Source organism: Clarias gariepinus, chromosome 12, assembly GCF_024256425.1.
Source record: "Clarias gariepinus isolate MV-2021 ecotype Netherlands chromosome 12, CGAR_prim_01v2, whole genome shotgun sequence".
Lineage (NCBI taxonomy): Eukaryota > Metazoa > Chordata > Actinopteri > Siluriformes > Clariidae > Clarias > Clarias gariepinus.
In genome coordinates, this window is record NC_071111.1 from 14,410,621 (window position 1) to 14,554,799 (window position 144,179).

General features: G+C 38.4%; 1 protein-coding gene across 2 annotated transcripts; it reads left to right on the forward strand.

Moving 5' to 3' along the window:
* Positions 1 to 15,018: 15,018 nt before the first annotated feature.
* dock4b (dedicator of cytokinesis 4b) lies at positions 15,019 to 118,447 on the forward strand. 2 transcript variants are annotated; one of them, XM_053508330.1, is made up of 52 exons: positions 15,019 to 15,192; positions 51,357 to 51,440; positions 54,939 to 54,979; positions 55,179 to 55,234; positions 55,493 to 55,589; positions 55,831 to 55,979; positions 57,466 to 57,550; positions 62,383 to 62,534; positions 66,208 to 66,289; positions 66,400 to 66,460; positions 66,587 to 66,719; positions 69,606 to 69,694; positions 71,539 to 71,664; positions 74,636 to 74,760; positions 75,070 to 75,232; positions 76,086 to 76,192; positions 78,860 to 79,013; positions 80,189 to 80,286; positions 80,362 to 80,445; positions 81,458 to 81,558; positions 82,978 to 83,059; positions 83,289 to 83,459; positions 85,876 to 86,068; positions 86,306 to 86,433; positions 87,994 to 88,128; positions 88,971 to 89,069; positions 89,525 to 89,619; positions 89,746 to 89,821; positions 90,040 to 90,140; positions 90,298 to 90,356; positions 90,493 to 90,641; positions 90,743 to 90,828; positions 93,904 to 93,999; positions 95,632 to 95,692; positions 96,166 to 96,259; positions 96,388 to 96,536; positions 98,385 to 98,471; positions 98,600 to 98,704; positions 99,238 to 99,379; positions 101,321 to 101,487; positions 102,651 to 102,737; positions 102,846 to 103,022; positions 105,994 to 106,077; positions 106,349 to 106,468; positions 106,598 to 106,719; positions 107,087 to 107,207; positions 107,678 to 107,759; positions 108,970 to 109,079; positions 111,597 to 111,669; positions 112,534 to 112,635; positions 114,392 to 114,453; positions 117,981 to 118,447. In XM_053508330.1, exons 1-52 carry the CDS (start codon positions 15,156 to 15,158, stop codon positions 118,380 to 118,382), a joined length of 5,841 nt encoding a protein of 1,946 aa, XP_053364305.1. In that variant the 5' UTR covers positions 15,019 to 15,155; the 3' UTR covers positions 118,383 to 118,447. The 2 variants fall into 2 exon arrangements, with proteins under 2 accessions (XP_053364305.1, XP_053364306.1); XM_053508331.1 differs by lacking the exon at positions 112,534 to 112,635.
* Positions 118,448 to 144,179: the final 25,732 nt, after the last annotated feature.

A 144,179-nucleotide genomic window follows, 5' to 3' on the forward strand; every position in this document is an offset into this window, starting at 1 on the left:
CCCAGCTGGAGCTGGATTTAGGCACTGAGTGGGAATTGAACCCTCTGCATGGCAAAACCTCTAATCCCCATATATGGCCAATATATGGCTCCACTTATTATGCTTTAGAATTGCCTCACCTAGCTAACCGCTCTGGGAAGAAATAAAACAATCAATAACTGTTCTTAGGGTTAAATCCCAAATAGTGTAAAATGGAAGCTAGTATGCTATATTGGGCGTAGAATTCCTCCTTCTAGTGACAAAGTACTACACCTGTACCAATACCTTGTGCAGGAGTTAGAGAGGGATTTGAGATTCAGACTTGTGTTGGAAGCTAGTTAGCATGGTAGCTCACATTAGCTGGGAACAAAAAGGTGAGTGGGAGTGATGGGTTGTTCATAAACAATTCGTTCTTTTTGAACGAGTCTTTAACATGACTCAGAAGAACGAGTAGTCTCGGAGACTACAAATCATCGCAAAACCTCTGTAGATTATGTACAGGAAAAAGAATAAAATGTTTCTTAATGACTCTTCTACTCTGAGTCGTTCGTTCTTTTGTCACGTGACTCCCATAAAAACTATGCAGTGCAATAGAATTAAAAGTACAAACGATTCAGACTAGAAGATACGAGAGGTGAGCTACTTATTCTGCTTATAATATGTCCTAAGCTGCATTGTAGTATTTTTTATTACTGGAACTATATCCAAATTTGTATATGTAGACTTACTGGGGGTCTGTTTATTGAATATGTAACATTTGATTTTACTTTGAAATGAACTAAATGACTCAAAAAAGATTTTTTCAAAAGAACCGAGTCACTAAAATGATTCAAACTTCCCATCATTAGTGAGTGTACTGAGCCAATGGAAAAGTTTTCAGACCCTTTTAAGTTTTCCACATTTTGTTTTGTTTTAAAATGCATTCATCTTAAAATGTATTTAAATCTTATTTCCCCCTTACCATTTAACACACAATACTCCACAATGACAAAGTAAAAACTTTTGCTAATGTCTTACAAAATAAAGACATTTACATAAGAATTCAGACCCTTGGTCATGACTCTTGCAATTGAGCTTTGGTACATCCTACTCTTAGCAGTTGTCCTTAAGATGCTTCTATGATGCATAATGAGGAAAGACACATACTTGTTTATATAAGGTCTCATAGTTTATTGTGCATGTCAGAGTGCAAACACATCAATGAGGTCGAGAGAATTACCTGTAGACCTATGAGACCGGATTGTGTCAAAAGAGATCTAGGGAAGGAAGCAAGAAACTTTCTGGAGCATTAAAAGCATCCAATAGCACAGTAGTCTCTGTCATTTTCCAATGGAAGGGATTTGGAACAACCAAAAGTCTTTCCAGATCTGGCTGCCCAACTAAACTGAGTAAAACCTATGGGTCACTATAAACAAGATCCCTAGTTGCCTTGTGGAGATAAGAGAGACTTAACTATAACTATAAGAGAAACCATAACTGCAGCACACCACCAATCATGCCTATATGGTACAGTGGCCAAACTGAAGTCATTCCTCACTATAAGGCACATGGCAACAAGCTGAGAGTTTGCCAAAAAAGCACCTGAAGGAATCTCAGACCATGGGCAACAAAATCCTCTGGTCTGATAACCAAAGAAATGAATCAGGAAATTAAGCACTGGTTTATTAAAACCATCTCTGCAGTCAAACATAGTTGTGGCAGCATCATGCTGAGAGGATGTTTTGCTGTGATTGAGACTGGGAGTTAGTATAGAGTCAGTATGGAGGAAACATTGATGCAGATAAAATAAAGAGCTATGCTGAATGAAAAGCTTCTCTAGAGTGCTCAGGATCTCTGGCTGGGATGACTCCGTGAATGTCCTGGAGCAGCACAGACTCTTGCTGTGCACTCAAAATGGCAATGCACTGACCCTGCATATTCAACCTGGTTGAGCTTGAATGGTTCTGCCAAGAAGAATGGAAGAAAAAACAATGTGTGCCAAGCATCACAAGCATACTACCTACAGTATGTTGCTGTTGTTCTTTTGTCTGCTTCCCATAAGGGGTCGCCACAGTGGACCATCCAATCCGCACACAAGCTTGGCACAGGTTATACGCCGGATGCCATTCCTGACGCAACCCTTCCATCTGGGCTTTGGCTGTGAATTGAACCTGGGCCTTGTGGATGGAATGCGAGAACCCACTACCATTGAGCCACCAGTAACCAGTCTACTTATGCAAATTGGATATTTCAATCTTTATTTTTTTAATAAATTAACAAAAAAACTTTAAACGCCTGTTTTTACTACTGTGTACCACCACTGACACGGTATTGAACCGTTCTGGCCTACATCCACCCATGCACGCGATCCCTTCAGGACAGCAGAAGGAAGGAAAGCACATCTTTCACATTATAGAGGTGATGCCTGAGATTTAGGTTAATGTTGCTCCTAACTGACTATGTGTATTCCTGCCTTGACCTCAGAGTTCCCCTGGATCCAACATGACCTTAACTGAAATAAAGCAGCTACTGCAGATGATGGCCCACTGAATCAATCTGGAAAGCTTTTTTTTGTCTGAGATCGATGTCCAGAGAGAGGTAGCCATTGTAATTAAAGGGCAAGAACAGCAGCCTGGTCCACCCCAAAGTGTCTTATCTCTCTGACAGATAAGCTCAAAGTCTTTTCTGCAAGCCTTCCCACATAGCTCACATTATGCCAGCTTTGATATATATACGTACATGCACACTTACATCTACAGCAGCACTTTCTGCTTCGGATAGGTAATTTCTGAGTGTATTTGTGTCTGTGTGCAAGCATGTGTGTGCTTCTGGTCTGGTCCAAATTAGAAAAAAACATGCAAACCCTCAGTGAAATCAGCAGCTAGCAGCAACTTGTAACACCACTCAGAATATAAGGCTTCATCATGCGTCTTTTAATAAAACACCACATGTGCTGTCTGTGCAATTAGAACTGTGAGCCTGTACTTAGTTATTATTGGTGGTCATCGCTGTCTTACATTCCCACATGTGTGTTAGAAAAGCCTTAAAGACGTGCTTGCCAGTTTGTTTTGCTTGTGAGCTCAGTAGCTCCGATGGTTATATCTATGTTTGGTGACATGCACCCACTAATCAGTGTTTGAAGGCTGCTCAGCGATTTTATAATGGCAGCCTTGCGAGACTGCTGGCTTTGTTAATGACTGACATTGAAGAATGACTCAGTTGTTTTTAGAAGTGTGTCAGGGACAAAACAGCTCAGGCTATATGTAACTTATACGTACATATATAACAATTTATAAGAAATCAACAGACAAATTTGTGAGGCATTTAATCTAGGACCATTGGTTTAATCTAGAAATCTAGCCTCCTCATTTTTACTTTTCCATTTTAGACAAGGTGTTAAGTAGAATAGATGGCTGAAACATGGACATTCTGAAAATATTAGATTATCAACAGGATAAAATATGTGATGTTAAACTATGTAAGTTGAACTAAAATAAATAAAGGTAAATAATGATAGGTTTATGTTAAACTATTCACATCAACACCGTGGTAAAAAAGGCCCGGCAGCGTCTCTAGCACCTCAGACGCTTGAGAGACTTTAGACTGCCCTCCAAGGTGCTCAGGAATTTCTACTCCTGCACCATAGAGAGCATCCTGACGGGAAATATCACGACCTGGTTCGGGAACAGCACCATGCAGGACAGACGAGCTCTACAGAGGGTGGTGCGATCAGCTGAGCGCATCATCCGCATTGAGCTCCCTGACCTGCACTCAATCTACAGCAAGCGGTGCTTGACCAAGGCCAGGAAGATCGTGAAGGACCTCAGTCACCCCAATAACGGACTGTTTACTCTGTTGCGGTCTGGGAAGCGATTCCGCTCCTTGAAGACCAACACAGAGAGACTAAGGAGGAGCTTCTTCCCGCAGGCGATAAGGTCACTCAACCACAACCACGAACTAACACAATCTTTCCATAATTGATCAAATCTATCAATCCTTTTACATCCATGAACACTATGGACAATTACATGCTCACCTTCCCTCATATCTACACTACTTTTTGTACATCTACATCCTGGACCATTGCACAAAGACACTTTAATAACTTTGCACACCTACCTTCACAACTACACTACATGTTTACGTTTACATCCTGGACCAGTGCACAAAGACACTTTAATAACCTCTGCACAAAGACACTTTCTTCTATGCATATTTGCACACCAGTACAGTATATTTCAATTTGTACAGTATATTTCTATTTTTATGCACATCATATTTCTATGTACAGTATATTTCTATTTTTATGCATATCATATTTCTATTTTTATTTTTAGTTCCATTTTTTTCTAGCACATTTCTATTTTTATTTTTAGTTCTATTTTTTCCTAGTTTAATTTAATTTTTTTATTTAATTTTTTATCGTATTCTTTTATTTATATTTATTTCTTATTTGTAAACTTTAATTCTCTTTTAGGGTCAATAGCAGTCGTATAATACATTTCACTACATTTCGTACTGTGTATGTTTGTGTATGTGACAAATAAAATTTGAATTTGATTTGAACTTACTCACACGTATATACTTGTCATGTATACAGGGAGTCTGGAGCCTATCCCAGGATGGGGCCAACGCTATGGGCAACTTGTGTTGGGAACACCAATGTCTTCTCAATGTTCTAGAGGAAATTCACCAAGAATGGGGAGAGCCTGCAAACTCCATGCACACAGATTCAAGGCGGGAATCGAACCCTTGACCCTGGAGGTGCAAGGTGTTAAACTCACTAAGTAGTGAGTTAGATACATTTAAAAATGTAAATGTAAAACATGTGAAAGCTATGCAAGGCCATTTTTATGAGTGTAGTTAAAGAACTGAAAAAAGTAAAAAAGAGAAAAGGTAAAAAAAAAAAAAAAAATTAGGATGGTTACAGTCTTATGAATGTATGGAACCCATAAAGGGAACTAAGAGGGAAAAAAATACAAGCGAAAAAAATCATAAAGCTATGATATTCTGGTGTGCACCAGGAACTTTCAGGTGCTCACGAAATAACCAACTTTTCGTTACCCCATTTAGGGGGTCTTTAATGGATGTGACATTCAGACTCATAGTTAAACAAAATACCTCAGTGCATGGACAAGCTTAGCATCAATGATTAATTTGTATCATCAAAAGGTCTATCCCTCACTTTCAGTTGGAATGTCTTCTGAATGTCGACCTGGTTCTTGATTAAGTCTACAGGGAGCATACGAGCTTCACTCACTCACTCACTCATCTTCTATAGCGCTTTATCCTGTACTCAGGCTCGCGGGGACCTGGATCCTATCCCAGGAGGCTTAGGGCATGAGGCAGGGTACACCCTGGACAGGGTGCCAATCCATCGCAGCATACAAGCTTTATAAAGTATAAAAGATTATATGAGTGCTGATGAAAGAAAAATAATCAGCAATATCTTTACAAACCCAAGGTTGAATATTTACCAATAACCAGATAGCAGACTTAATCCCATTTTCTCTCTAATTGGTTACTACCCTCTTCCACCTTTATGAGATCAAAGTTGCATATGATTAGTGTGATGTCATGATTTGTACTTCTAAATGATTTTTATACATCTTAACCCTCAGCACCTTACGAATACCAACCGTTTAATTCATTAAAAGATCAAAATTTTTTCAGTTTACAGTCATAGTTTTTAAAACTACATTGACGCACACCATTATAATTTAGCTGTATTTCCTCATTTTTATTTCTTTCTACATTGTAAAACAATGATGAAGGCCTCCAACATATGCAACAATCTCCTCTGAAGAGTTGATATTGAGACGTGTTCTTCTACTGCTACATACTGTATGTTCTGTAAAGCCTTCATAACGGCTCCAATCTGAGGTGCTGTTTGTTAATTGATGATGTTTGAGGCTGGTAACTCTAAACGAACTTCTCCTCTGCAGCAGAGGTAAGTTTTGGTCTTGCTTTTCTAGGAAGGTCTTCATAAGCAACAGTGACATCATGATGTTTCATAGATTTTGCGAATGCACGTGACAATGCTGTTCTTGTAAGAACTATTCCAGAACAGCTGACCTTCATGTCTTAAAATAACAGCTTACTGTTGCTATTGTTGTGGTTACGTAATGACTTTTTGTCTTATGTGTTATTTCATAATTTTGAAATCTCCAGTATTGTTCTTGAATTTAGAAAAATAAAGTCATACTTCTGTCCAAACCTTTGACTGGTACTGTACATTATAGCTTCTCTCAATATTTAGTCCCTCATCAGCTTGTCTTTTGCCCTCTCCTGAGTTTAGAAAGAAATCTTCAGCTTATCCTGTTTACAAGAAACTGAAAAGATGTTCTGCCTCTGACTCTTCCACCGAGAATTTGAAAGCCGTGAGACTGGAGACTCCTTCTTTAAATGTTTGATACATCTCATTATAAAAAAAAAATATGCACCATATTCATGACTAAACATTTGTCATCTGCCAGTAACAACCCATTAATAATTTGTTTATGATTAGATTTACATTACGTGTGTTTCATCCATCCAAGTCTTTTTGAATGAACCGCTAAGCAGAAATTGCCGTTTGTTAGCAAGAAACCACAAAGCCCTCCACCCTGAAGACTTTCCTGTTTCATAAAAAACAGACACAAAAAAAAGCTCATGTCACAATCTGAGTGTTACAAAGTGCTGACATCAAAGACTCAAAGCAAGATAAAATTGCAAAATAAACATCTTTCCAAGTAGTCGTCACCATATCATGAATTAGACATGTTTATTGACTCTTGTCACATGGCACGTCAAGCGTTCAAGTGCCTGTGTAAGTTACTTGCTATGGAATTAATAACAAGGAATACTGTACATGAAACACTGCCAGGGCTGCTGTTATAGAAAATTAATCACTGCTTTGTGACCACTCAGATTTAGCTCGTTGCTATTAAGAGCCACAAAGCATGTTTTTAAGAATTACACCACAAAAACAAGAAACTGATTACGTACAGTACTTAAAAATATTCATGCTAAGGAAAAAAAAAAGATGAATGGATATGCACATTAAATATGCTTATAGCTCATCGTCTAGACCGAGTCATAGCAGGAATTCGGGTCAGCGTTTGCAGTGTGGGTGTGTGGGTGGTTGCTGCTGTGTAGTGGGTGGGGTGAACACTGTATTCGTTTTCTGCTCCACAACAGAATCTGTGATTTCATGCTGCTCAAAAGGATGCACAAGGGTACAAGATAATGAAATGTCTCTGGTTTTAGATGACAAATCTTCTTAGTGAATACAAATATCATCATTTAACTAGTGAATGATGTTGTTACAATGAAGTTTACAAAATTCAATTAAAATTAACGACGATATCGAAATGGAACTCTTATAACTGTATGATGTTTCAAATATTCAGAAGCATGTCGTTGGTTATTGTAGGAGCTCAGTAGCATTCTCCACCCCCACTGTCTTAGAGATAAAGATCTGATTAGAAAGAGGGCTGGAGCATGCTTCTCTACGAGGATTCTTGCTACGCTCCAGTTCTACACCACATGTGGGAGTCAGGGTTAGACGCTACTACTGAGATCGAGTACTCCTCCACTCTCTCTTTCTCTCTCACACGGAACATTTCTTATAGATCAAATTGTATGCGTGAAATACCAGTGCTTCATTAATTAAATATGTAAAAAAATATATATATATCAACTTTTAAACCTGAGCAGAGATTAAAAAAATACATTTTCTTTTTAATGATACATGGAAAGGCTCAGCACAAAAACAACAACAAAAAAAATAATTGTCCACATTTGCTGTACTGTACAACTTACAGACCCATACTTTTATGTTCCAAGGCCTGCTCTGTGTCTTTTTTCCCCCACATGTTTCGAAGATCTAGTCAAATATCTTCCTCATGGGTTTTACCTTTATGTACCTGCATGTGTGATTTATGTGAGATCAAATCGCTGGAACGGAAGACAGAAGACGAGCACAACAGGACCATTTGTTCCCGATGCTGTGGTTATATGAAACCTTACAATAAAATCCAAGCCATCTTATTCTCAAAAGACTCAGTAATGTTATTGCTCATCTACAGTACATGTGCTGTGCTGGCAAGGTTTTTTTTTTCCCCTTAAAAAAAAAGGTGCTGTATTGTCTTTTAAATCGGAAGGCAAATGGAAAACATTTAACCTCCTTCTTTATTTTAACGCTCCTTTAGTCTATTCATTAATTCTAAACATTCGTCGAGGTGCAGATGGTTGGATTTAGTCTCCATTTATTGGACAATCAATAGTTGCTGAAAACCTACAGCAGATCGAGTATGCCGTGATTATTGGCTGCTTTATTACCTCCCTTAATAGATCCGACTACCATCCTGTCAAGCACTATTGACCAGGTTTGTAGTATCTGTGGCTTTATTTTAAGGTTAGTGCACAGGGCAAGCTACTACTTGTGCATTTCTGTCTGTATTTAGTATGCAGGGTTGGTTGTGGTCTGCCTCACAGCCCTCTGTGGATTGCTAACACAGTGCTCTGGTTTTCAGTAATGAAAGAAAAAGTGGATTAATAGATTAACATTTGAGAACCGCTACAATTTCATAACAAGTGAGATGATTATCCGATTGCCTTTATTCCTTTTTCCGTCCTAACAGTGTGCTGTGGGGTGTGCAGATAGAGTTTATAAATTTGTGGAAGGAAAATGAGATTGTGAACGTATGACACATTATGATTTCAAGTACAGTCATTAAAACAGTCATGAGAAGGCTGTTGTTAGGGCAACCGGGAAATATGTATTTTAAACAGAAAAACAAGCTAATGATCGACATAGCCAAGTCGCTTATATTAAATAATGCAAAGGAATATTGACGGCGGATTTGAGGCAGAGCTGTGTGTGGAATATCAACATTATTTTCAGCTGTGTTGCTAACCTCTTACTCACTCACTTATTCATTCTGTATGCCTTCTTATCTTGTACAGGGTCGCAGGAAGTCTGGAGCCTATCCTCGGGCACTTGGGCACAAGGTGCTGTACAATCTGGATGGGGTGCTAATCTTTTGTACGGCACACAAACAAACACACACTCAATTACATCAATCTGCATCTCTGTGGGAGGAAACTGGCACAGGGAGAACATGCAAACTCTGTGCACACAGACCCGAGGTGGAAATCAAACCCTCAACCCTGGAGGTGGACCCTGCCCCCACTACGCCACTCTGTGTTGTTAAATTACAAAAGAATAATTGAAATTACCCTTTGATTGCCAAATAAATTCTCATGGATGCCACCATATTGAGAAACGTCAATACTCTGTCACAACACTTAAAAAAAATGTAAATGGTAAAAAAAAGAGTTGTTCGTATATTACTACTATTAATCATCACTCACTCATTCACTCACTTACTTACTCACTCATCGTATACACCATTTTATCCTGTTTACAGGGTCGCGGGAGGCCTGGAGCCCATCTCAGGAGAAGCAGGGTTCTTCCTAAATGGTGTGCCAATCCATTGCAGGGCACACATACACATTCACACACTCATTCATACACTATGGCCACTTTGGGAACGGCAATTAAAATAACTTGCATGTCTTTGGACTGTGGGAGAAAACTGGAGTACCTGGAGGAAACCCACCAAGCAAGAGAAGAACATGCAAAGTTCATGCACACAGAGATGGGAATCGAACCTGGCCGAGAATCAAACCCAGACCCCAGAGGTTCATGGCAACAGTACTAACCACTAAGCCAACGTGCCGCTCAATAATAATAATAAGCAGAAGAATTCTTATTATTATTAATAATAATAATAAAAAGAAGAAGAAGAAGGAGAAGAGCAGCAGATTCCCAAGAACACTATACAGATACATAACGGGTCATTGGACCATGCAATATTTGTAATAATATAACTAACAATAAAAGACATTCTAATTTAAAATGTAAACAAAGATAAAATGCAAGAAATAAAAATGAATGTATAAGGGGACAAAAAAAGTTGTTTTAAGTTAAATTATGGAACACTAAAATAAAGATCCAGATGTGGAGACTCTCAGATGATGTGAGAAGGTGTGATGCTTAGTACGGTAAAATAAAGCTAGATAAATAGTGGAGGGTGAGACCATGCAGGGAGCTAAAGACCATAGAACTGATTCATACTATATACAGACGTAACCAGCAAACCAGCATAGCTTTTTGTATTAAGTGTTAAAGTGTGGGGGTGATGAGTCCTGCGAATCCTAGCAGCTGAGTTATACAACTGGAGTCCTTAAAGAGCAGCATTATAATAATTGAGCATAGAAATATAGGAATGGATGAATATTCTGACGAGAGAAAAACAGAGGATTGAAACCTGGAAATGAAAGCTTTAGTGATTATGTTAGTTGTGAGTGATTAATATGTCAGGGTGGAGTCACCAAGACCTCTAACCTGAGTCGAGATATTAGGTGGTGTTTTGTTTTATTCAATTCAATTCAATTTTATTTGTATAGTACATTTAATAATATACATTGTTGCAAAGCAGCTTTACAGAAATAAGGAAATGTGAATATAACATAGTTGTAACATTATATACGTTTGTCCCTGGTTAGCAAGCCAAAGGAAAATCTCCCTAAGATTACTGCTGGGGATGCGACTGCTTTGTCACTGTTAAGCCTCAAAAACATTCGAAATTTCGGGTTTTATTGTTTAGATCTTCTTTTAAGCTTATGGACACGACCCGTTTTTTTTCTCAGTTTTTAAAACACTTAGACGTGCTTGTACATTATAAAAAAAAATCTCTGTATGCTGCAATGTAATGACACTTAACATAGCCAGCAAGCATACTGGAATATATCAGCACTACATTATAGAAAGATTTATATTGTTTAAATACAATTAATGTGGGAATCATGTGGAATTTAGGTCTAATCTTTTCATAAACACTAAAAAACCTTTAAAAAATGTGCATTGTCTGCTGTTTGCTCCCTGTTTAGTCCTGAAAACTAAGTGCGTCTGTGATTCAGCATATCCCAGCAGAACCAGTTATTCTTAATATGCAATTTCACATGGATCACTTTATAAGAGCTATAAATAGCTGCTCCCTAAACAGCCTCTAGTTTTTTTTTCTTCCTTAAACTTAATATAAAAAAAATGCATCTTGAAACCTTAAAGAGCAAAGCCTTATGTCCAGAAGACTTATTGTTCTTGAATGTGCTGGCACTGGAGACTTCTTCCATAAATTTTTAATAATTGTCTTCTTACAAAAAACTTTACCATGTCAATGGTTATAAATCCTCTTTTGGTAAAACCATCTTGTAATCTGTGTATTATTATCCATCAGATCTGTCTTACAAATCTCTGTGAAGCAGCTATAGATGCGTCTTTATTATTACTAGGGCTTAATATATTATACCACACACTTTGACTCTTTTGCAGTGCTTTGTTATGACTTTCTCCTCCATTTGCCCTGTCTTTTTTTCTACCGTGATGTGTGAGGTCGTATTCCCAAAGCTGCTCAGACAGCATGCCTGCTCATGCACGTAGGGCATTTGATCGAGGTTGCTCTGACATAATTCAGAGTGTGTGTTTGGTTCTTTGTGTATGTATATCGGATGAAATTGCTATGAAACAAGCATGCAAATCTGTCAACAAAAACTGAAATGAAGCACAGCATCATTTCATGGACAAAGAAAATATGGAAATTCACTATTGTAATGAGCATGACCTGAATATTGTTCACTCCACAGCCAGCATTCACAATGAGACGAGACGCTGTTATTGAGTGCGAAAAGTATTATGAGTATCTATTACTTATTTTTCATTACTTAGTTGCTTATTCAACAAATGATCATATTCACTGTGCATATGAGGTGGCTAACACTGGCTTATAACGCATGCAGTAGGAAGACCAGAATATGAATTGCTGTGTGAATCTTTTACAATATTAGACAGTGTCTCATAGAATATGTATCATTCACTTCTATTCATTTGAATATTTACTATAGATAGAAATTAGATGGGAGTTTTTTTTTATATCTAATGATGAAAGTTTAACAAGTTTACCAGTTTTACATACATAATGCTTTAACTTCTTTATGACCATGCTTTTGTTTGAAGATAATTACAGTAATTGTAATCAGTTAGAGGTGGAGAGTCCCTCTGTTAAAAATTCTGAAGTTACAAACAAACAAATCAGGAACAGGAACTATTATAATAACCTTCGTGATTAAGGTAAAATGGAACCAAATATACCTGAACAATAAAAGTTAGACAAATGCAAGAGAAATGAAATCCCCACCTTAAATAAAGGAACAAAACTCAATCATAGTGTTTGGCCCCTTAAGGCTAATCTACCATTTGTAGCAGGTGGGACACAGTATTAAAATAATAATAATAATAAAAACATTGAGCAGGAGAACTGGGCTCTCTCTTTTCCAGCCTCTTTTCTGTTCATTCTTCTTATTTCCAACTGCCTTTTAGCTGAGCCCTCAAGGAAAGTGTTTCAGAATGATTGATGCTGGGACTGACAGTACTGCTGCTTCTTTCATAACAGACAATATGAGTCAAACCATGTGCCATTTATTTTAAAGTGTCATACCAAAAACGTACTTTTTATGCCCAAACTTTCTCTGAAAAAAAAAAAAAAGTTTAAAATCCTATTTTAAAATGATAAACAGTACATTTTTAGAAAGGAATTTCTAAATTGAGGTTAATGAAAAATTGCAGTTAAAGTGTTGCAATATTTAGTACACCATCGTTTCATGTTTTGCAGAATGTTGAACAGTTTCTGTAATTGAAGTTTTCAACAAAACCTTCAGTTCATCCACTCTAAAGTTTCAACAATCAATTTTTTCTCCACAGTCTATAGAATTTAATTCAGGGGCTGTATGAAATATTTTTTTCAAAGCTTTTTGGCCTCGGCTAAACAATATATTTTTAAAAAGTCATTTGCACAATAAATTGTCGCTTAATGAAACATTACAGTTAATCTTTATTATACAACAGTTCATTCCGACTGACTAATCTGGTTGGACGAGAGCCATTCCACGAGTGGTTGATAATGCATAATCGTGGCACTAGGACATTTATCTATATTTATCATTTTGTGTCCCAGGTGTTCAAATTAAGCAATATCACGTGAGAAGGAGTGCTGTTGTAATGAATATCAGCATGGCTTTTATATGATCACAGGCAACGGGTATGGTATTTAGCAATACAGCACGAACAGGAGGACAATACTGCTTAATTATACCATCCTTTCAAGTTTCACACAACTTCTTGAGCATGGGATAAACTAGTTTCTTTAATAGAAGGTTTTAACTTTCAGTTCATCCGCACTTGAGCTCCAATAATGTGCTATATTCTTCTGCATGATCTATAGTCAGGGTCTATGTGAAGAATGTTTTCCAACACTTTTTTGCTTTGAATAATCCACTTCTGATATTTCTTCTGCGATTGCTCAAGTTAACATCCAAAAAGCATCTTCTCACAACTACTAAGCTCACGATGTCATAAGTGAAAGCAAGCTCACCAACAGCACTGCAGGTAAAACAGTTTACTGTTTAAACGGCTGGTTCCGAGATAAATTATAGTGGATAAGTGATGAATTATCTTTAATTGGTCAATTTAAAGTTTAATTGAGACAACAAGAATAAGCTTTGTTTAGCAAATCTCAATGCACGCCCCTGATGCTGGGATTCGAACCATTGACTCTGGAGGTGCAAGGCCACAGTGCTAACCAATACAGCACCATGCCGCCAACTGTATATCTTTATAAAGTAACTAAGTAAATAAATAAATACATTTGTTTATTATGTAATATTTGTAAGTGGGGTTTAAGCCTGGCTTTAAAAGTTACTTTAAATGTTCCCTAGCATGAGTGACACTAAACTATATAAATGTATAATGCTGTGTTACTTCATAATAGATTTAATGATCAAGTAATTGATACAGTTACAGATCCAGGAGGTTCAGTATGTAGTCTAATAAACTGACTTGTACATTTATAGAATATTTGCTAGTTCCATATTTGTAACCATTTTTCTTTTTAGTAACTAAATTATAAACTGTAATACAACATGTTTTATTTGTCACTTTGGCTAGTTGTTAATATTGACACCTTTAATAATAAAGTTGTGCTTCTTCTACCATATAAAACTGTAAAATGGGCGGTAACTCAGAGGAAAAGGGAGGCCTGTCAAAAAGAAGTGCAAACATTTTACGCTGCTGAACATTAACTGGCTAAAAATTAAAACTATATAGATTGGCTTAAGCCAAGTTAATACATGCAAAACACTGCAACATATGCCCAGCAAAAACTCTATTCTTCATGATGCAATTTATTTGCAGTACCTCAATATAGCTCTGTGTACTGACCAGGGTTACGTATTCCCAGTGTATTGTACTGCGTTGTGTTTTTTATTGTTTGCACATTTGCACTTTATGTTGTTTTTTTGTTTGGTTCTTAGCTAGTTTTGTTAATTTATATGGTATGTAGCACCTTGGTCTTGGAGGACAGTTGTTTCGTTTCACGGTGTACTGAATTATATATGGTTGAAATTATAATAAATGCCTACTTGATTGTACTTAATGAAGGAACCACTTTACATGTTCATGCTGAAAACTACTAAACAACTGGAAACTTTAAACACAGAATTTCCACATTTATGGTCAAGAAGGATGCAACTGAGGAGAATGAAATTGTTCTACAGTAGCTAAATCAGTCTTTGTATTCCACAGTCTACTGGCATGGTTAGCACTGTCGCCTTGCACCTCCAGGTCAACTCCATCCTGTATACATAAATTCTACATTGTACATTTATCCTAAATGTGAAATAATAAAAAAATGTACATCTCTTTCAGTGCAGTTTTTCCTATTGCAGTAAAATCATTCTATTTTTTTATCCTATCTTTCTTTGTTAGGTCACGAACAGTCGTATAAGCATATTTCACAGCGTATCATACTGACGAATCACATTTGAATTTGATCTACAGCTTTTCGAGGCTTTGAAGCCGCCGTGGCACTACAGCTCCCAGAGTGCAGCGCGGTTGCAGCCTCTACGCTCGGTGTGAACGCTTGCGCTCGCGCTCTCCTGTATACTTGGTCGCTCGTGCACTCTGAACAATGAGTGCGTGCGGAGCGCGAGCAGCCCGGAGAATGTGAACGTGTGATTTTGTTTTTGTTTTTTGCACCGATGTTCAGCGCAGTGCGTTTCTCCTCGTCTGGTCTTTCAATGGGCGAACAACCGTGAACATGTGGACACCGACGGAACACGAGAAATTCGGCGTGGGTAAGTTTTGCGCGTGATTTTCTCACAAGTATAAAGTGCGCGTGAGCTCGCCGCTGAACCGGAGAGGAGCGAGTTTGGTGACCGTGTGCAGCTATTTCAGCTGGAAAACCAGTCAGACACACAGCGGCTGCGGGCTTTATCACAGTCAGGGCTGTTTAAGTCATCACTCGGACTGTTAGGTTTATTTTCTAAAGATATTTGGGTCGTTTGAGAAGTGTTCGGAGGACGTTTTGTTGTTTGTGGCTGTATTGAATAGCAGCTCGCGATTCAATCCGTTGTTAATGGTAACGATGTTATGTTTCTGTTTAAAAGCTACTAAATACGTTATTCTGGTCCAAATCGCCGTTTTGCACCAGCTTTAACTGCCAGACAGAGAAACCTGAGCATTGTTAGAGCAGCATCCTGGAGCTGAAGTGCTTCAGTCTGTACACTGAACCAAACCGGTGGGAGGAAAACACACACACACACACACACACACACACACACACACACTTGTCTTACTGTCCTTGTAAGGACCTTCCATTGACTTTAATCCTGTGCTTGGGTTGAGTAAAAATATCCATCCTCTTGCTATTTGAAGAGAAACAGACCTATTCCTTAATTGTTATTACAGTGTTATTTGTCTGTGTGTGTGTATACTGTATATATTGGTGTGGGGGTGGCAAAATCTTTGGAGATGTAGCCACTTGGCAACCTTAGCTAATTTTGGTATTTAGAAACAGTATATCATCAAATCAGGACATTGGTGGTTTCTTTTCTGCGTGCCATGCTGAAGGCTCCGGTTTAATTCCCACCTAAAGCCCAAACCCAAGCCACTGGATGCAGTACCAGTCTCAAGCCGGGGATACAATGAAAACGTTGCACCAGGAAGGGCATAAAATCTGTGCCAAGTTGTGTTTGGATCCGATGAGCCGCTGTGGCGACCCCCTCGACTGGAGCAGCTGAAATACCAACAACATACAGTAAACGTCAACAAATCAAAGAAAGGGTTAACCTCAGTAAGGTTTTAAAAACAAACAAACAAACCAGTTTTCTTCACAGGGATCGAACAGATGCTCTTTCGAGGTCAGAAATGTCAGATATTCATGCACTTGTTAGGACATTTGGTCTTCCCCAAGATATAAAAGCATGTCCACACACATGCCAGACAAACAAACAAACAAAAAAAGCTTTCCAGCTAGATAGTCTGATGCTCCTGTGTCAAATGGTCACATCTGTCTCTCTGGCTTATTGATTCATTGATTGATTGATTGATTTATTCATTTGTGCATGCATGAGTGAAGAGTTGCTCTTCTTTCACTCTCGGGGAAAAAAAATTATCCAAATTGTACTACTTCTCGTCTCTGTTGTGGTGCCATCTACGGGACATCTTTTGCACCTTTAATACATGTCTTTTACCTGAAAATGTGACCTTAATGACCAAAAAAAAATTAATTGAAGGTTCACTACTTGTATCATTCAAGGAAAACGGTACGGCATACAGCTGATGTCCTGTTGGTGATGACATGCGAGCCAAAAAAAAATTTACTGTAGGCTTTGGCACCTTTTCGCTTCTAAGAGTGTTCTGTTTCCTCAAGAGCTAATTTCCTGACAAGAAAATCTTTGTTTAATTTTTTTACTCTTGTTATATTTGATACATTATAGATTTATGGAGTGTGGGGATTTGGCCAGGGTAAGCAGCAATGCTGGCACAGATGCTGTTTTATAAAAATCATTTCCTTGATGTTATTTTTATACCCGTGATAGGAATCGGGCATATTTTGTGCATGACTAAGTCTGAGCTGAGGCATTTCAGGTTGTTCCTGGTGAACACCAGCTAGGTATTGTTTTCACAGTTGTCTAAACAGTAGCCCCTGTTTCCATGTTCCATCTCTCTTGTAAAGTTTGATTGTATGGATTTAAGGTAGGAGTTACACATTGTGTGCTTTTTAGAAAGCGGGTATAAAATTACAGGAAATCGACTTTTACATGTCATAAAAAAAAAATAAAGAGTGAGTATAAATTAGTTCTCTCAAAATCTGTTTGAACTTTAACGAATGTACGAGTATTTGATTATTAAATATTATTCCCAGAAAACTCATGTTAAAAGAGAACTTATATATATATATATATATATATATATATATATAAAATTATATTATATCTGTTCTCTGCATCTACAGTGTATGTGGAAGTGCCGCAGGTGTGAATTTCAACACGGTTACCAGTAATTTGCAAGAAAAGCAGGACATCAGTTACAGTAAAAATTCTGCATGATTGAAATGAAACTGTGATGTGATTAGGTAGCTTTACACCCACAGAAAAAAAAAAATCATTGCTTCCTTATAATTCAACATGCCATGCTATTAATGATCTTAAGCTCAAAATTGACTGCTGCTGTATTCATACAGTGGAGGTTTGTACAATTTCATATTTATGGTCTCATCTTATGTAAGTGGGCCTGGAGTCATAAAGCAGGCTTGATCAAGGCTTCATGTTTCACCAGAGACAGGGATTTAGATATCAGTGTTTAATTTAAGATACTATGGTTTGATGTTCATGTTTTTGAGGAGTGCAGTGAGCTAACAGCTAGCTATTGATAAAATGAATTAGCACAAACATTATCCCATCAGCTTGCTCTCTCTCTCTCTCTCTCTCTCTCTCTCTCTCTCTCTCTCTCAATCAAGATTAAAAGGTGCTTTACTTGAATGCCAAATATGGACATTTGTATTACCAAAGCTCAGAAATAACTTTAGAATAACAGGAATAGATGGATAAAAAAGAAAAAAGTAGTAATAAAAAATTGAATAGTATAAAATGGAGTAATAATGAATAAATATATAAGTATACACATTTAGCTCTGCAGTCAAAGATAAAGTGACACTCGTGAGAACTAAGAGGGAAAAATCTCTCTCTCTCTCTCTTTCTCTCATTGCATCACTCTCATCCTACACTCCGTTTATCCACCTGTCTAGTTTAAGGATTATCAAAACTCCCTAACCCATTTTTTTTTAATTAGAAATCTTTCACCAAAATATACATTCAATCATGATTGTGATCATTTACAATATACTCTTGTTCTTAAGTTACTGAGATCTAAATTAAATGCATTAAATTCAAGTTATCAGCTTAATTAGGCAATTAGAATATAAAGGTAGATATAACTAATTTTGTGACTGTAATATCTGAAACTGTGATGAAAAACGGGTTTGAGGACGACGGATTTAAGGGGAACTGGACTTGCTGCAATTGGATGGCTGGAAATACCCATACGCTTCAGGGAAGTGTTTAACGTTTTCCTTCTTTTTCTTCGTCTTCATCGTCACGAGACTGTACGAGATGGAAATAGCTAAGAATAGCGCAAGCATGAGACGTGACCCCTGCATGGCGGTGTCAGAAGCTGATGGTGTTTGTTTGAACGTTTATTACTTGACGTCTGAGCGTTGAAGTAGAAGAAAGTGTCCCTCATTAGGTGCGATATTACAGCCAGTCAAGCATGTTATAGCTCGTCGTAATTTAGCACCACAATCACTCCTTGGGACGCATCAGTGATTTTGTGTCTCTCTCTGTGTGTGTTTTTTATTCCTCCCGCTTTCCACAGCTCTTTAAGAATTCAAGAATTCAAATGAACTTTAGTTTCTCTAGGTTGATTCAGTGTTGTGTGAAGCTATGCAAATGTGCCCGAACCAGGGGAAACTCTGGCAGGAAGATGGTTTAAATAAAGTAACTCTGAATATTCATGACATTCATGATCAGGAGATGTTGGGTCATTTTAAGTCCCCCATCAGACCGCTGTCGGTTTCCGTCCCCGCCTCCCGCTGAGGGCAGAGTGAGCCGAGAGGGTTTGCGGCATGTAATTCGGGCTCATTGTGTAAGCAGCCACCCTGCACGATGCCCTGTGGGATTAGCAGGTTGTTTGGCAGTGCTCTGGGCCATTCCTTCATTACACATCACATGCTGTAATGACTAAGGTCCTGAGGTCGGGGGAGGTGGGCCCAAACAAACCCCTCCCCGAGTGTAATTGCCTCTTCATCTGCTGAGCTGAAGCAGATATTTCAAGTTGATGCCATTTCAAGAGTCGATAGCGTGATTCAGTCTCTGCCTGGAGAGCCGCTTTCTCTTCTCATGTAGTCCTTTTCATATGAATAGCGTGACTCACTCACATTCATGCAACACTCGTTGTGTAGTACAAATAGTACACTGGTTTCATGTTCCATGTGTTTGTGATATTTGATAGGCAGGATTTGTACAAGCTTTTGCAGTTCATCAGTGCATTGTGCCGTTTCCTGGTAAAATCATGAAATGTTCAGATTCCCAGCCCGAAGGGTCTCAAATCCCCCCAAATGTTTTTTCCTTAATTTCACAGACCTGATTTAAAAAAAAAAAATTTAAAGGCAGACTGAACGCACAAATCTGATGTTTTTCAGATTGGATCCAAGTCACTTTTACATGTGGCATCAGATGGGGCACATATCTGTTACGCAGTCATGTGACTTAAATGAGATGGGACTTCGCATGACTTTTTGCCTCCGCACATGCTGACGTTATCATTAAGTTCTTAGCAGTGCTAGCAATAGCTGCTAAAACGGCTTAAGCGATGCATTCTGCTTTCTACCTTCTTTCTTCTGGACCTTTAATAAATGAGTCGTTACACAAATATGTGTGCCATTTCAGTGGACAGACGCATTCACATTAGAGTCAGATAAAAGTCACTTGTAATTATGAGTATGAACTAGGGCTGGGCGATAAAACGATAACGATATGTATCGCGATAGACACGTGATCGATATCAATAAAAAATGGGTTTGATAAAACGTTCAATAATTTTTATTCTTTGTCGGAAAAAAACAGAGGTCACGTAGCTAGTTTGGTTGCTGTCATGCGCACTTCCTCCGCAACCGGCACTAGGACCCTGAAGTAGTACGGTCGCGATTCAGGAAGTATAAAAGGAGACAAAATGGCGCTTCACATTGCTTAGTCATTGAGTCTGCCCATGCCGTTTCTGATGCTTCGACGGATCTTAGGTGATTTTCGGTCCAATTCCTGATTGAGTGTGTGTTGCCAGAACGCGGTGTTAGCTTCTCCGCTTTATTTTGTCATTTCTCGCGGCAGCGCAACAGTCCGTTAATTTATGCCCATGCAGTGATGGGAAAGACAAACGAGTCGATGCATGTCCATTCTTTTCTTTTCTGCGTTGTCAGGCGATATTAAAAACTTCCGGGTGGATTCCGTACTTAAATCAAACCAAAAACTACTAAATGCTGGCTCTATAGTCCAGCTCATCTCACATTTCCGCGTTCACGCACATTGGACGGCATTACAAAGCATTGCCTGCACTGGACTACATTTCCGTAAAATCAACCTCTCTCCCGCAACAGCGGGTATAATTGTGTAAACTCTTGCTCTTGGCGTGAGAGAGTTCTTACAATGACTCGCGTGGTTATCCTGCCTGTTCCTACTTCCTGAATAATTATCGATATTGACCGATATGAAACACTGATATCGTGATACAGTTTTCAGCCATATCGACCAACCCTAGTATGAACTGTGATAATGCACAAATCTGATCTGACCAAAAAATCTGAATTAAGCAATTTGAATGTAACCTTATAGATCATAGCACTGCTGTGTAAATCTGTGCACTTACAAAGCATATATATGAGCATCGGTGTCAGTGTGTATGAGTAAATTTGTATTTAACTTTCAGATTTGTACAGCTAAAAAAACTTCTAATTTTATTTTTTTGTTCCTACGACATGTTATCTCAGAAACAGAAACGGTGTAATAAGTTCTTGATTGTTATTCAAAAGAGTTGAATTGAAAGTCATGTTGACAATGGAAGTGTTGATATTCTCACCCATATCAACTCACGAACGCGCCAATGGAATAAGGCACGTGTTTAAACTAAGAACACTAGGAGAAAAATGCTGAGTCACCAGAGCTGAGCTTCTCATAGCAGGATCTCATGTTAGCAGATCATGTCACTAAAAACTAATTCTTCAGATGTTTCCTGACAGCGCTGTTGATCCCCATGATAGTGACTGGTTCTGTGAGTTAAGGTATTATTAGCTGTTTTTTCTTTTGTCAGAAATCTGTCAAAAATACAGATTTCAGATGTCATTCTGTTCAGTTTTTAGTGTGAGCTAAATCTTAGTAGTTGACGATTATGTATTAATTCAGCTAGCTTGTGTGAAAGAAACACTGCTGCATTTTTTTAACCTAATGTCTGCTTACTGTGTCTCCAGTGTATGTGCGGTTACATTAGGACAAGGAAAGGTAAAGCAAAATAATGTTGGTCTGAGACATGCTTATAATAGAGATCTAGGCCCGTGTTGAATCTCAGGACTTTTTCACTCGTATGAATTTGTGTGTTTTAGTGACGTACATTATGCTTGTTTCGTTTCTTTGTTTTTCTTTTTAGCATACTTTAGCATAATTGCAGAAGCAAATTTCCCCCAAAAAGTGTTTTCACACTCGCTCTACCTGTGTCATGATAGAAAAATATCCTTCAAGCCGTCATCCTGGAAAAATCGTCTGCAATGACCTGTGACTTAAAGAGATGTTGCTGAGGTCCCCAAACTTCTTGCAGCCTTCAGTTACACACACACACACACACACACACACACGTTAAGCAGTTTGAAAACAGAGATCAGTATAATGTATGTGTTCGGCCTATATATGTGTATATATGTGTTCGGCCTGTTGGTGGAATCCTGGAGGAACCCTGTCCCAGCGTGGGAAGAACATGCAGACCCCAGGCACACAGACCGGAGGTGAGATCCTCAACGCCGGAGGTGCAAAGTGACGGGGTTAACCGCTGTTCTTCCGCACTGTCAGGGAAAAAACTGTTTTTGGAAATTAATTGAACATCTTTGGAAAATGCTGCCTCATTTAACTTAGCCATTGTTTTTTTTTCCCTCTCCTGAAAAATAACGCGCGGCCACATGTTAAATGGAAAGACGTTGTTGTGGTAGCTGTGTCTCCTATCGCTGTCGTCACTCGTGTGGCTGGACAGAGGGTAATTATTTGTCACTCTGTGATCAGTATGTCCACGGTGAGAAATCAGGCTCACAGACTAGTGCTGGTACTAAATCAGGACTAACAGAACAAACGCATTTCCTTGCAAACTTAAAACCATTTTGTCGTTCTTGGATTTTCTTTATAAATCCTAATCCGGATGTAGCGACCTGACCCTGTGACCCCTTGACCTTTTAAAGCCTAGAGTTAGCAGTTTGGTGAATTAATAATAATGTACGATTGTGTGCAGAGCAGTTTTGTTGTGACTGTCATGTTAATATATAGAGTCTGATGTGAAGAAAATTTCAAGCTCAGCGACAGGTACTTAAAGCTTTCTAAAAACTCTCGAGACGGTTTTATTTAATTGTTTATTGTTGACGCTACAATATCAACCAGTATAACCAGTGGTGTCAGAGCAGAGCAGTGAAGACTTTGCTTTTTAGTGTTGTATGTTTTCTTCATGTCAATAATGTAACATTGTGCTGTTTGTACAGCATCCTTAATTTTTTTTTTAATCACTGCGATTTTATTGCACTTGGGCAAAGAGACATTAAAGTAAGGCTTCTTTCATTATTATTATTTTTTTATCTAGCATGTAGTATTTTCATGCTGTACCAGCCTTGTTATTTTTTTAGAATTACTGTTTTTAAACATTTATTTAAAAAAAACAAGAAAAGCTAAAATTAAATAAATAAATAATCTGAAATCTAATGTACAAAATGTAAGTAAGTTTATTTAGCTGATTGGTAGATAAAGCAGATTTTATTTTAATTTTTCAGTTAATTTCAAATTAATTCTTCATGTATTTTTAGTACTTCAGTTTCATTGGTTTAGGTTAGTCATATATTTCCGTTTTGGTTGCGCAGTGTGGTGTCTGGTTTTCTTTCTTTCAGCATTTCGTTCAGCCTCTAAGGGTTGCACTCGTGAGTTTTATTTTAATTGAAAGTTTTATACATGAAGAAGCGCAGTCTCAATGTAGACGTAAAGCAAACAGCTCATTCTAAAATGCAGTAAAAGTACTGTGATTAACTTTAAATTATTAATATTGAGCAAAAAATTTATTGAGCAGATATTGTCCTGATATTAATAAAAATCTTATTATTGTGTTATTATTACTCTAAAATTAGCTATATAAATTATACTTATTTTACAGGACTGTTTTTTTCTGCCAAATAAAAGCAGCTCTTAGGGCTCTGCCGTGCAGCCCTTTCTTTTACATCTGTCCTTCCACTTCTGTGTCCTTTCAGTCTGAGTGTGGGTGAGGGGGAGGAGAAGGCATTCTGTCCCGTCTTTTCCTTCCTCTTATTCTTTCTCCGTTCTTTGTCTTCTTTCCTTTGACATACTTTAAGCAGTGTTTCTGCTTTTTTTTATCCTGTCTGAGTTTGTGCAACACCACAGTTTTATCTTCTCTACATATTACACAGTCACAATATCTAGTAACGCTTACTCTGATTATGTTACCAGGTCTGACAGTTTTTATTCCGTGTTTGGTGCATTGGAGTGTAACATTGTTACTCTAGTGCAAGTGTTCCTTAATGATATGCTCCAAAAGCAATAATTTTCCCTTCAGGAAAGTTGTAGATGAGCCATTAGGCCTATGAATGTGTAAGGACTTGTGCATGGCGTCCTGACCCCACATGGAAGCACCGCCCCCTTCTCCCCCAAACCTCACAGGATCTCTGCTGGACTAGTGCAGCTCCCGTCCCGTGCTTTCCGTCAGGGTAAATGGAGGATGCATCCATTATTGTGTTGTATAAAGTATTAGTCCTCAATGTTCAACATTGTACGATTAACATCAGTTAAGAGCACTTTAACGCATTGAGTCATGTGAACACCCAGGTTATAAATAGTCAGGATTGTCATCTTTTTTCTTTCTTTTCTTATTAAACAGTTTTTTGTGCACTACTGTAGAATCACCTAGACATCCACCAGACTGAGGTTTTGTGATTGCTACTGCCAGTACTCTTTTCCCCTACTACACAGCTGATTGCATTACTACACCCTCCAATACACTATTTAAACCTAATATTATGGAAATAATTTTTTTTTTGGCTATTGCACAATTAAATCTTATCATGACTTTTTAAACAGGTAGATCAAGAGCAGGGAAAAATCAATGGCACAATCCTACTCCTGTCTCTTTCCTCTTAGCCACCTGGTTTTATCTCTTTTGCAACATCTCCCTTTTGCCCATTTCCCCAGCACACTCTATTCTTCCTCCTCTGTAATGCGAGGCTCGTATGTTGTCCTCCTTCACACAGACAGAAACTGTAAGACGATGATAAAGCCAGACGTCCCAGAGCTGCTATATCACAAGCACAGCGTAGGTGTCCTACAGATAAAAGTATCTATCCAGACATGAACACTGAGATCTTTGCACATTACGGTCTCATTCCGCCGACAGAATCTATAATTATCTTAATATCAAGCTGCTTGTTTTTATGCAGCATGTAGAGTTCTGGGCAAATAAAAAACTCGCTGTTCTGTAGCTTTTCCGTAAACAAGGACTTCAGAGGGCTTGTTACGTGGGGTAGTGCTTTTGATTGATGTTTAATGATGATGACGTCCCTGAGCGTGCTGGCGTGTATAATATCAGGCCCCTTGTTAAGAGTTTCTGCTTGTCCGTGGTGCACAGCTTCTCACTCATTCAGGAGCAGCGAGGATGGGCACGTGTCCAACACGAGGGAGATGGAAGTGTAGACAGGAAGTCTTTTATAAATCTTTTGTCTAAATTTCTTTCCAGACACGCACGTCCTTAGATCTCAATAGTTCCCTTCATTGTTTCTTTTGATGGTAGTGAACTCGGAGAAACTTACCTGTCAGGTGTGGAACTTCAAATTCACTCAGACTTGCTTGGCTGCTGCTGTCAAGTTCACTGCAGTGAAACGAGCTCGCTGTCAGGAATACTCTCCCTCTCTTTCATACACATATGGTTACTGTTTTACCAGTTAAGTCTGATGTATGTGCTCTTAAAACTGGTGTTACATGCAGAGCCCTCCGAATGTGAAGCTAATTTCTGAACTGACTAAGCAGTGGTGATGTGGGGAATAGCGGGGCTGAATCTTTTATGAAAAGATTCAAATGTCATAGTGCTGAGAGATATAACCTTTATGGTTTGTATACCGATAAATCAAACTTTTTAACTTTATTATTAATTAATGATTATTTTGCTCTTTGTTTTTTTTTTGTTTTTGCTCCCATAGTTCACTGACAAAGTTTCGGACGGTAAATACAATCACCTGTTATCTGAAGCAAACCCACCAAGCACATGTTTACCACACACACACAAAGAACCGAAAGTGGGACTTGAACCCTGGATGTGCAAGGCTACAATGCTAACCACTAAAAATTAAAACTGCAGCATGTTTTCTATCAACTGAAATGACATTTCTACCAATGAAACTGCACCACAGATATAAAGCTGAAAAAAAGCCACTTTTATTAACAAATTCATCTCCAGGATTTTCCTTGCCAGAAACACTGGTTTAGATGACTAATCTGTTATATCATGGGAAACAAACAAAAAATAACAATAATAAAAAACTTAATAGCTGCATGAGCAAGCAGGATTAAACATGGTGAGTGGATGAACATTGTTTGAGTGGATGCGGTTGGTCAAACTTTCTGTAGGAGTGGGTGGACCCTGTAAAATAACAGCATAGTGATATAATTTATATTAGGGATGCACCGAAATGAAAATTCTGGGCCGAAAACGAAACCGAAATTTTTGGATGCACTTGCCCGAAAACCGATACCGAAACCGAAAATGGCTTCATTAAAAAACATGTTTAAAATATTTTCCTTTTTGTTTGTATTGCTTCCAAGTGCTTCCAAACCACCGACATACTCCGTGTTTGATGCGTAATGACAGCGCGAACGAGACGGGAGGATGGGAGAGGCGTGGCGACAATTTCGGCTTTTATTTTCGGCGCTTTCTTACGCTTCGGCCGAAACCGATAATGCTATTTCGGCCGAAAATTTTCGGCGGCCGAAATTTCGGTGCATCCCTAATTTATATCATAGCAACGATCCGGAAAAAAGTGTGCATCCTTACTGTTGTTTTTTAAATGCGTAGGCTTAAGCTTGATTGCAAATGTGTTTTAAAAAGTGCTTTGGAATTTTGGTCAGACAATTTGTTGGTGGGAAAAAAAGATCCTAGTGTGAATTATGAAGTAATGATGCTGCGTGTTGTGTCACAGGGCTACTGTTTGTATATTTTTACAGAAATGTTGTTTAGACAAATGGTGGTTGTCCCTGATCTTACAGACACACCATGTAGCGCTTTACATTTAGTAGGAGTGTGACGAGATCTCGTGGTGCGAGATCAGATTAGTCTCGCGAGAACGTGACGATATCCTTGCGTTATTGGCATGCTGGAGTGTGAGGGATAAGTAAGGATAGAAGATGCGCCCGCGACATTTAAATCGTTGGTGTCGCAACATTTTGGAGTCCATTTTGGAGCATTTTTGGAGACAGACCATTTGCAAACACTGTAAGAAATTAATACCGAACACTTCTGCTAACACAAGCACCATGCAAAATCATTTAGAAAACAACCACAGCTCGTTACTAAAAGCTGCGTCTGTGAAGAAAAATGAAATCAGTTCGCATGAAAGGGCAAACAACCATAACAAATGCCTTTGCAGCTAAACTTCCACCATACGATGCAAGAGCCACGGCAATAACAAGAGACATCGGCGTTTTCATTGCAGCTGATATGAGACCATTTTCTGTGGTGGATAATCTGGGATTTCTGCGACTCATCCACACACACTGGAACCAAAGTACGCCATCCTTAATTCTTAAAAAAGAACACGACCATATCTTAGGCTGTTCTGTATAGGTCATTACCTCATTACCTAGGTCTTAGCACTTTTTCCATGCTTAAGAAAATTTTGTTCATTGTTTTGCACCTTGAGTTTTAAGACAGCACTACTTTGATAGTTACACTAATTATGGTTAATTGCACGTAAAGGGATATTTGTGTTGTTTATTATTTATTTTTATTTATGCTATTTAATTTTATTGTGCAATTAATTGCCTGTCAGTTTGTGGCAAAATATTTTGCAGTGTATACATATTACTGCATATCATTCATCAAAATAGAAGTTTTATTTCATAAAGTTGATTTTAAAATGGACATGCATTTTGTGTTTTTCAGTTAAATAACATGCTTTTTTTGCTATATATTTAAACATTGAGGATTTCTTTAAAAAAAATGTCTAAAAGTCTCGTCTCGTTCTCGTGAACCCAGTCTCGTGTCTCGTCTCGTCGGAAAAGTGTCTCGTCACACCCCTAACATTTAGTGAATATTACTTGAGGAATAGTAAAAAGGGGCTGAAAAAAAACTTAAGGTGCCACTGAATTTCTGTTACTACTTTACATGGTATCAGTCTTTTCATGTTTAAGCAGTAATGATCTTTATTTTAAAATAATTTCACTAGTATAGTTAAAGTAAACAACAACTAAAAGTGTGCCTGGGTCTTGAGATTAACATGATCTTCAGCGCGGCACACAAAGCATGTTTAGCTGTGTGATTATTCCCAACTTTCTAATAAAATGGGGGGTTAATCCAGCTGAACTTAAATTAGGTTGTATAATTACCATGCTGTGGTTTTCCTGCACTACAGCAATGTTGAGTGCTTTGTTTTGTTCCGCGTCTCAGATTCGAGCGTCTCGTTACATTACTGTATAGTCGAGAAGTGGATATAGTTTCCTGAAACAGGTTTGTCCTGTGCTGCTACTTAGCCAAGAGATTTGTCATCACATAGCAGTGGTAAAAAGAGGCACGTGTGTCAATTTGGTTTGGGTTCGTTTTGAATTCTATGCTGTCCGACAGCTGTTTGGTCAGACCTTAATTCCTTTTTTATTTATTTTTCCCCCCCGTATTTCCCTTTTCTTCCCCGGGACCCTCAGGGCATGTGTTGACTCTTAAACGAAGTGCCACTCAGCATCAGGAGCTGTAATGCATCTCTTTAATGTGGTCAAACAGCTGTGTGTGACTGTCGTGTCCCCACAGGGAGGTCTCTGCTACAGTGAGTTACTGCAGCCAGTTCAGTGCCTAATGTAGTGCAAACTGCTGCATAACTACATGGCCACTTGCATTGTGTGCTGCATTCTCAGGATTAAAAATAGCATCGACCCCAATCTAATTTACTCGCCATTCTTTAGAAGGACTGACACAGTTCAGTCCGGGGCCATAACACTTTCAGCGAGCTGTCTGCTTCCTTCTGTATTTAGTGAGCCACAAGTTTGCATCCTCAAGGTCGTCTGAGAATAAAAATAGAGAAACATGAGGTGGTGTAACGTCTTGCTTTGATGGGAAAGCAGTGCAGTGTATATACAGTATATCGAATTTCAAAACATGAATCCATTGAATTAAGCCAAAACTAATTATCGACCTAATGGATGATATACACAAAGTCTTTTACGTTAGTTATTCATGTAATTGTATAATCATTTGTTTAGCTCAGTGTCTGTAGTCTCCATGCCGAACCGAAAGAAGACCTAGGCGTCACAGTGCCTTAGTAACATGAACAAATCTCAGGATGCAATGTCGTCAACAGCAATGTTCCTGCTGCAAATTTATGCAAATGGGAACCGGGTATAATTTATATTCCAAACAAGATCTGCATCAGTCAGAACCACATATTCATTACAAACACAAAGGGGTTGGACGACGCATAGAACACGCCTGGTTGCTGTATGCAAAGGCAGCTGTGTGTTTTTGAGGTTGGGGAAGAGAAGGCGATACTTTTAGTCCGCGTAGCCTGGTTAGCATAGTGAGTGGAAAGGCTAAAAATACTGAAGTGCAAATGGGACACTCCGCACCACACACGTGTCCTAGACAACTACATGGTTCTCAGACAGTGGCACTAATCAAATTTTTTTTTTAAGGCTTTGTATATAATTTGCTTGTCTTTTATGACATATCTGCCCTTTAATTCTAAGTATAGCTCAAGCAGTCTGAGAAAAAACAAATTTGTGTTGGAGAAAGAGGGCTATGAGAGTCCTCCTCTTCGAGTCCTGATCTGTTTGGTCTCTATTGACTAAAACACTGTCCTCGGTCATGAAGGTGTTCTGCTCACGGAAGAACTCTTTTGTAATTTATGATGTAACATACAATTTTATTTGAAGTTTGATTGACAGTGGAAGCTTCAGGTTTACCTGAACAAGGTAACAACAATTCAGTATCTTACATGTTTAGAAATTAATTCTAGAATAAGGCTGTATATACGGCTTATTGAAATTTTGAAGCGGGAAATAGGAGGAGACAATACCGTTTATATGGATATAGTTTCATGTTGCATCTCTCCTCTCGCCTTCCTACTTGTAAACCCAGTGTTCTGACGATTTATGCTGCCTTTTTAAAATACGCAGTGCCATGTTTAAAAGTCAAAGCATTGTGATTTAAAATATGTGTGAAATATTTTCGTAGGACAGCACAATTACTGCCATAAACTGCCGTTATTATAGGAGTGTGTTCAACTTTTTTGTGCTGCTGCAATCTCCGCTTTGACGCTCTCGCAGCCCAACAAATCTTCTGCCTTGAAAGAAAGTGCAGTGCAAGCCTCATTCACCTGTGTTGTGCCTCATAAAAAAAAAAAAATCCTAGTGGCGCTGTAACTAAGGTGGTGGCAGACCATTTCGGATGGAAGCCCGAGGCTGTTGATAAGCGTTTTTTCTTTGAATAAAACTTGTAAGAGATGCACATAGGAAGAAATTTATTTGTCTGGTGAAGAAGTATCTACCTTTAAAACAAGTCTTAACTTTTTTGTCTGAGCAAGTAGGCCTGTTGTTGATTTTGTTTTTCTCTTAAATTCCATAGTTACTGTATGTTCCACTCTTGATAATGTAACATGCCCACCAATCAGCCATAACGTTAAAACCTCCTAGGTTTTGGATGGCAGCGCATGGCACCAGGATGGATACTTGCAGTGGATCCTTTGACGAGGCGTCCATGGACTGTCCTCGTTTGTCCTGTGGATCACCATGGGCACTCATTCGGATTGGGATCTGAGGAGTTTAAAGCCCCATGCGTGGCAGGCTGTGGTGCACTGGATGTTTTGGTGCCTTTCTATTGTTGCCAATTTGGACTTTTTACTCCATTGGCTTTTCTGGGTCCCGGTGGGGAATCTTATTCATTTCAGCTGTTAATGGTCGCAATGGTAATGGCTGATCAGTGTATATTTTTCAGTTATTTTGTTAGTGTAGCTGAAGATCTGCAATAATATACAGAGGCCAAATAAAACTCTCAATTATTTACAGTACCCTCTATCAGTAGCAGAAAGAAACCATTTTGCTTCTTAAAAATTCATCCTGTTGGCAAACATTTATACTTCTCACTCACTCACTCACTCATCTTCTATACCGTTTTATCCTGTATTCAGGGTCGCGGAGACCTGGAGCCTATCCCAGGAGACTTGAGGCAGGGTACGTCCTGGACAGGGTGCCAATCCATCACAGGGCACACACATACATACACACACACATGCATTCATACACTACGAGCAATTTGGGAATGCCAATTTACCTAATCTGCATGTCTTTGGACTGTGGGAGGAAAGCGAAGTACACAGAGGAAACCCACCAAGCACGGAGAGAACATGTAAACTCCATGCACACAGAGATGGGAATCGCACCTGGCTGGGTGCAAGGCGACAGTGCTAACCACTACAACATCATGCTGCCCTATACTTCATTATTATGTCCTTAATCAGATGAATTCATGCAAGTGTTTTTAAACAGGAATACTGTTGAATTCAGGTTAACATTTGGGTGATACGCATAGACTGACCTCTTGCTGCATTTAAATCCCCATTAAGTTGGAAATGAGGCATGTTTCATTCCCAAACTCAATTGGACAAATAAAATTGGACATCTATCATTATATTTTTAATGATCAACAAATGTGATAATCTGATTGTTGACACAAGAATATATCAGTGATAACTGGTGGAAAGTTTTAAAGAGAATTTACCAGAGTATAACGTCTCCACACCATAAATAATGCAACAATAAATCTGTCAGTCAGTTGCTGAGAAATCGCTAACATTTTTACAGGTCAGCATAGAAAGCCGTCTGTTGGGGATGCAGCGCTGGTTTACAACCTGGACTTCTCTAGAGATTTCTGTGTTTCTGTTTCTTGCCTTTTTTTTTTTTTTTTTTTTTTTTCACTTGTGAATGCTTGTGGTAGCACCTCATTAATGCTCCTACTCTCCTGGCCTCTGGGGTGTGTAAAGATGAGACGTTTGCTCAAATGAGGCTATTTTACCACTTTGTTGATGCTGCGCCTCCAAAATAGAGGATGCAAGAGAAATCCTAATTTGCAGCATTACAGCCTGGATCTTGTCACCTTCTTACCTTTGTTCATGACTGTTTATTAGGAACAGGTGTAAGGGCCATATTTCATTCTTGTGATTTGTTGTTGTGTTTATTTCATTTCAATTAGCTTATTTTGATCAGGTTTGGTTTATTATAGCTATTTATAGAGGGTGCAAATGGTTGCTGTTGACCCACTTAATGGTGGAAACTGGGGCATTAGCCTGCTTCACCCGGTCGATTTTTCTTTCTTTATTCATAAAAAAAAAAAACATTTTGATTTTGCTCATACTGAGCTCAGCATGAACGAATTAGCCAGGTTTAATTTAACAGTATCACAGGCAGCTGTTTCCAAAGCAAGTATAACAAAGGCTTTCTCTCTGATCTGCCTATCAACGTAATCAGAAAGGTTTAATAGGCAGATTAGAAAACCCCGCACTACGAAGTGCTCCAGTGAGTGCAGTATAATGAGCTTGTTGCTGTTTTTAGGCTATAAGTATATACACGTGTGTCATTTGCCGCAGTAGATAATGAAGGTATTCGATGGATTCACCCACAGAAGGGGAAAGTATCAATCTTAGCAGCCTCGAATACGCCCCTGTTTCTTCTTGCTACATTTCTGTCTTTTATGAAAATACACTGGTTGTGTTTTTTCACACTACAAAATGCAGTAAGTTAAGTTGACAGCTGAAGCTCTTTGCCTCTGTGGAATTATAAACCATTACCCCATATGTGCCTGCTCGACTTTATACCATCGTACTGCCATCCGTACATGACCCAAGTGTTCGTTTTATAAACTTTTCTCTCACATCTTCCAAGAAAACCTCCATGTCTGATGAAGAATGTCTTCTTGATAATAAGTCGTTCGTACTCCTGATTGATTCAGACTGTTTTGGTTGCTGTGATATGCTCAGATACTTCATGTTACCCACGGCTGTGTTTCATTCCTCCAGCGGATCAGGTCCGTAGCAGTTCGAGCGACTCGAGTTTATTGATTCTTTTTAAGCTGAAGCAGATGTTGAGGGTGACCCTGGCATGCCAGTGGCTTACGCTCTTGCTGCTGCCCAGCGCAATTCATATACGCGCTCTCCACAAGGAAAAAATGACAAGCACATTCACAATGCTCCTGCGGTTTTATCCTCTGTGGCTGGAGGGGAAAAAAAAACACTCTGGACATGGACTCATCTTGGACAGCCTGCATGGATGACTGTGGTATTCTTTCTGCAGTTTGCAGGATTCTTTAACCCCCTTAAAAAAAAAAAAGCTGGAATCAGAATAAGTCACTCATCTCCAAATAAAACAACTCTATAATTTTATTTTAAACATTGTCCTTTTGTATTAATTCTATTTTCTGCTCTACAGTTTTCCAGATTTACATTTACATTTACATTTAGGCATTTGGCAGACGCTCTTATCCAGAGCGACTTACAAAAAGTGCTTTAATGTTTACAACATTGGATACATACTTACACTGGGTTAACTAGGTTAATAACCAAGTACCATTAGTCCAACACAACTGAGTTTTTTTTTTTTTTTTTTTTTTTCGGGGGGAGGGGGGTTAGTCCAAGTACTGGAGAAACAGATGCGTCTTGAGTCGTCGTTTAAAGATAGTCAAAGTCTCTGATGTACGGACATCTAGAGGAAGTTCATTCCACCATCTAGGTGCCAGAACAGAAAAGAGCCTGGATGAATGCCGCCCTCGATCCCTGAGAGATGGTGGGATGAGGCGAGCAGTGCTGGAGGATCGGAGGCAACGTGGTGCAGTGCGTGGTGTAATTAGCGCAGAGAGGTAAGTGGGTGCTGGGCCATTTTTGGCTTTGTAGGCAAGCATCAGTGTTTTGAATTTGATGCGGGCAGCTACAGGAAGCCAGTGCAGGGAGCGGAGGAGTGGGGTGGTGTGGGAGAACTTGGGAAGGTTAAAAACGAGTCGTGCTGCTGCATTCTGGATCAGTTGCAGAGGACGAATCGTGGACAGAGGCAGGCCTGCCAGGAGTGAGTTGCAGTAGTCCAGTCTTGAAATAACAAGGGACTGAACAAGCACCTGAGTAGCCTGTGAAGAAAGAAATGGGCGAATTCTTCTGATATTGTAAAGAAGAAATCGACAAGAGCGAGTAAGGTTAGCGATGTGTGGGGGAAAATGACAGATGATTGTCCATGGTTACCCCAAGATTGCGGGCGGTGGTTGAGGGAGTGATTTGGTTGTTGTCCATGGATATCACAAGGTCTTGACCTGGAGATGAGTCACAAGGGATAAACAACAGTTCGGTTTTACTGAGATTGAGCTTCAGCTGATGAGCAGCCATCCAAAATGAGATGTCTGCCAGACATGCTGAGATCCGGGTGGAAACCTGAGTGTCAGAGGGAGGAAAGGAGAGGACAAGTTGGGTGTCGTCTGCATAACAGTGGTATGAGAATCCATGCGATGATATGACCTTACCAAGAGACCGGGTATAGAGGGAGAACAGAAGAGGACCAAGTACTGAGCCCTGCGGGACACCAGTAGAGAGTCTACGTGGGGCAGATGTAGATCCCCTCCATGTTACCTCATATGACCTATCTTTAAGGTAAGAAGCAAACCATTGCCACGCTGTTCCACAAATTCCAAGGCTTGTAAGGATAGATAATAGAATCTTGTGGTTCACGGTGTCAAATGCAGCTGACAGGTCCAGGAGGATGAGGACAGATGAAAGTTTAGCAGATCTAGCAGCATGGAGCTTCTCAGTGACTGACAGAAGGGCAGTCTCTGTGGAATGTGCCACTTTGAATCCAGATTGGTTTGGGTCATTAAGGTTGTTCTGTGAGAGATAAAGAGACATTTGATTATAAACCGTTCTTTCAAGAATTTTGGAAATAAAAGAGAGCAGTGATACCGGGCGATAGTTGTTAACTTCTGATGGGTCCAGGCAGGGTTTCTTGAGGATGGGAATAACCCTCGCCTTCTTAAAAGCGGCAGGAACATGACCAGATGATATGGATTGGTTGATGATGGCTGTGGTGAAGGGAAGGAGGTCTCGTGAGATGGCCTGGAGCATTGTGGAAGGGATTGGGTCTAATGAACAGGTGGTGGGGTTAGATGACGAGATGATCTGTTGAATCTCGTCAGATGACAAGTTAGAAAATTCTGCTAAAGGAGGGAAGGAAAGGTCCTGAGATTGGTGGATTAAAGTTAGTCAGTGATTATTATACTAAAAATGTCATCATTTGAGATGTTTTTGGTATGGCAGCACCTTGGGGATCCTTTAGTCACAGGTACAATCTGGGAAAATAAGGCTGTGCTCCTCACAGGGGTTGACTGTGTGTGTGTGTATATATTTATATACACACACACACACACACACACACACACACACACACACACACACACACACAGTGAGGTCAATAAGTATTTGATCATCCTGTGATTTTGCAAGTTCTCTTACTTAGAAATCATGGAGGGGTCTACAATTTTAAACATAGGTGCAGTTCCACTGTGAGAGACAGAATCTAAAAAGAAAAATCCGGAAATCACATTGTATGATTTTTTTTTTTTTTTTTTTTTTTTTTTACAATTTATTTGTGAATTCCTGTGTCAAATAAGTATTTGATCACTTGCTTATCAGCCAGATTTCTGACCCTCAAAGACCTGTTATTGTGCTTTTAAATAGTCCATATGCTTCTTATGGAGCCACTCCTTGGTTTTCCTGGCTGTGTACTTTGGGTCATTGTCATGTTGAAAGACCCAGCCACGACCCATCTTTAATGCTCTGACTGAGGTAAGGAGGTTTTGCTCAATATTCATCCTCTCGTTCATCCTCTCCTTAATACTGTACAGTGCAGTCATCCTGTCCCCTGTGCAGAAAAACACCCCCAGAGCATGATGCTTCCAGCCCCATGCTTCACTGTAGGTATGGTATTATACTCATCATTCTTCTTCCTCCAAACACTGCGAATGGAGTTAAGACCAAAAAGTTTTACTTTGGTCTCATCTAACCACAGGACTTTCTCCGATGACTCCTCTGGATCATCCAGATGGTCCCTGGCAAACTTAGACGGGCCTGGACATGGGCTGACTTAAGCAGGGGAACCTTCCGTGGGATGCAAGATTTTAAACCATGACGTCTTAGTGCATTACTGATAGTAGCCTTGTAAACGATGGTCCCAGCTCTCTTCACAGCATTGACCAGCTCTTCCCGTATAGTTCTGGGCTGATTCTTCACCTTTTTTAGCATTATTCACCCCTTTTCCACTGCTTCCCTTTTCCACACACACAAAAAAAATTGGTGCCGGTGCCCTAAAATAAGCACCGAACCGGCCCCTAAACTCTGCTGGTCTAGTCGCAAGAACCCGCGATGTCACGTGCAGTGGGCGGAGTTATAGCGAACGTTTAAAAAAAATCGACGGAGACCCAAAGTCCGTTAATGTGGAGCGCGGATGAAACAAAAGCGCTTTTAGCAATTTGGACATCCGCCGAGATTCAGAAGAAATTGCTTTAAGAAAAAAAAAGTGTATCAAATACATCTTCATAGTTTGGAGGATAACCAGTAAACTGACTTTGGCCATGTTCGTTTCTGTTTAGTGGGCGTAGCCTGTGACGTATTATCATGCAGCTCCCGCTGAGCTCCTGTCTAGTGTAAATGCGGGCCGGTTCTTGTTGGTTCACAGTCCGGCAACGGCCGAGCACCAGAACCTGTCACCTGGCACCAGCACCAGTGTAGTGGAAATGAGATAATTGATACCCCATGTATCTACTTAGACTTTGGCTTATGGTGGGGTGCACAGGTGTCTTTATGACAGCTAACGACCTCAAACAGGTGCTACTAATTTAGAATCATGAGTAGAGTGTAGCTGGACTATTTAAAAGCACAATAACAGGTCGTTGAGGGTCAGAAATCTGGCTGATAAGTAAGTGATCAAATACTTATTTAACACAGTAATTTACAAATAAATAGTTAAAAAATCATACAGTGTGATTTCCGGATTTTTCTTTTTAGATTCTGTCTCTCACAGTGGAAATGCACCTATGCTTAAAATTGTAGACCCCTCCATGATGTCTAAGTAAGAGAACTTGCAAAATCACAGGGTGATCCAATACTTATTGACCTCACTGTATTTATATGTGTGTATATATATATATATATATATATATATATATATATATATGTATATATACACACACACAAAATGTGTGGATAGATAGTTTGATTGATCAGTTGGAAACCTACAACAAACTTTTTGACCTCTGTAACGTTTATACAAATCAGGCAGTTAATTATCACGTTTGCGTGGTGAGAAAACACAAAAATTATCCGTGAAAAAGGGATTTATTGACGGCTCAGCCGAGTTTATGGCTTCTCTGTGGGTTATTAGCATCTCTGAGCCAAGAAAACATTACGCCATCGCTGTCCCATTTGTGCTCCGGTGCCTGTGCTGCTCTTTGACAGGCTGACTGCTTACTGACAAAAAAAACACACAAATGCAAGTTGTTTGTCCAGAATCAAGAGAGCATCAAATTACAATAGCAGCAAGTGTTCAATGCTCTCAGTCTGACCGTCACACTCGGCAGTACAACACTGTCTGATCATTACTCGAGACGGCTGGCACACCGCCAACCTGGACTCTCTCTCTTTTTTTTCCCTCTTCCCACCCCCACTGTATGCGTGCCACAGACTATCATCAGCTTACTCTAAATCACAGTGAGGTATTAATTGAGCTTTCATAGCCTGGGTTTCTGTTGAATATCTAGGTGTTATATCGAGGCTCAGGCATGTTATCGTTTTCCACAATTCATATCAGGAGCAGCTGAAGTGGCTGCGTCCTCACAGAGCATGTGTCAAGCCGAAACACATGCTGGCCTCCGGAACACCACTGGTCCCGCTGTCTGTCTACCAACATATGGACGAACTGACCCGGTCACATGACTTGCCTGTTCACCTGTTACAATCATGTCCCACATCAGTACTTCTCGCGTTGATCACATCCCTGTCTGCCCGAGCTTTAATTTGTATGTATGATATATCATTTGGCTGTTATTTGCTTGGCTGCTCCTCTTCTCTCTCTATATAGGAAAACACAGAAGGAGGTAGATATATGTGTGTGTGTGTGTGTGTATGGGATTGTTACTGCAAATTGTCCAATTCTGGAGGTCAGTCAGGTCAATCATGCACAATACTCGAGTCCCAAGGCTTCTGCCAGGACGAGGGACGAACGTGGCCTGCCAGCTGGGGCTTTCTGCAGTGGGACACAGTGAGGGAGACATTCAGAAACAGAAAAAACTGTCTCTCTCTGTCAGTCTATAGGTGTTTGTGTGTCTGCCACACTTACCCACTTGTAATTGACTTGTCCTTGTCCTTGCGGTGGTTCGTCTTTCTCTCTCTCCCTGTCTGGCTGAATCTCTCCTTCTGCTCTTCCTGCCCCATGCTGCTTTCATTCATCATGATTCAACTTCATGATATTTGCTGGATTTTGGTCATTACCGATCTTTTAATGATTTTTCTTCAGTTTTAAAAAAAAATATATCATACATTATGTAGACACAATGCTTTTAGAAATCTTTATGCGTTTGTTTTTGTTATTTTTGTTGTTGTTGTCTAGGCCCTCTTTTTCAGCCCTCTGGCTGTGAGCTGATGATCTGGTTGTCAGTAATGATGAATGATGATGTAGACGAAGATGGTAATGATGATTAGTGATATATATATATTTTGTCATCTCCATTGGGATAGTGGTTGCCAGTAGCTCTGGGCAGTGTGTGTGTGTGTGTGTGTGTGATTGGAAAGATGAGTGGGCTGTGACTGAACGGTCTACAACAGGAATTAGCACCGATTAAGGCTCTCAGATCTAAGCACTACTATCCACCAGCTCTTCGATTCAAACCAGTTATGGTCTCTCATAAAGACAACAGTTTCAGAACCGATATTTATAAACCTCCGACCCCAAAATAATGTGCAGACCAACGCTGTCGGTTGCATAATATTCCAGTGTGTTGAATAACAGAGCAGATATTTTCCTTTCAGACAACAACCGAAGGCTGTGTTACTGGGCAGCAGTCTGACAGCGAATGTCGTAAAAGAGCTCATAACTACTGCATGTGTGTGTGTGTGTGTGTGTGTGTGTGTGTGTGTATTAGCTCATTCTCATTGCGCTCTGTGGCCCGGAGGCAGTGCTTACAATCAGATTAGACAGCAGTGCGCTGACCGTGGCCCCACGGGGAGCCTCAGTGTTGGGTCTGCTGCTGTTAGTGAACCTTCTGTCTCTCCACACCTCAGCAGCTGCCTCTTCACCTCACTGCAATTTATCTTTGACGCAGATAAACTGGATCTAATTATTATTTTTTTTCATATGGACAGGGATGAAGATGTACATGGAAGCACCAGTTTTATTTAAAATATATATATTTTTAGTAGCTATTTCATAATATAGCTGCAAAGATGATAATTTGTACACCACACAAAATGGTGATTAATATTCTATAACTCCGGTTCATGTTAATGCACACACACACACACACACACACACACACACACACACACACACACACACACACACACACACGAGGACCTTTAAATCATCATGCACAAATCCTAAAATCATTAGCCTTCCAACCTTATTTGTTTGTTGATCCCCATGCTACCTTCAGGGAGTTAATGTTTATTTAAAAGCTACACATGACCATGTGGTCTTCAAGTCTCATGGAGAGATGCGGATATACTGAGGCTTTGTAATGATTAAGAACTTTACTTCTAATCTGGTCTGAATCTCTCAGGGAATCGGAGTTGCTGTGGGACGTAGAGATGCCACTGAAATCGATGTCCAGGTCGTTTTTTCTAGAAACTCCAGGAACGAAACTTGAGTAACGATTCAGGGTAGGATTGAAAAAACATCTTTGGTGCCCCATTTCTGAAGCTATTTGTGTTTTTCTCTCTGAAACACACTGTCCCGTTTTTCCCTTTTGTGTCTGAAACGTAGCGCCGTGTGAGCCACACGAGCCGGGCGCCTTTAAGAGGCTTGTCTGCAGGGCGTGAAGATGAAACAAGCTTTTTATCTCTCTCTCTCTTACACATTCTTTAGTCTTTTCTTTTTTTATGTAGCCTACATCTTTACTCCTCTCCCTTTGACCCACCTCTCGTTCTGTTGACACGCCGGTGTAAAGTCTCTTCCACCTTCGCGTCCGGGCCACCAGTTTGCCAAGGCTAAGTATATCCTTGAGTCGTTAAGGCTGTTCGTCTTTTCCTGTGTCGACCACATCTTGGGCATCGAATAGAAAGTGAGGATTTGAAACTTTTGAGTTCTGAGAAAAAGGGAACACACGAATGAAGAAAGAAGAAGAAGAAAAAAATAACGTATCGTTCCGAAAATTAGCTAAGACAATTTAACCACCAATATAGGACAAACAAGTTAGTAAGTAAGTAAAATAATGCAGAATAATGAAGAATAAAAAGTGAGTACTGAAACCCTGTGGGAAGGGACATCATCTGCCTCATTCTATATTACGAACATACTCAGCTGAACATATTGTGCTGTAACCGTCAAAACAACAGCAGTAAGTCTCTCGCTGACATTTACAGTAGAGTACAGGCTGCAGTTTTCCTTCCTTGCAAAAAATAAATAAATAAATAAATAAAAATTTAGAGATGGCTTGAGTGTGTGCGTATGTGCAGGAAATGTGAACCAACCCAATCATATTTTTATATATCAAATGAAATGCATTTGTCAATGAATAGAGCATGTTGGTCCAGTCGGAAAAAAAATAAGCAAACATTTTCTGGCCAGCTATAAATACAGGCCGTAGACACACCGCAAATAAATGATGCACTCGTCCCAACCTTCCAGGCTAGTGATTCATCCACCGCCCTTTTCTTACATTACAGCAGAGGCCGGGCTTTTTCACCGGGATTACAGACATTTAGGCCACGCCTCCTTCAGTGGGAAGCACACATGATTGTCAGGATGTTTCAAGTAGCTCGTGGCCGGTGGACAGTCTCTGCTGATTGTAGACACAGGATGCATCTGAAAAACAGCTGTGTGTAAACGCAGACATTTGGTGTGTCGCATGACTTCTTGCCGTTCTCTCCTAGGAGTAGACAGACAGGGCCAGTCTGTCTCTCTCTCTCTCTCTCATTATATGGACACTTTATATATTTATTAAGTGCTTTTAAAAAATGCATTTATTTGTGTAAAGATTTCCCAACTCCAAGCCAAGTTATTTCTGCAGGATTGTGCTTTTAGCACATTACCAGGCTGCAAAACACTCAGTGGAACATTCCATTCTCAAGCAGACGCCAAACCCTGGCTGCTGTCTTTGACTCGAGTACTGAAAATCGTGTCTGCTTTTTCAGTGCACGCTCTGTTTTAGTGCCCAGGACATTATCAGAATACCTTTGCTAGTATTGTTTAAGACTTCAGACATTCAAACCCTCAGGCCTAAACTGGTATTTTATGGGGATATTTTAAGGTTCAGGTAGCATAAAAAAATTACACTGGAGTTTTATTTTTTTATTATACAGTCTTTTAGAATCTGTAATCACGCCATCCTTTGCTGAGCCAGAATTGTATTTGGCACAAATTTCTGCTTTTTCATAAAAATCTCCCTGTTATTCTTTTCCTCCTATTGTTGCTTCACTAATGATTTAAATCGCTTCCTTTAAAAGTCCATCGTACAGTAATCAGACTCATTCTCTTACTTGCTCACTCATTCTGTACACCGCTTATCCTGCACAGGGTCGTGGGAGGCCTGTGGCCTGACCCAGGAAACTCAGGGCATGAGGTGAGGTACACCCTGAACGGGGTGCCAATCTATTACAGGACACGAGCACGTACACACACAACCACACACAACAGGCAAATTAGAAACTAATGTACATGTCTTGGACTGTTTGAGGAAACTGGAGTACCTGGGGGAACCCACCAAGAACAAGAAGATTATACAAACCACACAGTGCTAACCACTACACCACCGTGCCTCCGAATAAGTTAATACTTTATTGAATCTTGGGCAAATTAAGCTTTACAATAATTTCCAACATGCAGTTGGCAACTTTATTTAGGTTGAGTTTGATGTGCAAATTGTCAACCTTGCTTGTCAACTGGTATTTTGTTTTTGTAAGAAGTAAAGTAGTAAAAAATTCTGTATGGTAGTACAGGATTGGGGAATCACCAGGGATTACACGATTCGAAATTATCATGATACCCAGGTCCTGATTTAATACAAAGGTAAATAATTATTTAGATTGTGTTAAGCTGCTTTAAATATCCCGATTCAATATTAATTTTCATCTTGTTACAGATTCTAATCAAACTGAATAATTCGTTCCTACTACACTTGATCTTGTCTGCCAATATGTAAATAGTTTAAAGCACACCACCTGGAATAGGAATATAGAGAAATGGTGTTTTACCATCTCATATACAAACATGTACACCAATCAGCCATAAAATAAACACTGATTAAATTGACTGATCAGTAAACTTGCACACAGGATCATAAACACCCCATTGCTGCGGGGACAAAAAGGCTTCCCCGTCCAGAACCGATCCCAGAGCAATGCTGCACAAATTGCAGGAAAAAGTCAATGATGGTCACCATAGCAAGACACCAGAACCACCAGCGCACCACAGCCCATTGCACATGGCAGCCGAGACTGAACACCGAATGGATACTCCAGATAAAACTTCTGGAGTGAATGCTGGCGCTGTTAGCTGCCGCTGCTCTTGGGGAATTTATTTGAAACTTCTCCAACTTCGGCTGCGTCTCACTGATCCTCCATCAACACTACGCTTTCATCCAGACATCACCTACCAGCAACGTCGGAAATATGTTCACCGTGGGTCCTGCTGATCCTACAGCATTAATAATTCGTGTAAAATACGGACATTTTGGTCGACGAAACCTTGTCCAGCGCGGAGGTCGGCACGGATTATTGACCACAGCGTTCTCTCCAATCTAAAAAGATTGTCAGGATTTGATCCTAGTAAAAACAACCTGTCATTTGGATTGCTTAACATCCGCTAGCTCTCTGGTAAAGGACCACTCCTTCATGACGTGATGTCTGACCATAAGTTGGATTTTTTTCTGTCTAACTGAAACCTGGCAGAAACATGGTGACTACTTTCATTTGAATTAATCTGTTCCTCTGGGCTATACTTTTATTTCTAAATCCCGTGCTACCGGCTGGCGATTCTCTATAAGGAGAAATGGAAAGTATCACAATTGACAGTGTCTTCATATTCCTCCTTTGAATGTATTGCCATAAAGACAAACGGGGCAATTCCGAATATTTTTATTACTATTTTTCGCCACTAAAAATAATTCTTGTTTTTTACCTGAACTTTCTGAGATTCTAACTGATCTGTGTGCTATGTCTTTTAATGTAATCATGTTGGGTGATTTTAACATTCATATTGACAATTTGAGTAATTCAAGCACAGGTGACTTTCTATCTTGTTTGGACAGTTTTGGCTTGCAGCAGTTTGTGAACTCTCCTACTCACTCTAAAGGTCATATAAACCTCATCTGCTGCTCTAATTTAGCTCCATATAATTGTTCTGTTTCTGACCTATCTCTATCAGATCATTTCCTATGTCTTTTTGTGCTCAGTTGACAGTTTTAAGGTAAAAACAGGCCATAGTATCACGTTTCGAAACATTAAGAACATAGATGTCTCTAACCTTGCTGATGAACTTGCCAGCTTCCCCAACAAAGCGGACTTCTTCACTCCTGATGCTCCGATTTCTTATTATAATAGTGGCCTAACTGAGATCTTGGATGTTTTTGCTCCTCGGACTGTTTCAGTTTACCCCTGATCTGCGTCTACTTAAAACTAAGGGACGTAGGCTTGAACGACTATATGCTAACTCTGGCCTAATGGTACACAAAAATATGTTGAGTGATCATATGTATCACTATAAGGAAGCTTAGTCTAAAGCAAAATCAGACTATTATTCTAATATAATTAAAGCCAGCGAAGGAAACTCTAGATCTCTTTTCTGTAGTCAAGACGGTTTTATGTCCAGCAGACAGCCTGCCTTTAAGCCTGTGTTCTACAGAACAATGCAATAATTTTATGACTTCATATATGACTTCATTATGACTTCATAATATATATTTCGAGTCAAAAATTTATAAGATTCATCAGCAATTGCTTGCTAGTGATTTAGATCACGTTTCTAAGTCTCACAAATGACCATACACTTTACTTTTAATTATTTTATCCTACCATCTTTGGCAGAGATATGTGATTACATACAAAGATCTAAATTTTCCACCTGTCAGCTAAACCCAATGCCTACTTGCTTAGTTAAAGCCTGTTTACCGTCACTGTCCTCATTATTCACAAAAATTATTCATTCCTCCCTTGCTACCGGGTATGTACCTTCCTCTATGAAAACCGCTGTCATCACTTCCATTCTCAAGAAATTAGGGGCTGATCCATTAAATTTTATTTAAAAATTATAGAAAATTATAGACCGATTTCTAACTTGCCATTCACTACTAAAATATTGGAAAAGTGTGAAAAGCTCAAATTCATGAACACCTTTCCAAGAATGTATTATTTGAACTTTCCAATCTGGTTTTCGTTCTCATCACAGCACAGAGACGGCCTTGGTTAAAATAACTAATGACTTGTTAGTAGCAGCTGATTCTGGTCTTATGACTATAATTGTCCTACTGGATATAAGTGCGGCGTTTGACACTATCTCGCACAAGATACTTTTGGACAGGTTAGCAGCTATAGGAATCGCAGGTTGATCAATCAACATCACTGTGTCCTGGTTTAGATCTTACCTTGCCGGTCGTAATCAATATGTCTAAATAAAAAATTAAAAAAGTAAATCAAGATCACTTATAGTTACCTCCAGAGTTCCTCAGGGATTTGTTTTGGGGCTACTTTTATTTATGATTTACTTACTTTCTCTTGGTTTTATTTTTAGGAAATACAGTATCAATTTCCACTGCTATGCCGATGACACACAATTATATTTATCTTCTAAACTTTCTAGTTCTTCTTCTTTACCTGTCTTGAATTAATGTTTATCTGAAAGTTTGGCTCTCAGGTAATTTCCTTAAACTTAATAGTGACAAAACCGAAGTTTTACTGGTAGGTACTAAATCAACTTTGGCTAAATCTGATTGTCTTTCTTTAGTTATTGACGACACTGAAATCTACCCATCTCAACAGGTCAGGAGGCTGGGTGTCATTCTGGACAGCACACTCTCTTTTGAAGCTCATGTTAATAACATTACAAGTGCCGCATATTTTCATTTGCGTAATATTTTCCGCCTTCGTCCTTCTCTTACTAAGAGCAGTAAGACCAGCAATTTTAATTAATGCTCTGGTCACTTCACGAATTGATTACTGTAATGCTCTTCTATCTGGTCTTCCTATGAAACTTCTCTGCATACTTCAACTGGTCCAAAATTTAGCGGCTCGCGTCTTGTCCAGGACTCCTCTATGTGAGCACATCACTCCAATTCTACAGCAATTACACTGGCTCCCAGTTAAGTACCGTATTGATAAGGCTCCTCTGTATCTCACAGATCTTCTAAATATTTACACTCCTTCTCGTTCTCTTAGATCGATTCACTCTATTTCTCTCGTGCCGCTTAAAAGTACAATAGAAGCGAACAACTTTTAGTTTTGTGGCACCTCGGTTTTGGAACTTGCTCCCCCCCAACATACGGAACATATGTTTATATTTTAAAATCCCGTTTTAAAACCTATTTTTTTTTACTCAGGCGTACGTGTGAATTGCAGCTTTCTTTTTTATTTTGATGTGTGATGGATGTATTTATGTTGTAAATTTTATAATGTGATTTTTATATTGTTACTATTTAATTGGATGTTTTGCTGTAAGGTGTCCATGGGTGTTTAGAAAGGCGCCTTTAAATAAAATGCATTATTATTTTTATTTATTATAAAGAAGTCTGATCCATGGAGTCCCCACTCCACAATCAACAGCGCACCAAAATTCACTGCCAACATCCTGGTGCCCGACTCCACAGCACACCTTTAGCGGTCTAGTGGAGACAAGAAAATTACACAATATTAGGCATACACTTTTGTAATGTTAAGGCTAATCTATGTTGAAGTTAGTGTCGAGAAACATGAATTGCCACGCAAACAAATTGCAACTTGCATATTGTAGCTAATTAGATTTTTGCTTTTTTCCCCCTCCAATTTGTTTGAGTTCTAAGTTGGGTTAAAAACGTGCAGATTGTATAAAAATAGGTGTAAAATGCTTATTTTTAATTTACATTATATATATATTTTATATGCTAATGTTTTCGTGGCAAATTTCTGTTTTCATATCGCGTAGGATTTTCTTCTAATCCGTACTGACACTTCGGCGGCCACTTTCTAATTAATTATCAACAGCTCAATGCAATAAAGCGCATCTGTGAAAGAAGCTTTTATAACTTGCACATGTCTGCATGCGACTTTGTCCGTCTCCAGAGATGGCCCAAACGGCAGAGCCGTGCCAAGCCACATGAATCGCTGGTTTGTGTTCCTGGCAGCACATTCAAAGTCGTGCATCTTAAAGCTCGTGTTACATGAATGCTGCTCAGTGTGATTGAGGTTTATAGGATTGAAATGGCTGTGGGCTGACATGCAAATTCCTGAGATTGCTGTCGGCAGAATGCAAACTGCCAGGGTTTTTAGTTTGCATGAGGAGGAGTCCATCTCATCCCACATTTAAGGCTGTTTTACTGCTGGTTAATTGTTTAACAACTCGTTCTAAATTAGTGCAACCATAGGTCTGGTTTTAATGTTACATAATTTATTAATCTTACCACATTACAGAGAGGTGAGACGTGTATGCGTGAACCTGCAAAAAAAAAATGTTTGTTTAAGTGCACGGTCGTAGATATTCTCTCTTTGCTCCTTATGTATCTAAATGTGATAAATTGGCAATGTTGGGTGAGGATGCACGTTATTACAGAGTTTATAGGAAATGGGCTTGTTTTTGGATTTTAATGAGGTTTTGTTCAAGTTAGATTGTTGCACCTTCATTATGTCTCTCCGTTCTGCGCAACAGGAACATGGGGTTGTTTTTGTTTTGCGCCTTTAAGCTTGCAGTGGTGGTACATACAGCGGGGGTCTGACGTTTTGAGATGCTGTGACCTGTCACTGTAAGATTTAAAAAGATCAGCGGTTAGCAGAAACAAATCTAAAGCAAAGTGGCGAGGCTGAGAGATCCGGTAGCTCCAAGAGTGTGTTGACTGGTATGTGGTTTGAATGTGCATGGCTAGCAAAAGCAGCTCAGCACTGAAGTTACCTGCAGTTATCAATGTGGGGGGCATTTATAATGTGTGTGTCAGGTGCTGATTGATGCTCGTGTGGTACATTTTACTCCTCTGGAAGTCTGGGACGCTGTGTGCTTCTTGACAGCTTGGTTGGAGAGCTCAGGGTAAAAGCGAGCGAAGACTACGTGTTCAGAGGGTCTTCTTAGCAGCTTTATAGCGCAATCTTTAGAGAGCGAGGGAAAAGGGAGGTCTTCTGCTTTGCTTCTAGAAGTGATGCAAATATGATGCACTCCTAGCATGAAAAGAGTTAAAAAAGAAAAGAAAAAAAAGGCAGAGAAGGTCTTGCGGTCGTCACCATGTAGCTCCGAATCTGTAAACGTCTTTGCTAAATGGCTCAAAAAAAAAAAGCATGGTGGCCTGTAAATCTCCTCATCCTGCTCACTGCAGCATGCTGTACGGAGCTGTACCACTGCTGCTGCCTTACATGCTAATCCTGTACAGCCTTTATGTTTCTTTCAGCCTCTCTGTCTGTCTGTCTTGCCGTGATTTAAAGAAAGACCAAATGTGTTAGAGTTTTTAGTACACTCTTCCCTCCCACAGGCTCCGCTTTTTTACTTTAATCCCCCTCACGTATTTGTTGCCTACCTCGCATTAATTGAGTCACAGTTCATTGTTTATTCTGTAAATCTTCTGACACTTAAAAAGAACTTGTATGTGACAGAAAGCCAGATACCACAAACTAATGAGTCTCGACAGTCCTGCGTCAAGACATCACCCACCAGAAAAAACGCAGGGGTTGAGAACCTCACTCGAGTGATTTAATCACCTCAGCCCGCTGCAAATAAAAAAAAAAAGTGCCTGAAGAAGTAGAATGTTCAAAGGTGATTTTTTTTTTTAAGTTGCAGATGCAGGTTAGTTGAGGTCGTAAGGAACTAAAATGTTAATATCTATATGATACATGGATAAGTATTACTGTTGGAACGTCTTTGCCGAGCATTAACTCGACGCTGTGCACCAAGGAATGACCAGGTTTAACTCTTATACACTTATACTTTTAATTTAATTAAATTTGATTTGTTATAGCACTTTTAACAATGGTCATTGTCGAACAGAGACCGTTCTCTCAGTTGCGGTCAGGAAAGCGATTCCGCTCCCTCAGGGCCAATACAGAGAGACTGAGGAGAAGGAGCTTCTTTTCAATCAGACCACCACACAAGACTAAACCATTTTTACACATAAAACACTTATGGACATTTTGTCTTTTAGCACGGACACTTATGGACACTGCACACCTACACATTCATGCACATTTACACATTTCTATTTTATTTTCTTTGCTCGTTGCACATAAGACACTTTTATGCATATTGCCCCCCCCACCGAAAATTTTATTTAAAATATTTTTCTGTATTTGTTTAGAAAATCACCCCTTTTCCATATTTGTAAAGTTAGATTTTTTTAAATTCTTACATTAAATATTTTGTCTTATCTTCTATAGATATATATTTTTTCTTAGCTAAAGTTATTTTCTATATTTTAAGTTAAGTTTAAGTTAAGCCTTAATTTGTCACATATACATTACAGCACAGTGCAATTCTTTCTTCGCATATCCCAGTGTAACTGGGCTTAGAACCGTGATCGAACTGCTGATCTTCCATTCAGTAACTCAGTGCCGTAGCCCTCTAATCCACCACTGCCATTTTATTTTTATTTTATTATTTCTTATTTTATTCTGTATTTATTTCCTATTAATAATCTTTTGATCTTTAAGGTCACAGGCGGTCGTCTAAGCATTTCACTGGATATCATACTGTGAATGACTGTGTTTGTGACAAATAAAATGTAAATTTAAGATTTAAGAAGCAGCTTTACACAATCTAAAGAAAATTATGGAAATTTGTATAAAATGTGAGAAAGGTGTACGAATCAAAACGATCAGATAGGAACTCCCTGAGATGGCAATAGGAAGAAACCTTGAGAGGAACCAGACTCAACAGGGAACCCATCCTCATTTGGGTGATAACGGATAGCTGAAATTGTTTTGCAGTCATACCGTGTGTTAGACGGCTGGACATTCATGCTGGAAGTCTTAACGTTTATATGGAATTCAGTTCGTTTTTTGGAGGCTCTGGTAGAATGTAGGAAATTCCAGTCCTGACTATAGAGCGACTTCAGTCCTCAGAGTGCTTAAAAATGTGAGGCGGTGTTTTTTCATAACTCCAGGAGAGAAAGGGCACCCTGACCCCAGCAGGAATCTCGGCTAAAGGGAGCAGTAAAGAACTGAAGTGCTGAGCAATGCTCGTAGTGGGACGGCCTGCAGGGAGGAGGAATCTTTATTAGTTTCACCATGCAGAGAATTAATTTCACGTATTTGACTTTGGTACCTTTTTGTGTGTAGCACAATGTCTTGGCACCCTGTCCAGGGTGTACCCCACACATGCCCTCAGTCTTCTGGCTTAGACTCCAGGACTCCCGTGACTCTGTACAGGATAAGCATGATAGCGAAACCAGTAAACCTCTACCTCTCTAACCTGATCAGCTCCCAGGTAATTTATTTTCAACAAAATGAAAAAGCACTGAGATAGTTTAAATACATAGAAAAATCCCTTATATAACTACAGATCAATTAACCCCCCCTCCCCTCTCTGTGCGTGCGCGTGTGTGCGTGCATGCGTGCGTGCGTGCGTGTGTGTGTGTGTACAAGTAGCAGGTCAGTGTCCATGGTTAATGTATCACATTATGTCGGTCGAGTGTTGTCACGCTGCAGGATCACAGTGAATGTCCGTCACAGCAGCGAGCCCTTTAGCTGTGTTTGTGCTGTACTGGGTCTGTGATTTATTATTCATCTTATACAGTGGACTTTGTACTCTCCCTGCACGGCTTTATCTAACTTCCCTTGGGAAAATAATAATAATAAATAAAAAAACCTCCCTGCTGTGAGTCTACTGTTAAAGTGTCATCATGGTTGGATGCCTGCCAGCCCACTTAGCAGCCAGACAACAGCTGGGATGTGGAATATCAGGGAGGAACTGAGCGCTGTCAAAATATCACCTCCCAGCTGATGGATTTAGTATGCGACTGATCTAAATAGCCATGTAGCACCTACGTCACAGATAAACCATGATATGGAATAGGCTCGTCTATAAAATAAACTATAAAATATGGATATTACCCTGATGACTGTGGTATCTTTTATTTCAGTGGGAAAACAAACTTCAAAACAGCTCCTAGAAGATGTGATTGAGATTTATATAAAATGGATGAGTTAGCTTTGAAGTGAAAAATGACCATCAGTTTAGAGGAAATATATATATATATATATATATATATATATATATATATATATATATATTTTAAAGTTACTGAGGTATTTTTTTAAGCAACTTTTTTTGTGACTTTTTTTTTTGTAACTTTCTAGTGAAATGTAAGATGTCAGACATGCACAAGATGTTGAAAAAACTTTCTGATTTATACAGCATCACTGATGAATAATTCAAAAAATCTTTGATTTATGATATCTAAAAACTTTTTAGTTTGGTTAGTCTTATTAACATTCCAGTTCAGTGTTAGGCAGATGAATAATTAGTTGACATTTTTTTTTTTACTTAGTTAAGTGTAAGACATTTTTCTACTATTAAGTAAAAAAGCAAACATAAAAGTGTAGTGAACCAGATTTTATTATTATTATTTTTTAATCAGTTAAGTGGGGAAAAAAAAACTTTTTGTAATCACATGTCCATTTTAACTTTTTTTTAAATTATGTTTTTATATCCACCCAACACTTCATCATTGTGGATTAGAGATTCTCACAGCCTCTCTGTTTTATTGCATTGTAACATGATGACAAATTTATTCTTTATGATACAGAATAAAGGGAGTGCGAGTAATCAACATAATGATAGTGCAGGTACGGCTGATTGCGCCGCACGCCACAAGAGCGGGATTTACAAAAAAGCTGTAGCTGCTGTGTATTTTTTTTTAAATAAAAGAAACTTGCTTAAATACTTTCTTCTGACGAGAAGACGAGAAGTTCATTTAGAGTTAACAGCACCTCAGATTAGAGGCGTTATGAAGTCTTTACAGAGCATAAGTAGCAGACACATCAATACTAACTGTTTAAAGGAGATTAATGCATTTTTTAAACGCCTTCAGCATTCCTTTACAATGTAGAAAGAAATAAAAATCAGGAACGATCATGGAGTTAGAAAGTGACCCCAAACTTTTGAACGGTAGTGTATGTTATTGACAAACTCTACCTAAATACCTATTACCTGTAATACCTTTTTAAATTTAATAATTGCACAGGTCCATATCGTGATTCCAATTTTTATGCGATTATTTCTGAAGCATTACGAAGGACTGTGAAAAGCGAAAAACATGAACTCCGTACAGGGGGTTCACCTGTTCGCGACCTCTTCGCTGCGGGCTGCCCGGCCTATTTAATGGTAGGGAGTGCTCTGAGGACTCGTGGCTTTGCCCACATGGATCCAGTAGCACACCACAGGCTGGCAATGCATCACTGTAGCTAGGTTACTGAGTTTACAGGAACCTATTTTTCTACAGAGGTGAGTGGACTGATTTATGAGCTGTTTGTTTATGCTCCCTGTCTGTGTCTGTTTTTGTATTGCAGTGCTGGCCAGTTTTCGGGGAACAGTTCAGCACGGCTTGCCTCTGGAGATTGGCGACACCGTGCAGATCCTGGAGAAATGTGAAGGTACGGCAATGGTTCAGACCTGCCAGAGTAATCTACTGTAGTCACTGGTAAATTAAGAGAGCGCTGCTTAAGCTGTGACACGATACTACATAATAATTTGTCAAGCTGTTTTTTTATGTTAGTTTGCACATACTGAATGTGTGGCATGGGGAAACCCTTTACATTGTGAAACTTGACATTTTCTACCATTTAGTTCTGAAACTACGTCATTTCCTGAACTGAACTACTTTTTTTTTTTTTTTTGCATGTATCTTTTTCCCACCTAGTATGTAAATCCTGGTTACCCCAAAAAGTGAAAAAGAAAGAAAAATTGACTTCATTGAAACATGCATTGCCTTCTATATGTTTAATATCAAATTTACTCACAGAATAATATTGTCCTGCTGAACTTTAAAGAATGATCATAACTCGTATTGATTATCAGTGTCTGTCTCATCATCTGATGTAAAAGTCACTTTTTAAACAGCAGCTGCACTGTTGCCTTTTCACTCGACTGATCTCTGATCACAGCGCAGGAGAAGAACAGATATTTTGACTGTTTTTTACGCCTGGGCGTGTTAAACTGGCTTATTACCCAGCATGCTCTTTGTGAGATCATAGCATAGGTAAGAGTACAAAGCAAATGAAAGCATTTATATTCAGCCACAGAGACACGTTTCAAAAAGGTTTTCCCAGACCATCACACACAGAGAGCTGTACAGCTTACGAAAGTAACCACATATAAAAGACTTATACACTCAACATGTGTTCATGTCATTAAAAAAAAGCATTAGCTGAGAAGGTCAGAAAATTATTTTCCATAAGTGTTCCAGGCTAATATCAGGCTTAATACTAATTATTATTATTAAAAAAAAATTTCAAGTCAGTCCACTGACTTAGAAATGTACGGTATGTTATTTTGCTGATAAAGGGGTAGACAAAATGTTTTATGTTTCATAAATAGATGTGATTTTTGGCTCTATAAGCTTAAATTACATGTAGTCTCTGTTTATATTCCCGATAAGTTATTTGTTGAATAATTAAATAACTGTAGTTCACAAAGAAATATCTAAGGATTCAATAGTCTTAAGCCAGCCCTCATTTCATCATATAAAATTACATTAAATTATATAGATTCAATTAAATAAATGGAAACAAACGTTTTACTGTGGTAAAAGGCTGTACAGGCTGCAAAGTGCCCAAAGATGCAATTTAAAAATCTGCTGTTGATGTAACAACCTCTCAGCAGCAACCTCGTTTTCCCTCTCATCTGTTCCAACCAGTCAGCATCACCAGTATACTAATCACCAGTCTAATCATCTGTCATCATCTGCACCTGTTTCTTACTGGTCCCATTTTTCCATCATAGGGTTAGGGGCTTAACAAACAAAAACTGGCCAGGTGCAGGAACTGGTCTGAAATTGAGAGGCAGAAAAGTCTATCAAAAGTTTGGAGAACTATTCCACAAGACTACATAAAACATACAAGACAGTCTGATTCTTTGGAGGCAAAATATGAATGAATGAGGGGTCGGGAGTTGTTCCCTGTACTATATGACACTGTTTTCTGCAGGTTACATCATTCAAATTCAAATCATTGGATTGATGTCAATATAATACATCTTTGCTTTATAGTTCCGTTCTACTGCCTGCCTTAATGACTGATGTGGATCCTTTTCTATACTAATTTATTAATGAATTATTGCTTAAATGGGTTAGTTTATCAGGCTTTCTGTAACACATGCAAGTAATTACACACACCATCACACTCTCAGATTGTCTCTGTTCAAACTGTTCAACACTACTGTTTTTGACCTGAACTTGCCTACACTGTTCGTCCTTGTTTCCTGTTTCCACTCTTTGAAGATGTACTCCTCCAGCGCACACGTCTGACTTCCTGTTTTCGAGTGATAGAAAGCTGGCTGCTGGTTGGGCTGCTCGCTCTCTATTACAAGGAGAGGAAATGTCTCACGCTAGATGTGTGTTAGATATGAGTAACAATTGAGGAGATTAGCAGGCTCACCACACATTTGTCAAAATCAAATGTGTACATTTGTCAATTAGTATGAACATGTACTGAACTATGAAATTGAGAATTCGTTCTTAATTTAACATTTAAAGACTTTTTGACTTTGTAAACTGTTTTTAAAAATTCAGAGACATAAAATAAAAGATCCTCTGATTTTTGATCGCTGCGTGAGTGGGCAGAGAAAAGAAGTTGGCTCATTCTCCTTATTCTGATTAACATTATTATCTTTATAATGAAGAGATCCAGTCTTCTCAGTCTGACTTTTGTTACTGACTTTATCAAGCTGGTGTCAGTGGGTGACAGGCTACTGTTGACACTGGTGTGCGTGTAAAATATACTGAGTGTTGACCTTGTGCACTCTGTTCATCACTCTGCTGTGTCTGGACAAAGGAGGCTTCAGTCAGCAAGTCCACTGGTATTTAGTCATGTAACAGTAGCTTAATTGATTAAGAGAGTAGTGCCAGTCAAGCCAAAGCCTAAACACACAACACCACGCTCAGAGTGTGTGAACTCAGAAAAGCACATACTCATAAATCCCTAAATAGTTAAATGGCAGCACTTTCAGAATGTGTGTGGTGACAGTATTACACATTTGTTGCCTGATAAAAAACAAAAACAAAAAACTGCTATGTGCATCATAAAGATTTGTGTCTATTGATTTAAAATAAATAAGGAGTAAACATGATGGGGTGCGCTTTGCTTGGAAAAAATAATCAGTGATGTACAGTACAGTAAGTTGATCGCTTTCCTGTGACGAGACTTGCTAAAGTGTTTCTATTCCACTTACACTACAGCAGAATAAATATTCTAATAAATAAATACAGCTGAATATTCCAGTTTTTTTTTTATTTGTTAAAAAACAAAATGTCTTGCATACTTTTATCTGTATGTTGTAACATTTACTGTTGCATAACATACTAGAAACAAATTAGTTTCTATAATTACTTGTTTATAGCAGATATAAACACATTTCCTTACTTTTTTTAAAAAAAAAAGAAGACCGAAAACAGTGCCCCTTGCCTGATAACAGAAAAACCACAAGACGACTTGGTGAAAATGTCACAGTGGAACAGCTTTACCTCTCACTGTTACAAAATGTTGACACCTGAGACTCCTTCTATACGTCCCCAAATCAGCAGTCATGCATATGTAACCTTTCAGTTGTACATGTGGGGTCTGCTATGCCGTCTCTGTGAATAATTTGAATAGAAATAAATAGAAAATATTATATTTTATTATATTATATTATATATACATTTTTTTTTTTTTTTTTGCTGTTTATAAAAATATAGAGTTTATAATCACCATAAATTTTTAAGAGCGGCCTCATAAAAGCACTGACATTGGAATTTTGTGAGATTAAATCCCAACACTGTCAAGCCGCCGCTGCTGTGCTCTTCAGCAAGTCTCTTAACCCTCAACCGCTTAGTCGTGGGCATCTGTCGAATACCATAAATGTGACTGTTCTTTTTTCTCTCTCTCTCTCTGCAGGCTGGTACAGAGGCTTTGTGCTCAAGAACCCAAATGCCAAGGTAATCCAGAGACAGACGCTTGGCCTTTTTAAATTATTTTTTTTAAACAGCCTGTCTTTGTCTATTTTTGAGACGTAGCTGTTGAAACACTGTCAGTTTATAGCTTATCCTTACAGATTTAAGATGGAAACATTGGCTTGTGTCCTCTGACCTCATCATTAGCATTGCTCACATGTCTCTCACCTTCTGTCTGTTTTAGGGGATTTTCCCATGCAGCTACATTCATTTGAAAAATGCTCAAATCAAGAACAAGGGGTGAGTGAGCTAAATGGTCTTGTCAAAGGGGGAAGTGCTTTTATTAAACCTGCCACAGTTCCCACTATTTATGCAAACCAAAGCATTTAAATCATGTTTTACTAGGTCTAAAGGTCTGTGTGTCATTTAGCGCGTCTGACACTACATCCTCTTTTTTTTTTTTTTTTTTTACTTACTTTCCAAATGGGGGTATAGGGAAGATTGTGCTTGTTGTCACTCAAAGATTTTAACTTTAGATGTTTCCAATTTAACCTGCAGGCAGTTTGAGACCGTTGTGCCCACTGAAGACACAGTCATTACAGAGATGACGTCCACATTGCGGGAATGGGGCACCATATGGAAGCAGCTTTATGTGGTAAATTGTGTGCTTTAGAAAAATGTCTTTCTGTAAAGACTCATTGTAAACCGCTGCCCGTACAAGCTAATTGTATATTTTAGTTTCATTCATAACCTGTTTATATCCCCATCTGAGCTAAGAGGAAATGATGACGAGGATGTGTTTGTACAGATAAGACAAATTAGGTTAAAAGGAAAAAAAAAATAGATCTCATCATCGGTCACTGATGTCACCAAGTCTCTGTATCTCTACCCCACAGAAGAATGAGGGCGATCTGTTCCACAGGCTGTGGCATGTAATGAACGAGATCTTGGATCTGCGGCGGCAGGTTCTGGTTGGTCACCTGACTCACGACCGCATGAAGGATGTCAAACAACACATTACTGCACGTCTGGATTGGGGAAATGAGTGAGAGCATATCTCTCCGTATCTCTTAATCTTTTTTCCTCTTGATTGGTCTCTTCTTTGTTTCTTCTGTGGCTGTCAGAATAAAAAAATACTTTGTATTCTAATTGATAAGATCTACTATGTGCATGTTTTTAAATATTAGTAAATCTTTAGACAAACAATAGCAAGAAGGCTGCATGCTAATGCTGGCTCGTGTCATCACTAAACAAACAAGAAAAAAATACGATCAGAGCAAGCAAAGGATCACTTGAAATAGCACTGCTTATGTTATAATATTTTTTTTTTTTGCCATATTACCCAGCCCTAATTCATGTCTAGTAAAATGTTCCTTAAGATTAATGGGGTTATCAGAAGAGTATGATAAAATAACACATTTTTATTTCACATTCCGCAGGTGATGATTTGGATTAAGATTTTGGGAGTTTGAAGGCCGGATCAGCAACCTTAAACTATTTTGAATACCAAGCCTTAATACATGGCAAAGTACATGGCAGGCTAAAGCCCATACTAAACCCCAACACACGGCAGGCTAAAGCCCATACTAAACCCCAACACACGGCAGGCTAAAGCCCATACTAAACCCCAACACACGGCAGGCTAAAGCCCATACTAAACCCCAACACACGGCAGGCTAAAGCCCATACTAAGCCCCAACACACGGCAGGCTAAAGCCCATACTAAGCCCCAACACACGGCAGGCTAAAGCCCATACTAAGCCCCAACACACGGCAGGCTAAAGCCCATACTAAGCCCCAACACACGGCAGGCTAAAGCCCATACTAAGCCCCAACACACGGCAGGCTAAAGCCCATACTAAGCCCCAACACACGGCAGGCTAAAGCCCATACTAAGCCCCAACACACGGCAGGCTAAAGCCCATACTAAGCCCCAACACACGGCAGGCTAAAGCCCATACTAAGCCCCAACACACGGCAGGCTAAAGCCCATACTAAGCCCCAACACACGGCAGGCTAAAGCCCATACTAAGCCCCAACACACGGCAGGCTAAAGCCCATACTAAGCCCCAACACACGGCAGGCTAAAGCCCATACTAAGCCCCAACACACGGCAGGCTAAAGCCCATACTAAGCCCCAACACACGGCAGGCTAAAGCCCATACTAAGCCCTGGCATAATGGGATAGACAGGTCTTGTGTGATCTGTTACCAGTTTATTATATAATTCATAGTTAGTGTTATTTAATTTACCTGGTGGTGGTGGTAGTACTGATCGGAGTATAATAAAATTAAACAAATATTAAGTGCGTCAAAAAGATTTGGAATTATTGGAATAATTGGATCTTAAATTAGTTGACTAAAAATAAATCCCATTGAGTGTCATTTTTATAAACATAAAGACCTTCAGATGTTGCACAAATAACGATCTTTAATCTGTCTCAGTACTTTGCTTGTAAATTTTTGTTGTGTATGTGTGTCTGACTCAGACGAGACCAAGGTACAAAGTAGTTTGTGTGTTTGCTCTTATAGGCAGCTGGGCCTGGACCTGGTCCCCAGGAGAGAGTTCAGCATGGTGGACCCTGATGACATCAGCGTCACTGAGCTGTACAGACTGGTACGTTCCTTCTCTAGAAAACGCATTGCCACGGCAACTCTGAAAATGCTGAAAATGCCTAGTATGTTTTTGTTACGGAGAGAAATAGAGAAGCGCATAATTACAGTACTTCAGTAACAAGGTGACAAGATAAAGCAGTGGTGGTTCGTGTATTCGCAGATGCAGCTCGTAGAGGAGAATTCTACTTTATTTGGGAGTCTGCTGTGTTATGTAATTCAGTTAAATGGAGCAAGTTGTGCTTTGTAATTGCAGTTCCTATGAAACGTGTGGTCTCCTTTCTGTCTTCTATCACCGCTTTAATACAGTCTGTAGCTACAGAACCATCTGTGATAAACAGTGGGTCTTGGATGCCTTTCCCAGTGGACCCCATGCTGTTAAAGACTACACATTTACCAGGAAATAATAGTGCTTCGAAAGTTTAAACACTGAACTTTTTTCTCTCTTCCTGCGAAGGAGAAATTAGCTATATAAAAGATTCTTAAGACAGAATACATTTAACAAATTTAGCTGAAGAAACCACCTGCTTATTTACCCCCAAATGAAAGTGATTATTATCTCCTTGATTCTTGCTGCAGTTCTTTCAGTTTTCTCCCGCAAATATTCACAGTTATTCCTGCATGTTCTGTTGAAGCTGCTTGTTCTAGTGCCCATTGTTTAGTCATTTCTAGTGCTGCACAATTAATGACATTAAAATCCCAAATCGCCGTACGGATCTGTACAATTATTTAATCGTTAAAGGCTGCAGTTTATTACAGGTAATATTGACATGGTCAGGAATTTCATGTAAAGTTTTGTCAATATTGGTAAACCTCCTCTTAATTAGAGTGTTGGTGCCTTTGGTTGCTGTTAAGCCTAGATAAATACGGTTGAATACAAAATGGTACATTGAATAGTTACATATGGTAGTTTTAATCATAATGTGTGTCAAACTTAATTGCAGTTTAAATCAAATCGTTCAGTCCCAGAATTTTTTTTTCATCTATAAAAGGATTACCCCAAACCCTTTAAGAGCAGTGTGTTTATGACGGCTCTCAAAATTTTTAATGGAATTTTTAAATCTATACACACTTTTATTCTTCATTACCTAATGAAAAATTTTGAAATAAGAGCCTATTTATTATAAAACGTGACTGGATACAAATACAACTTTCGATATTCCATATTAAGTTAATCAGAATTTAACACTAACACTTTTCAGGATTAGTTTTGCTGCATCACAGGACAGCATAACACTTCCAAATGCACAATCTTAATTGGTAATTCTGATTGGCTAGTTTTATTTTGACTGACAAGCATGAGAAAGTAATACCATCTATCTCACCCAGAGAGTGTGACTAGTTTTGCTCTCTTGGCTCTCGCCCACGGATGGCTGAGGCATTGTCAGGATTCAAACATTTGACATTTACCTTCTCTACCACTCGTGAAGCCTTTGTAACTTTTGTTGAGATTACAGACACCAAAATATGGCTGTCTTATGCCACTGACTTTGTTGGATATTGAAAAATAAATAAATAAAAAATATATATAATATATACCTGGGCAGGTTGGATGACACCATTTTTGCAATCACTACCTGTCTATTTCTTTTCATCTCCACATTTCACCCTGCTCTTGAATATAAATGATGAATAGTTCACCCTGGCTTAAGCATGATCTTTCTTTTTTTTTTTGGAAATGTCAGTGATGTCAGAAGATTCTTAAAAGAAATGACCTTTCATTACAAACCTACAGATTCTCATTTCTACTTCCAGTATCACTCCTTCCTCTCAAACAACTGAAAAAAAAATCCAATCTTTATTCGCCGACTACTGAGACTTTGCAGCAAAGATGAAGACTTCATCTAAAAACGCAATAATGCATGATTATTTTTTTTAACTGTGAAGTCTGTAAAGAGATTATTCCATGGCTCATATTTCAGCTTTTGAGAGAACGGATACACCGAGCTATAAATAATCAATTTTTAAGACAGAATGAATTCCTTTTGTGCTCTCATACCATCTCACTAATAAATATTGAATTATGCATAAAAATTCTCTAAAGTCCTCCTGGACTGTCCAGAGAAGTGCTTCCTTTTATTAATAGTAACCGTTATTGTTGGGAAAATAACAGTGTCTTGTAAGAACCACAGAGGTGTTTTTGGAATACAGCCATAATGTCTATTTTTTATAGTGGTTTAAAATGAACTCCTTTACTCTAATGCTGTTTGGAATTATTAATTATGGACTCCCTGGACATAAACCTGTGGACTTTCAGGCTGTATCACACTGAGGTCTGTGAACCCTACTTTTGGAATGATGTTCATTCTACACTGCACTAAATATATTGACACAGTGGATCATCAGCCTAGCTGAAACGTCACGTGTTGAACAGTCCATATTTTATTGACGATGTGAATCGTATGGTGGTTAGTTCTCTGGTGAAGTGCGTTAACCAAAAAAAAAAAACACAATACTTTCTTCCCTCAGAAGGTGAAAAAAAGTGACTTTTACAATCAATAATTTGGAAGTGACTGGAGGTATAAACTAACTCAATGACTCAAATAAGGTGCACTTAATGCCAGATGAGAAATCATAAACTACACCACTTGTTACTCTAACTGAGGCCAACAGAACACACCGAACTCTCACGAGAGCAAGACAGAACGTTTTAAAAAACAAAAAAAGCTGTTTTAATATGCGCATCTGCTCTAATGAACAAAACAAGCACCGTTTCTGCTTTACTTGGCTTGGCTTTTCTCACTTCCAATGCAGACCTTTTTTCTCCAAAGCTCATGCAAACAAAAATGTATGCTTTTTTAATTTATTTATTTACATCTAATGACGTAATATGAATGATGGCATGAATAAAAGAATGAATGAACAGAACTGCGAGTGGAGGAATGAACGTTCCCATCACCTCTGTGTTCATTGGCTATTGATGGTGCACATTCCCAGTTGAGTAGGTGACTGGTGTAAACTGTGCACCAGTGTCCAAGGTCTGCTCTGAAAAAATCCAATGTTTAATATACTGCGACTCATGTCAGGAGGTTTGATGTCGGTCTATAACCCTTACACACTTACAGAGTTCTCTGCCAACATGCCATGCCAGCTGACCACAACTTCTGCTGACTAGAGCAGACCAAGACGAACTTGGCACAGTTTTAAAACCTATATTAAATCCTGTTTAAATTCGTGTAGTGTGGCCCCAGCCTGAGTGTCTTTGCTGTTCTAGTATGGTTTGTGCCCTTTTACCTGACATCCTTAACTGCCAGATGATGTCATGGGTTTATTATATGTTAGCGTTCCACTGTTTTGCACCATCTCCTCAGTGTTTTCCCCAACCTGCATGTTTCTCATTCTGATTCTGTCTTGTCATCTGTGCATGCCATTAGTAAATTAAGTCTTTTTCTATATTTGGTTGTTAAAGAAAAAAATAAGCTAGTCTACAGCTAATAACCCAGACTACTTGTTCTGAATGCTTAAGCTTTTGATTTTTCTAACCCTGTCTTTTGTACATCTCTGAACTTCTTCCTACCAGTTACATAAATTCAGATCGAATGTATTTTCCTCTAAGTTGGTATTCGTTTATAAGAGGTTTTTGATACGCTGGCCTGTGTGGGTGTGTACAACTGTTAACTCTTGGTGTCGTGTGGGTTTGAGTTCACTAGTCGAGTGTAGCTTAAATTTTTGTGTTAATACACTCATTAACAGTGACACTCAAATTCCCTTCAGTGCGTCAAGTTTCACAGGGCTAAAGCAGCGCCCGCATTCTACCCACATACCTTTTGAATTGGGCGCTAAGAAATCACTGTGTGTGTGTGTGCGTGCGTGTGCGCGGGTGGGAGAGGAAGAAGGACGCTAAGTGGGAAAGCAGTTGGTAAGCGGTATGACATAATTTTATACGTCAACCTAGTTTCAGGTCCTGTTCTTCCTTTCACATCACGCTCTTTTTGGAAGTAATGTTGGCAAATGAAAAGCTTGTGTCTCCACACTGGTCACCGATTGCGGACATTTTGGTTATAATAGTAAGGCACGGACACAGCTGCTCTTTGAGCAGCGATTAGGAATGAGGCGAAGAGGTTTAAGAATTTCTCAGTTCCGTGAAAAAACGCCCATGAAATTCCACCCACTTCATCACATAATCCTGTTCATTTCAGATGTTGCATAACCAGTCCTCCATTTCTTCTGCTGTCTTTATTTATATCAACCCATGCCTGGTTATATGCAATATTAACATCCTGGCCTCCTTTCCTTTCTCTCTCTCTCTCTCTCTCACTCTGTATATCTGTCAGATGTATGATAGCTGAGTGAGAAAGGATGCAGAGCTGCTTGTTGGCACCTCTCTCTTTCTCTCTCTCTCTGTTTGTCTCTCTCTCGCTGCCATCTGGAAAAGTAGGGGGCTATGTTCTTGGCTGAATCTTTTAAAGCTAGCCATTACTGTTTCTGTACACACACACACACAGACACACACACATGATGGAACTCCAGGATGTGGCTGTGGCATTTATGCAGCTTTTTTAGTCTTTTTATACAGCCTTGTGGCATTGTTGTATAGATATATGTGTTCAGGGTATTTTGTTTTAAAAATAATCAGTGTTTAAGAAAACTTTTAACTACCTGCTTTATTCTGCTTATACACAGTGCACTGTAATGATTTATAATCCTGTTTTCCTCTCCTCTTCCTCAGGAAGAGTTTGGCTTTGTTGCCTCTGATTTGCTAGATAAAGCGCTACTTCTAAATCTACATCTAGATTTCTGTAAAGCTGCTTTGTGACAAGATTTGATGTTAAAAATGCTATACAGATGATATAAGTATGGTATGGTGTGTCTCTGTGCGCATGTGAACAATCACAGATGGAACATCGGCACCGTAAAAAGGACACCCCGGTCCCAGCAAGCACACATCACCTTTTTGTACAAATGAAGAGTCTGATGAGCTCAAACCTGGGCGAGGAGCTGGATGTTTTTTTCTACATCTACGACAGCAAAGAGAGCCGACCTCTCAGGTGAGTCACAACACTAAAGAGCTCTCCATTCATAATGATAACTGTGAATGTTGTGATTCGGTTTCTTTTATGTAGCTCCTGAACAGTGCAGATTCAAGCAAGCTTAAGGTGTTCAATAGTGTTAAGTACTGTAGGTGGATTCCCAAATTCAGCTTAAGTTAGCAAAGAGTGGCTGCTTGATTGATTATGGCAAAAATGATAATTCTTTTGGTCAGTACCGAGATCACGATCATTATTTAACATGACAACTCATTGATATTGAAGAGAGCATGCATGTATTTCATTTTAAATAAAACCACGGTAGGGTAGTGGTTAGCACTGTCGCCTTGCACCTGCAGGGTTTGGGTTCGATTCCCGTCTCTGTGTGCATGGAGTTTGCATGTTCTTCCCGTGCTTGGTGGGCTTCCTCCAGGTGCTCCAGTTCCTGAATACAGGATAAAGCGGTATAGAAGATGAGTGAGTGAGTAAAACCTGTTGTGAGGGTGAAGATGAGCACAAGCTTAAGAACTACATTTCTATCGGCTTCAAAAACAGCAAGAAATTGTTAATTAGAGATACAGTATTAATCAAATCGTGATTAAAACAACTCATTACAAGGTAAATCTTGGATGCTATCGATCATCACATGGTAATTATAATCATGTATATTGTTGTATAGAAAACCAAAGATTAGATACATGTTTAAGGATTCTCTGCCTTACGAAGGTTGAAAGGGTTCATGTCACTTCAACTGATGGACAGCATGATCTCACGCCCCTAAACTGTGCTCCGTGGCTCAATAGATCTATCGCAAGGCAGCATTGTGAAGAAAAAATGCTGGCATGCGTTAGAAAAAAATTATCTATCCAGTATTTTCCTGTGAAATGAGGGGAAAAAAGAGATGCTTAAAAAGAAAGAAATTGCCATGCTGCTTCACATCATGCAGAAACTCCACACATTTAACCAGGGTAGTATTTACTGACTCACAGTCATTTTGATCAATTTACAATTTTCTTTTTATAAGAGCATGAATTTCAGTAATCGGTGGCTTGAGTCAGAAAAGGCACTACAATAGTTGTATTATTGTAGTATTCTTCAGATAATGAACTGGTTATCACTTGATGAATGAGTGTTGACAAGAACTACAGGGATCATCACCACCTTGTGGAAAATGTAAAACAAAGAGTTTATACAATGCATGTGTGGATTAAGCTCCACCACACTGTTGTTAATTACAGAGTCTGGAAGCTTAGCGGAGTGATACAGCTGTCCCGGCTCTCCTCTCCGAGTATCAGTGTGTTGGGGGTTTGTATCTCACACTGCTGTTGCTTTCAAGGAGAATCTGCTAATGGCTCCCTTCCAGGATGGCTGCTTGGTTGGCTGGTTTCCAGCTAATTATTCTCTCGGCTATAGCGTAAGGTTGGTGTTCAGGTCCAGATGGTGTGACAGCACCAGATTTCCCCCCCACACATGCCAGTTCAAATCAGGCAGTTTGCTGGAAATTCAGTCAAAGACCTGTCCAGCTTTTAACCCCCTCACACCGAGATGATGCCCACTCCTGACTCGCATTACAGCTTTAAAGAGCATCAGATGCATGTTATCATCTCGCCTGTCTCCTCTGGGCTTTGGATGAGTGTTGCTGCAAGTCCAATCCTATCTCCTTATGGGTTACACACAACATGCAGCTGTGTGTGTGCACGGGTGTACAAGAAAATACAAAAAAAACAAAACACATGCACAATCCACAGGGAGATTATGATGTGCAGCCCTTGGAGAACAACTAAAGTCTGATTGTGTATCCCGTGTGTGTGTGTGTATGTGTATTGGTGTTAAAAAGCGCTGCCTCCTCTGAGTTGCACAGAGCTGGAAATATCTGAGTGACAGCCTTCAGGATAATGACTTCCCCTGTCTTTTCCCATGGGGCCGTTTTTGTCACGGTTTATATCATCAGCATTGTGCACAGGGATTACTCATGGGCATGCTTAATTTATTGAACCGTGTCCATAGAGGTCATTTAATTCACGGCGTCCTTCCGAACGCGTCGCCTGACAATCACACACGCGCGCCAATAGTGTAAATATCAAGTTCCGTCTCTAGCGCTCGGGGAATATGGGTTTCAGTTATGGAAATCAGACCAGGCATACCATGTGATAAGAATCCTTCTGTGACCACAAACCGCTGTTCAGGAAGTGATGCCGAAACCTTATCGCTGGACACACAACCCACAGGCTGCACTTCGTATTGATTGAAAGCTGGGAATTCAATAACGCACAGTTAATTAGCAGCTGTGTGTGTGACGAGTGTGTGTATACGAACACACAGTTTATTTGTCTTTAGTTATGTTCAGTGTGTGTGCGCGAGACGACCATGCTGTGTGTGTTTGTGTAATTGTGATGTTTGCGGCTGTTAAAGGCTGTAACGGGCTTCACTACGTGAGCAGACTGCGCTGCTGTTCTTATCACACTGCTGTGAACGTCACGTAACTAAATTACATGACCACTTGGCAGGAGAGTGTGTATGAGTGTGCGTCTCTGTGTGTATGCCTCAACGTATATATTTGACTGGCCAAATGTGTGTGTCTGTACGTCTTTGTGTGTCTATGAGCCTTTTCATTTTGCGAATATAATACTGCGCATTCTGCCCCCCCCCCCCCATTTCATCATATTTTGTTTCCAAACTTTTTTTTTTTTTTTATGTAATCTTAAAGAGTTCTCCAGTGTTAAGACACACAGTGACTTAGTGAATCATTCAAGCCTAAAAATACATCTAACCAGTGAAAAGCAGGTGCAGATGATGACAGATGATCAGGCTGGTGATATTAGTATCCTAGTGATGCTGAATGCTGAGTGGGACAGATGAGAGGGGAAATGAGGCTGCTGCTGAGGTTGTTACGTAAACAAGCAATTTTTAAACATTGTCTTTATGCACTTTGTTGTGTATCTCTCAATCTCTGTGTGTGGGGGTGGTGGGAGGGGTATTGTGCAGTAAATAAGGAAATCTGGATAGTATCAGATGTTCTTTACGCATGCCACTGTTGTGGAGAGTTATGAAATTATTCAGATTTTTATTTAGACAAGGATTTCCCATATCTGGTTCAAGACAAAAAAAAAATTACCCCTCTCTTCTGCACTAACATAATTAGCCTTTTGCAATATGTCATACTAGGATAAAATGTATAAGCATTAAAAACTGCAATGGATGAAGAAACATTTTCTGCTGGCAAAATGCCCGAGTACTCGCACTGGTACTTCTGATAACATTCAGAGCTCTGTGTTTGCACATTTGCCTCCCCTGGCTACATTAAAAGCATTGTTCAGCTTGACGTCTGTTCCAGATTTTTGGCAGCTCAACATCTATGTCGAAGCATCTTTTGATGATGCGAGATTACCTCAATGAATATTTTAGCAGAAAAGTGAATTAAATTTTCCAATTGTAGATCCAGCTGCCATGATTTTGTTTCAGCAATGCTGGCTTGTAAATAATTAAGCCACAATGATTCCTTTCCCATGTGGGTTATTACAGAGCAATCGGTTTTCTGTGTGGTAAGAAACCCTTCATCCCGGCGATGAAAAACATGATGCTTTGTGAAGCCTTGGGACCTCATTGGTCCTCATTGTCTCGCTTTGTCTCTCCAATGTTATTTGTCTCTTATTCTATCTTTTCATTTCCCCCTCTTTGCCTCCCTCCCTTGCAGTGAAAGGTTCTTTGTGAAGCTAAATAAGAACGGCGTGCCCAAGTCTCCAGAGAAGACGGAGACACACTGTACCCTTTTTGTGGTGAGTGGTAAAGAAAACGTCAAAACAATTCTATTAATTGCACAAAGAGACGGCTTGTGCAGCGTTGCAGCAATTTGTGTCCATTAAAGATTGCTCCATTTTTTTTTTAGGACTTGGGGAGCAGTGACCTGAGAAAGGATGTGTATATTGTTGTTCACATCATTAGGATAGGTAAGAGTGCTCATTTATTTAGCCGGATTTAATGATTACTAAATCTCTTTCAGCTCTCTCTGTCCATTTGATATCCATTAGCTGTGGTTGTGGTGGGAGTAAATTTGTCTGTCTGTCTGTGTGTAGGGAGGATGGGTGCCGGTGAGAAGAAGAACACATGCAGTGTGCAGTACAGGCGTCCGTTTGGCTGCAGCGTGGTCAGCATAGCAGATCTACTCACTGCTGACACGAAAGACGACCAAGTCCTTAAAGTTTATGCGTGAGTGATGCCGTGTCACTACTGCCTTTTTGTTGTTAAGATATAAGGAATGGATGGACACACATGGACAAAATTCACATTACCGGCCTGAAGTGACTCAATTCTGATTTTTACTCTAATGTGACACAGATCTGTTTTTATTACGGCTGTCTGAAACCTGGGCCCGTAGTCACAAAACTTCTTAAGCCTAAAAGTTGCTTCTAGTGACGAAATTTTGAGAAAATTCGAATTATTAGAATTATGACATTTTCTTAGAATTTCCCCTTTAAATTTAGGACTAAATCCAAGTAAAGATAAAAATAATTCACGAAACATCCTAGCCCCAAAAACAGCTCTTAAGGTAACAATTGTTAAGAGTGGAGAGGAGGACTTTTAAGAGGCTTAAGAGTTTTTAGAGCAGAGGCCAAAACGGCGGAAAGAAGACATATTCTCCAAACAGCTAAAAGTAAACACTGCTCTTCTGTCCAATTTGGTTTTCTTGTTGTTTTACTTCCTTCCATCTCTCTTGGAAAAGTGCAACTTACTGTAAACAGACTGTCCTGCAGTCATGTAAATTTGTAAGGTGAGACATTTTGCTCCCATCAATTTAAAATGGATAACAAGTAATAAAATGAGTATGGTAAATAGATGTAAGAACTTTAATATAGTAACTACTGTGTGGAAATTGATTGCTTCAAAAGTTGACACATTTTCAAAATTTGGCTGTGTAACTATCTTTATGATATTTAGCCTATGACAGAAACTTTGCATAAAGTAGCCTGTATTCATGATTATACAATTCCCTTCAATACAAACATAATAATTTCACTGTCTGTTCTAATATTATCTATTCTATTTTCACAAAGAGCACATTTCAAGACTTTTTCAGATGTCAGAGGTTATTTTTTATCAACCAGTCACAGTCCTTAAATTGCTGCATCATCCCTAAACACACCTCCTCACTAAGATAAAGGTTTTTGTACTCTGTCGCTCCCTGAAGTTTCCTAAATCACTTTTAGTCTAGGACTTTCAGCTAGGACTTTTTAAGCTAAGATAGGAGCTCTCTGAGAGAACTCTAAGAAACTTTGTGAATACGGCCCCTGATATTTTTCTAGATCAGCTTTCAGCCACTTTTGTATGTGATCCTAGGTCGAATATGTATTTAATACCTGTTCATGTGACTTAAATGAAAAGGATCAGATTAAATTTTACAGGATTCTTTACCTCTACACATGTGTAGCGTGTTGATGTAATCAGTGTGAAGATTTAATAGAAGTTCTAGCAAATGCTACCAAAACAGCGAAAGTTGGAGTCGACTAAAGTTATTGTAAAATTCTATTGTAATTAAGAATGTAAATCATCATGACATCTGGAAATCTGTTATAAGAAAAAAAAAAAACCTAAAACACTATGAACAATATGGTTAGTAAAGTAAATAAAGGTTTAAGACGCAGTCAGGTTTTATGACGAACAGCTTCTCCTAAAATATCAATAAAACATGGAAATAATGTATTTCTTCATTAAATGTGAAAATTTCCTATGCTGTTCATTGCTTTTGCTTTTAAAAAATTGCTTTGAAACAAACAAACAATATTTATTGCCTGAACTTCTTTCTGGCACACTTTCTGGCTGATTCAAGAGCACTACGTTTAAATAGGGGTAAAGCTGAACACTCACTGCATGCCAAGCTTTCAATACATCACTACCATTTGACTAGTACATTACTTTTTACATTTCAAAACATTTACTAGTTTCAGTTAAGTTGAAGTCCAACAGAGGACTTGGATGCATAAAATAGTATTTACTGTGTTTTTTAGACAAGTTTTTCATGTGTGTGTAAATAAATAATATATATATATATATATATATATATATATATATATATATATATATATATATATACACATACATACACACACACACACACACACACAAATAACAAGAGGAAGGAGGATGGTCACAAACTAAGCGGTTTGCTTAAGAGTGTTATAAAGTTACCCAACAGCAATGTGAAAAACTGGTGGAGAGCATGTCAAAACGTACGAAAGCTTTCATTGCAAACCGGGGTAGTATTCCACCAAATACAAATTTCTTAATGTTATTTAGCCAAAGCATTAACAAAATTTATTTACAAATTATTTGCATTTTGTTTTATTTAAGTTATTAAAGCTCTGCAAATACTGCGTAATCTTGGTTTATTTTGATGTGTTGTGATGTAGTTTTTTTTAAATATACACTCTAAATAACAATAGTTATATTTTGAATTTAGAAAAAATATTGTCAGCAGTTAAAAATGAAACAACTGCTCATCTCACCAATACAGTACATGCACTTGTAAGAAAAAACATAAACTAATTATGCTGCATTGGTCTCTTGTTTTATTTTTCAGAGCTGTGTATATGTACATGTACGTCTGTCAGTATGTATGTCCATGTGTGTGTGTATATAGGCATACATATAAATACACATGCAGAGAAATACATGTACAGCTACTGCCTTACAAATATACATACTGTACACATGCAGGCCGACAGTGATATACATATAGAACCATTTGCATACATACAAAAATATACTCATATGTCCTGTATATATATATATCTTTGGAAGAAAAGGAGATGTAATTAAGTTTACAAAACCGTGGAAACTGCAAAAAAGTAATTCCTTACAATAAATATGAAGCTGTATAACACACCAAATGAGCACACGGGGAGAACTGACATCAGCATAGACACTTTATTAGCATGACCTACATTTTATTGAAGTGGGCAGAATAAGTTATTTAACCTGGTTACACAGACACACACATTATTGTGGTGACATTTGCAGACGTGCAATATGTAATACATTTTCTACACGGGAATTTACAAATACATGATTTTTCTCATTCCATGCCGTGTATTTCAGATGTAACACCGAGAGTGACTGGAGTCAAACCCACGACAACATCATAAAGAAGGTGAACTCCAGATATAACCTGTCAGGATCCAACACAGGTAGGTTTCAGACCCACAGCTTGGGAAAGTTGGAAAGAACCGACTGAAATCAGTATCAGCATCAGTTTAGAAGAGCTTATAGCACAGGCGCTTTCTGATGGAGTTGCTATGGAGTTTCTTCATGCAGTTATTAGAGCAGTATTTACTCAGCAAAGACATCACCTAGAGACGGCATGAGGCTTGTAGGATTTAATAGCATACCAGGTAGCATTAAAGCTCTTTCACAAGCCTGATTTCACTTGATTAAAGGTTTTAGTTTGGAGCTAGAATAAAGGCATTGCCATGGTAGCTCATGCAAGCTTTAATTGAAGAATGACTTAAGACTGTTAAAGCTGCGTACGTGCTGTATTTGACAAACACTTTTAAGCTAGCTTCAAAGCTTTACATCTGAAGTGTGCAGAATGGATCTGTCAAGGATCCACTTAATTTCATCTCTCTCCCATAATTGTTTGTAGCATCAAAAACGAAAAAGCTCTTGAGTAATCAAAAGCAGTATGAATGAATACGTTAAACTCGGTGACTGACGCAATGTCATTTCCTTGACTGTCTCATCAGTGCCAATGTGTAGACTACATGTGGCAAGCAACAATAATTCATGTGCTGCAAATTCCCCACTGACTGATTTATTCTGAATAAACAGATATGATATCTCCAAGTAAGAATGGATGGGTAGAAAGATTTGAATTGATTTCAATTAAGCGTTGACTGAGAAAAGCATTGTGAGATCATATTAATGTGCATGGAATAATAATATAACATATTGATGGTTTCTTTATCATTACATTAATCTCAAAACTTATCACACACTGTATTATAGGCCATGACAATGAAGAGGCTATATTTTAATTCATTAAACTAGTTAAATATTGCATGTATGTAATGGATAAACTGTAATTAAGACATCTTGTTTAGGCGTATGAATGGTTTTGTGTATGCGTTGTTCATTACAGGTATATTTGTGTGTGTATGTTTGTTCGCGTGCATGTGCCTGCCCGTCTACACACGATGTCTCTTTCGTCTTTCTTTATTCTTTGTCTCTCAGGTGACTGGGTGTCCTTCATACCCCTTTATACCTGTGCAGCCAGGGGATTCTCATCTCGTATAATTAAATGATGGGTTTTTGGCTAGATATTTATTCTTAATTATGATTCTCTGTTAAATAGTACTTACAAGATGTAAAATGTGTAGAATCTTATACCATGAGTTAGCACATCTGTCTTATATAGCTCACAAAGAATGCGCTGAAAATGCTTGGCTGCTTTGTTCTTTCCTTAAGCATCTGACTGTTACACTGTGGTTTCTTAAATAGTTTCAATGATATTTTTACACTCCAGGAAAAAAAAAGCTCTGCTTTTATCCATGATTGCTGTGTGCACACATGCCTGAGATTTATGAGCCTTCTAACAGAATGTAGAAAAGAGAAGCGAAAGTATGTGAACATCACAAGAGAGTCATAGTGTAGCAGACAGGAAAGGGGGCTCTCAGGCTTCCTGTATACCAGTGATGCCTTGCTGCTCTGATCATGCAATTTATTTATTTATTTTTTTTGCTGATTTTACCAGACTGGAATTTGTACACTCAGATTTGGGTGATAATGCAAGTGCGTCCTGTTGTAATGTCTATGTTTTATCACTTTCTAATTACTAATATAACTTGTTGACTGAGACACCTATTCAGTATAGTAATGTAAGCCTGTGCAAGTACCGCACTAAATGTTTGACAATTTTTGTGTGACAGCATGTTCATTAGAAAAAAACTAAAGCAGTGCAGTATTACCAGTATGCATAACTAAAAGTTTTAAGACATGACGTACTACATCCTTGGTATGTTTCTTGTGTCTTCAGGCCTAGCAGTGAATCTTCAGTTACTCCACGGGGAAATTGAGCAGTTGAGGAGAGAGTACATGGCCATTTTTTCCCGGGGTGTCTCCATCACCAGGAAACTCGGCTTTTCTGATGTCATCATGCCAGGTGAGGTAACCTTTTGTCTGTAGGTGTTCTCTCTGGATGCCAATGATGGCCAATGTTGAAAATGTGGAATCAATACCTACTCTAGAAATCATGTATCTCTGTATTCAAATAAACACTAACGCTAATACTAACACTAATGCAATCCAGTAACTATTACTACTCCAATTATTACTTAATAATCATAAATAATCATTTGCACAATTTACGCTTTCTCTTATTTTTACGGACTCAACCAAACACTTGCGTAATTTGCACACTACGTCTGTTTTTACAGTCTTTACATTTTGATATTCATTTCATACTTTCGCATATTTTTTATATTCTGGCTTAATTCTATGTTGATATATATCCTTTTTTATATACCTATTTTTTTGTATACCCATATTTATTTATTTTTCTTTAAAAACTATTTGTATGCTTTTTTCTACTTTTATAGCGGCATTAGGGGGGCAGAAAAGGAAGAATTTCCTTGTACAGGAGGGGGTAACGTTTTTTTTTTCTGCGCATATGACAATAAAACTTCAAACTACTTTTCATGATCGAACTCATTGTCTGGTTCTCTGAGATAACTTTCATACAAATTATTAGAAGTAGAAAAAAACAGTGCTAAAATAACCAGAGCTCTGTTTAAAATACACAGCCACACATTTTAAGGGAGTTAGATATGAGCTAATTTAAGTTTTGCGCTCAGGAAATAACTGTTCACCCATCCTGTGATCTATATATGTATTGTGTGCGTTTGACCATTAACCTCAACATCAGTAGTATATCTTGTATAGATGCTCTGTTTCCTCAGTGCTGTGTTTCTCCAGACGCTATTTATTTAGAGATGCTTAGCACAGGTCTGTTTTCTCTAGCGCTCACCCTTTCCTTTAACCCAAGCTACATAAAACCAACTGGCCACCCATGCGTGGAGCTGTCTGCTCTATAATTACTTTCCCCTCAGTGCAGCAGCCTTTCTCTGTGCTTTCTCTTTACTGGAATGCTGCTGCTCTGTGCAACAGTGAAGTAACACACTTTCAGATTTAAACAACCTTCAGCTTCATTTTTTTAATATCATGTTTCTGAAAGTAATGAGAGGGGGAGTGCTTATGCAGCACATTCGCTCTGTATGTTTAGGAGTGGATGGCTGATGAGAGTGAAGAAGGTGTGATAACGAAGGCCTCCTTCCTGTCTATATGAATAACATATAGTGTGTGTTTGTGTGGTGTCTGCTGTGAGGCACAGGACGCACCTGTTGCCAGCAGTATTGCACATCAGTGTAGGTTTGTGCGTATGCCCTGGATAATTGCAGGCGTAACTTGTGTGTCACTACTTGTATCTACTATAATCTGCCCTCACTGAGGTAGACAAAACAGTTTTTTATTTTTTGTACAGGCCCTGCAAAAATGTACAGGTACCACTTACGTTTTGACACATCAACGCTATGTTCTTCATTGTAGAACAGTATGGACGCGTCAGCGTTATGAAATGGCATTTGTGAAATTATGTAAAAGCAATAACGGATATATAAAAGTGTTTCCATCCAAAATCATTTCGGTGACTACCCCATGAAGCTGGTTGAGGGAATGCTCAGAGTGTGTGCAAAGCTATGTTATTAAAGCAAAACATGGCTACATTAAAGGATCTAAAATATGAAAACAGTATTTTTTTTAAATTATTATGTAACTCCTTGTATTTCTTTCTAGTTTTGTTGTCTTCATTACAGTTCTACAATGTAGAAAAAAAGGAAAACCCTTGAATGAGTAGGTGTCTCTAAACTTGCACTGGTACTGTACAGTATGTTCAGCAAGAAGGGAAAAATAGACTATAGACTTCCTGGGAAAAAAAATCTTTGCTGTAACTATACAGTGTATATTTACCACATCATACTGTGACCATTATACTTCTGCAGCACTATATACATCTGTGGATACGCTGTCTGCTGGATGGTAAAAAGGTTTATACTATGCAGGTGAATTTATACATGAATAACGGACCATGTAAATAAATAACAACTGATAGAAATGCTGATAAAATACGTGTATTGCATTGTAAAGCTGTAATATGACTCGTGTTTATGGTAGGTAAAATATTTGAAGAGAATATGCTAGAGAGATGTTTTTTACATTTACATAATGAGAAGACGACACATCACTCATGTAATGGTCATTGACTTTGCTGCCTTTTTGTCATGAAGATGCATGACTTGTTTGTTTACTTTAATATATGACAATTTATTTAATTCACTTTGCTGAACAGTCAGTGAGATGTGGGATGGGCCATCCCACTGCACCTCTTATTTCCCCAATGGGCTAGATGAACAAATTTAATATTAGTCCACCTCTTATATAAATAAACAGAATGAGCTTCACAAAGCAAGAGTGGTGGCCAAACGTATTAGGACAAAATATGGCATGTATTATAGTTCTTCCTATATACAAAACAGGTGATTTCACTAGATAGTTCTAATATAATTTGACTGAAGAGTTTTATTTTGCTGAAAAACTAGTAAATACTGGCTTTTTGACAATGGTATTCAACTTCTGGAGTCATGGCCCGGGTCATCTCCAGGCTTAAAGCCAAAAGCCAACTGGTTATGTGAATTTTAGCTTAGAATTTTAGCATCTGGGCTTTCTATATCTATGGCATCTTTCTAAACGTGCGATGTGAACTGAATTGTTTGTGTAGCTCGCCATGGTGGTCTCCATACACCTTGTGACTCAAATGCACATGTCAAGATGTATGCTAAAATTTTTAACACAGTTTTACACAAGTTTTAATTCAGCTGAGCAATAAGCCGGCTTACTAGACTACATAGAAATGTAGATGCTGTCTAGTGTTTCACGTGAGCTTCTATTATGCCCGTCCTACAAATGCCATTAGCGAAGTGTATGTCCTTTAATGTACTACTTTATATGAGAAAACCTATATAGTTTGTCCAACCGTGCATGCATTAACTCTAATCGTCTGTCTGTCTGCTTTCTCTCAGGGGAGATGAGGAATGATCTGTACATCATCCTGGAGAAAGGAGAGTTTGAAAAGGGAGGGAAGACAGTAGCGAGAAATGTGGAGATCACCGTTTATGCACTGGATGTTGCCGGACAGATTCTCAGGGTATTCAATTTGATACATGCTTCAATTCGGCTTTTGTACATCAACACCTCTGTTCAGGCTCTGTTGTAATGTGTGCTCTGTGCTAATAGAAGGAACTGCTGTAACATTAAGCGTGCAATGCCGAAACCATGCATGAGTGCAACAAATCTAAACAAGCATGACGTGCTTTTTCACACTTGCCGACAATGCTATTGTTGGCTTGTGGTTTTCCTGGTTCAGTGGAAAATAAGAGCTGATGGGCAGCATGCATCACTTTGACCTGTTTACTGTGTGCATGTCATTGTGTGTGTTTTTTTTTTTTTTTTGCAGGGCTATGTTGCAGCAGGTTCAGGTGAGCCGGGGGACGATGAGTATCACTCATTTGTGCTGTATCACAACAACAGCCCACGCTGGGCCGAGCAGATCAAGCTACCCATCCCTGTTGACGTGTTCCACGGCTCCCATGTCCGCTTTGAGTTTCGCCACTGCTCCAGTAAGAACCAATGACTCTTTGAGCTAAATGATTACATAAATTCTAGTCATAAATTGTATCCTTAAGTGTAGATCGTGTATGAAGTGTACAAAATGACCAAAAAAAAACTACTCAAAGAATTAGTGTTAATAAATTAAATGGTGTTACAAGCTAAGTTTAAAGTAGTCCAAACCATGCAAAAATATCAAGTCTCGTTCCTGCAAGCAGTGTGAGGTCATAAGAAAACAGAACCTCTTTGGTGATCAAACCGGACCACCAAAAGGGATGAAAAGAACCATTAAAGTTGTTCCTGATGGAAACTTAAGTTCCTTGATTGTATCCAACACTAGTACAATGCTGGGATGAGGAGTGCATAAGTGTAGAAGAGATTATATAAAGAAATAATTGTGTTCTGTTATTTTGCACAATCAAAAGTCATGGTTTGACACAAAAGCTTCTTGTATCTTTATTGCATTTATTAACGTCATGGAGTTTTTACTTTGTTCTAGTGAGGATTTTAAAGAAGAGAATCGGTGCCGATACTCTCGCCAGTCTAACAAAAGTATAATATTACAGTTATAAAACTTTATTCCCCTGCCCCCAGTTGAATGTATGCTTACCCTACCTCAATCAGTTTAGTTGCCAGATGTTGTTCATATACAGTATTTCATCTTATCCAGAAAGGGCCATTGTGTTGGTTCAGACATTTATTCTAACCAAGCAGATGGCATTTAAAAGGTGAAGCCAGGGGAAGAAAGTTTGGTCCTGCTTGATTGTATGAAAACCTATACCTTTCACAAGTAAAATTGTTCACCCAGATGTTAACTGAAAAATGCACTTTGTAAGATGTTAGTTTTGTTTGTCTGTTTCTCAGCAAAAGACAAAGGGGAGAAGAAGCTGTTTGGATTCTCATTTGTCCCTTTAATGCAAGAGGATGGACGAACTCTGCCTGATGGCACACATGAGCTCATTGTCCATAAGGTATTTTGTTGTTTGTTTTTATGTTTTGCCAGTTCTGTCAAAAGTAGGTCAGTTTTTTTCCAGTGATTTTGTTTACGTTGACATTACATGCCACATTGTTCAATTCCGTTTTTGTGGTCAGATCGGATTTGAAGGTCATCTCGGTTCACATTCATTATTGTAAGTGACCTTTATGTCTATTGTGGACCCATGTGTCCACTGGAATGGCACGCATGCACACATTAATACGTCACATCATCTGGGTTTAAGCACGTAATCTTTTTGTATCCACTCATTTTTTTAAATAATGGATGCAGTTTTAGTAAAAAATATGCTTTGGATTTTGGTCTGGAGGAATTCCAATCTGGGCGTTTTTATTAATCTTACATGACATCGTATCAGATCTAGAAACACATACGAAGGTGCCTCAGATCCAATCTAAAAAACATCAGATTTGCACATTCAGATAGCTAAAAACTCATATCTATGTCACATTAGGATACAAAAATAATGTAGAGATTTACATCTTTTTTATGCAGCTGGAAATTTTGACATTCATGACTTTGTTTAAATCAGTATACTGGAGGGATCCCTGGGATACAAGGCCTATGCAGCATACAATTATACAAGGTGACACTAAAAAACAGGAACTTTTTTACAATCCAATAAAACTAGTGGTAAGATAAAAGAAAAAAAAAAATTCATAGTAGTTGAAACCTAAAACTTGCCATTTACGAAACATTGATGGAATTTATCATTTTAAAAAAAATTACGTCCTTTAGATGGCGTCCTCCTGTACGAATACATTCTTGAAATCTGCTGTTGAGATTCTTCATTGACCGCTGCAACATCTCAGCTGGGATACTGCGAATTTCATCCCGAATTCTCTGTTTTAAATCACCCAGGGTTCTTGGTCGAGTCGTGTACACTTTACTCTTGAGGTAGCCCCACAAGAAAAAAATCTCCAACTGATAAATCTGGTGATCTCGGGGGCCAGGGAATGTTAACGAATCTTGAGATCACACGGTTACTGAACAATTCTCTCACAGCTTCCATTGATTGCCGTGCAGTGTCGTTCCATTACGCATTTCGAAAATTCCCGTTATTCTGTGTCACCCTGTACATTCATACTGTTTGAACATGTGACATACTAAATTAAGATGTTTAGATGTTTAATTAAGATCAAGATATATAAGAAACAAGCCCAAAAACAAGCAGTTTGTGCCTGGGTGGGCTCAGGGGGCAGTGTTTTACACATATCTGTGACTCCATCCTAAATATGTCATCTGGTAAAAAAAAAAAAAAAAAAAAAAAAAAAAAATCTTTCGCACATGCATAACCACAATCATGAGTAAAACCACTGCCATGTGGTAAAAGAGAGAAATGCTTTTGGGAGAAGGATGACCAATTTGTGAGCATTCCCCTCACTGTTTACTTACATTTAAAGTAAAAGAAAACTGCCCCAGTAGTGACGTGATATGTCCACTCATGCAGCTGTTCTTCTCTGAGCTATATATTTCCTTTGAGCAGCGTACATAAGTGCTTTCTTTGCTGAGGCAAACATTCACGAGTTAATTCATTCAACCACCAACAATCTAGAAACTGATAGTTTCAGTTGGCCTGCACTGTACTGAAAAAAAAAGAAAGAAATCTTCTTGATTCCTTTAAATGCTGACACGTCATTACTAGTTTTACCCACATCCTCCTATTGTTTAAGTGTGCGGCTGTCCTTCAAGTAACACAAGTTTCACAGAAATTATCATATGAAGAAATTGTGATTTTTATAAGTGTGAGCATCATAAGTGCCGTGGCTTACAATAGAACTGGGGAACATTTGTACACACACACACACACACACACACACACACAAACAAAGGAAATGATCTATTAAGCCTCAGTGTTTGTGATAAGAGCATAAAATTAATGCTAGCCAATACTGTATAACCAAACAACTATTCCATGATAACTTGACAAAATATAAAATATTACCTTTGTGTAAGAAAAATACACTAGAGGCACTTTCTTTGAAAAAGTCATTAAAAATGAATTACAAAGTACCTGTGGTGGTTTATTTCTGAAGTTTTTACTCCTTGTTTATAACATTTTGGTCATTTTAAAGTAGTTGTTTTTAACTTTAAATCATAAATATATTGTATATGGTTCATAAGAATGTGGACATTTTGGAGTGTAATTTTGCTCCTGTTGTACACCACCCATGTAACTGAAATGTTGACTTTCAGATTTAATTTAAAGGGAAAACACTGCATTAAGCATTTAGGATTTACATCTGTATTTTTTACACAGTCCCTCCATGTTTACAGGCTCAAAAGTAATAAACTTTGCTCTTTGAATGCCGGAATTATGGAACCTACATTTGGTGAACGTCTTGAAATGCAGAATTCTCCTTTGACATGCTTTCTTGCAGCTCATTTGGGTTAAGGTCAGGTGTCTGACTTGGCCCTTTAAGAACGTTGCATTTCTTGATCTTGTGTTGCTTTCATGGTACATTTTAGGTCATTATCCATCTGTACTTTGAAGCGGAAGTTGACAGAATCTTTTTTTTTCCTTAAAAAAAGAAGTCTTAAATTACAGCTAAAAGTCTATGCTAGGTGGTTTTGTACTTTTGTGTAATTGCAAGTGAGCATTTTAGATGAAGATTAGGAATTGAGGTCCCTTCCTTTTTTTCAGTGTGAGGAAAACGCTAATCTTCAGGACTGTTCTCGCTACCTCAGTCTACCCTTCTTCAAAACCACCCTGTCGGGAAACAACCAAACTTTGAAAGGCAGCAAAGAGTCTTTCTGGATCACCTCATTCCTCTGTTCCACCAAACTTACTCAGAATGGTATACTATTCTCCTCATATTGTGTGTTTGAATTTGTACTGCAATGCCTCTCTAAAGCTGTAAGAGCATGTATACAGTATATATATATATATATATATATATATATATATATATATATATATATATATATATATATTAGTTTCTTAAACAAAGAATTTTGTAGCAAAGTCTCAAACTATATTTTAGAATCTAAACTGTAAAGAGAGAAATGTCAAATGGCCCTTTTTTGCTTTTATTTTTGAAGATTCTGCTTACAGCACAAAGTCAGTATGTAAAATTATTATTATTTTTTAAGATCAATTAAAAAAAGATTTACAATAATGTTCAACTTCTGAACTGTATGTTAATGTAATTACTGCTTCTGCACGTCATGGGATGGAGGCAATTAGCCTATGGCACTGCTGAGGTATTAGTGAAGACCAGGTTGCTTTGATAGTTGCTTTCGTCTGTATTGTCAAGTCAGGTGTTGCTCATTATCTGACAATACCTTGTAGATTCACTATGGGCTGAAGGTCAGGTGAGTTGGCTAGCCAATCAAGCACAGTAATATGATCAGCAAACCAGTTAGTTTTAGCACTGTGGGCAGGTGTTAAGGAAGCATTTTGTTAGGCAGGTGTTAGCATTTTGGCACTGTGGGCAGGTGTTAAGGAAGATGCTGGAAGATAAAATCAGCATCACGATAAAGCTTATCATCATGAATTGCCCGAAAATCTCCTGGTAGATGGCTGAGATACATTTAGACTTGATAGAACACAGTGGAGCAACACCAGCAGATGGCATGGCACCCCAAATCATCAATAATTGTGAAAAGTTCACACTGGACTTCAAGAAATTTTGTGGTTTCCATCCTTTTCGGAGGATGGTGTTGATTGTCTTCTGGACAACTGTCAAATCTATAGTCTTCCATATTATTGTAGACCGAGAGATAAACAGTATTTGTACTGTATAAATAGTAATTTGCTCAATTTCAAAATGGAATATTCTAATATTTTGAAATACCTGTAAGCTGTTATCATCAAAATAAAAACAGGGGCTTGAAATATTTTACATTATGTCTAATAAATCTAGAATACATGGTATTTTCACAAAGATTTGCATTTTTTGACATTTTTTGGATATTTTTAAACAATAACCGGAATAGCAGTGATAAAAATGAAATGTATTGCTTTCTTCAGGTGATATGCTGGATTTGCTGAAATGGAGGATGCACCCTGAGAGGATCGGTGACAGCCTGTCTAAATTAAAGGAGATTGATGGCTCTGAAATAGTTAAGGTAGGCTACACTGCAATTACACTTCCTTAATGGGCATCTCTAGACATGCTCTAACTAAAATCGTATGTCTCCCAGTTCTTACAGGATACACTGGACACACTCTTCGGAATTTTGGACGAGAGCGCACAGAGATATGGTCTCAAAGTCTTTGATAATCTTGTAAGTTTTTAAATCGGTGTCAGTTGTACCTACCGCTTTAGCTGTAGCATTACAGCAGGGTTATTAGGGTTAAGGATATTGTAGCGTGTTTTCTTGCAAATCTTGTCTTCATTATCCTATTGATATATTGCAGAGAGCTTTTCTGGATCTGTGCAGCACATGGTGGTGAATTGTAGTTAGTCAGCACTCGGATTTGACAGTCTGCAACATATCTTTCAAATTCAGACAAGACTAGACAGCAAGAACAAATAAAACTGCTTCAAACCATATGATTTCCTGCACAGTGTCCAACATGATCAGTATGGCTTCATATTGTCTAATTGACCTCTATAACAATGTGAGAGAAATTATCACTGGCATCATGCAGAGATATTGTATTTGTAATTGGAAGTGTGCAACAACTCTATACACTCTTGTTTTGGAAATGTGACGTATACATATTACATTTTCTATGCGTTAATTTAGGAATTCTTTCTTACACGTAAGGATGTGCAGAGTGTACGTTTCTGATCATTACTGACCACACATGCAAGAACCTACCTAATGGTAGAAAAGTGTACTAGCAGGTAAACGGCCTGTGCAAAGTTTCTGTATAATGTATTGTTTGTCATATTAGCTTAAATGCTTACTGTTTGGATTACTACTAAGCTCATGTAAAAAGAACATTTAAATATTGATTAGATTTAGCTTTTGTAACTTTGCAGAGAGATGTAATGGTTAGCAGTGTGGCCATGAACGTCAAGTGTCGAGGGTTTGCCTCTGGTCTGTGTATTTTAGTGGCCAGTGTGTACAGCTGTACATACACACATGTAATAAATATTGTGCATATAAGGGAGTTTCGCGCGCAAATTTAGTGCTTGTTTTATACTCACATTGAGAAATGGTACCACTGGTCCTTGATGATGAAATGTCTGATTTTACCATTTAAGCACAGCTTCAAAAACAGGTTGCATTAACAACCCTGATTTTTTTTATAAATGCATAATAAACCAGTTTCTATTCCTTTCCTCAGGTGCACATTATAAACTTACTTCAGGACAGTAAGTTCCAGCACTTTAAACCCGTCATGGACACCTACATTGAGAGCCACTTTGCAGGAGCTTTGTCATACAGGTACGCATACTTGTTCTTGATTGTAGTTGATCAGTCTACTTCCTGCAGCCACTATACAGTATACAGTGCCTCCGTGTTGTGAGGCTGGGTTACTGTATCTGCGTGACCATTTAGTAAAGTGTGAACCTGTCACCTACATACCACCAGCTGTCTGCAGAGAAGTCTGTTGCCAAACTCACCCCATAGACCTGGGTCTCAGTGTGATGCTACATTCTGTTCTCCTTCCTCACACACTCGCAACAGGATTCATCTCTTTAACACACTCTAGCACAGCCATGCATGCACAGAGGTCCTCTCGAGTCGAGACACCCAAAAGAAAGATTCTGAATAAAAATAAGATGTGTAAGATACAAGTTTAAGGTTATAACTCAGTAAAAGAAGGCTAGTGTGCGTTTGATCTTGTAATGATCATACAGCCAATTGTGTTTGTGTTGTAAAGAAAATCTTGTTAATCAGCTTGGTGATGTGGTGACATATGCTGTCTATAACCCTGACTATAGCGCAATACTATTTTAAGAAGATCTTTATCATAGGACATATTATTTAAAATACTAGCATGAGAAACTGATGGCATGATTTGATCCATAATGCTGATTTTTTTTTTTTTAGAAAGTTTTTTATTTCTTTAAGTTGCGAGCTACTGTGGCAAGGAGGCGTAGTGGTTACTGTGGCCTCCAGGATTGGGGTTCGATTCTCGCCTCTGGTCTGTGTGCGCAGATTGTGCATGTTCATCCAATAGACATGCAGATTAGGCTAATTGGTGTTCCCAAATTGCCTGTAACGTGTGAATTAGTCTGTGATGTGTGCATGTGTGTCCTGGGATGGATTGACACCCAGTTAAATGTGTACCCTTTCCTGTGCCCGAAGTTTCCGGGGATCAGCTCCAGGCCTTTGTGACCTTGTAGCATTATAGACGATGAATAAATAAAGATGTTGTGTGTCTTGATTATTGTTGTAATTTTTAAATGCCAGTTCCCAAAACAGACGTTCACAATAATCATTGATGAAGGGTTCACATGCATATATACACACACACACACGGGAACACACGCACACAGTCACACAAGTGCACTATTCACACGCATTCATTCTTTTCCTGCCTGGAAGACAGATGTTTCCTTAACTTTTGTACCCATCACTCTTCCTGCTTGCTCCCCATGCAGTCCCAGCTACTTGGTGTCTCATAAAACCTTCATAGCTAACACGGTTTTACTGATGGATTTATCAACATCAGACTCCTACACAGTCTCTTACATAATACAACAAATTATATAACACCTGCCCTTCTTGCTCACAGAAAGAAAACTTTGGGTGTGAACAGATTTTACATTTGATTTCTCGATCGGTTTAATAATAATAATGACACAATGACTTGCTAATTGTGTTACTGATCATGATCTCATGGTGTCTCACCTTTAGGGATCTAATTAAGGTACTGAAATGGTATGTAGACCGCATCATTGAAGCCGAACACCAGGAACACATCCAGCGCGTACTCAAAGTAGGAGCTTATGCAATTTTTTCTTTCCTTTCTAGCTTTGAGCGTTTTCCTGTAATGCTGTTAATGTCCGTGTTTCCTTCTTTAATCACAGTGATGCTCTGTTTTTTTCTGGACATTAACACTTCTATGATGTATTACTTTCAGTGGCTCCTGCATGTGTAATTTAAGCACTAAACACACTGTTTTATTGTGTCACAGTGTAATTGGATAAACGATGCTATTTTTGCAGGCGACAGAGTACATATTCAAATACATTATCCAATCTCGAAGGCTGTTTGCACTCGCCACCGGAGGCCAGAATGAAGAAGAGTTTCGCTGCTGTGTGCATGAACTGTTCATGTCCATCCGCTTCTTCTTGTCGCAGGAGAGCAAAGGCTCTGGCCCTATCATGCACACACAGGTGAGGCCAGTGGACTATAGCTGCTTGATAACATCAGTTATCAATATTTATTAAAGATGATAAAAAAAGTTTCTTTTAAAAAGTGCTTTTAGACTGGACACGAGTAGGAAATTTATGAAGCCTACAAAGAAGTGTCAGTTATTATTTTTTTAAGTTTTTGCTGTAACTTATAGCGTTGAAAAAAATCACCTTTGTTCGTACAATTTGCTTAGCAGCAGCAAGTAAAGGGTAAAAAAAAAAATCTTGGCTTATTGTTGCACTTTGGCAGGACTGCACATTTTTTTTGAATAATATCCTTAATTAATTATATAATCAAGGAGCGATAATTGATTCTTTATGGTCTGTTTAAACAGAAATCTTAGCACCGCAGCTATTTTTTTTTTTTTTAGGTTGAGACGCGTGTGAATGAGCTTGACTAAACTGTCAGTTCCCTGTGCAGTCTGACCCTCTTTCTTTCCCTGAACAGTAGAGAGTTTCATGCAGTGTATTCACTCCACCTCTCAGTCCTCAAACAAGACTAGTTCACATTCATGAGATCTGTATTGTGCTCATGTGAAGAGATTCCCACAGAACAAACCGTTCTAATAGAAACTTTGAAGGACTGAGGAAGCAGAATCACCACAAAACTTGCGAAAACTAGAAGTAAAACTGGCCAGAAAAATTGCAGTGACAGGAATTGCTGGAAAGTTGAGAGAAACTTGAGTATCCTTATGAAACAAGACATGACTCAGACTCCCAAACAGAAACTAAAAAATATTTTGGGGTACCTTTTTCTTCTATAATTTATGTTTAATGTATAATTTTCCTGATTTTCATTTTTCCCTTCTTTAGGGCTGACTTATATATATATATATATATATATATATATATATATATATATATATATATATATATATATATATATATATACACACACACACACACACACACACACACACACACACACACACACACACACACACTGTATATACTGTATGTGCATTCTGACCTGTAATGTGTACTTTATTTCATCTTAAATACAAATACAGCACATAAAAAAACAATAAAAGAGCACCCGTAGGTTTTAATCTAGATCGTGCCACATTTTTTAATTTATTTAAACAAAGCTGTCAAACCTGAATATTTTCATCTTTATACAGCACAGGACAAAAGCAATAAAGAGAATTCAGGTCAATGCTGTCCTAATCTGTACTAATCCATGGCCTTACTCTCCATCAGATTCCAGCATTTTGTTGTCTATTTCTATTCACTTCCCTTCACTGTACACGGTCTGTAGTTGCAGTAATTCATGTTACACTGTAGTGCACTGTAGATCTGATGCTTTCTGTGGTTGGATGTCAGGTGTCTCTTTTCGTCAGTAGTTGTATTAGGTGCGTTTATACCTGAATGAGATGAATTGAAAGATTTAAATGTGCTTTAATGATTCTTATGCTCTAAATACTATTGTTTAATTTATAGACACAGCAAGGTAAGAAGACTAGCATGACAGGTTCACCCGAACATCACTATGTATACCTTTAGTAAGGTTAAAGATGATGGTATCTTTTTATGTACTTGCTTAGTCGTTTCTGTGACATGGGCATATTCTTATCATCAAGGTTGCTTTAGCCTTCTCTTAAAAAGAATAAGAGTAATTTTAGCTTTCAACATGGCAGTAATTTGAACTCTGCAGTCTTTTGAGCCAAGGAATGTGTCAGGAAAATGAAGATCAATGTTATTAAATGTCCCAGTCAGAGGTCTAATTTCAGTCCAGTAAAAAGCTGTGGAATGGCCAGATTATCACCCGTCAGTCTTATTGAAGTTGAATCTTGCTGTATTATTTTCAGCCTTGATTTTTTCGTCATGGACAGAAATTATTATTCTTAGCTTTTTTGGGCAGTTGTTTTGAAATCTTTGAAAGCACAGCGTGATGAAGTCACTGGCAACAATTTTAGTTCCACTGCTACCAGAGGCTGTCTCTTAGCGATTCTTTATTCAAATTATTTACCATGATTTATTATAATTTCAGAGTGTGTTACTGCTTTCACAATCCTTGTCTAAAAGCCTCCAACTGAGGATGGCGTAGTATAATGAGGAACGTATTGTAGTATAACGCAAAACTTATGGGAAAGCTACTTCATCGGTTATTGTCATATTTGCTAATATACAGAAAAAGATATTTATTACTTAAAGGGTTATTTGGAAAAATTCTTCTATTTATGCAACATACATTTCCTGTATCGCGCTGATCGATTTAAGCAGAATGTAGGGGTATTTTTAGTTGTTTTGTCAGAGGAACATTGTCATTTTTTATTCTAAGTAAAATGTTGGTTCACAAAATTGTGCTCAAGGTGAAAAAAATATATGGCATGACCTGTTTTGTAAGTAAAATATCTAAACTGTGTGTGTGTGTGTGTGTGTGTGTGTGTGTGTGTAGGCAGTGTTTCTACGGGCATTTCCTGCAGTCTATGGGGAGCTTTTGAAGCTGTTCACTCTCAAAGAGGTGGCCTCATTTGTGAGAGAGACACTGGGGAGTCTGCCTGATGCCTCGCAGTCAGACTGCCCCCTAGAGACTGTCAAACTGCAGTGCATTTCCAAAACTGTAGAGAGCCAGCTGTACACAAATACAGGTTTGCATACACATTTGCACAGCATTTTATGATCTTGCTAATATGACTGGGTTGGATTAGATTAGTGGTTGTACAGTAGGTGTGTAATTAAAGGTCAGATCTGTGTGTTTCAAATCAACATCTTGGTATACCAGTATATGCATAATATTTATTCTGAATGTGGGGATAACTTTAAAGTTAATTTTATTATATATATAAAATGATATTAATTAACAATATTGTTAATATATGTTTCAGAGTCAAGATGTATTCTGCTCCCTGTGGTCTTGCGTTTGTTACAAAGTCACATGCAGGAGCAGCGGGATCTGGTGATGTGTGCCCAAATACTCACCAGCATGCTGTCCATCATAAAGAAATACGATACGGTGAGACATCAGCCTCTGACATGGCCCGAACCACTCAGGGAGAGACAGAGAGACATAGAGAGAGAGATGAGCTTTTGAGCTGGCAGGGAGAGAGAGAGGGCGAGTGATGCAACCTCTGAGAAACACAGCTCTTTAAATAATGGCAGGAAAGATTGAGGACTTTAAACAGGAGTGCAGAACATGCTGTAAATTAGGTGAAGGGGTGAAGCGAGATTTAGAAGAGTTTGGTCAATGGTTGTAACACATACGAACACCCTTATTTAAGGGATGTGTGATCTGTGCAGTTAGAGCTACTATCTGAACACTGAGGTAGACAGATTAACTTAGAGTCTACAGCAAATACTGGACAACTTTGAAAAATTGCACTTACATGTAACTGTCAGAAGTGGTGATGCATTTTCAATTAATTGACTAATAAATAGTGAAAAAGCAAAAAAAACAACAACCACGTTCTAAGTTCAAGTAGTGTTCATATGCGCCAGAATGCTTCATTTTCTTAATGTACAAAAGTATGCATTGACATCCACTTTATTAATTCATTCAAAATGTTCACAGTCATGTAGTTCTCAAGCTTCACTTTTAATGTTCATATCAAACATCAGCGTGGGGGTGAGTATGACCTCTGTGACTTTGAATGTGGAGTGATGTTAGTGCTGGATGGTCTGGTTTAAGTATTTCAGAATCTTCTAGGATTTTCGAACAAAACCGTGTTTAGAGTTAACAATAAAAGGTGTAAGAAACAAAGAAAGAGTGCAGACTGAAACACTGAAACACTGCCTGAGAGATCAGACAAAGTTGCCCAATTTGATAGAGTAACTCATCCTGGGCACACACTCACCCAATCAGGACAGTTGAAAACTAGAACTAAGAGCACTAAGAAAACTAATTGCATAAATGCAGGGCACGGGTGTAAAAAAGCTTAATAGACTACTGGGAGCCCAAGTTAGTTTGTGTTTGGGAGTGTGTAATCAAGTTTTCACACACACACTGTGGAGCCACTCTTTAGAGAGGCATCACCTCCACCAGCCCCTTTTTAATACTGGCTGCTTCACACGTCTTCATTATCACCCTGTGAAGAAACAAGTCACTGCTTACACCCTATTGTAATATTCAATAAGATGCTGTTTTGGCATGGTAGTTTATGTTTGTATCGCTAAAGGTTTAAAAGTGTGTGAATGTTAGATAAAAAAATAAATAAATAAAAACATTTTAATTAGGTTTGCGCTTTCAAAATGCCTCAAATTTTTGTATAGCAGGAAAAAGCCATAGCAACTTGACTGTTGTTCCTGTATAGAGTCTTTCAGATCATTTAAGGTTTGTAAGTTAAAGTTGTTTATAACACAAATTCTAGCCTTGTTAGAACCACAGGCTCCTGATTTAACATCCCTTCAGTGTAGCATCAAGAATTATATTTTAATGCAATCTGAATAAGCGTCACAAATTTCTTGAAATTATCTCTCGCTCTCTCCCTCTCCTATACTTGGGTGTGTTTTGTGTGTGTGTATGCTTTGGAAATGCTGTCATTAACTGCCCATACTGTATGATGTATATTGTGTTTAGGAGCCAGCCATGTCTGAAGAAGTTGATCTGATAGTGGAGAGCCTGCTGGGTGTGTTATTGAGGACCATACTGGAGATTTCCAACCGTCCACAAACCCCAGCTTCGACCATGCGTCCTCAGAGTCAGGATGTCACGGTGAGAGAACGCAGATAAATAAAGCATGGGAATTACAGTGAGAATGATGCACTACACTTACCAGAGAAAGAAAAAAGAATGAAGAGAGGAAAAAGAGAAGTGGGGTAAAAAAGACAAAAGCCCCTGCGGGTCCATTAATTACTGCGCAGCAGGCAAAGCCCTTTATTCTTCAAAGCCTCTTCAAGTCAGGTGAATTGTGGGAAAGCTTTTTCTTTGGATGCGGTCTGTGCTTTTTTGTAACTCGTCTCGTGTACTGTAAAAACCAACCCCAGTGTGTGTCTATAGAACGCTGCCTTTCTGTAGACCCACTGATGCTTCTGTGTTGTTTACTTTGCAGGCTGGGTTCAATCAGCACTGTGTCAACAGAGCTCGAGATGATTTGATGTTTTAGCCATGTTCACCAAAGCTGTTTATGTTTCGTATTTATAATCGTGTGCCTCACAATTTTTGGGACATGTTTCATGAATTCCTTAACACAGAACACATCGACTGGTGGACTATGGGTCCCCTGTACATGAGAGGACTAGAGACCATAGATTAATAAAGAAAATTACCTAGTCTGATTAGTGAAGTGACAGTAATACAAGTTTTGAACAGATGTATCTCGTTAGACTAGAGGTGTGTACTGGGAAAAAAAACAGTCTTTACACATGGTTATATATAAAGACCATGTTTATTAATATAGGAGTTTGCTACATTTACTACAATGACATTTATTGATGATTTAGTCATCTGTAACTTAAAAAATATTAAAATATAAATATATAAAAAATATTTGAACTAACCAAATTATTAACATCGGCATCGTTAGTTGTTCATGTGCCTATGCATCTGTGTTTCAGGGGGAGTTTGTGTCATGCCTTTTAGCTCTTCTCAAGCAGATGGGAGATCTACATTACCAGCAACATCTTCAGCGTTTCACCAGTAAAGATGAGCTGAGGGTGAGAATTTCCCAGCTTTAAGAAACAAAAGTGCTCATACACAGAATAAACTAGCACCAACTAAAACTTGAGGCAACTTATGAACTTGCTATCAAGACTTTCTGGAAACTGCTGAGCATATGGCACCCAAGGCTCCCAGCCCCAATAAATATAATTACACCATGCTGGGCCCTTGTGCCAGTGTGGCGGCATCAAGCATAAATCTGACATTATGTTCAGCTAGCACCAGTAAAAACGGAGCTACAGTGAGTTTCTGAATTAAACAGAAATAATATGATGAACCAGTTAGATGTTTACTTTAGTCAAATCTTGTTTGCTTCAGTCAAGAGAAATAAAACAATATTAAAAGCATAATAAAAATAATTTTCCCCCTCAGGAACACTCGGTTGTTTTGAGTGATATGTTAAAATCAGAAATTTTTGGGGTTTCACTGAATGGTCTTTTGTTCCTGTCAGGATTTTCTCCTGCAGATTTTTACTGTGTTCCGGATCCTGATCCGACCCGAGATGTTTCCTAAAGATTGGACAGTTATGCGGCTTGTCACTAATAAGTGAGTACCTTACCAAATCTCGATTTCGCTTCTTTTCTTTTTCTCTCTGTCTAATGAGGTTAAGTAAACAAACAGATGATATAATGCTTGCACTTATGCTAAATGATACATATGCTTCCTTTCCAGTGTCATCATCACAACGGTTCTCTACCTGTCCGATGCTCTGAGGAAAAACTTTCTTAATGACAGGTTTGATTATAAGGTAAGTGTGTTGTCGTAGTGCAAAGGGCGCCGACTGTAGTCTCCTGTTTTGCTGCTATTGTACATCTTTCCTTGTTGGTCAACACACACCACACTAACCACAGCAATTGTGGTTAAAAAGAAACGAGGAACTGCTTAATAGAAAAGGAACTATTTAGTGTTATTTACTCACACAGCTACATTGCATCACAGGTGAAGTCTCACATGTGTTTACTTTAGGTCTGGGATTCGTACTTCTATCTATCTGTAATCTTCATCAACCAGCCCTGTCTTCAGCTTGAGACCTTCTCTCCTTCTAAGCGCAAAAAGATTTTAGAAAAGTGAGTATTCCAAACACCTATGAGCTAACTGTACTATGTTACACTGGATATGATAGGATGTAATGTGTCTAACAATTAATATTCAGGTACATTTGTATTGCAGCTATTTATGCTGGCTTGACATTTATCTGATTTATGAATGCATATGTGTGTGTAGATATGGAGATATGAGAGTGATGATGGGTTGTGAAATCTTCAGTATGTGGCAGAATCTAGGTACGCGATTGATTGCATAATCTGTAATCTTTTGTTCTCTATTTTTTTTCGGCCAAAAAAATTAGTCTAATGCAAAATTCCCATCTTTCTCTACCCTCCCTCAATGTCAACCTCTTTCTCTTTTTTGCTTATAAAGGAGAACACAAGTTAAACTTCATTCCTGCTATGATTGGCCCATTTCTCGAGGTCACACTGGTTCCTCAGCCAGATCTGAGAAACGTAATGATCCCCATCTTTCATGATATGATGGACTGGGAACAGCGGCGAAGTGGCAATTTTAAACAGGTACAACAGTGCCCCCTGCTGCTTCATTGAGCCAGTGTACGAAGATACGTTGTCTACATGAGCTGATTTAACCTGTAGCCCTGGGTGATGATCTGTCTTAGGTGGAGGCGAAGCTTATAGACAAACTCGACAGTCTGATGTCTGAAGGGAAGGGTGATGAAACCTACCGGGAGCTCTTCAACAGCATGTGAGTGGGAGCATATGTCGATTTTATTTCTCGTATTCAGTGAGTATATTACTAGGATAATCAAGGACTGGTCAGGTAAAGATATTGCACTCAAGGTTTGTAATTAAACATTCACCGAGTGTGAGCCTTGCTGAATTTCAGATTATTTTCAAAGGTTTATTCAGAAATGATTTCACATATAAAAGGTTGTGTCAGGGTATTGGGAAAAATAGTTAATTCAAACCGTTGTACTACTGATTTTGTCTAGTTAATATTCTCAATACTTTCTAATTTAAAGTTATTGTATTCATTATTTGACCGATCAATAAAACCTAAACAAGTTAGGAAATGAAATGATCCTTGTTTGAACTGAAATGTAAATGGCCTGTAGGGGCAGTACACATTAACGATGTGCAAAAAAGCAACAGCAAGACCAAAAAACTTCAAAAATCACTTCAGCACATGAATATTTTTGACCAAATGTAAAAGGGTGAGCCCTTATTGAACATCAGCTCATTAGCGTGAGTCTAGAGATTAGGCAAACCAGAGAGCTGAAAGATGTGTACAGAGTAGAACCTACTTTTATTTGTGTGTGTACTGTATGTGTGTGTATTTTTTATTTTTATTTTTTTAAAGTAATGATCAAGTCACTTGATGTTACCTTTTCATGGCATTAATATGAGTATGTGGACATTAAAAGCACACCTTAAGTATGCAAGTTATTCAGTAGAAATAATTATTCCACATTGTAAAGCTTAAACACTTAAAAACTATAACATTAAACATCAAATCATTTTTGTTAGGCTTTTTCTTTGTGATTATGACTGTCACCATTTATAGCCAATCATTATTGAGCATGTGGTGTTCAGTAAGAACCTATACTTTTTATTTGTTGAGAGAATTATATCGTTCTTCTGAATACGTTGTTGTGTTTTTGGTTTTGTGGTGTTTTTTAAGTTCAGTGTGTAGCATCTGTGGGTCCACCAATAGATGTCATTTTTTTGAGATAACAGGATTCACATTAGCCCAGTGTCTTAAGTTGAACATTTGCAGTATTTATATGAAATTGTCATTTAAATTAGCAGATGAACTGATCAGACTTCAGAAATGATTCAAACAGGGGTCAAGGTCACAGTAATGTAAGTTAGTTGAAATTGATGGAAATTGATTTTCTAATAGCTTCTTTGCCGTTCGAAGTACAGCCAACAAGGTCTACTAATTTTATTTTGCTATACACTGAAAGCATTTAAATTTTAATGCAGATGATAAATATGAGATCCTGATGATAGATCAGAAGTACATCATTTATTTCCTGGATTTAGATATCTAGATGTGTTATGCTACTTAAAAAAAATCTCTTGTTTGCTTAAACCCACCCATTTATCAAGTGATCAAAAAAATATTGGAACTTATGACAGGTGTTTATTTTTGCCCATGTGCGTGCTATACTGTATGTTGATTCTTTAAATACTTAATACTTCTGAATTTTTACTCATGGTAAAATTACTACAGAAATTTAGAGGCCATACCATGAGATGCAGCCCACTTTTCAGCAGTAAGACCCAGGAGGCCAAATTTAATCTGGAATTTGCAGAATTTAAAGTTATGGAATCAAGATTAATGTGCACCAAAGTGATAGAAAGGCCAAAATTGTGTGGTGAAACATGATCCAAAACATGCAAACTCTTCAGGCAGCCACAGTGAAGAGACTTGAGCTTGGATAACTGCTTCAGGAATGGGCTCACTAACTTTTATTGGTGATGGAACTCATGATAGCAGTATTTTATCACCTGGTCTAAATTAGATGAATTTCATCAAGCAGCAAAATCCTGACTATAAAATCACTATGCTGACAAAACAAACCACATTGTCTCATGGTAGTCTTTTGATCCTAGTCTTAAATGTCTTCAGTGTGTAGCAAAAAACACAAGGATTGCGCTTGCCGTCTTATCGGTACGTTCGATGGTGACATTTTATTTTTAAGGGTATTTGAGAAATACAACTCGGTATTAAGAAGAATTTTATTTTGTCTCTATTTGAGACATCTCCATCGATCCCGTTGATTTTGATGGTGTTTTTTGAATTTATTTATTTAATTTAGCATTATGTATGGGCCATTGTAGCAACTGTATGTGATTGTAGGTGATGAAATCCTTCTGGATTTTTCTAAATGATTCCTTACCCACTTTGCGAACAGTGCAGGCTTACTTTACCAACTTTACAATCACAATGCATAACACAGGGATTTTATTTAACTGTAAATTGGCACAATGATTGTTCATTGATTATTATTTAACCTTTAGCCGTGTGGCCTTCCCGACGTTCATATATGACTGCCTCCAAACACGTGTGTAGTGGCAGTTTATGTTTAATCGGCTAGCAGCATGGTTCTGATAGATGTCCATGTGGTAGTTGTCTCTAAATATTTTATAAAGGGGATTGTGTGTAATCCTTATGCCTTACCAGTTTTTGCTTGTGTGTGTGTGTACATTTGCTTGCGTGTGTGTACACAAGCATGCATGCTTGTGGCTTTGGATTCTAAACACATAACCTATGGGCATATCACAGCTGTATTTACACTGTTCTGTTTGTTTAATCTGGTGGCAAATAGAAGAATCCCCAAAATATCATCTCTGTTTAATTTGCTCAACTTGACATTTAAAAGCAGCCTGATCCCACTCTTTCATTTCTTTCTCTAAAAGCTTTGAAATTAATTATTTCTGATATCAGAGGAGTTTTATTTTATTTTATTAAAAACCTCACCTATGCTTATGTCCTCTTTTCTTTCTTTACCTTCTTTACACTAACAGTACTAACCATCTTACTAACATGTATGAGTGGGTTTTCTGACTTTAATCTATTAATATGACTTTGTCTCATCTCTGCTTTCCTGGAGTAGAATTCCTCTGTTCGGTCCGTACCCTAGGTAAGACACACCACTCACCGTTTCTGTGGTTAGATATGTGAGTAGGTTGTGCGTGCATGTGTTTGTGTGAGACTGGGAATAAGGCTTAATAGGGAGATGGTAAGTGTGTTTGCATTGATATAAGGTGAACTAAGGAATGACTTTGTTTTTTGTGGGTATGTTTGTCTCAGTCTTTTAAAGAAGATCGAGAGAGAGACATGGCGAGAGAGTGGAATCTCATTAATTGCAACAGTAACACGTCTGATGGAAAGGCTGCTTGATTACAGGTGAGTGTAACACTGTCTCTCTCTTTCGCGCACACACACATGTATATAACTTTTATTAAGACTTAAAAGTTTTAGCAATATGTAAATAATTCTCAAGCAAGAGGAAATAAGATTATAATTTTAGCAGGGAATTTTATGTTGTTGTTTTTTTTTAAACATATTCATTGGAGCATTGAATTTATAGGTACACCTTTGAGCATTGCGATTTTTGATTTAAATTGAATCTTTAGTACTGATGCTTATTGTGATTTTTGCATATTTCTTACATATTTTAAAGTGATAAAAACTACTAAAAGTATTTATGCTGTGCAAATGTCACATTTCGGTAAAAAGCTAAAATCTATCTTACTTCTGCACCACACCAGTCCAATAGGAGGCTGTATTACGCCAACTGCCTTTAAACTCAGTAGTAGAAGATTTTATTTTATATATTTATATATAGTTTATGTATTTTGTAGTTTTTTTGAGCAATGAATATTTTAAAGTTTACCTAAATATTTAAAAATTTGTGACTTGATTCTTAAATCCCAAACTGATCCCTCAATTCAGTTAATTGCACCGATCTGCAAAAGATCGATTAAATTGTGAAATAGATTCAATCATACAGCGCCAGTATTCACAGTAATGTTATTTCTTAACCCTAATATTTTACATTTCTTGTGGTTTTCTTAAAACCTCAAATACATGTAAAATTTCAAGCCAAATTCCAAATTTACTCTTATTTATTGCATATGTAGCGTAAAAGATCATGGAACACTAGAACCTACATAGTACAGTGTTTGAATCTGATTGGTCAAAAGGTATTAATTTCCTGTAGCAGCAGCTCTGATGGTAGTTAGTTAAGTTCAGTCTTATCTATGTAGCGCTTTTAACAATGGTCGCTGTTGCAAAGCACCTTCACAGAATCAAGAAGGGATTAGGGGAATAAAAATTTGGAAAATAAGTTTAAAATACGTGAAGTAAAATGTATGAATATAAAATAGTCAGATTGATCCTAATGAGCAAGCTGAGGGAGACGGTGGCAAGAAAAAACTCCCTGAGAAGGCAGTAGGAAGAAATCTTAAGAGGAACCAGAAAGAGAACCCATCCTCATTTGGAAACTTCATTCTCAGTAGTGCCAGCTGTAACTCAAATCACTGGCTTATAATCATATGGTTGTACCTTATTTGTATAAAGGCTAATTCAAAGGGGATCTTTAAAATGATATGTGAATGTGTAAAAAAATTTACAGCTACTATAATTTGCGCGACTTTATCATATTTTGCAGATTTTCCTTATTATTAAGTGTACCTGTAAACAAAATTATTTTATATTTTTAATAAACTGAACTTGGTTTTAGTTGGAAAATTCCTCTAATATAGCCTACCATAGAGTTGATTGTTTTCCTGTTATAATATCTAGCATGTTGTATTACTTACACATGACATGCTTTCATATTTAGCTACAGAAAAATACTCTAGCCCATATTTTTTTTAAAAAACAAACAAACAAACAAATAGGTCATAGGTCTCGGAGTTCCCTCAAAGTTAGTTGGTTAATGTTCAAATTAAAAAGGAGAAATGCAAAAATAGAAAAAGGAAAAAGTTTAATTCCACAGTCTTAAGTCAAGGAGTTTTTCTGTGTTTTTTCCAGGGATTGTATGAAACTTGGAGAAGTGGATGGAAAGAAGATTGGCTGTACTGTCAGTCTGTTGGTGAGGTTCTTTCTCTACACTCATCACTAGCATTAAGCCTGTACCTGTCTGCCCACACTGGCTTTCACACTTTCCTGCATCCCTCTGCTGTGTAGACAACAAGCTGTCAAACACATCCAAACCTAACAGCCTACCCATAAGGTCTGGTTTCGGTAAAACTGCTAATTTAACTTCTTCAGAGCAGCAATGGTTTGTGGATTATTAATTTGTTTAGTCTTTGACTGTCAAGTCAAAAAAGGTTTGTGTTGCTCATGTCAACTATCGTGTTTCGGTAAATATTTGTTTGCTGAATTCACCCACACACAAGAATCCAGATCAACAACTTGGGTATGCGGGTGGACATCTTTGGTCTCATTTATTTATAAAGCAGAAAACACTTGATCCTTGGCCCAGTTGTCCATCTTTTTCTCACCACCCCTTTTCTCCCACTTTCGTTCTCACTTTTTTTTTTTTTGCTCTTTATCTCTGTGCAGAACTTTTATAAAACAGAGCTAAATAAGGAGGAGATGTATATCCGCTACATCCACAAGCTGTATGACCTGCACTTGAAAGCACAAAACTACACAGGTAATGGCATGTGTGGGTGGAAGAATGATGCTTTAGAGGGCATGTAGGGTGGATGCTGAAAAGAAAAGAGAATGATTGCAGCCTGGTGGGTGTGTTGTCATGACTTTGTGTGCTTTTTGTGTGTCTAGAGGCTTCTTACACACTGCTGCTGTACGATGAACTGCTGGAGTGGTCAGAAAGGCCCCTGCGAGAGTTTCTGAATTACCCCATGCAGAACGAGTGGCAGAGGAAAGAGTACCTGCACCTTACCATCATCCAGAACTTTGACCGCGGCAAGGTCCCAGCTTTTTACCTTCTGAAACTAATCTTCCCTCACACAAACACCCCCCAAGATCTCCTCCATCCCCCAACAGTGCTTCTGGTCTTAGACCCTTTGTTCTTGCTTTTTTTGTTCCTTCCTTGCAGTCTGTTTTGTTTTTGTCCTAACACTTTCCACTATTTTATTAGTGATTGTTTAGTGCGTCTGTAATATGTTTAAAAAAAAATTTCCCTCAAATGATTTAAATCATTAACAATTTTTTAACTTTACGCAATGATAACCCTAATATAGTAAATACAAAATACAGTTTTTAATTTTCATTATTTTATTTTTTGAAGGAAAAAAATCTTGGTGAGTGTTTGCTATAACTGGCAACGAGGAGGAATTTTTTCTTTTAGAATTGTTTCATTCAGCCACATTAGAGGGTTTATCCTGTGTAGTGTACAGTAAGATCATGCCACAGCATCTCAATCAGATTGAAGTTCGGCCTTTGTCTAGGCCACTCCAAAGTCTTTATATTTTATTTTTTTTCGATCCATTCAGAGGTAGACTTGCTTGTGTGTTTCGGATCATTGTCTTGCTGCATAACCCAAGTATGCTTGTGCTCGAGGTGACGAACTGATGGCCGGATATTCTCCTTAAGGATTTTCTGGTAAAGCTTAGAATTCATGATTCCATCAGTTATGGCAAATCATCAAGGCTCTGAAGCTGCAACGCAGCCCCAGTCCATCACACTAACGTTATATTTGACTGTTGGTATAATGTTCTTTTGATAAAATGTGTTAGTTTTATGCCAGATGTAATACGATGCACACCTTCCAAAATGTTCAACACAATATTTGCCTTGGGTGCAAGTCTTGGGGATTTAAAAAACATAAGATCTTTTTTGCCAAGTGTAAAATGAGCCTTGGTGTTCTTTTTGATCTGCATTAGCTTTTGCCTTGGAACTTTCTCATGGGTGCAGTTTTGCCCAGTCTCCTTTTTATTGTTGAATCATGAATACTGACTTTGATGCCAGCAGTTCTTGTTCCTTCTTGAGTCCTTTTATGAGCTCCTGGATGAGTTGTCGTTTTGCTCTTAGAGTATTTTTGGTAGGTCAGCCACTCCTGGGAAGGTTTACCACTTTTCTCCATTTTTGGATAATGGCTATCATTGTGGCTCACTGGAGTACCAAATCCTTGGGAAATGGATTTTTAACCCTTTCCTGACTGTTTCATGTCAATTACTTTGTTTTTCATCTGTTCTTGAATTTCTTTTGATTGTGTAGTTTTATCTTTTGATTGTGTAGTTCTTATGTTTTGTGTCAAATATGCAAAAAAAAAAAAAATCAGGAAGGGGCAAATACATTTTTATGGCACTGTATACATCTTACCTCAATCATTTTTATCTTCTTCATAGCACACCACTACCTACAGGGAATGCACTTTCTATTTTTTTTTTTCTTTTTTTCCCTTTTTTTATTCTCAAGGTTGTTTGTAGTCTGCCTGTTGCATAGAAACATCTCATTGCTTCGGCTTCATCACCTGCTGATCAAAATATCAGTTGGAGATCATTAGTTACCCATCACAACAAAATGAAATTTACATAATTAGCACCCTCATCAGCAGCAGCTTGAATGAAAATAAAACCTGACTGTTCCCACTCCCTAGTCTGCCTCTGTACTCCTGAATCAGGCCATGTCTGTACCATTGCTAAAGGATTAGGAAGCAGCAGGGAAGAAAACATTTCATTTAATTAGCGTCATAGCAAAATACTATAAGTTCCCTGCGAAAGCTCTTTCATTGCAAGTAATTGTGTCGGTGATCATATGCTGCCCCCCACTGGAAGTTAACATGGTGTGACACCTGTTTTATCTTTTCCTTTTAGTGTTGGGAGAACGGCATCCTCCTGTGTCGAGAATTGGCTGATCAGTATGAAGCGTACTATGATTACAGGAACTTAAGCAAAATGAAGGTATGCTCCAGTGTGGATTATTATCATTTAAATCAAGCTGTTTATTTTACAGTGAAACACGGAATGGCTGGTCTGTCTCAGATAAATGTGCACTGACATGCTTCTTCTGAAATATTTGAAACAACCAGATGCTGGAGGCCTCCCTTTATGATAAAATAATGGACCAGCAGAGACTGGAGCCCGAGTTCTTTCGAGTTGGCTTCTATGGGAAAAAGTTTCCCTTCTTTTTACGGGTATGTAGTGAAACCTACCAAAAGCTTAAAATATGTTTTGGGCAGTAAATTCCTAAAGCCTTGGATAGACAGCTGTAATATTTCAGTTGTGACTAGTCTGGGTATCGCATATTTTCCATTTTAACATTCCACTTTTGTAGATTTTTATGGTCACTGAAATTTTTTTTAACACACACTAAAAATTATGAGTGACAATAATGATATTAGCTTTTTAAAAAAATTTCTGATTTTAAGACACTGCCAGGTTTTAAATCTCATATTGGAAAATAATTCTTGATGTATAGGTCTAAGAGGCCATCTTGCTCGCTTTTAAAATGTTCTTCCCTAAAAAGTGTACAGATATCTAAATGTGAGTCAGGCTATAAACTTTGTGTAATGTGACTGCCGCTTTTTCCGTGTTGTGAATATATTTCACAGTCTACGGTGTCGTCTTTTATTGCCTTCGCATCCACTTGGTGGCACTCTTACCCCTCTGGTCTGTTAAATTTTGGTGTTTGTGTATGTATTTACACATGTGCGTGTGTGCTTTTCAGAATAAGGAGTTTGTATGTCGTGGTCATGATTACGAGCGTTTGGAGGCCTTCCAGCAGAGGATGCTCAACGAATTTCCTCATGCCATCGCCATGCAACATGCTAACCATCCAGACCAGACCATCTACCAGGCTGAGGCCCAGTGTATCCTTGTACCAATGCATATACGCGCACACACACACACTGCAAAATAATAACTGTTGCAGAATTAATCTCTTAAAGAATTATTTACGAGCTCTACATGTGACCAGATGTTCATATGTGGTATAAAATAAGTCCCAGCTGTGTTTGCTTGTGCTTTTCTGGTTTGAGTGGCACTTGTGATGATGAGACATGGGATTTTGTGCAAGCTCAGGATTACTGCTGTAAATGCATGTCTGTTCGGTGGCATAAAATCGATTCTGTCTCACTGCGACTGCAAGCTGGCTACAGGAGACGCCAGACAGTGGACACAATCATGCACGGTTGGCGGGACAAATATGTTGAAGGCTGGGGCATGCCGAATGTGATTCTTTCTCTTGAGTGCAATTAGTGCAGACATAAGCGGTCAAACTGCATTAGCCTGGCGCTTTGTTATCCTTGCAAGCAATTAATCAGTACCCTTCCTGAATTGCCGCCATACTTAATTCATATTTCTGTGCTGATGACTTCTCATGCATATGCTGTGTGACGTACATATGCACAGAAGATATAAACCTGTTCAGCAGTTCTAGTAAGGACAATATTTAAAATATTTCATGTCCACTATATTTTTTCAGATATTTGATATTTCAACTTCTGTGTGGTGTAAAACAGCGGCATGCGTTTCCTGGAGTGAGGTAACATTTCTTTCGGACATCTATGAAAAGTTCCTTGCATGCACACTGATACACCTAGTAATAAACGGATGGTCTAGCTGAACAGTGCTAGAGGATTGGAGGAAGAGTGGTGCAATGTGTGTGCAGGAAGTGCTTTAAGGTGGGTGGGTGCTGGTCCATTTTTAGCTTTATAGGCAAGCATCAAGTTTTTAAATCTGATGTGGATAGCTAATGGAAACAAGAGTTGGGAGTGTAGCAATTGGGCGGTGTAGTAGAACTTCGGAAGGTCAAAAACAATCTTGCTCCTGCATTGTCTGTAGGTTGCCTAGGTTGTATGGTGTTCGAGTACTGCTACTGTTTAAGTAGTCCAATTCCAGAACAACAAAGGACTTAAGAAGAACCCGAGTGGCTTGTGTAGACAGAAATGGGCAAATGGACAAAATATATATATTTGTCCTATACTGTTTAGGGTCTTGGTTGTTGGTCTGGGTGAGCTAGAGAGATTGTTTATTGTATATGTCATTTTTCTTTCTTCATTCCTATAAAAATCCAAAATATGCCATCAGGTGGTAGTCGCTTATGGTCGAGGTATGGAAATATATGGATGGAAATAACCCTGTGTACTAGTGGTATTCTTAGTATACGAGTAAGTGCCTGAAGGGTATATATATAAAATTCTTGGAGGACATAAAAACAAACAAAAAAAAAGACATTTATGGATTAGAGAGAAAAAAAAAAAAAACTTATTTTAGGACAAAATGGCTTTATGTATGGGAAGACATACTAAGCTTATCTCTCAATAGACAGAAATAAAAGAGATTTTAGAAACAGTTTTAAAAAGAATACATTCTAATCATCATTACTGGATAAAGCGAGTTTTAAAAGATCAATCCTAAAAGGTAAAATTACACATTAATACACTTGTTTGTAAGGACAATTGTATGTACTCGTATCATCCCAACTACATTGTTCTCTCTATATCAGTATTATGGTCTGTTGTATGTTATCCTATGATGTATAATCCCAATCCATTTAAACAAGTTATTTATGCAAGGAAGTGTATTTATGGTAATCAGAAAATGTAGGGACAGAAAAGATGCCTGCAAGGATAGTGTGTGTGATCTACATAGTGTGCAGCTCTTTAAACAGGTGCACTGGTGCATATCAAACTTCTAACGCTGTTGTTGTTTATACTTTGTATTCAGTATTGGCAACAACATTCAATGATCTATTGATCATTAGTCCGGAATACATCTCTGTAACACTCCTTAACACAGTCCTGACTCAGACCTGCAAATCTACGCAGTGACTCCGATCCCAGACAGCCAAGACGTCCTCCAAAGAGATGGCGTCCCGGACAACATCAAGAGCTTCTACAAAGTCAACAACATCTGGCGTTTCCGCTATGACCGGCCTTTTCACAAGGGCACAAAAGACAAGGAGAATGAGTTTAAGGTGGGCTTGTGCTTTCTGCTGTCTGCCTGCTTCTTTGTCTCCGTTCTCATTTCCCCTTCTTGGATATCTGTCCTGTTTTCTCTGTATGTGACTTGGGTATTCATGCCTATAATGTGTGGAGCATGTGTGTAGAGCTCAGGTGTGCTCTCATGTGTTGCATTATTCACTCTCAGCCCAGTGAGGCTAATTAAAGTTTTAGAGGCCAGGAGACGGGCTCATTCCAAATATCATTTCCCTCATCTCTCGCTCAATACCCAGCCCAGAAAATCACATCCTAAACGCGGATCCTATCTACCGCTGGGGTTAGATTTCCGGCGGCCTCTAGTGGGTATAACGTTTGAAATAAGCAGTTTAGCCTGCCAGATATTGCGTTTTTCCCTGACACTAAGGTGTGTTTCACTCTGCCTCACTCATCATGAAGTAATATTTTTTTCAAGAAATCTCGTTAAGAAGCTAACTTAAGATGAGGTGATATTTAGATGATATGATTATATTGGAGAGAGTTTGTTTGAATCTCATCTTCAGTAACTAAAGTTCATTGAGTTCTTCCTTCACATTATTACCTGTTTTTTATGCATCAGGTAAACCAAACCCAATAATGCTTCTGAGAATGCCATCCAGAGAAAGGGATATTAAATTTAAGTTTTCAAGAATAAACACATGACAAAGTGAGGATAAACTTTGTTTTGGTGGAAATTGAATGCTTGCAGTCCTGAGGGGTAAAGAAGAGAGAGGTGCCATGTACGTTGCAGTGCACCATGGAATAATCTGAGCTTTTACATTTAGAGAAACAATGCTGCATCAGTGTTGGTAACCTTTAGCACTGATTGTGACTGTTAAACATGAGAATTGTCTAAATCCACTGAGCTGCTGTGCACTCTGTGCATATTGCAAAACCTACCTTACATAATAACTTGTATTACAAAAAGCCAGCATAATGTACAATGCATTGTAATAGACAATACAAACAGCACACAATAAGCAGAAGAGCATTTAATAGTAGCTGTCAAGCCAGAAATGATAATGAATGCGTAGGGATTGATGTTATTGTATTTCCAAGCATGAGTCAGCGTAAGACTGCCAGTGTTATTATCCTTTTACGATGCCTTGTGCCTGGAGCAAAAGCAGCTCACATGTTGCTTTGTGTATGTTTTGGCCCACAGAGTCTGTGGGTGGAGAGGACAACAATGACCCTGGTGCAGAGTCTTCCAGGGATCTCTCGCTGGTTTGAAGTGGACAAGAGAGATCTGGTGAGAGCACCAATTCTCATCACCCCTGCTTTTTTTTTTTTTGGATTGGGTTTTGAGCTGATTTTTCCTGCTTTGACTCGTCTTTAACCATTATGTGTCGTGGTGCAGGTGGAAGTGAGCCCGCTGGAGAACGCCATTGAGGTGATTGAAAACAAGAACCTGCAGCTGCGCACGCTCATCACGCAGTGCCAGACTCGCCAGATGCAGAACATCAACCCGCTCACCATGTGTTTAAACGGTGTAATCGATGCTGCTGTGAATGGCGGCCTTGCTCGCTACCAGGAGGTGTGCAAAAATCTTAACCCACATTTAATGTTTGGTTGTGAATTTGGATTTAGAAGACAGTTTAGATGAACGTATAACTATTTTTTTTTTTCCTATAGTAATGCATTGCTGTTTTTTTTGGCCGGCATTTTAGCCAGAAAAGAATCTTGCCACGCATCATGTTTAGAATGGCCTTGAGTAATGCTGTGCTTATGAAATTTGTATATTTATTAATCAGCCATGAGCAAATACGACCACAACTTTTAGTGTTTATTGAATAATCTAGAAATATAAAAATTACTGTTAACTAGGGATACTGTACCTACAGTAGGTGCTGCTTAAATTGCTCCTACTCCACAGGATGCTGTTGTGTAAATAGTTTAGAGCACCACCTAGAGCATTATACAGAAATGGCAACATTTTACTACTTTAAATGCAATTTTACTACTTTAAATGCAAAAAATTATATATTTTGATGTCAGTGTGTGGCAGTACATGAACTGCCACACATAAGTAACTTAATCGTTTTTTCCCCCTCATCTCTACTGTTAACTAAAGCAGTACATAAATGTAGTGGATTGAATTACTCCAGATTAACAGTTTGGCTGGAGCTCTTGTCTAGTAAACAGAATAATGGAGAAATCTAAACTAATTAAGGGCACATGGTAAAACCATGGAAGCATGCAAAGTGGTATAGTGTTTGTATAGTATATAAGAAGGCCACATAAGATATTTTTTGTTAAAGATTGGTGTTAAGTTACAGTATATAAGCATGCACATGTTTTAGCAATTAAAATCCACAATCCCATTTTCTCAACTCTCTATAAAAAGGTCTTGCTGTAGTGTCAGGGTTCCTAAACTTTTTCAGCTAGTGAGCGGGGTTTAAGTGTTTTAAAATGCTTGTAACTCTGGCATTCAATAATTTAGCACTAGCAAAAATTTGGGATTGTTAGTTTAGTCAGTGTCACATATTTCACAAGTTTTTGCGTTTAAAACCCAATTTACACCAAGGAGTGTAATTTTTCATTTTTGTGCTTTCTGCACTGATTAGGTATTATAACAATCTGTTATGACTTTATTTAATCATGTTTTATCACTTTTTTGTGGCAGATAAACACAGCACTGCTGACATCAGATGTAAAAAAAAAACAAAAAAAACTTAACCCTGTGGGAATCTCAGGTGACCCCATGTGGGCTTGTGGTCCCTAGGGATTTAAAAAAAAAAACATGCTGTAAAGGAAATATCTAAAAATATTCTACATTTCCTTATTAATTACAGAATTGTGCAGTTAGCTTTTATAGTTTTTAGGGCAGTGCCTTCTCTTTGATGGAATCTTCTAGACAGCCTGCTGTTTTTTCCACTCTCCTGGTGCATGCTGTGTAGTAGAGAAAAGAACGAACAGCTTTAAAGCACTTTCTTTACAGTGTTGTTAAAACTCTGGGAAAATGTTCAACATTTTTAAAGCTGCATAAGCCTGAGCTGGGTCAAAATTGCCACTTTCGAAAATTTAGATGGACAGCTGTTGCATAGCAACCCTGTTTTAATAAGGGGCAATTCTGTCCCACCTGCATGAGTGCATGCGTGTGCACGAGGATGTGTGCGAAGGTAGGCAAGGTATAGCGTATACGTGTTTGTATGTCTCAGTGTGCAGTGCGGCCTTCAGTTCCTGTTGAAATATTACATCAGTTATAGTAGTCTAATTCGGCTTGTTTTTAAATGGTTATACTTTTTTTTTCAATAAATGTTTAGATTTATTGCTACTATTTAGTTTCAGCCCTTAAGGAAAAATCTATTTCTCTGCTCACATTTGTAAACCTCTTAGTTTTAATCCACTCATTCTAATGTTTTTTTTCCCCCTCAATCCACCCTAAGAGTGAATTCACAAATCATCTGTATTATATTGTATTTCTCAAAGATGTGAAACAAGACTATGAATAATCTCTATTTTGTAATGCATTTTTTTAATCTTCAAGTGAGAAACTTTTAAGCAATATTTGCAGTCATTTATGTTGTTTTACAGTGGAGCCAGGCACAAAATGAACCTTAATACTTGCACTTAATTACAGTGATAATGGTAATTCTTCCCTGAACATCATTTGATGTAGAAAGCAGCTTAAGCGTTGCCTGGGAAACAGTCTGAATGAGTTCAAACAGTCGTAGTTTATTAGCTTGTCCTCAGATGTCGAGAGTGATGCCGGAGCGTATGCCATATCAGATTTATAGCACTGAAGTCGCTCTGTGTGACTCTTTGTAGTGGGAGGATGGCGCACCCTCCTGCAGCTTCTCCTCTCTCGCTGGCTCTTTGGAGATACACAGCCATTATTCTTGGAAGAGATTGCAAACACATCTAGCTCCGTTTTCCGGTTTCCCCTCATGCTCTTTCTCTTACTCTTTAAAATTTTGAAAAGACCGGGAGCTCTCTCCTCAATGGTATTACATTAAAGTGTTGTGTTTTCTCAAAGCATCTGTTTTTTTTTTTCTTGTGCTATGTTTCTAAAGAAACAAAGGCTTTTGTTTGGCACACTGACAGAAGTAAATAGCAATAAAAATGTACATAATCAAAGAGCAAAATGTGTAAGTACATAATTAAAATGCATAAATAGTGAATGTTATCACAGCATGACATCTGCTTACACCATTGGGTAAAAAAAAAAAGGGATCATGACACTATCTGCCACCTATAAGAAAAACAATACTAGGAGATTATTAGATGCTTTAAAAAAAGATTTTTTAACTTTACTAACTTTAAAGCATTTCCTGTTTATGTACTTTTATTTTAGCTGCCAAGATTTCGGGGTATAAGGCAGCAGCTACAGAAAGATTACCATCCTCCATTTTTTGCTTTGAAGAGCATGTGGGATGTGTATGCGCATAACATCAATCATGTTTGGATGTTTGGGTGGGGTAACTGGTTGTAAGTAGCTGTGTGTGTGTGTGTGTGTGTGTGTGTGTGTGTGTGTGTGTGTGTGTGTGTGTGTGTGTGTGTTGCAGGCATTCTTTGTAAAAGACTACGTGATGAATCACCCAGAGGACGGAGATAAGATTGGCCGCCTCAGAGAACTTATGTTTGAACAGGTCAGTGTTTTTATCTTTTAACAAAAAGGCAATACTTTACCTTCCTAATCGTTTAATACGTTCAATCTTCCTTACCTCTATGTCATTTGCAACATATATTATAAGGTAATATATTATTAGAAACCTTTTTCTTTTTTTGACCTGTTAGTTTCATCTCCATCACCTCCATAACAATATAAAATACTTTCTTGCTAATATGTTAAAATAACATGGTACACATGTTAACTTGTTTGAGGGAATTATAGTTTAAAAATCTCTCTCTCCCTCTCAGGCACAAATACTGGAGTTTGGCCTGACTGTCCATGAGAAGTTTGTTCCACAGGACATGCGGCCCCTGCATAAGAAACTGGTGGATCAGTTCCATCTCATGAAGTCTAGCCTGGGGATTCAGGTAAAACTTCACAACTGCTGCCAGATACAGTATCGGAGATCAGAAAGACTGATGACTGTGTTCCATAGTTATGTAAGTATCCCTCTTACTACTCTTTATTCATTACATATTTCCCTGCACATCCTTTAGGAGCTCCCAGCATACATAAGAGCCAGTCCGATCCACTTCCCCAACGGAAGCCCACGGATCGGTCGAAACTCGATGCCCAACATCTTGAATGTAGAAGGAGGACGTGTGGTGGCCCGCCGCAGGTGAGAGACTTGAACATATTGAGGCTTAGCTAACTGGTCCAATGATCCATATGTATGAGTAGGAGTCAGTCTCAGGATGTGGAGATGGGGTGTTTTGTTGCGTAGGAGTGTTGAGATAAAACATTGCTCTGCTACAAGATGATGGCAACACATCTTTTACCATTTACCACCCATTAAGCTGCAAACCTGTCAGTTTAAACCCATTTTTTAACATCTGTAAAGCTGTATGTATATATATGTATGTATATGTATGTATGTATGTATATATATATATATATATATATATGTGTGTGTGTAAAAAAGCACCATATGGTACATTGTGTGTGTGTGTGTGTGTGTGTGCGTGTGCGTGTGTGCGTGCTTGCAGTCCACTCAGCTATCCAGCAGTGAACCGGTACTCTTCCTCCTCTCTGTCATCGCAAGCCTCCAATGAAGTGAGCAACATCACTGGGCAGTCAGAAAGCTCAGACGAAGTCTTCAACATGCAGGTGAGTGCTCTGGCTCAGTACATGCTCCTTAGCTGACAGCTCAACACACACGCAGGCTCAGTCAGGCTCAGGAAAGCTCTCAGGCTCAAAATCAGCCTGCCCTCTCAACCCTAACTATACCTCCTCCCTTCTTACATCTTTTTATGCTCTTTCTCCTTTCCTTCTTCAAGTCTTTCATCCCCCCCCATTGCACTCCCTCCTTTTGATTTTATCTTCATCTTAATTGCTTGTTATTTTCATGTCTCCTTTCCTCTCTTTTTTACACACTTAATCTTTTTTCACATTTTTTTTCTTCTCTGAAAATAGCAATTAAATTAGTAAGTATAAGCTTAAAAATCAACTTGATTAGAATGAGAATGACATCCTCAATCTTGTATCTTGGATTACATCTTTGACAGTTGTCGATCATGTACACGTTAAACTGTTCGTAACAACTGTTGTTGTTTTTTTCCCACATTCTTTTATTTCAGCCAAGTCCATCTACCTCGAGTCTCAGCTCCAATCACTCAGCCTCTCCAAACGTGACGAGCTCAGCCCCCTCCAGTGCCCGAGGTGAGAACATACATTTCACATGCCCACAGAACTTGGCGTGTGTATTATTTCATCATGACTACGGGTCAATAAGATGCTGCCTTGGGCATTATTTAGGTCACACATCACTCGCTCGTTGTTTTAAACACATTACACTTTTCAGAAATTTTATATTGCAGCATTTGTACACCTGTTCATTTGTCATTGTTTTATTTAGCACGGTAGTCAAACCTCTAAACCTCCAACTAAGGAAAGATCTTTTAAAGGATTTCATTGCTCCAGTAAAAAAGGTGGCTCATGGTGATTGAACACTTTACAGTTTGCATGATGGTTTCTATTTTAATTTGTGTATAGACTTGCTAGGTCTTTTTCAGTGCTGGGTGTAACACGTTACAAAGTAACATGTTAGAGTACTTACTTTGTGTGTGTGTGTGTGTGTGAGTGTAAGAAAGCTGTTATTCCTGTTATTATACCCCTATCTCACCTATGTGGTTTAACTATAAGAGGACCAACGCGTGGAATGATGGAAACCTAATCACAGCGCCAAAACTTGCGGTAAATCAGGATGAACCGTACTTACAGCCACCATAAGTCAGAAAGTAACGCTGTAATGTAACTGATTACTTTTTATCAACAGTAATTTTGTAATCTAATTAGTTACTTTAAAAAGAAACGTCCCTCAACACTGGTCTTTATACTATATGCACAATGTCCACATGCTTAAACACACAAATACCTGTTTACCAGACGCGCGTTTATCTGTCCCTCTTCATCGGTTGGCTTTTTAGCAGGAACAGGCCTTTGAAATAGAAATACACCGGCATTTATGGGTCTCATCTCGGCAGCCACTTTTACTCCTGCTTTCACTAAAGCTCAGACTGCCTGTAATGTGTCCAGGAGAATTACAGGCAGCAGTGTCCAAACTCTGTGGCTGGTGGCTATCATGTTGAGGTGAAGTGGCATGCGAGTGCTGTTCCCCGGTGATGGAACAGAGAGAGCACGAGCTGTTCTATCCGTCTGGAACTCCATCTCATTGCCAAATAGCCGTCTGTCACTATCCGAGGCCAATTCACACCCCTGCAGGAGGGATACGTGAGGAGAGGGATATTGCTCCTGCGCTGCCTACTTAGCAAGACAGGAAATGCGGTGCAAAGAGGGGGCGTTATGGCTGTGTGTCATGTACATGAGTGTATTGCATGGCTCATTTTTACCTCCATCGAATATTTCTTAGGTTCACCTCAATTGTCAGAGAAGCACAAGCATGTCCGGGAGAACTCCTGCCTTTCTCCAAGGGAGAGACCTTGCAGCGCTGTATTTCCCAATCCGCTTGATGCCACACAGGTAAATATATTGCATTTATTGCATATATAGGCAATAAATATATTGCATAGATGTATTGTCTAATATATATATATATATATATATATATATATATTTTCAGCCAGCCTCAACTGCAAAATATTTACGCCACATCCTTGAACCTGGTATTGAATGTAATTCTGTAATACTTTGTTGCACTTATTTTTTTATTAAGTACAAAATGCCAGCTCAGTGTATTGATTCTTGTCTACTCTTTATTAGGTACAAAATACCTATATTTCCTGCCGATATAGAAGCACTTGGAGGGCGAACAATTACTTTCTTATCTTGTAGAGCTATGTATAATTTGTCAGTCCCATTCTACCCCATCCATCATCACTGACCAGCTTTGCACTGCACTCAGTACAGCAGTCATACTGATATGGTAGTTATAAGACAGCATCTTTTGTGCTAGTGCAATTGTATCCTGTCATGTCTTGGGGTTACTGCTGGGATGAAACCAAAAATTTGCAACAGACAGTCCTATGATCAGAAACCGTCTCTGGTAAAAGGTAACAAACACTTAGCACACTATGCACAGACGTACTGTTGTGGATTAGTAAAGTGTGTGGGTGTCGTAAAATAGCCTGTTCAGAAACACAAATAGTTTTGCTATACGGAATACACAAAATTTTCACAAGTATCTGCTTGTATTTTTCTCAGTTTACTCTCTGTTTCAAGTGATGTTGGTTTTTACATTAGTACACAATAACACTGCCAATTGTATTATTAAAAAAAAAAAAAGGAAAGTAAAATGACCTCTAAATAGATAAATAAAAATGTGTGTGTTGATGCTGGGGGTGTTGCAGGAGGTTTGTAAGAAACAATTGTGGAAATTATGTCACATGCATAGTAGAGGCAGGAAACAAGATGCCAGTGAGGTATGTTTATGTGCTATTTTTGTCCTCAGTAGCTGGGGCAATTTGCGATCTCGAAGATACCCCTGCAAGAATTAAACTAAAGCCAACAAGGTCCTTTGGTCACTCATTTTGCACGTAATTACAGTCCCCAAAATTCTTTAAATCACCTTGCAGGTGCAAAAGATTCAATCTTCACAAAAACCTTCCTGCTTTAGGGTATGCAGGCATGTTTTGTATGTGTTTTTACACACTTGCACTTTTAAGAAACCAATGTACACTCACCACCCTTAGGCTTGCTAGTACTGGGTTAGACCTCTGATACATTCAATAAAGATTTTGGTATGTGATAGCCTCACACAGTTACTGCAGATTTGTCTAAATGCACATCCATGATGTCAATCACCTGTTCCACCAGGAGCTCTATTGGATTGAAATCTGGTGAGTCTACAGGCCATTTGAGTACAGCGAGTACTCAAGTCATGTTCAAGAAGCTAGTTTTGTAGTATTTTAGTTTTTTGACATGGCTTGTTATCCTACTGGAGGTATCCATCAGAAGTTGTGTACACTGTGGACGTAAAGGGATGAACCTGGTCAGCAACAGTACTTTATATTACTAAGGGGGCCCCAAGTCAATCACACCATTACACCACTGCCACCTGCTGCAGCAGCCTGGAATGTTGATACACGACAAGATGTATCCATGCGTTCTTATTGTTTATGCCAAATTCTAACCCTACCTTCTGAATGTCACCGCAGAAATTGAGACTTATCAGACCAGGCAACATTCTTTCACTTTTTCAACATTTTTTTTTTGTCCAATTTTGGTGAACCTCTGTGAACTGTAGCCTCAGTTTTCTGTTCTTAGCTGGCTTCTGCTGCTTTAGCCCATCTGCTTCAAGGATCAATGTGCTGTGCGTTTAGAGACGCACGCCCTGGTTTAAATTAAAGGATATTTGAGTTACTGTTGCCTTCATATTATTTGAACCAGTATGGTCATTCTGCCCTGACCTCTGGCATCAACAAGGCATTTTTGTCCAAAGAATTGCTCCTGCCTGGATAGTTTCTCTTTTTCAGACTATTGTCTATAAACCCTAGAGAAGGGTGTGTGAGTGAACTTGAACTGTTTGGTGACAGATGGGCTAAACTATTTCCGAAACTGCTGCTCTGCTTGAATTTTCAAAGTTGAACGTCAATAAAATCACCAAAAACTTCAGCAGAACGTCTTCACTGTGTCTACAGGCCTAAAAGTTTTACAAATCTGCCATGTGATTGAAACATTTAGATATATTTAACGAGCAGTTGAACAGGTATGCCCAATAAAGTAGCTGGTGAGTGTATTTTCAGCATATTATTGTTCATGGTAATGGACTTGGGACGCTGTAAAAACTGTACCTGTCATTTTATACACTAAATAAGTCTGGCATAAATATTTTATATCTTTATGTACCTCAGACAGGGAAGTAAGTACCCTACTATAACCCATAAATACTGTAGCAGTACACTTTATACTCACATATTAGCAGTTTCGTGCAATAGTTTGCACTGACACTTTTGTGTTAACAAAAGTTGACATAATAAAAATGAGGGATTAAAAATAGTTTATGGTTTCTATTAGAATTCTCTTGTGCCTCTTTTGCAGAGGACAATCCCACATCCGGCAGGTGACGCTTCTCTGCCCCGCAGCGATCCCAACATCTCCATTCCAGACAAAGGTGAGCCACATTTATCGTACTGCTCTCTCCTACACACACACACTCCTACATGCTCTGGGTCTCAGTGTGGCTGAAAGCATTGTTTTGTGAAAGGTTCTGAAGATTACCTAGCTTGATTTGATGGTAGCTGACAGCTCAACTTTCTTATACAATCCCAGTTACTTGCGGAAGCTGTAATTGTGACCGACTCACCCAGGTGCCTGAGTGCTGCTGTCATCGCTATTGAAATATAGGGAGGAATTTTTAATACTTTCAGCCATTTATCTACTTTTCTCATTGAAACCTGGTTTTACCGTCATGTGGGTGTAGAGAAAAGACTATATTCCCAGGAGCAGTGGGTTTTTCTCTGAGTTGGGTTTCAAATCAGAAATCAAATAAATATTTGATTTTGATCAAATATATATTTATAAATTCTTAACTGTAGGTGTATGTGCTTTAAAGGTACAGCCCAAAGTAGAGATCCACTGTTGTATATTCCAATGGGAATTCATTAAATCTAGTTGAGATACTCCCTTGTTTAATTAAAAAAAGGCCAGTGTTTCGATTGCTTTTGTTGAACTATTGGTGAAGGTTAGAAGAAATAAACAAACTGAAGAAGAAATTGAATTTAAAATGAGCAAAGCTTTATTAACCTGGCATCAAAGTAGAAGTAGGTCTCCTGTGACAACTGAACATTCAATAAGCCAATGCAAAAAAAAAAAAAAAGGCAAAACTTGTTTTTCCATATTTACCTGATGTGTAGCGAACCATGCCTGTGGCAGTTCTTCTGTGAAAGTTGTAAATAAGAAATCATTGTGGTCTGTTGGACTTTGATAGTGCTAAGCTTACTAAACTGACTCGAGCTGCATGTTTTGTGTGTGAAAGTGGTCAAGCCTGCCCCAAGCAGCTGGAGTCTTGACACAACGTTCTCCGACTCTTTCGGAAAGCAGTTTTGCCCCCCTGTCCCTCCTAGGCTGCCATGTTCAGGTAAAAAAAAAAAATAAATAAACCGCCGAATAAACCGCCCACTTTTGCCAACACTAATACTTTTTGTAACCCCTTGACTTTTGATCTACCATCTGGTTTGTCTTCTGACTGGTTTCTCACGATCTTTAACATTATCTCTACTCTATCCTTACTGCTAGTCTTTGTTTAGTATTCCTCCAGTAAAAGAATATTTTCAAAAGGTCTTATATTTTTTTCTGCAGTCAAGACTTTCGGGTTTTAAGTGGATCACTCAGTTGGAATCTGAAAGTAAATTTGACCTGCATGTGTTGGGGGGAACTACTTTAAAGGGATTGCGGTTGCTCTCACTCATGATATAATCCTGGTTGAAGAGATGAGCCTCCTCACAGCATCGCTCTCTAATCTGCATGACACCTCTAGGCTTTAATTAAATCCTCCAATGGTGATCTAAAACTTCTTCATTCCAACCTGCTTTTGCCTTTTTCTTGCTCTGGTTCTTTCAGTTTTTTCCCCCATTTTCACCACTTAGTACCTGGCTTATCTACATTTGAGTTCGGTTTAACCTTATTTGTAATTAGCAATTTTGTAACATTTATTCTTACAAAGCAGACATCTGTGTTAAATAACAGTTTTAAGAAAAACATCTTGAGACAGCATCAGGGAGCATCAACATGTTGCAGTATTCCATGCTAGATGTGGTAAAAGAAATATTTCCTAGCATAGAATTACATCATAATCAACTAACACACTTATTGTAAGTTTCTTAAATAGATGTTTCCTCATAATGTTTTAAGACCACATCTGTTTTTAATCTAGTGAATAGTACCATTAAGAAGAATAACATAATGCATGTCTTTAAAGGGTAAAGTGGAAGGAAGTTGATATTCTTACACCATCAAACACATTAAATTGCTGTCTTTGGCTTGTGAGTGGTGCAGCAAAAAATCTGTAAATCACAAGTATGAATCTCGGCTACATTCATCCGGGAGTCCCAGGAAGCATAATCAATCATAGCCAGTCAGAGCGACCATGCAGCCAGGAAGGAGGATGAGCAGCAGTTTGAAAATTTGAATTCATTTACATTTATGGCATTTGGCAGATGCCCTTATTTATCTCATTTTACATCTGAGCAGTTAACTGTTGAGGTCCCTGCTCGAGGGCCCAACTTTGGCAGCTTGGTGATGCTGCGGTTAAAACCGATGAACTTCCGTATGAACATAATTTTTCTGCTGAAGGATAGCCTTTGCCCTTCCTGTAAAAAAACAACTTTTATTTCAATTTTCTTGAATATACAGTTACAAAATTGTGGTGACTGACACCTCAAAGCAGATCATCTAGTTCATCTGTTTAGTGGAATTGGCTCTGGATTGTCAGTGACAACATTAACATATCAAGTATCATCAGTGTCTTTCCTGAAAACAACAGTTATACTGTATTGATACATGTCTTACCCTAAAATCCTGGATTTGATCTAAGAAGTGTTCCACTAACGAAGCACACATTGTTTTTCAACACAACCTAGATAGAAAGCAGTTTATAGACCATAATCTGTTGTCTGTCCCCCTGTCTTTTAAAAGTGGTGGCTTTTAATGGAGCCTGTTTTCTTGAAAAATAACAGCTGGCAGATGTGCAAACCACTTAGCAGGAACCGACAGCATATAGCAATACGTTTCCTTCCTTCCAAGATGGCTGTGGCCATGTGGCTGATGGCTAAAGATAATTGTCTCAAATGTTTATGCCAAATAAGTAAGGATTATTTATGCATCTTTTCAAACAGGCTCTCCTGCTAAAAATATGAGATCACAGTCACCAGGTCCAGTATCAAAGTCACCACACAAGGTAGGTATTTGTTTGTTTTATTTTGAAAGGTTTAATAATGTAGAGTACTAAATTGTGTTTTTATTGATACTCGCTCAGATCCTTTTGGTATTACTGTTGTGAAAAGCCTAGTGGAATTGACTAATCTGGAATGTGACCTAGTAAAATCAGATTAGCCTCAGAATGGTGTAGATCAGTGGTTTCCCCACTGTGTCATGGAGTGGTAGATCATGGATAACACTTACATGCGCAGGACAGGTTGTTCTCCAGGACCAGGGTTGGGAACCACTGGTGTAGATGAGACTTATGACTAGTTTAAACTCTTTAATCTTACTTGTTTACTATCCAGGGTGTATTCGAATTAGCAAACACTTAGAACTTTATTGTTTTTTGCAGCAGCAGGTCAAACACAAACAACCATTATTTAAAATATTTGTTTCTTTATATACACCGCAATAAAAAAATACCATCCCCAATAAGTGTAGACACTCCCATGCCTCCTTTAAGATATATAAATATTCATAAAATTTTAAAGTAGGCAGAAGGGTCATTACTAATTAATATGTTTTTTTTTTTTTTTTTTTTTTTACATTTTATGAATATTTAAGAACAGGTGAATGTGCATTGAATGTGCAAGGATTGGTGAACGTGTTATCTGCTTGAAGAGAAAGAAAGAAATTGTCTTTCATGTGGTGTAATAAATTCCGTCCTTTTTGTAGGATGCGTTTGTTTTTGAAATGCGTAATATAGAGAGATATTCAACATACTACAAAACTTTTACTAAATGTCAGGGCAATATTTCAGCCTGCAGCCCTGGTGTAACAGTGTACATGCCAAAAATATCATTGGGTTAACAAACCTTCCATGGCAATGGTTCTTTATAATTATCTTATTGGTCGTGCAGATATTTGCACATTATATTTACTAAAGTGTTGAATAAAAACCCAAGCAAATGTTCCATGCAAGCACACCGCAAAATGAAAATTTGAGCAGCTGTGACATGCAGGCTGGCTTCTGGTGTAAATTGGCAAACCTGCAAACTTGAGGTACCTGATTTATGTCTATAGTAGTTTCAGGCTCGAGGTTTTTCCTGAATGCAGTCAGATTGAATTGCAGTGTTTTATTCTGCATTAAAACACTACAGCTTTTGAGCATAACTATTAACCAAAGACCAATTTTAGTATTTGAATACCTGCACAAACTAATTCTTAGCGTAACTACACCTCGAAAAAGGTAATATGACTTCTTAAATGTAGTTTCTTAAATCCTTTCTGCTGTATGAACAGGAAGATAACATCATTGTGTAAAGGAGTATATTTGCTTTCGGGGATGGGAAGTCTCTAAGCCACTGCAATCCTCTGCTTCTCTGACTAATCAGAGTTTCGTGCGATGTTGGAATTCATTTGATTCAGAGCCAATAATCGTGCCCTTTTCCCCCATGTCGTGTTTTCATTGAGTAGTGTGTATTGATTTCAGTCCAGCCTTTCTGCAAGTCAGATTATCACTAATCACTGATTTATTCTGTGCTACCTAAAAAAGGGCAGAGGGAAACAGAAAAGGTGTGATGTGCTACTCTGAGACGGTGGTGAATAGTGATGAAGGTTTATGTATGCTGCATGCTTGTTGTAAAGTGCATGCGCACACAATTTGCACAGAGCTCTTAACTCGGTTCACAGGTTGCAGACTGTGAAAGGACAACAGTGTTGAGTGTATTTGAGTGCCATGAACAGCACTTTGGAATTGGATTGGCTAAAATTGTTTTAAATTAGGAATCTCATACAGTATGCATCATTTATAAGACTAATGTGTGGGTGGGTATCACAATGACTAGGTATACACTCTCTAAATTAATTGTGAGGTCTTTCTCTGCAGTAGGCCTGACTGTACTGATTTTTGTATAGAGAACAGAATTTTTGCATTTCTTTTAAAAATCTTAATTCTACTGAATGTTCCACATTTCTCAGAAACAGGTACGCGGTTGTGTAATTTGCTATTAAAATGCTTTAACGGTGCTGTAGAATTATGCAGGAAAAAAACACTGTTTTGTGATTAAGGAACAATTCCATTTGCAGCGTTGTTTATTGACAAGTTCAATGTAGATCCAGTCTAGTGCAACATATCTTGTTCTAGTGTTAGTTAAATTCTTAACCAGCATTTATTTTATCTAAAGATTTTCACATCCGCATGAGGTTGTCTTTGATATTATAATGGGACCATTTATCTTTAATTCACTGTCATATTAGGGAACTACTGATATGGTCGAAACTATGTACACTACCGCTCAAAAGTTTTAGAACGCTTTCTAACTCCATGATTGTTCCTGATTTTTATTTCTTTCTACATTGTAAAGGAATGCTGAAGGCGTCCAAAAATGCATTAATCTCCTTTGAACAGTTAATGGTGAGATGTGTCTGCTACTTATGCTCTGTAAAGACTTCATAACGCCTCTAATCTGAAATGCTGTTAATTGGCTTCTCGTCTGCGGCAGAGGTAGGTTCTGGTCTCGCCCTCCTGGGATGGCCTTCATGAGAGCCAGTGTCATTATGGTGCTTGACCGATTTTGCAAATGCTTTTGACAATACTGTTCTTGCGAGAACTATTACAGAAAGGCTGACTTTGACCTAAATTCCCCAGTATTGTAGAATGTAGAAAATAAAATCACTAAACAAAAACAAAGAAATTTGCATGTGGTCCCAAACTTTTGTGCGGTAGTGTACATGATAAATATTCTTTCACGGTTTTATATTGTAACAAAGTATCAGAGGCCTCAGTTTAGGTTTTGATCAATTGAAATTCGAGCCCCTGGCAGGCAGCAATTATGGTTGTGAATAAATATTTTGGGGGACAGCAAATACCATCGTTTATTTGATACTTTTATTTGCATTTGTTGCTTTAATGCAATCAGAATATGAAATATTTTTGGGAGATGTCTTGCTCCCCTGTCACATGTTGATTAACTACCAACACAATGCTGTGCTCTTGTATAGCAAATATATATATTCTTTCACTTGCTAGAGTTAACATAAAAGTTGGTCAACAGTGGTCTGAATTTGAATCCTGGAAGAGGTCGCTATAGATTGGGAATATACAATACCTGCATAAATATTCACCCCCTTCAAGACAAAGTTGCTTATCAGATAAATGCAAAGCTCATTATAACCGCTTCTAGAGTTTCAGTCCACACAATGTGATGGTCAAACCTAAATCATCCCAGCAGAAGTCTGTCCCAAACTTTTGGGATGCTCTTTTATCTTCATGATGCAGTTCGATTATTTTCATTTTTTTTTTTTTTTTTTACACAAACTCTGCAGCTTTCCACAGTCAGGTGTATTTATGCTGATAACATGCAACAGTCACATGAGGATTATACGTCTGTGTCATACAATGCTATTTAGGTCCTTCTCAGTTGCATTACAAAATGTGGGTCATTGAAAGTGAGTGTATATGTAATTATCCATCCCTCCTCAGAGTTTATTGAAAATTTTTTAATTATCATTTGTTATCTGATTGTTTACAATCTTGACATTTGTTTGTGTGTGTGTGTGCAGCACCCTGTGCCTCCCTTTACACCATCGCCCACAGAGTGCCCACATGCAGGACTCGTACCCCACTCCCCAGTGCTCTCCGGCAGCTACAGCAGCGGCATCTCCTCTCTTAGCCGCTGCAGTGTTTCTGAAGCCTCGGGCACGGAAGTCACACCCTCCACCGACCACGCCCTCCCCACCTCCACTTCTAGTGGCTCAGATGAGTTTTTTCGCAGAGAAAACAAGACTCCACCCCCTTACAGCAGCAACCCACGCCGACCGGTGCCCCTTCCTCACGGCCTTTCCATTCCCACGAGTGCTGATGCTCCGCCCGTCCCACCGAAACCCCACCAGCTTCGCAGCGTTAAGCCGGTAGAGCCGCTGCCGAGACCCCGTCCTCTTCCCAGGAAAGTCTCTCAGCTTTAATGCTGCTGGAAATTTATTTATATATATATACATACATACATACATACATACATACATACATACATACATACATACATACATACATATACACATACACATACATACATACCTACATATACACACACACACCATGCACCACCAATTGCACTTTCTCTCTTTGGGTTGATAAACCCAAAACTTTCAATTTACATAACAGACAGACTGGGCATGTAGGATATATGGCAGGGATCTTACCGCTAATTCCTGCACTTTTCAGCAATCACAGATCAAGATGCTCTTGCTCTGAGTACCAGGGCATTTTTACAGTACATTGTGTAAATACTGATATGAAACGTATGTTTTGCCTTAAGTATTGGAAATAGAATATTTTACCATTTGGTAATGCACGTTTCCAAGTACATTTTAAGTACATTCTCCTTTTTTAAATGGCTCAGAGGTGCTAATGGCCTCCATTCAGCTTTTCGTGTAGGCACTAGACAATATCCATGGCTTTGTTAATGCACACTGGGACTCAAAAGAGGCTGCTTTTCCAGGTGACCAGTTCACCAGGCTCTTTTATCCATGTGCAGGATCATATTTTAGGTCATGGTAGATTTGTAGATTTGAGCAAATGTGTAGATGGAACAGTAATTAGTTTATACAAAACATTCATCTATTACCTACTTTTTAGGAGGTGGTTTATGGTTTACATGATTTGGTCAGCACTGACACTTCAGAACTAAAGCCTAAGCACACACTTTGAATGCTTGAGGTAGTATACCAGGTATTGTGCCAAAGGAACGGGGGAAACTGTTCATGCAGAGGCAGTCATGCTGTACTGTATGTGCAGTCTCTAGTTCAAGATTCCAAGAAGTCTCTCCTTTTTTTTTTTTTTTTTTACACTATATAATTTTGTTGTGGATTTAAATTCCTTTAAAAGTTAGTTATTTTAAAGTTAGTTAGTGGTATAACTGGATATGCCATGACGGACTGATATTAACATAACACTGCCTGCGTAAAAGTTAGCAAAAGAGCTGAAGGCAGAAGCATCTGCCCATGGGCACAGCAGGAGACAGTCTAATTGTGGTGCAGTGCATAGTGTTCTTTTTTTTTTTTTTTTTTTTTATTAACATTGAAATATTAAATTTCTCAAGCCTTTACAGAAACAAAGCCTGCCATTCTTCATAGTCACGTTCTACTATGCCAATTACATGTGCTTTTCACAAACTACACCAATTAAAAGTGTTGAAATTTGCCCAAGTTGCCATAACTTACTGAAAAAAGCCAGAAGCAATTTTAGGAATTTGTACATTTGTACAAATTTGTACTAGGTTTCAAACACCAGACTCCCGTGTGGGCTGTGACAATATATTAGATTAATGATTAATTATCACATTATACATCATATATTGTTTTACTATTTCTGCATATACCAAGGTTTCTACCTGTATCTACACAATACACTGTATGCATAATTTTATACAGCCTCATTTAATGATGATTTTATGGCAGAAGTTCTCAGACCAGCCCTCACAGCCAGCCTCCCTGATACTCATTTCAGTTCATCAATTACGTTTAAGGAATAAACCACATAAGGGACAAAATAATAATGGGGTTAATTTTATGGAAAAACAATTTCTCAGTTTGGTGGTGTGAATTGGCTTGATGCAAAATTACTGTTACCAAAATCCCCCCCCCCCCCTCATGAAGTTAATAAAGACCAAAAAAATGCAGCTCGTTAGTAAGGGAAAGCAAAGCCATCCATCCTGAAGACTTTACAGCTAACAAGCACTTGCCTTATAGACAGCTTTACTGCCATTGCTCCAGGAAATTAATCAACACCTTTTTAAACAAAAAGATGTAATAACTTAAGAGCAGTGGCAGGAGTCGGTAACCATTCCATAATCAATCATTAGTTTGAGTAAACCAATCAAAGACAATAACTAATCAGTTTAACCACACAGTACAGTGCTTTTTTGTGGGGGGGGGGGGGGGGGGGGGGGTGCTTTTTTAAGTTTGTCAATTCATTTAAAAAAGATTTTTTGTATACAAGTATATTACCGTGGACTCTTGGTCATTATGGATTTTCCTGCACTGCTCACCGATTGTAAAGCTCGTCACCCAGAACGAAAGTATGATGTAAATATAAGTGTACAAATTCCACAACCCTTGTTTTGTGCAAAAATGCATTCCAAAGGTCAGTTGAGACTTGTGTAACTTCTGCAGTCCCACTGATTTAAAATGAAATGATATCGTAATGATGTAATGGTGTATTTAGTACAAATTTAACTCATCTTACCTGGTTAGACACACTGATAGCTATGGTTATTTAGGTTTATTACATGTGAGTTTCTGCTACATAGCAGTTGCCCAGGGGTGATATATTTAAAATAAATAATGAATAAATGATGTATTTGCAAAATTACCATATTGTATATTGTCACAGCCCTGTTTATAATTGAATCAATATATTACTGTACATTTCATTGGCCTTTGTAATCATTTACAAAGGAACTTTAGTTAACATGCTGATTTGGACATTTATAGCAGTCCTATCAGAGGTGGTTTTTGTGTGCTGCAAATAAACAGAAGCTCAGACATTGATTCCTGAGCATTTAATGGAAAATATTGATCACCTCTTTCAGTGCTACATTGTTCTTTTTGTTTATCTCTGGGAAATTAAACATTGTTCCCGTTGGTTTTTTGTTTGTTTGTTTGTTTGTTTTAAACAATCTTGGATATATTTTTTTTTTGAGAACTTAATCTTCACACGAATCAGTGCTTGAAAAGAATTGTAAATTAAATATTGTTGTTGTAATTATGCCAAATACAATTCCTTCACTATTGTAAATATAATCTTTTTAAAAGAAAATGTAGCTATAACAAATTTACAGCTTTGAATGTTGGAACAAATTATAATTATAAATGTTGAATATTTATGATTTTTTTGGGGAGGGAGAGGGGTTGCAGAACAAATGAGGTTGAGCTTACACATTTACTGTACGTTCTAATGAATTCCTGTGTAATAAAATGTTTTCAACAAGCACATCATTGTGTTATTTTTTTTATTATTTAACAACTGGCATTTGAAACAATCACTCTCTTGTTCCTTTTAATATTCTGCTGCATTTATTACTCTGGATTATGGAACTAAATTCATAACTTTCTTAACTTAAGTCTTTATAATTGACCTGGAATGTGTTTTTATACATTTGGTGAGCTGTTAAAAATTTTGTACTAGAAAAAATATTCTATAACGCTAAAATGTTCTCAGGGAAATATATCTTTGATATACATTTATAAAGCAGGATATCAGTTTGCATTTTTATCAGCCAGTGTGAACACAGGATTTGTTGATGTACTGTAGATAAAAGCAGATAACTGCTAATTAGCCTCTCTCATAGTGTGTGTCATCTATTTCTGTATTATTCGTGCTGTTGTGAGAGCACAGTGAGATTAGCGAGACCTGAATTTGTGCATGTTTTGCTGTCACCACTCTGGTGTTTAGTTTGTTTCAAGCTTTTTCAGGTTAAGTGCACACTTTGCTTAACAGACGCATAATCACAGCTTGTATTTCACTGACTGTCTACGCAGAGTCTGACTACACAGCCCATCATCTGCACTTTGTTAAATTATTCAGTAATCAAACACATGATTATATATGGATTAGTCCTGTATATTTATTAATTAATTAATTATGTGGGAAATAACTTTTCTGTAAGGAAGCCATGTGTAAAATCCATGTGAAATTAAGTTATATTTCAATATGTTTTGTGGTAAAATTGACTTGTAACATAATCATGTCTTGTAAAAGATGCTGCTTAAAAATAAATAAATAAATTGTGCAAGAAATCACACGTGGGAATGAGCACATAGTGAGAAAAATGTGAAATGAAAAACGTGCGAAGAAATCTCATGGAAATAAAGGAATCATACAGTATCTATAAAAAGGCAATTTTAGGAATTATGAAAAAAATCTATATAAAAATCTAACATTTATTTTGGTATAAATTCAATGTGGGAATAATGTGAAAAGTCGACTTGTTAAAAAAGAAAAAAAAAAAGAGCACATGAAAATAAAGGAATTTTTTGGAAATAAGCATATTTTCGTATACATGCTTTACATATCTTGTAAAGCATGTTTATCTAAATAAATCACTAAATAAAAATCAGATGAAGATAGGTAATTATCTAACAATAATAAAAATACAAAATAAGGAATCTTTAAAAAATGACTTTTAAAAAATTAATTCTGTAAAAATTTCATCTTTGAAAAAAAAAAAGAAAAGAAATAATGTGGAAAAAAACAGTTGTTTAAAAAATTCTTTGAAGGCATGGTAATTTAATCATGTTAAATGAATAATCACTTGTGAAATGGAATTAATTGTAAAAAATCTGAAGAAAATCATGAAAATAACTGATTAATATGAACCAAGACAATAAAATAATCATGAAAATGAACGAGGACATCCCAATCCCAAAGTATAATGCATAAATGAACTTAAAATGAGGCGTGAAAGTGTGTGAAAGAATGTGTGAAGTGTCTCAGATCTGATTATAATGTAAAGTTCATGTAACTTCTCTGTAAAGGTGGTTAGCGTAACGTGTCACTCGCTCCTAGATAATAATGAAATCATCATAGAGAAAACTACAGTATATACAGTACCTTGCCTACTGATGCTAAACACCTGAAGAAATGTGTGTGTGCGCGCGTGTGTGTGTGTGTGTGTAGCATAACAGAGAAAGAAGAGCAGACCTTAGTGCTGCAATGCCTTCAGTGGGTTCAGAATAACACGTGGGCTGTGAGAAGCTTGAGGTGTTTTTCTGTTCGTACAAATCCCTGGGGAGGAATGCAGGCTCCTGCCTCTCTGCAGGGAGTCCGATCCATCGATCGAGAAAGCGATTTCAGAGAGAGCTTAGGATAATAGATCTGCTTTTTCATCCTCCTTACTTCCAATATCAGTACTGTTGTACTCAGGCTTAATGGGATTACCCTGTCAGCTTTATCTGTTCAACATCACAAATGTTCCTTGTTTTTGTCTTTAACACATTGTGACCTTGATGGAGGACTTTTGCCAATATCATATTGTTTCTTTTTTTTTTTCTTTTCTACTGAACATCAAACACCAAGAATTCTGAAGACTGAATACTCTTAGCGTTTTGTGTTGGGGGAATTTTAGCCTTTTAACACTGAAGTCAGATGTTGAATTTGTTTCACCTGACAGGCCATGAACAAAAATTTTTTTTTTTTTTTTTTTTTTTTTTAACGCACCATGTTCTTTTAAAAAACGGTCTGAAAAGAAAAGAATCATGGATATTTGATTTGTGTGCATGTATCCTGGGATGCGGGTGAGAATTAATCCCAGAGTGACTCGGAAACCCTCAAAAGCAGCCAAGCAGCACTCACACACAGAAATCACAAAAGAACATAGCTTTCGTGTGTAGTCAGCCAGAACATCTTGCAAATACTGTATTTGAGTTCCACAGCTAGTTGTCATACCCAGGGATACACAGACATGTACAGTACCTGCATAATAAACCTGCAGAAACCTTAAAAAGGCTGATCAAAACATGTTGGCCTGATCGTGTTCGTTTCAATATCAGGTTTTTCATTTGTGGTGTTGTCTTTATATATCATGACAGCTGATTCATTACTTAGTGTACTTCTTGTACTGTATGTCAGTAATGACCAGTGTTGGAGGACGTTACTTTTATAATCAAGACCTTTATAATTATTCTACCATCATCACTCAGCAAAGTTTGGCCCATAATCTGTTAACTACTAATACCCCAACTCAATCTCACCAACACGGTTTTGCACGGTGGCTGTAAGTAGGCTGTGATTAGGTTTCCATCTTTTTACGTGTTGGTCCTCATGGAAGCTCGCGGACCTTGCAGAACTTCGCGGAACGTCGGGCGGTCACTCGGATCACAGTGCCTAACACCGCTTTTCACCGCGGGTCGAACTGCATAGGTGAGATAGGGGTATAACAGCAGGAATAACAGAGGGGGGGGGGGAGAATATCTGGGGCGGGGCTTGTAGGATGACTTTCACACACACACACACACAAACAGAATGACTGCTGTCTGGCTCACGGATTACATAAATTGTCTAATTAATGGATTACTTTTTAAAAAATAAAACTAAATAACTGCGTACTTAAACGGCAGACCTAACGCCTTAGATTACTCATTACATCAAAAAAGTAATCCAAGTACTCTAATGTTACACCCAACACTGATGAGGACAATAATGATGTAACATGCCTAACATGTAACAAACCAAATTCACACTAAAGCCAATTTTACATTTGTAAGGTGACCACCAGTGGGCAAGGTGACCACCAAAATACTGTCCGTCCCTATGTTTACTGTATGTAGGTTTTAGTCTGACTTAAACTGGAACTTTAAAATAAATGTAAAAACGTTAGTCTGACTAAAATCGCATTAAATGAAACTTCTCAAAGTCGGACTTGGGCACATACACATAATGTGTTGGTGGGTCAAACTTCTTCTTGCACATATACCTCAATCGGACATGGAAATCGGCCAAGGCGATCTGTCCAAGCTCCACGGTTCCTCACTCAAAAGTGGAACAACATGCGTAATGTATGACAATACTGCTTTGTCACCTGCTTTCAGATATCACCATAAACCCAAAGGGATAGCGTGCATCTCCTTTGTACAAAAATGAAAGCATTCGGCACAGATGAAATGTATAGGGCTGAAAAGCTTGTTTATCGATTGTTTTGGTTTGTGAAGTAATAATTCCAGCGAGATACAATACTAACAAGCTGAAAGGGCCATATCGCCACCTATCATAGCAGAGTCGGATATGCTTCGGTCGGTAAATCGATTCCCCTACTGTTGTTGTTATAATGGAATAAAGACGGTTGTCCGATTAAATGACCTAGTTGAACTGCGTGTCAGCTTGGAGATATAAAGTTAGTTTAGGTAATTCTTGCTATGACATCGATTGTCTTGACACAGCTTTTTATAAATGTCTTCATGAGCTTATTTTTCATAGAAATAATGGTATAAATGTGATAATCAGACCCCCTGAATATTGCATTTGATTTGTGTTGGTAATGCCAACTCTGTCTACGCTCAAGCATCGTGCACCTTCCCACAAACAAAGGGGGTGTGGCATTTACCACAAGAGCAGCATCATCATCTGGATTCAGAACAACAACAGCTGAAATTGAGTGTTAAGGTGCTATCAGTGCACATTTACATCACTATCTGAATGTAGCTCTCTGTTCTGTCCTCGCCATTTCCCAAATCTCTCTGGAGACCTAAACGATCCTAGACAAATCAATAGCACAATTCTTTTAACAATCATAATGTAGAAGGTAGAAATTTCTAGAACGAGCCCCAGGCTGTCTATTGCATTTAAAATAAGGTAAAGATTGAAAGAAAAGAAGATCCAAAAACAAAAGCCTGTGCTGATCCGTCTCAGTCTCGGCAGGTCTTTCAGTTTATTCTTCTTGATGCACTACAGCTTTAGCACTAATTAAGTCTCTGTGTTAGCTAAAAACTGTTTACTGCTGTTTAAACCTCCTGACTCAAAACGTCAAGTTCACACAGTTCTCACGTCGTCCGTCACTACCTCTGCTTCTAGATTAAAGGAGAGTCAACATCGACTCACAATTCTGCCTTCGTTCCTTCCAAGGTCCAAAAACCGCGCAATATTCCTGCCCTGAACCGGCGGTGTAAATAGAGCTGGGTCACTTGTCTTGAAGAGTATACCTGTATGTAGCGCTATGACTACCTCTTACGAAACTGAACACGTTTTCTTAAAGTGTTACTAGATATTTTCTCCCATGCTCACAATATGTGATTTGATATACTCTAGCTATAACCCTGTAGAACACACAGTTCTCAAGGAGAGTCATTCACCTTGAGAGCCCTGAAAACAGCTACGTGCATGCACAACATCATGTGCCTTTGGCATGGTGCGTGCTCCAGTGGCGTGCTGTGAGAGTGAGGTCATTTCAGATTTTAAAAACAACATCATTAACGCAACTTTTATTATGGCCTTGTCCGGCACTGCTCGCTTGCTGTTAGCAAGCTCAGAAATTCAAGACTTCCTCCTTTCTCATCCTATTCCTTATCAACAGCTATTCCCAGATTTTCTCTGCAATTAGTAGTCTGTAAGGCTTTTATTCAGTCAATTTAATCAATGCTCAAGTTCCTCGCTCTTACACTCTCCACCAGAGCATGGGAAGTGTGCATGCAATGGGCTTGAGTTCTAATTGCACAGGAAGGCAATGAGGAACCACAGGCCCATCTCCTTAATTAAGCACTCATCAAGCTAAATCAATCCACTTTGCGCCCCCACCACTCCCACACCACCCCTCAGTCTCACTCCATCCACTAGATCAATACCACATTCACCTAAGGTTACTTAACTCCTCTTTCTTGGCACGTCTCTTTCTGCTTAAAACAATGTTATTTTATGACACTGTCTTATTCTTGCTCCCCTAATTGATAGTTTTTACAGAGTAATGGGAATAGCACGCTTTTTTAATTGGCAATTTTCTAAGCTTGAAGTCTATGCATAAAAATGTCTTTCTTTAATTTTGCCATGTCTCAATACATTATTGAAGCCAACACATTGATTAAGGCAGTGATTTTGGCATCATATGCCTAATTTGGATCGGTTTGTAGTTTCTGCCTGCTTAACTTTATCAACTTTTTTAAAGTTAATTAACCTTAAAGAAAACTCCGCATCCAGGCTTGGTTAACCACAGATGCCTCATCAGTATGTTTTGCGTTCTTTGTACTGTGCGTTTATCTAAGGTGTTTTTCCCCCTTAGTTGAAAGGTGATAACGGCGTAGTGCTGATGATCTGGGTCTCTGCGAGCATGGAGGCAGAGCGGATCCAGACCCAGCTCCATTTTTTTCTTCATTACTGCAGAGATAAAGGCAGAGTGTCTTTTTGCGGAGCTTTAAACTCTGGGTCACGCGCCCTCTCCATCTGTCTCTGGGAACCATTGGGAGCTGATAGTGCGGCCTTTGGCATGCAGCAGCTGCTGGCCTTCTTTTTCACTCATGGCCACCAACTGTGGGACCCGAAATATTTACAGAGGGCCACTCTGAAAAGGTTTTTGTTGTAATCTTTGGTACCATTAGCTGCCTTTACTTATCAATTATTAAACTGAATAGCTTTCCACGGTTGTCAGCAATTATTCTGTGCATGGAAAGCACTTATTCTGCACTGTTCATTCAGTATTTGTTCTTAAAGTGTAAAGTGAGTGAGCTGTAGTAAAGTGGGAGCGCTTAAAGCTCTAACAAAGCACAAGGTGAGCAGAAGTCTTACAGCTTTCTTCTTTTCATAATTGCTTTTTTCCATAGCTGTAGCTAAATTCATCATAAAGGTTTTTTACGTTTATTATTATTATTTTTAAGTGGCAGCACGTGGTGTAGTGGTTACTGTTGCCTGGCACCTCCAGGATCTGGGTTCGATTCCCGTCTCTGTGTGCATGGAGTTTGCATGTTCTCCCCGTGCTTAGTGGGTTTCCTCTGGGTAACCTGGTTTCCTCCCACAGTCCAAAGACATGCAGATAAGGATAAGTGGCGTTCCCAAATTTTGCCTATATGTGTGTGCCCTGGGATGGATTGGTACCCTGACCAGGGTGTAGCCTGCCTCGTGCCCTAAGACTCCTGGGAAAGGCTCTAGACCCCCTGCGGCCCTGAATACAGGATAAAGCGGTATAGACGAGGAGTGAGTGAGTGAGTGAGATTAATAATAAGGATGATGACATATTTCAAAAAAGCTACTGTAATAGGACAGTGCGTCATGAAAGTAAGTTCACAACATTATCTGAGATTGAGTAATCTACTCAGGTAAGCATTAAGTCCCCACAGTGCCTTCATAATGTCTAAGAACTACAAAAATAATGACGTACAGATACTCATGTGGAAACATATGTATAGGTGCGTCTGGATTGATCTACACTATCCTAGCATCTGGACACGGGGTAGGACATTTTGTTTTGTGTCTGCACTTTTCCTTCTTATCGCTTAGGGTCACAAGATTTCCAACGATTCTGCAGGCGGTGATCAGGAGCAGTGGAGTTTCCATTAAAGTCAGCATTGACAAATGTTAATTAGACATAGGCTTTATTGATTACACTTTACTGTCTATCAGCAGAACTAACCATGCCGCTGAAACTAGATCATGTTTGGTTAGCATTCGACTGAAAAAAGGAGAAATATCAGGCTTTTTTGTGATTTACCAGGCAGAAGAGGTAAGGAGTAATCATCATCTCCTTATATGTGATTTGTTGCATTATTACCCTCTTCCTCTTATTGTATTCCACCAAACGGACTCTTACGGAATGCCCTTCGTGCTCTTTGCTCCGAGCACTCCAAGCATTTTTGCTCAGTTCCCGAGCCTTTTGTAGACTATCTGTACATCCTGCACAACCGCTGGTGTCATGCCACGGAGTCAGCCAGCATGATCTATAATGTATTCTGTCACATCTTGCCCATCGTAAAGCTCTCTTCATGTGTGAAATGAAATGTAATGCACTTAAGTAGGGCTGTCATGCCGCAATAAACAATGTCACCAAAAATGCCACGTTAAACAATTGATACTAATGATATGAGGCTGCTCCTTGGCAGGACCTTATAAGAAGATGACTGGGGCAGAAAACAAGGTTAGCTAGTGTACCATAACAAGACCTGAGGAAGAGGAAGCGATGTGCCACCCTTTAATCTGTATATTTAGCGATATGCACGTTTTTAGATCGCTGCACTGAGTAAGCAGTTTAGAGACAAACATTTTGTTATTTGCGATGGATTTTTATGATTGTTTCGTCATGTTCGTGTGGGATATTTGCACTGGATTTAGGCATTTGGCTAAATCCAGTGCAAATATCCCACACGAACATGACGAAACAATCATAAAAATCCATCGCAAATATTTGCGATAAAAAAAAAAAATATTTGCGATAAAAAAAAAAAATCCATCGCAAATATTTGGATTTGACTATCAATCATGCTAAGCATCTAGAGTGATGTGCTGAACGTAGGCCATCTCAGTTTATTGTGTAAAACAATCCAAGTCATTTTTGTTTAAAAAGACATATCTGCAAAATGAAACCTTTTTATTTTTTTTTATTTTTTTAAATGTTTGCTCTTTTGGAAAAGATGATTCATGTTCTTGTGTCATCTTGTCCTTGTATGCCTCAGTCAAACCTTTTCAGCATTTAGTTTCCCAATCTGTTTAATCTCCAAAGAGCTGCTAGCCACCTGAGGTCGACTGATCAGTTCCTTCGATTGCTCCTTGGTGGCAAAGCAAATAATCAAGGTTTAGCATTTGTTGTCCGTATGGACGCTGCAATAAATTGCACATTGACGTCCATTTGTAACTGGGTCACTCCATGGAAACTTTATCCATTGCATCCATGTTGCACTTGTTCTGCAGGGTATGGTTACAGTAAGTTACAAGTCATGAGGAATAGTTCTCCAGGCTTCCTGATCATTTTCAGTCTAGTCCCTGGACCTGACCAGAGGAATGTGTTTTGTTTGTTAAGCCACACAATAATCTATGAATCATTCAAGTATAAAACCCATCTAAATTAATTGTGAGAAACAGGTGCAGATGATCAGGCCAGTGATTAGTTATACTGTATACTGGTGATGCTGAATGCTAAGTGGTTGGAACAGACAGGAGGGGAAATGAGGTTGCTGCTGATGTTGATGCATAAACAACCAGTGTTGTAATTTATTTTATCTTATGCATCATTTACTGGAGCCTGTTGTAATACTAATAAAAAAAATCTTAAATTGAATCTATATAATTGAATTTAATTAAATGTAAAGAAAAAAAATATTGGTAGCTCAAGAATTTTGCACAGTACTGCACTGTATACTGTATACGTGTCTTACCTTAACTTGCTAGTAATGCACTTAGTATTAAAAAAAGAAAAAGAAAAGTTCACTTCTGATTGGATCAAACTTGTTTTTTTTAAACATCCGTTAATGTTTTTTTTTATGTTTTCGTATATTTTCTAATACTTAATGTTTATTTATAAATCCATTATTATTTTTATACATTTTATTTTTTACATGTGCAACAAGTCCTTCGACTCAAACGCCATGAAGTCTAATAATAATATCAGTGTAAGGGTGGGCTGCATTTGTCAATGATCGACCAAAACATTTGGTTAATCAATGTTCGACAAAACACTACTTTTTAGAATATGAGGAATATGCTTTCTAATTTACATGACATACATGAGCTCTATGTGCTATTTGGATTTGTGCTAAAATCTAAAATCCTGCAAGAAGCAGTCTGCTAGAAATAGTTTTATATTATAAGATTAATTCCAGATTTGTACTCTGTATATAATTTTCCTGTACAGTCAAATGATTATAACCTAATTTATAGTGGTAGCAGGATTATTTATAGTTGCCTTCACAGATTTGGTGTTGTTTACACAATGTGCTACAGTAACGGTGTGTGTATTCATATAAGTGCACGCTGTGTGATGTAGGTGAGATGCTGTGCCTCTCATCACCTCTCTGAGTTACAGTCTGGAAGCAAAAACAACACTTCACCTTTCCAAATAATTGAGCCACATAATGATGTGTATTTGGCTGGTTCGGTGCATTGAGCTGCCCGATGTGATAAAAGCTCATTTTGATTTTGGACCATCGATGTTTGCCTTTGATTCCCTCCGAGTATTCTAAAGGAGTCAGGATGAATCCAAAAATGCTTGAGCTGCAATTACTGAAGCTGTTAAACTGCAGATGGTCATGAATACAAAGGCTGTCAAAAAGACTATTAGGATTATCTTATAAAATATTTCACTTTAATAATAATAATAATAATAATAATAATAATAATAATAAAACCTCTTTTGAAAAACATGTCTTTAATCTCTTTTCACTCCCCTCTCCTTTGCAGTGTAATGACATGCAGTGAAAAAATGTGTGTGTGAACTGTGTGTGAGGTCATAGTGCTAGTTAGCATCCTCCATCCACCACGTTCCCTCACCTCTAATGCACGTCAAGCATGTTATTAAATCCACAAATGCATTACACCCTTGTGCACCAATAAACACTCTGATAATGAAATGAATGCTTTGAATGCTGAAAAGTTGTATATTTTAGAAAGTCTTGCACGATGGTTGCAGTAGAATATTTCACATTGATGTCAAGCTGAATAGATAAAGCTTTACGTTTATTGGATAAAAATACCTTTCCAGCTGGGATAAAAATCATGACAGTGAAAAAAAAAAAAAAGAAGCATCATAAATACAATTTTTTAAATATTATATATATAAACACACACATATACACACACAAATATTTTAACATAAAACCTTGAACAGTCCGGTAACCGTCACATTCAGGGCAGCAGACTAAAAATTCTGATTTGGCCTAGAAATGAAATAAAGCTCAGTCTAGTTCTGCCTGGTGCATTTCTTGTGCTGCTTAAATCACATGCATTTTTAAAAGCCTGAACTCTGAGATTTCGTCCATGTTTAAAGCACTGAAGCGAGGGCTCAGGAGAACCATGCCTTCTGACTATTCATGCACATAGCCTCTGTATGCAAATGAAATACAATTATAAGAATTAAATAGCACGATGAGGAATTGTGTAAACCTCTAGGAATTGAATTCAGTCGCACTTTTCTGTCTAAATGGTTCATACTGGGCTCGTTCCTATGTGCATGTGTGTTTCTGAAAAATTTAATTCCATTTAAAATTTGTTTGTTGATATACATGGGCCTGTCTCTCAAATTGTCCCGACACCTCTCCCCCCCCAATGCATCTATCGGACTTAAACTGTTGCAGTTTTTCCAGTTTAAACAAGATGTGTCACATTGTCCCTATCATCTGACAGTTTTATGTGCCATGTTTTATAAAGCAAGTGTGTCCCAGTGAGAGGAAAGGCATCATGGGGGTCCAGTGGTGCTGTTGACGGTGAGGCATGTTTTCTTCTAGTGTGACTGGAAGTGCTAGCCGGTACCATCACTCTTATTTGATTCGTACAGGGACTGCGGTGAAAGAAAGCCGCAATACATCATATCACTTCACGCTGTGGACAAAAATACAGACATTCCTCAGATGAATAGAGACAGAGTGAGATCAGTTTCCAGGCAAATATGCATGCTGTCGCCTTTTTTTTGCGCCGCTTCCTGCTGTGTATTATCATGCGTCTTATCTGAATGGTGCAGGAGCTCTGTGAATACATCCGAACATAGAGGCATGCGTCTGCACATCTGAACTCGTGTAAACATTTCTAAGAAAAGTCTTTGAGCGCCGAATCCTGATGCAAATTTTCCAGCTGCTCCCTTTCCCAGCTGTGCTTTGCTACCGAGCCTGTGAGCGCCGTGAAACAAAGGGGCCACTTAGCTATTCGCACAGATCAGAACACCATAATTGCACTTCGTTCAGCAGGCCTGATTGGCATTGACTTTTATAATGGTAGCTATGTACATATGTGCGGACAAAAAACATCTAACACCAGCTCAGCTAGCATAATTATTTCCATTGTGAGAGAATAGAATGGACACTCACTTGCATTTGTGTCTTAAATAGTGGTCCCAATGCTCTTGATACCGGAAATATCACATGATGCATATTCACTGTTTCATCTCATTCCCTATTCCTTTCAGCTGCAGTTTGATATAAAATCATGCCAAGTTTTTTTTTAAAAGAACAGGCCTTTAAAAAAAACAGATTGCTTTTATCCTTGTCCATGCCCTAAAGATCTAGTGGCACATCTTTATCACTTTATCATTAGTACACAGCAGCCTAAGGAATGCAATGTGGAGACAACAGGAGGAAACTGTGACCCGGATCTAAAAAGACATTTTTGTTTAAATTATTTCCGACTGATGCAAATAAAGGCTTCCTTTCTTCACCAGTGTTCTGGAAGGGCTTTGTTTACATATCCAATCAGTCAACAATAAATGATTTATTTCTTATTACTTTCAAACTTATTTTGATTATTCCAAACTGTCCTCAAAATATGTATCAAGATTTTGGCATAAATATAATATTTATGAATGTAGATAATCATGTATTATATTTAATAATATGTATACATTTTTTAGAGTGCATTTTATTGCATCTTGAACTCACAGGCTGTTTTCACTCAGACCACACACACTAGTGATTAATATTTATACAAATCTCCAACCCATGGGATTCATTAATATTTATTATAAAATATCACGGCTGAATTCTCAAAACTGACTGGTCCAAAGATATTTTCTCCTCTATACTGGTATCTCTGACAGTGGCACCTGCTGCAGAGGTTTATTTTATTGCACAGGCTCATTCGAACGGCATACTATGAATATAATGATATTATTATCTTGTTGCATGCCATTATACAGGGCAAAACTAAGCCAGCGCTTTGAGCGTTTAATCTGTAGTATGCATCCACATTAATAACTTTTATAGTAAAAACTGTTACGTCAGACCGAGCTCATAGCTCCTGAGACCCCTCCAAGTGTTTACAGGAACGGTACATGCAGGCCAACGTAAGGGCTGCCACTACAACATTTGGAGTGGCAGTGAGTTGACTACACATTTCATTTACAGGTGATGGTAGCACACAGATGTCAGGATATATGCATGCAGGTGGAGCCGCGGGTAAACCTCTAGTACTATTTTGATGTGTTTAATTGTGAAAATGGTGTCAAGTGTTGTTTAAGGAGACAGGGGTAGCTCAGTGGTTAAGGCATTGGACTATAGTTCTGTTGGAAGGACCATATGGGACTATTGGAAGGTCACATGTTTAAACCCTAAGTAGCCACTGTTGGGCCCTTGAGCAAGACCCTTAACCTTCGGATGTACAGTATAATGAGATAGAAATGTAAGTCGCTCTAAATAAGGGCATTTGCCAAATGCCTAAATGTAATGTAAATTTAAGGAGACATTGATTTATCATTTCGAAATGGAATATTTTATGTCAGTATTTTATTTTGATGAAACTTTGTTTTCCTGATTGTGAAACTTCCAAAGAGAGAATAAAGAGAGGATTGTGAATGAATACCTACTGTACATGCAAACTATGATATTTCAGCAAAGGGAAATATATTATAAATAGTTACATTTATTTACCCTTCCTTTAAATAAGATAACAAACCAAATCTAAAACTATTAAACTTATTTCTAATCGAATTTTACTGAAACTTTAAGCAAAACATTTCTTTTCTATTGGTAGAAATTTTGTTCGTTTTTCGACTAATCCTATATTTGGTTTGTTGTTATTCCATTAAATTATAGATTGTTTTGCCTTGCTAAGGTTTTATTTTGTGCAGTGTAACAGGAACAAACCTGTTTTATGGGTGTTTTACAAAATTCTATGTAATTATATATTGATTAAAAAGCTAATTTTCAGGGAATAGATGAAGGGGTTTTTGCTGCTTTGAAACAGGAATTGCATTCTTCTCATCATTTTGATTTTTTTTTTCATTATTGATAGTATGTTTGAGTTTAATAAAAAGCTATGTAATAACAAGAGTAATTATATGCAAGATGTTCCTTCCTTTAAGCGCACCAGATTTTACCCATTTCCTTTCCGGTGCTGCACTAAAGAGAAGCTGCCAATCATCTCAAACACCTATAAAAGCTCTAATATTGTCATAGCTTCTAATGTTCACACCACTGTAGGGGCTGGAACATCACAAACCCAGTGTGATGCTTCAATAGATCTCACCTAGATGATGAGTGACATATAACAGTGTGCAAAGACCCAGAGCAATTAGTCAGGCCCGGTTAACCCTGTTACAGAGCCACACAGGAGTGACGATTGATTGACAGGCAGTATGTCCTGTTTACACTTTTCATTCTTGATATTCTCTAGACTCACGTTAAGTCTTTCAGGGTGGCTGTGAAGGTGAATTCACTAATTAGCAGCCAGGCTAAGACTGAAGAAGAATTTTACAAAATGAGTCACGATGATACCCAATGCCACAGGCTTTAAAAATATCTCAGATCACAAATCGCATCATGTGCAACACTGCAAGCAACCAGGATCTTTTTACAGGTAGATTCTATAAGCATAATGAGAATCAAAAGAAAGAAGTCAAGTCTTTTATTTAGTATAAGTATGTTTTAAATTTTCTATGAACTTATTTCATTTAACTTCCTATGTCAAGGACAACTGAGACTTTAAAAGTAATTTGATTCTATAAGTTCACCATTTATAATTTTCACAGTTTTAATTTTCATGATGTCATTGCTGTTTGATTACTTTTAACCTCGTGAGGTTCCTGTGCTCTTGCAGTCCTTCAGTAACAAGCTAAAGTTACTGTGGTTTAAGCAGTTAGATACGAAGCTCACAGGACAAAGAAATAAGATGTTCTGTTGCATAAATGTGCAGTGATGCAACAGCAATAATAACTAAATGGGTGAGAACAAGCAAACTGCATTCACCATGCACCATGAGATAAAAAATCAAAAACAAATTCAGTGCAACCTTTTACAAAATATTGTACAATGGAGATTCGTCATGGGCGCCTGAAGGTAATCAGCAAACTCGACGTTCCGACCCTTGCGGGCGCTACGCAAACTCTGCGGGTGTCATCCGCTCTTCAAGAACTCTCAACGAGACTTCGTGCCTAAACTCCAAAGTCCTGCAATGAAGAAATCCTCAGAAGAAGTTCCAGAGCGCTATTATCGGTAACCAGGCAACCAACCCCTCACCGAATGGCTTTCCCTAAAAGACATCATCTCAACCTCAATGCACCAACCAATGAGCAATGCCGTGATTCCCTTCGCTGGAGGTAAACCACCGGATGAGAACAAAACGGAACGCAAGTAAACAAACAAAGCTTCATACCTCGCTGATAATTAGTGCTTGATTCATAACTAAACAGTAAGATTAAACACAAGGCTTTGCTCTTGTGACTTTCTCAGGTCTAGTAAACATTACTAGAAAAACTCCAATAACTTTCACCCTTTAAACTGTTTATGTATGTGTGTGCATGTGTGTGTGATTAAGTAGCGTAGTTTCATGTATCGTAGATTAATCAAATAAATTCTTGTTTTATTATAAAGAACTGTTGTCTTGGTCATGTATTTTGAAGTTTAAACATTTGCCCAGATCTTATGTTACCTTGCTTATAAATTGGTAAATGATTTTGTATTATCATCAGCGGCCGCGGGATAAACAGAATTGGTAAGATACACTAAATTGCGCTAAACGCTGGATGGATAGATGATTAAGTGTATGAATTTATAACTGTATAAATTTTGTTCAGTTTAATCAAATTAAAGCGAATCGTTAAAGATTCGATTCACCTCTGACCCAGAGTTTAAACCCTACACTACATTTGGACACACAGTCACAATCCTATAATAAACAGTACACTCTCACTGAGGTTGACTATATGAGTGAGGCACATGCATGGGAGACGATTACCCACAATCCAGCAGCGCGCGCGTGCGAGAGAGAGAGAGAAGAACCATTGCCTCAGTTGTGATCATTCATGTGACATTAAACAGATAGTGTAAACGTACTGCTCGTTGTGCAAAACTTTGCTTGTTTATCAAGTTAAAATTTGTTACAATGTTTTTGCCCTTCTTGCAAAACAATCACAGAATAAGGTCCTTGCAATCCAGGGTTTTACTGTACAAGATTTGTGCATGTATTAATTGATCATTATGAAAGCTTTAGTTTATTATTAGTCAAAGTGTGCTTATCTCACACCTTAAGGATTGGATGTTTGAATCTCTCCTCTGGACTACTCTATGTGTGGAACTCTCTATGGATTTCTTCCTGGTTTCCAGTTTCCTTCAACAGTCCAGAGACATCTATTGTAGGCTGATAGATGTTTTCAGATTACCCGTAGGGTATGCTTGGGTGTGTGATTGATTGTGTGTGTGCTTGTGCTTTGTGATAGAATGCAACTTTTTGCCATGAGTTCTGTGGGATACACTCCAGGCTCACTGTGACCTTACAGAGGATAAGTGATATGGAAAATGGGTGGAAGAGATATGCCTATTTGTAGACCTTATAGTGAAAGTAGTTAGTACTAATAGGATTTGTAGTTGCCAAAGGGGGCACATGCAAAAATAGGCCAAAGCACGTGTCTCTTTCTCTCTATAGCGCTCATTGGTCTTTCCATCAGTGCATCTGGTCTTTCTATGAAAACCTAGCTACTGTATGTCTCACACTCTGTTTCATGTCCCTTCCTATTAAAAAAAGGGGGGGGGGGGCACGATATATATATATATATATATATATATTATAGTTGTTTATCAGCCTTTAGTGTCCTGCTCTCTTTGTGCAGGGTAGAGGATGAAACAGGTGACATTGCTGGAGAAATTGATGCTGTGCATGAAAGACTTGAACTCAGAGATGCAGCAACAATTTCAATAGAAATTCCCTCTCAAGCCACAGTCTTCATTTGTTTTTTATTGAATATTCTGTTTATTCACCTACAGTACACTATTGGCTTGGCAAACTAGCTTAAAGGTCCACATCTTTACCTATTCCTTTTGTTCTCTCGCTGTTTGTAAGACTCGTCTCAACCCACCCTCTGAAGTGTGACAGAAGTTCTGGAAACTTGGGAGGAGCTGTGTATTTTTAAACTGGATAAAATAGTTCAGCGCAGGCTTGTCGTCCATGAAAATGGCAGCTTCAAACTCCCTGGAGGAGAACAAAAAAATAATAAAAAAATACTTTGTTGCCTTTAGAAAAAGCTGCATTTTCAGATTGGAGTTTCAGATACTCTCCAAATAAACAGCGCATTTAAAATAACGGGGTCCTGACCCGTGTCTTCACTCTCACCTGGTGTGTGTTAGGCTTGTGTCACCTACACAGATGGAGGCGATTTGTTTTGTGCTGCCCCTAGGGAGGCAGAGTCGATGCTGGGCAGAGAGTCTGGGAAACAAGAATCTTACCTGTGTGTGTGTGTGTGTGTGTGTGTGTGTGTGTGTGTGTGTGTGTGGATAAATTGAGACGAGATTAGCAGTGTGAGTGGTTAATGATGGGATCCATTACCTTTTATTGGTACAATTTCAAAGACCCTGCAGTAAGGGTTTCTCTGTGGATGACGACGGATGTTTATAGTAAAAGAGATTTGAGGTTGGAGATGAGAAACAGTTTGGAACGCAACTGTGTGTGTGTGTGGGGGGGGGGGGGGGGGGTGGTGTTTGGGGGGTATTATTGGGTGATTCTGATGGTTTCTGTTCTGACCAGTATTGGGAGAGATAAGATGTGAAATGTTCGGAGATTCTTTCTCCCTTTCTTTCTCCCTGTCAGCTCATCAGCTCCACTTGACACAGTTAGAAAACATAATTAAAAGCTTGTTTTACTGGATGCTTAATAGAGGAACAGGTAACGTCTTACTCATATTAAATATATAATAGGATTTACTCTTCTTTTATCAACGTGATGATTTAGAGCTACAGTTTCCTATCTAGTTTCATCTATTATGATTTTTAACAATGACTAGTGATGAGCTTATTTATTTATTTATTTATTTATTTATTTTTTATTCACTGCAATTGTAAAATAGGCCTATTACTCAGAAATATAAAAATAGTCAGAGATATATTACAAAGCCTCGATTTGTCCGGGTTTTCCTGGCATTTTGTTGTGATCTTACATTAATGTTGTCTTTATACATCACAAAGATGTCATGCTTATTTTTTCATTGCTCAAGATTAAGCAACCTTACTTTAATTTTTTTGAGAATCGACACAGCACCCAGGGCAACCATGCTTAAACTTAGATTTAAATTTACTTAAACACAGTAAATGTGTTATAGTGAGTTTAGAGTTCTTTATGATGTAATTAGCGAATCTGGTGCTAGTCGGTTAATGCTGTATTTTCATTACTCGAGGATAAAGATTTTAGAATATGAGTGCTCTTTGCAGCAACAATCAGCTTCATATAACTGGCTGAAAATAAGGTCGGCAAACGCGGGACTCAAATGTTACAGAATGCAATCGAGCAATAAGACGCAGTTGTGCAGTGTCTCTTGCTAGCGTGGCTAGTTCAGGATCTATGAGAGGATAAGTACAATGGCAATGATGCTGGCATTAGCATGAAAGTCGAAGCTTTGGAAGCTTACTTGTTTGAGCATACTGAGCGTACTGATGAGAAGGTAAGAGAGCTGCACAGACTAAAGGACTAAAGCTCTCTTTAAGTAGAGATGAAGCTGAGGCTAAATCCCACTGGCACCACTTTGGGTAATGTAGGATTCTGTTAAAACTAAAATGAAAAAAGAGCAACCTGTAGATGAAAGAAATAGCTAAAAAGTCAGTATAAAATGTAGTAAAGATGATGATCACATTTTGAATGAGATATTATAGTACACGGTGATCCACTATAACCTAACATTAAAAACAAATCGGCGAGTTCCATAAATCTTCGATCGGAAATGAGATCAGGAGAAGTTGCAGGCTGGGTCAACAACCTTCAACTCTCTTCCTGCTAAGCCCAATACGTGGCAGGCTGGATGGGATAACCTTTGTCCCCACAAGCATAGATGAGCCTTGGGTGCCCATCATCCAGTTCACTGGTGTAGAATTAATAATCAAATGTTATTGAAATGAATCATTTTTTTATGTTCTATACTGTTTATCCTGTACAGGCTCACGGGGGGCTCACGGGGGGCCTGGATCCTATCTAAGGAGATTCAGGGCATGAGGTGGTTCACACCCTGGACAGGGTGCCGATCTATCACAGGGCACTCACTCATATACTACGGGCAATTTAGGAACACTATATTAGCCTAATCTGCTTGTCTTTGGACTGTTGGAGGAAACCGGAAAAGCTGGAGGAAACCCACCAAGCACGGGGAGAACATGCAGACTCCATGCACACAGAGACAGGAATCGAACCCTTGACCCTGGAGGTGCACGTCGACAGTGCTAACCACTAAGCCACTGTGCCATCTGTTCTTTTCTAAAATATTACATATAAATTATGCAAAGGTGACTAATATGTAAATGTGGGTCCCAAGAGTTCTGGTGAAAATTTTAAATGGCAACATAGATAGAAATTCCAATGTTGAGGATTTTAACTCATGACGGTAACATACGTCAATCACTCTTTCAGTCTTATTTAAAGACATTCTACTTTAGTTTTGTTGTTGTTGTTATACATCCCCTTAAAATCTAGTTTATTCCAGGTGGATCATACCACCTGACCTTGAACATTTTGATAGCTCGGACTCACAAATCTTTCTAAAGCCATGATTCTGATGCAATAGATGTGTGTAAAAGAAATAACACCGCGCTGCTGCATTTTTGTGTTGGGTGAATAGTATATGTATTTTAAAAAAAAAAGGCTAATCAGATCACCTGATCTATTTCATGCAATCAAGTCCCAGGTAAAAACCTTGCAATAAATTGTGAGTAGTGATGTGAGTGGCTGAGGTGGAGAAGGTCAGTGTTGCCTGAAGTATTACGCATGTCTTACATGTATTGTGATTAAATGAATGGACGTAATTATGGTACGAATATAACAATAAATGCTTGTAGTGGTGAAGGTTTGATTGTAATAAATAAAAGTACATTACTATTACAGGTGACAGGTAAAGCTGTTCTCGGATGATTTATCGTTCTGATCATGAATGTGTGAATGGACTTGTTCAGAACTTTTAAGATTGTCGATATCAGCTGCGAGTATAGAAGAGTCCATGCAAGAACCTGTGTCTATGTGTTTTCATGTGTGCATTTGAGATAGATAGATAGATAGATAGATAGATAGATAGATAGATAGATGGATAGATAGATAAATAGAGAGAGAGAGATAGAGAGAGAGAGAGACTGGCAGCTCCTCCTCTGTTGCCCAAAGATGGCAGTGTGTGCCTGCAGGGGAATGGGAAGAGCAGGTCATGAAAACAGGACGTTTATCCTCCATTAGAGAGCTGTTCCTGACAAAGTGCAGCCAGTGCAACAGCAGAATACTAATATCACTTTATCTATCTCTCTCTCTCCCCACACACATTCTGCTATAACACACAATTGCGTTCATTTCAGTGAGGTGAAAACAAGCGCCTGCGACAAACAGCCAATAAACGCTGTACTGCTATTTATCACCCTCTTTCTTTTACAGTCTTATTTTCTGCAATGGTAGGAAGTTTCTCTCTCTCTCTCTCTCTCTCTCTCTCTCTCTCACACACAAACACACACACACTCACTTTGCAATAAGGCATGTTCACACATTTGTGCATGCCATTCCATCAGCTATTCCACCCCATAGTCACTTTCATTTCGGGGCAATTTCGAGTTTGCATTTAAGGCTTCCTACATTTTGCATGTGAATGTCAGTTTTTTTTCCCACTTTCGTTTTCATGATGGCGCTGATCACCATCTCTAAATTCTTAACCATATTCTTTAACCTTTCGACTTTGACCTGTCCGCTTCGTAAACAACGGTTTAACAGCCATGCGAGGCAGACCTGAATATTAATATAACGGAAAGCTACTTATAACTAAATATTATACATACCATGAGTCCAGATTGATAAGAATTATTAGTTTTTTTTCTGAAAACATCGTTTTTTTTTTTCAGGCCTGGAGAAATCTTAAGTGGAATTTCCATTTCAGATTCGATGTTGGTCAACAGCTGGAGCGGTGTAATTCCCAAGCATGCTTGACATTTCAGTTGAAAATCTTGTAAGTTAATGCAATGCAACTGGTGGAAAATGCTTGGTAGAAAATTCAGGCTTTTCATCATGTCCTATAAAGTGTGTATGATGGAATTTCACAGCTTTTGCACGCGACTGGCTCATCGCTCTCATGCTTTTTCTCATATACTAGGAAATCGTGCCACATCCTGACCGCTTGCACCGCTGCCTTAAGGTCTTTACACTCAGTGCATTTATCTGTAGCAGAAAAACTTTGCTCTCTACTGCAGTCTGTTTGTTCTGAAACACCAAGTCCTTTACATAATGTAGCCTTATTTCTTTCCATACAACTTTTCTAACATTTGCACTAGCTCCCTTTAAAATCAGCTACAAAGCAAGGATGACTCACAACCTAGTAGAGATGTCTCTCTAACAGCCTTAGGGTCCTGAAATTTTGTTGCCATTCTGTAGAAAAAGAGGTCCTAACTCATTCAGCGCAGTCCAAATTCAGTGAAACTCCAATCAATCAAATTCTTAATTTTTCATCAAACTGATTCTGTGATCAAGTTCTTTGACAGGATGACCTTCCCACTATGATCAGATAGGTGATGTCAGTAATCCCAGGTGTCAAAATGCATGGACAGAGAACATCACTGTATCCCTGGCGGTGGCATAATTGTTGTATCTCTTTTTGTATGACTATCAAAATACTGCAATTTAAACAGAATTAAGATAACTAAAGAATCAGAAAACCAAGAGTCAGGTTTTATTAAAAAATATTTTCTTTATATTGTTGGAACGCATGCATGCATGCACTCACGCACAAGGACAACCTACCAGTAGGAATTCTATAGTCCAAGCAAAAAATTGAAAGAGATTTTTCTACTGATGTGTTAATGCAAAAAGAGCATATAGAGAATGCCCAAGGCTAAGAGGAGAAAAACCTGAGAACAGATACTGTATATACTGTACAGTATGAGTCATGAGCGAACAAAAATATCTACATGAAAGTGCATTAAATTGGTTACATTAAATTGAGCTTTAATTGAATAAATTATGTTCCATTAACAAATAATAACAGGAATAAAAAAACGTATGCTTTTTCCAGTCAACTTCACACACCTGGTGGATTTGGCAGAGCCGGGTTGATGCCCAACTGCTCTTTTCTCATCCAGGCTTTGGGAGCATGGGGTTAAGGGCCTTTATTTGTTTATTTACATATGAACCATATGTAAATCAATAAAAAAAATAATGCAATACAAAAAATCATTGTGTGTGATCTTAGGCTCTTCCAGTTCCTTTACCTCAACTACACATTCTGATACTTCAGTCTATACTTTCAAATCATGCTTGGGCAGTAATTATTTTTGTTTGTATCTGGCTGCTCCATTTTCAAATATTTTCTATACGTAGTTTTGTATTATGTGCTTTATGTGTTCTTACTGTTATGGATTTTGTTACTATTTTGTGTTGTAAGTTATTAAATCGGCATTTTATGACCTGGCAAGGGACTACAGATGCAAATTAGCTTTAAGCTGTAATATGGTATGGTGCATTAAATGGCAATGGCATTTATGTTTGAACTGTACACCGTCCCTTAAAAGCTATGGGTTAGTTTTATTTTCCACAATAAACAAATTATTAGGCTAATTGACCCTCACCAGGCAGTAACTGAGATGATTACTGTAAGTGAATGCTGTAAATGCATTATGAAGGAAATTATGATAAATAATCTCTCTCTCTCTCTGTCTCACTCACACACACACACTCACACACACACACTCACACACAAAAACCTGCCACTCGCAACTTTTTGGTTGCATTTTTGTCTAATCCCAATAAACATTTCTAATCTTATTTAAATACCCTGTGAATCTTTGACAAGCTTTCAGAAAAATAAACAAAAATAAACCCCTGTAAATGGACCTCATATTCATATCTACATTTGAACACAGTCTGTGCATTCTAAATAATGCGTTCATGATTTTTGCTAGTAGGAGGCAAACGGACACCAATGCGATAGCTTTATGATCCTTTACACAGTCTGGGCTTTGTTCATTTCTCTTGTTCTTGTTCTCTTTCTCACCTCAGCACGCTCCTCTGGTGCAGAACAAAAACCAAACAAACACGGCCTTGGCTGAAAGGGAGGAGAGCTACTCTGAGCTCCAGTGTTCACTGTGCAATTTTTTCTCGTTGCCAGTCTCTAGACTGCAGGAGTGTGTTTTTATTGGACAGAGCTGTGTGTGTTCATCTCCACA

Bases quoted from the DNA above. Each gene is read 5' to 3' on its own strand.
- dock4b (XM_053508330.1), top strand. From the start codon at position 15,156: ATGTGGACACCGACGGAACACGAGAAATTCGGCGTGG. The intron at 66,290-66,399 runs GTGAGTGGTAAA...TTTTTTTTTTAG, and splicing joins CACACTGTACCCTTTTTGTG to GACTTGGGGAGCAGTGACCT. The intron at 66,720-69,605 runs GTGAGTGATGCC...CGTGTATTTCAG, and splicing joins CAAGTCCTTAAAGTTTATGC to ATGTAACACCGAGAGTGACT.